The sequence below is a fragment of the Dendrobates tinctorius genome, unplaced genomic scaffold, assembly GCF_039654945.1.
Source record: "Dendrobates tinctorius isolate UK_male_01 unplaced genomic scaffold, ASM3965494v1 ptg000364l, whole genome shotgun sequence".
Classification (NCBI taxonomy): Eukaryota; Metazoa; Chordata; class Amphibia; order Anura; family Dendrobatidae; genus Dendrobates; species Dendrobates tinctorius.
Window position 1 is genome coordinate 727,870 of NW_027362030.1, and position 131,818 is coordinate 859,687.

The 131,818-nt window shown below is 48.8% G+C and overlaps 2 protein-coding genes across 2 annotated transcripts; one reads left to right on the forward strand and one right to left on the reverse strand.

The window, feature by feature from the left end:
- Positions 1 to 32,480: 32,480 nt before the first annotated feature.
- COIL (coilin) lies at positions 32,481 to 92,733 on the reverse strand. The gene is made up of 7 exons (XM_073562695.1): positions 92,480 to 92,733; positions 53,697 to 54,897; positions 48,317 to 48,403; positions 46,179 to 46,226; positions 46,025 to 46,094; positions 45,340 to 45,425; positions 32,481 to 32,833 (listed from the first exon to the last, which is right to left on the reverse strand). Exons 1-7 carry the CDS (start codon positions 92,731 to 92,733, stop codon positions 32,750 to 32,752), a joined length of 1,830 nt encoding a protein of 609 aa, XP_073418796.1. The 3' UTR covers positions 32,481 to 32,749.
- Positions 92,734 to 92,762: 29 nt separating this feature from the next.
- SCPEP1 (serine carboxypeptidase 1) lies at positions 92,763 to 120,206 on the forward strand. The gene is made up of 9 exons (XM_073562696.1): positions 92,763 to 92,922; positions 98,417 to 98,559; positions 101,012 to 101,101; positions 101,313 to 101,468; positions 101,619 to 101,693; positions 118,673 to 118,745; positions 118,855 to 118,892; positions 118,986 to 119,114; positions 119,853 to 120,206. Exons 1-9 carry the CDS (start codon positions 92,844 to 92,846, stop codon positions 120,189 to 120,191), a joined length of 1,122 nt encoding a protein of 373 aa, XP_073418797.1. The 5' UTR covers positions 92,763 to 92,843; the 3' UTR covers positions 120,192 to 120,206.
- The last annotated feature ends 11,612 nt before the right edge of the window (positions 120,207 to 131,818 follow it).

The window sequence follows — 131,818 nt, forward strand, 5'->3', positions numbered from 1 at the left end:
CTGGAGCCTCCTGACGGTGTTGTGTCGGTTCCGGTGCAGGCATCGGGCAGCAGCCGGTGGCAGCGGTGGTGACTGGAGCTGCCTGATCAGCGACTGGAGATGGTGATGGAGCAGATGGCAGCTCCGGGTCTGCAGGGGCCTCCGGTGGGACCTGCGCAGCCGCGCTAGGTCCAGGCAGGAGCACATCTTCCTCCTCTTCAGCTCCCGGGCCCTCGGATAACTCCTCCTGGCAGACAGCACTCTGCGGTGGTTGCAGCGGGGAGATGCTAACAGGCGCTGCTGATGGCATTGCAGCGGCCCCAGGTTCCACAGATGCTGCCCGAGGGAGAACCAATGCAGCGGCGGTGGGTACCGATGGTGTAGGTACCGGTGGTACAGGCCCCTCCTGGGCGCGCTGCAGGTTCAGGGTCCAGAGAGCTTCCAGTCTCAGCCGCAGGAGGTGTGTCAGCTGGGCAATCTCGTCCTCCAGCTGATGGCGGTTCATTGTGGAATCAGGGTCGGTGCCTTCAGCTACTGCACCAGGGAAGTTCAACTCAACCTCCTCGCGCTCTTCGGGCCTCCTTCCATCATTGCGTCCTGGCGTTCTCTCTCCTTCCCGGGCTCCTTTCCCGCCACGGGGCTCCGCTCCTCCTTCTGGGGGCGGCGTCTTCCTCCTACTCCTCCATACCAGGCCAGTGTCATGGTTAGGACATGGTTTTGCCGGCCTCTCTTTGGATCTGGGAGGGGTATTTATACTCACTCCAAACTAGCATTCTCTGTCAGTTATACTGCTGTTCTGGTGTCTGACCCCTGGTGTGCGTGTACTCTGCGTTGTTTGTTTGCTTCCCGTTTATGACCCTGCTTGTTCCTTCACTCTGTACTCCATCTCTCGTTTTTGGTACCATTGTCTTTTCTGGTTCTGACCTCCTGGCTTGGTTATCGTTACTCCGTTACAGTTTACCCCTATTGTACCGTCTAATGCCCGTTCTGGTTTTCTGATCTATTGCTATGTCCTGACTATCCATTCTGTCTAATCCTTTGGAACTGTATTGCTATCTCGTGCTTTGACCTCGGCTTGATCTGGTTTCTGTCTCCGTCCATGCCCCTTGGTAACATTGTCCTGTAGTTACCTTTTGTGACGAGCATCAACTTATGCTGAGTCGTTTTTCTTTGAATGAGTGGACCCTCTGGGCCGTGGCACCCACCCACCCACCTAGGGCGAGCTGACCTAGTGAGGAACCACCCCCTATACAGGGAGTGTCAGGGGCAAGACCAAGGGGGTGAGCCACCACGGCAGCTGGACCAGACGGTCGGCTCAGGAAACAAGACAAGGCGAGACAATAGTTCAAAGAAACTTCATTTAAGGAAGGCTTCAGGGATAACATCAGGTACAAACGTAACCAGAACAGGACAACATAGCAAGGTGCGTGCAAGGGCATGCTAAAGTCCAAGCATGGTATGTGCAGATGGTAGGTGGAGGCACATTGACATCAGACTCCGGACAGCAAGCGAAGATCAACCAGGACATCAGGTTCTGGAGCTCTGTAGGCAATCATCAGGATCCGGACATCCGAAAGTCAGCCAGGATTCCATGCAAGGAAACAAGACAGGGTTAACGACATGATGCGTGTCAACGGACACGCCAGGTTCGGGTTCACAGGACGGAGGCCTGCGCATGCCAAGGGGCATGCCAGGGATGGGTACAAGGACGGAGACCTGCGCGTGTGAGGGCACGCCAGGGACGGGTTCAATGGCATCGGAATCCGGGGTGCTGGTATCGACCGACAGGGTCCAGGAATCAGGCTACGGACATCAGCTACGGACATCAGGCCGCAGTCATCTAGGTCTGGACCTCTGGCAGTGGTCGTCAGGTTACGGAATCCGGCAGGCAAACTAGGGTTCAGAGCAGAGTAAGGCCTCTTTCACACATCAGGTTTTCGCCGTCAGGCGCGATCCGGCGCTTTTGACAGAAACCGGATCCGGCGAAATGCAATGCCGGATCCGGTTTCCCCCCCATTGACTTGCATTTGCGCCGGATCGCGCCAGATGGCCATGCGTTTCATCCGGTTTTCGCCGGATCCGGCAATGTGTCGCGATCCGGCGTCTGGAAAAAACGGCTACTGTAACGGTTTTTGTCTCCGGCGAAAAAGCCGGATACGCCGGATCCGGCGCGTCCGGCTTTTTCACACAATGAAAGCCTATGAGCGCCGCAATGTGCCGGATCCGGTTTTTTGGTCTGAGCATGCTCAGTAGCTCTGCCCACAGGAGATATATAAAAGCAAGACAATGGGACCCTCAGCCACACCCAACATGCCACCCAAGCCAAGAACCAGGAGCAGGAGAAGGCAGCAGACATCTGCAGCAGCAGCACCATCAGCACCACCCCAAATGGAGCAGCAAATGGAACATGCTGAGGAGGGGAGTCCAGCAGCAGATGAGAGACGGTAATAAAATCCCCCATTCCTCCAAACTAGGGCCATGGAATATCAAGATATTCATTGGCCCTTTGTTTCTCTTTATTCAACAGCCGCCAAAGAGATGCAGCAGCAGCAGCAGCAGAAATGGCATCACTGGCAGCAGCAACAGCAGCAGCAGCAATACCCACAGCCATGGAGTCTGGCCATCAACAGGACAGCACATCTTCTTCTGGGAGCCCTCCCTTGCATCGTCAGCGTTTGACGGTAAGTTTTTATTTCCAAAATCCATCTTCTCTGTAATATATGTCTATTCATTGCCTTTAATTTCAAAACAGGAATCACAAGATGAAGAGGAGCTCCCAGAAGAAGAAGGAAGGGGTGGACAGACACCTGGAGTGGGCTCACAATTGGTAAGTTTTTTGCATCAAACGCAGAAACACAACATCACACTACACACAACACATAGAAAACAATGTTCTGCAGACCACACACAGCAAGCAAATGCCAACATCCAAACACATAACTTTTTTTGTTTTCTTCTCTAGTCTTCCCAATCTGGTGCTTGGCCAAGAGGTCCTCGCAGTGCCTCCCAGGGTCGTCGGCGACAGCAACGCGGCGGTCACCAGCGTGTAAGTATAAATATTTTTGCTTTGTTTTTTTGCACTTTTTATTTCATTTCTTTTGTGGAGGCTAATTATGTTATTTTTGTCTTTTTCTTTAACAGCCTTCAGAGCGTGCTCCCGACTCTGACGGTGAGGATGGAGGACTCGATGTGGACCACCTCATCGATCTCGTCAGAGAAAGGGAGCCACTCTGGAATATGGCTGACCGCCGCCACGCTGACCTGATCGTTACCCGACGACTCTGGGAGGAAATCTGTTCGCTCCTTGTGGACCGCTGGGAGGACCTCGATGCTCGGGCCCAGATTAAAGAGCGTAAGTATATACAGTACCGGTTGCTTGATGTAAACCAGTGTTTCCCGAACTCCAGTCCTCGTGGTCCCCACGGATCATGTGTTCAGGATTTCTATTTACTATGGAAATCCTGAAAACATGACCCCTGGGGACCATGAGGACTGGAGTTTGGGAAACACTGATGTTGTATACTAACCACTCCTTTCTCGTTTCAGGGGAGAGAATTGTGAATCGGTGGCGGTCTGTGAGGGATCGTTTCAAGAAGGAGTTCAATAAAGAGATGCGGCCCCGAGTGGATCTGGAGGACGCAGGAGCAAGTACAAGTACGCACAAGCCCTGTCGTTCCTCCGGGAGACAATGCTCACCAGAAGGTAAATATTACACACCACATGTGAAAAAAAATGTTAGATGTAACTTTTTTTTTCAGCCAGGGCCATACCATGTCAGTATTTTAATTGTTTTTTTTTCTCTTTATTCCACAGCACGGTGAGCAGCACTCGGGAGCCTGCACGATTGGACCCTTCTGAGGCGATCCCTGAGGAGACCGGCACCGAGGGACACTTCGACCACCCCGGTACATCTGCACCTTCCCAGCCTTCCCACACATTCGACCCATCTGTCCCATCCACCAGCACAGGAGCATCGTGGCCGCCTACATTACATGAAGCTGCTGGTGAGGAGATCGCTTTCCCTTTACCCCACCCTTCTGCCCCTGCCACCTCTAGTACACCTGCGGGTACTGAGCGGCAGCGGCAGAGGGGTCAGGAAAAGAGTTATGCGCAAGAGTTCTTGCATCTGAATGCATCTTTCCAGAACTGTCTAAAAGTCTTGTCAGAGCAAATCTCCGCAGGCTTTCAGCAGATCAACTCCAGCATTCTGGAGGTGAAGACACTTCTGCAAACCATGCATTCAGAAGCAAGATCTTCGCCAAACCACACCTTTTTCAGGTCTGTTGTGGAGCGCATGGCAACACTATCTCCTACCCAGCAGATGCATGTAATGCATTCGTGCCACGGTGCTCTACAGCAGGTTACCTCCCAACCTCCACCTCCCACCACTGTAGTTCCTCCACCTGCACCCCCTCCAGCCACTTTCCATCCTCCCCCTCCTATTACATCTACACCCCTCCAGCCACTTTCCATCTTCCCCCTCCTATTACATCTACACCCCCTCCAGCCACTTTCCATCCTCCCCCTCCTATTACATACCATCCACCTCCCCAGCACCATCCACCTCCCCAGCACCAGCAACCTCCCCAGTACCAGCAACCTCCCCAGTACCAGCAAACTCCCCAGTACCAGCAACCTCCCCAGTACCAGCAAACTCCCCAGTACCAGCAACCTCACCAGTACCAGACATCTCCCCACTTCCAGCAACCTGCCCCGTACCAAACTCCTTCCCCGTACCAAACTCCTTCCCCATACAACTTTCCATCAACATCATCTGCTCCTACAGTCCCTGCCCAACCCTCCACTCCACAGCCCACCACCTCTTCTGCCTCCCACATGTCCACCCATTCTGTAGCTTTTTCCACACCTTCACCTCTAACTGTTCCTTCCCCACCACGATCCCAGTCCTCTCTCCACACACCCAGTGTCGAAGTGTCCCGCAGCCCCTCCAGCAGTATTTCCACCCCACAGTACACAGATTTATAATGTGTGTTTTTTAATAAAAATGCCCATTGGGTTTAAAACCTTTATTAAAAAAGTTTTTTGCACTTTAAAAACATTTTACAAAAAAAAAAAAAATTTTAAATAAAAGTTAAATTATCGTTTCACAATGGTTGTCTGTCTTTTCTTTCTGCGGCGAACTATGTTTAAAAAAAAGGTTAAATACAGGGTATTTCAAAGGTAAAATGGTATTCAAAACCAGGTATATAACTGTGGGTAAATTTTAGCTTTTTGCCACAGTTGTGTTCCTGGTTGTGTTTGAAGCAAAGTATTTCACCTAAAAAGTTGTGTTTATTGTTGGTGATTTCCTAACAATGTACACAACTTTTGTTAAAAGGTGAAATACTTTGCATAAAACACAACCAGGTACACACCTGTGGCCTAAAGCTAAAAATAGAGACCATGACAAGATAGCCAACTTTGGTTGGCAAAGGTATATACTGTTGGTCCAGAAGGTACACAAGTTTAGGGCAAAAATCTCTCACACTCTGTCATCCTGCCAGTGTACTCTGCCTTGAGGGGCCACAAGGGTCAATTTTAAAAACCGGATCCGGCGTAATCCGTCGAAAAACGGATAGAAAAACGGATGAACCGGATGAGACGGATCCGGTTTTGTCTGTCAAGAACAAGACGGATCCGGCAGAAAACCGGATCCGGCACATCAGGTTTTACAAAACATTTGCCGGATCCGGCATTCCGGCACGACGCCGGATCGCGCCTGACTCCGAAAACCTGATGTGTGAAAGTAGCCTAAAAGAGGAAAAAGGCTTTGTGCAAGAGTAGCACGAAAAGGCACAGTGCGAGAACCAGCGTGCGTGCAAGGGATCATGGAGACCACAGCTGGGAGCACCGGCAGGTGGTACCGACGATGGCATAAGCAAGCGGGCACGACTAGAGGCGGCACCGCTGCGGCCACGCAGCCGGAGACCACTCTAGCAGTGGACAGCGGGCACGGCTGAGGCACACAGGCGAGCACGGCTAGAGGCGGCGCGGCTGAGGCACACCAGGCAGCACAGGCGACCAGGCACGTGCACGGAGGCACGGAGCCACAAGGCAGGGCTAGGCAAAGATACAGGACAGAGACGCATGCAGAGAGCACGGCAAAGCCTAGTACGAAAAGTGCAAGAGTGCACGAAACATCAGAGGCAAGGCATAGAGTAGTAGACAGGACCCTGCGCATGCAAAGGACATGCCAGGGGCAAGGTACAGTACCGAGGGGCACGCCAGGGACAGAGCGCAGAAAGGAGGCCTGCATGTATAGGAGACACGCCAGGGACAGGGCACAGAATGGAGACCTGCACATGTAGACAGACACGTCAGGGACAGGGACAGAGTCTAGCAGCGGAGCGTAGGCCGAAGCCCAGAGCCGGGCCAAGGGAGAACCTTGGGACTAGACAGGGTACAGAGCAGAGGCCTGCACGTGTAGACAGACACGTCAGGGACAAGGCAGAACAAGGCTAGGTATGGAACAAGGCATAGCGAAAACAGGCAAGGCAGGGAACAAAGAAAGTACTACAAGACAAAGCAAGGCACGGACAAACATGGCACGAAGGACAAACACGAGACAAGAGATGGAATACGAGCACGAAGCGTGTGCAGAGACGCACTACAGAGCTAGGCGCAAGGGCACAGAATAGAGGGAGCAACCCCACAGACCAAGCAGCCATGCAGAGAAGCAACACAATACTCAGGCCCCGAGCATAGGAGGGGGCGGTCTGATATAGGGCATAGCACCACCACTTCCGGGTCAGGACCAGCAAAGAGCTTCCAGTTCAGATCCTCCAGGATCACAGAGCACGGTCACATTGATCAGGGCTTCAGACCTGCAGAGACGATTGCAGAACCAGACAGTGCAGGATCCTAGGAAAGGTCACATGATCAGGGTTTCAGACATGCAGAAACGATTGCAGAATCGGGCAGTGCAAGATCCTAGGAAAGGTCACATGATCAGAGGTTCTAGACATGATGAGATGATCACAGACGGCAGAGCAGAAACGCAGGCATCCTGCAGCTCAACAGACATGAGGTGAGTGTGCACACTGCTCTAGGAAACATGCAGGATAGCAGACACGAGATGCACGTGCACACCGCTCCAGGGGTTCTAGAGGCAAAACAGACATGGTAGACATGACAGACATGGCAGACATGACACCTTTCTAGGAGTTTCCCTGCAGCTCCTAGCTCCGTGGAGCTTAGGCCACGCCCCCAGCAGTCATGTGATTCAGGTCCTGGAGCATGCATTGTCACCACTGCTGCCCGCTCTGCAGGTATCTCTGTGCACAGTCTTTGCACTCAGGACACGCACTCTGGCTCAGTGAGCAAGTGCAGTGCGGTGTTCCTGACATTATAGCTGACCGATTCAGGTTTTTTTTCCTCTGAAGAGAAAAAAGAAAAAAAGTGTGTTATCCTCATGGATCCCATACAAGCCTTGGCTGATCAGGTCAAGCACCTGACCCAAATGTTCCATAAACTCAATGTGGAACAGCGCACGATGGTCCATAACCAGCAACAGTTGGTGGTTACTGTGCAGGGGGCTGTCGATGCAGGGGCTTCTAGTTCTGGGGGTAGGGATGTGTCATTAGCGTCCCCCGAATCTCCGGTCAAATTGCCCGACCCTTTCTCAGGATAAAAAGGAGTTCAGGTCTTTCAGAGAAGGATGCAAGCTTTTTTTTTCTCTAAGGCCCTGCCCCTCCGGGGAGTTCCAGAGGGTGGGGGTCATTATTTCCCTACTTCGGGGGGCTCTGCAAGCATGGGCTTTCTCTCTGTCTTCCTCTGCTCTTGAACGTATGTCAGTGAACTTGTTCTTTGAGGCTCTGGGGCACATCTATGACGAGCCTGATAGAGTGCGTCTGGCTGAGGATATGGTGATGAGTGTGACACAGGGGAGGCACTCTGCTGAATGGTTCTGCTCAGAGTTTAGATGTTGGACCGCCAAAGTATCCTGGAACGATGCCGCCCTGAAGGGGTTGTTTCGCAGGGGCCTTTCTGACCATCTGAAGGACGCTCTGGTATTACATCCGCCTCCTGATACCCTGGAGGACACCATGATGCAGGCGGTCCGTATGGACCGGAGACTCCGTGCTAGAGGAATGATGCAAAAAGAGTCTCCCTTGTACCCCAAATTGTGTGACACTGCACCTGTATCTGAGCCCATGAAGGTTGGGTCAGTCTCGGTTAAGGAGAAAGAGAGAAGGCACCGTAGAGACAACCTACTATGCTTTTACTGTGGAGCCTCTGGACATTGGAAAAGGAATTGCCCCTCCTGCCCTTCTTCAGAGAAACCATCAGAGAAACGACTGAGTCTGGGCAACAATCAAGGAGGTTGTCCAGACTCTCAGGTACATTTTTTCTCACGTACAAAAATGGTGCTCCAGGTTGAATTGGAAATTGCTGGCGGTCCTGTTATGGCCACCGCCTTTGTTGACTGTGGTTCCTCCATTAATCTGATTGATGCCCAAGTTGTGACTCTTAATAAGATAGGGACAGTCAGGTTAAAAGACCCTGTTAAAATTGTGGCTGTGGATTCATCTCCTCTTACCCAGGATGGAATTTGTTTTATGTCTGAAGTTTTTTCTATGAAAGTGGGTTCCAGTCATGGAAAATTTAAGTTGTTTCATTATGAATAATCTGCCTGCAGGACTGGTATTGGGAATGCCCTGGTTGCAACGCCACAATCCTCTTATTGATTGGGTGAAGGGGGAGATCACCCGATGGGGATGTAATGATAATGGTCTGTGTTGTAACCCGGTTCCTTTTGTCAATCCGATAAAATCCGTATCTGTGTCATCTGTCGGTCTGGAGGGTATTCCGGAGTACCTGAGAGACTTTAAAGATGTGCTTTCCGAAAGCGAGGCTGAGGCGCTCCCACCACATATGATTGTGCTATCGATTTAGTACCTGGAGCCAAATTACCCAAGGCTCGTTTGTTTAATTTGTCCGGGCCTGAGCGCCAAGCTATGAAAGAGTACATTAAAGAAAGCCTTCGCAAGGGGCATTTTCGGCCCTCGGTCTCACCCGTGGCAGCGGGGGTTTTCTTTGTAAAGAAAAAAGATGGTGGGTTGCGACCGTGCCTCGACTTTCGAGAACTGATCAAAATTACTGTTAAGAACACGTACCCTCTCCCATTGATTCCTGATCTATGCAATCAACTCACGGGGGCCAAATGGTTTCCTAAGCTCGATCTACGAGGGGCTTATAACCTTATAGAGGATCCGGGAGGGGGACGAATGGAAAACAGTGATCCTGACAACTGAGGGGCTGTTTGAAAACCTGGTTATGCCCTTTGGCCTCACTAACGCTCCTGCGGTTTTTCAGAACTTTATTAATGTTGTTTTTTCTGACTTGATTGGACATAACGTAGTAATTTACCTGGATGACATCTTGATTTACTCTGAGGACAGTCAGTCACACTTGCATCATCTGCGTACGGTGCTTGAGACTCCGGGAGAACCATTTGTATGCTAAGCTGGAGAAGTGCTCATTTTTTATGCAAGAACTATCTTTTCTGGGTGTAATTGTATCCGGGGAGGGATTCCGCATGGATCCAGGGAAGGTTCAGGCCATTACAGATTGGGTGTAGCCTCATGACCTGAAGGGGTTGCAGCAATTTCTGGGCTTCGCTAATTATTATAGGAAGTTCATTAAAGGGTTCCCACAGGTGGTAAAACCCTTGACGGACCTCACTCTTAAAGGGGCAGATGTAAAAAATTGGTCCGTGGCCGCAAAAAATTCCTTCCTGGCATTAAAGAAGTGTTTTACTACAGCCCGTGTTGGTACAACCCAATTCGTCAAGACCTTTTATTGTCAAGGTCGATGCTTCGGAGGTGGAGGTGGCGCAGTATTGTCACAGGCCCCCTCTACCCTGACTAACCTCAAACCCTGTGCCTTTTTCTCTAAGAAGTTCTCTTTGGCCGAGAGAAACTATGATGTCGGTAACAGTTAATTGTTAGCGGTTAAATTGGCTTTGAAGAATGGAGGCATTTTTTGGAGGGGGCCGCTCATCCCATTAAGGTCATCACTGATCATAAAAACCTGGCCTATATCGAGTCTGCTAAGAGATTGACCCCCAGACAGGCTCGGTGGGCACTTTTTTTTCTCTCAATTTCATTTTACCATCACGTTCCGACAAGGGTCTAAAAATGTAAAGGCAGATGCTTTATCCCGAAGTTTTGATTCTGTGTCCCCTCCAGAACCTCCTTCCTCCATTCTTCAACCGGGAGTGGTTGTAGCCAAAATCTCCTCTGAGTTACAGAGAGAGATTCTGGAAGCACAAGCTCCCAGGAATAAACCCCCAGGTAAATTATTTGTACCCGAACAATTCTGTCCCACACTCCTTCAAGAATTTCATGACTCTGTGTTAAGTGCACACCCTGGTATTGCAGCTACCCGGGGGGCAGTAGCTAGGGGTTTTTGGTGGCCCTCTATGGGTACTGATATAAAAAGGTTTGTGAATACTTGTGGGGTGTGCGCGCGCTCTAAAAGCTCTCAGGTCCAGCCGTCCGGGGAATTGGTGCCTTTGCCAATTCTGGATAAACCGTGGACACACCTGTCCATGGACTTTATCACTAATCTTCCATCTTCCAAGGGCAACTCAGTGGTATGGGTAGTGGTTGATAGATTTTCTAAGTAAGCCCACTTTGTGCCATTACCTGCATTACCATCCGCTGAAACCTTGGCCCGCTTGTTTATACAGCACATTGTTCAACTGCATGGAGTGCCTGTGAACGTGGTGTCAGACAGGGGTGTGCAATTTGTGGCCAGCTTTTGGAGAGCATTTTGTATGAAGTTGGGGGTCACGTTGTCATTCTCCTCTGCCTATCACCCGGAATCCAACGGACAAACAGAATGCACCAACCAGTCATTGGAGCAGATTCTGAGATGCCTGGCCTCCTCCAGACAGGAAGACTAGTGTGAGGTATTACCCATGGCAGAATTTGCATTCAACTGTTCCAAAAGGTAAGGGAGAAAACAAGGGGAAATGCTACCTTGGATCTAATCCTTATAAACAGGGAGGAAATGGTTGAGGAGGTAAAAGTGGCTGGGACCCTAGGAGGTAGCGACCATGCTATTTTAGAATTTTGGATAACTAGAGGCGGAAGACCTGTGAAGACTCAGACGTCAAGGTTAGATTTCAGAAAGGCAGATTTTAAGGGATTCAGAAAGAGAATTGGAGGGATCCAATGGCTGGATATCCTTAAAGACAAAAATGTCCAGGAAGGATGGGAAATCTTGAAAAATGAAATTCTCAAAGCACAGTTGTTAACAATTCCGAAAAGAGGGAAGAATAGGAAGCAGTTAAGGAAACCAGGATGGATGAACACAGAACTTAAGCACATGCTAAAAAGGAAGAAAAAAATGTTTATAAAATGGAAAGAGGGAGGCATATCTAAAGAAGAATATAATGCTGTCTGCAGAACCTGCAGGGCACAAATCAGATTAGCTAAAGCTGAAAATGAATTGAGGCTTGCAAGAGATGTCAAAAGCAATAATAAAGGATTTTGGGGATATGTCAAAAGTAAAAGAAAAGTCAAAGATGCTATAGGATTTTTACAGGATGAAAATGATGAAATGGTAAGACAGGATGTTGAGAAGGCTGAACTTTTAAATTCCTATTTTGCATCTGTTTTCTCTCAGAAAGGAAATGTAACATCAACTGTTATTCACTGTCCTATTAAGGGAATAGAAGAATCCAGGATATCTATAAACAGAAAGATAGTGAGGAAACACTTAGCTAGCCTAAATGAATTCAAGTCTCCAGGTCCAGATGAATTACACCCCAGAGTACTGAAGGAGTTAGCAGAAGAAATTTTTGAACCCCTCTCTATAATCTTTGAAAATTCTTGGAGAACAGGAGAAGTGCCAGAAGACTGGAGAAGAGCAAATGTTGTTCCTATCTTCAAAAAGGGGAAGAAGGTGGACCCAGGTAACTATAGGCCGGTGAGTCTGACTTCTATACCAGGAAAGATCCTTGAACAAATTATTAAACAACATGTATGTCAGTACCTGGATAAGAATGAAGTGATTAAACAGAGTCAGCATGGGTTTGTAACTAATAAGTCATGTCAGACTAACTTAAATTTCCTTCTATGACGGTATCACTGATTGGGTGGATCAAGGAAATGCTGTAGATATAGTATATCTTGACTTCAGCAAAGCATTTGACAAAGTCTCTCATACAATCCTTATTGAAAAAATGACTAAGTATGGAATGGACAAGGCAACTGTTAGGTGGATTCATAGCTGGCTTAGTGATCGGACCCAAAGAGTGGTCGTAAATGGCTGCACATCCAGTTGGAAGAATGTCTCAAGTGGGGTACCACAGGGCTCTGTCCTGGGCCCTGTATTGTTCAACATCTTTATCAACGATTTAGATGAAGGAATTGAGGGTAAACTGATTAAATTTGCTGATGACACAAAGCTAGGAGGGATAGCTAATACTAGAGAAGAGAGAGAGAGGATTCAAAAAGATTTAAATAAACTGGAGAAGTGGGCAGCAACTAACAGAATGGTTTTTAACAGGGAGAAATGCAAAGTACTACATCTGGGCAATAAAAATGGAAAAAGCATATATAGAATGGGAGGAATAGGGCTAAGTGACAGCACATGTGAAAAAGACTTGGGTATACTAATAGATCACAGACTGAATATGAGCCAACAGTGTGATGCAGCAGCAAAAAAGGCAAATGCAATTCTAGGATGTATTAACAGAAGCATACAGTCTAGATCACGTGAAGTCATTATTTCCCTCTACTCCTCTTTGGTCAGACCTCATCTGGAATATTGTGTCCAGTTTTGGGCACCACATTTTAAAAAAGACATCAACAAACTGGAGCAAGTTCAGAAAAGAGCGACCAGAATGGTGACCGGTCTGCAAACCCTGTCTTATGAGGAAAGGTTGCAGGATTTGGGAATGTTTAGTTTGCAAAAGAGAAGACTGAGAGGAGACTTAATAGCTGTCTACAAATATCTAAAGGGCTGTCACATTGTAGAAGGATCAACTTTATTCTCATTTGCACAAGGAAAGACTAGAAGCAATGGGATGAAACTGAATGGGAAGAGACACAGATTAGATATTAGAAAAAACTTTTTGACAGTTAGAGTGATCAATGAGTGGAACAGGCTGCCACGAGAAGTGGTGAGTTCTCCTTCAATGGAAGTCTTCAAACAGAGGCTGGACAGACATCTGACTGGGATGATTTAGCGAATCCTGCTTTGAGCAGGGGGTTGGACCAGATGGCCCAGGAGGTCCCTTCCAACTCTACGATTCTATGATTCTATGATTAATCAGTCTACCGCAGTCTCCCTTTCTGGTCAATTATGGGTTTGTTCCGCAGTTTGGGGAATTTTCCCGTATGGATTCGGATTGCCCTGGTGCCGAGGGGATGGTACAACAATTAAAAATCCTCTGGAAGGAGGTACAGGGGAACATCTCCAAAGCCCAGAAGAAGTTCAAACATTTTGCAGACAGGAGGAGGGGGTGGTTCCTGCGTTGACAGTGGGGGAAAAAGTCTGGTTGTCCACCCGTAACATCAAACTTAAAATACCCTCTATGAAGTTGGGCCACAAATTTATTGGCCCATACAAGATTGTAGAGGTGATCAACCCGGTGGCATACAGATTACAGTTGCCCACCTCCTTCAAAATCTCTAACGTCTTCCACAGGTCCCTATTAAACCCTGTGGGGACAGTTAGAGAAGATCCCTCATCTGTGGCTCCACCAGTGTTGGTTGAGGATCAACTGGAGTACGAGGTAGGGCACATCGTTGATTCGCGGTGGGTGCGCCGGAGACTTCAGTACCTTATCCATTGGAAGGGATATTCCGTTGAGGATCGGTCGTGGGTTCCGGCCAGTTCGGTGCACGCTGATCGACTTGTGCGGGCTTTTCATGCCAGGTACCCTGAGAAACCTGGGGTTCCAGTGGCCCTCCATTAAGAGGGGGTACTGTCATGGTTAGGACATGGTTAATGTCCTGTTCTCACAGGGTTAACTTTTGCCGGCCTCTCTTTGGATCTGGGAGGGGTATTTATACTCACTCCAAACTAGCATTCTCTGTCAGTTATACTGCTGTTCTGGTGTCTGACCCCTGGTGTGCGTGTACTCTGCGTTGTTTGTTTGCTTCCCGTTTATGACCCTGCTTGTTCCTTCACTCTGTACTCCATCTCTCGTTTTTGGTACCATTGTCTTTTCTGGTTCTGACCTCCTGGCTTGGCTATCGTTACTCCGTTACAGTTTACCCCTATCGTACCGTCTTAGGCCCATTCTGGTTTTCTGATCTATTGCTGAGTCCTGACTATCCATTCTGTCTAATCCTTTGGTACTGTATTGCTATCTCATGCTGTGACCTCAGCTTGATCTGGTTTCTGTCTCTGTCTATGCCCCTTGGTAACATTGTCCTGTAGTTACCTTTCTAGGAGTTTCCCTGCAGCTCCTAGCTCCGTGGAGCTTAGGCCACGCCCCCAGCAGTCACGTGATTCAGGTCCTGGAGCATGCATTGTCACCACTGCTGCCCGCTCCGCAAGTATCTTTGTGCACAGTCTTTGTACTCAGGACACGCGCTCTGGCTCAGTGAGCAAGTGCAGTGCGGTGTTCCTGACAGCCAGTATACGAACCCCTCTGGGCGTGGACCATGTTGCTGTAGCATAGAAGTTTAGGCAGGGGTGGCCCAGGACAGTTCGCGCTCTTTTCTTAGGACCACCCATGCTGTCACGCCCTTCTTCACCACGCCGGCGGCCATTTTGAGAGTCCATTTTACAGTCTATAATTTTGGTTATTTTGCACATTCTCAGCAATTAAGTCCAATAAATCTTGGGCACACAGAACCTGATGGCAACAAGCTTTGTCATCCTGTTTGTGACGCCAAAAATGGATCGCCCTCACACCCAGGGCGGCGGGGTACTTGGTACCGGGCCCGTTGAGTTCAATGGGAGATGTCTCGGCAGCTGTGACCCGGTCTGTGACCCTGGGCATCCATTGTAAAAGGGAGGATGTTTGAACGTGTGGATGATGATTAAAGTTTATGAGTGAATGATTCGTGACGCCACCTGTGGTGTTCGGCAATGAAGATGTTAAGCCGACGCTGCAGACAGATCATCTGGGACAGATGATGTGGTGCAGCAATGATGTTACGGCCCTCCACAGGTAGGGCAGTGTAGATGAAGAGATAGGGGAGAGACGTAGATTGTGCAGTGTAAGGCACGGAGATGTAGCAGTGTTGAGGGTGTTGGCGCATGAATAAGCGGAGGACACCAGGGCATGTAGTTCCAAAGCTTTACTCATACTCTGTTGTGCATACAGGTGCCCGCATCTGTTCCATGTCCTCCGGGTCAGGGACTCAGTCAACCTCCAAGCTAGATGAAGCACTCCGTTCCAACACTCCGCCAACATGTGCCTTTTCTGAACGTCTCCCTTCTTGCTACCTAGTCCCGGCTCACTCTCGATGCTGTTGTGCCCCCAAGTCTTGTGTGGGAATAAAGTGGTCACTACTTCTATTCCACCGGTGTCTGCTGCAGGACCATTAGTATCCATACAACCTCGGGGACCGGGGACCGGACCCCGGCCTTGCTCTGTGAACTTGGGAAGGGTTCTGCTCCAACCCTTCCTCCTTACATTACGTACAAATCCTTCTTTCTTATGGAGAGTCAGGCTTTCTGAATCTCTCCTTCCTGTGCCAGCAGACCCAGGTCACTGAGGTCTGCTGCAGCACTACTTTCATCCATCCCTCTCCGAGGATTTTCTCTCACAGACTTCTGTGACAGACTGACTAAATCCTAATATCTTCCCACTCTTTTGGTGCAGACTAAGTTCCACCCACCTCCCAGCACTCTTCGTGTTCCAAACAGGGAGCCACCAGAGGGTGCTTTGCTACACTACTATGTTGTGTGGGATGCAGGTGTTGGAGTGTGGTCAGGTGTCTCCACCTTACCTGGATGGTGGGGTACCACACCTCAGGAGGAGGTGCAGTACCTCTGTGGCGACTGAACCCTCAGGGGCGCCACACATCTCCTCGGGACGGGTTCAGATATCCACTGGTCACATGTCCGCTTTACGTGGAGCTCGGTGACCCGAATATATAATACCAAGTGCTGAAAGTGAGAAAACATTATCATCATTATTTATTACTAGCTGAAGAGCCTGGCGTTGCCCGGGCATAGTAACTAACTGTGGATAGCTATAACAAATTATAATGATTATCATCCGTCCCATAGTCCCGTGCCCATATACCCATCATACATATCCGTCATCCCATAGTCCCGTCCCCAAATAATCATACATATCCGCCATCCCATAGTCCCGTGCCCAAATACCCATCATACATATCCTCCATCCCATAGTCCCGTGCCCAAATACCCATCATACATATCCTCCATACCATAGGCCCGTGCCCATATACCCATCATACATATCCTCCATACCATAGGCCCGTGCCCTTACACCCATCACACATCCTCCATCCCATAGTCCCGTGCCCATATACCCATCTGTTATGAATGAGTCACCGGAGGAGGAAAAAAGAAAAATACAAGCTAAGTCCAGAAAACCGGAGAGGTTGGTAGCTAGCAGATTGCAGACCCCTGATCCTAGTCACAACAACTAACAGTAGCCGTGGGGTGTTCCTACGGTGGTCCTAGACACCTTGTTCACAGCCGGAGAACTAAATAAACCTAAAGAAAGAAAGGGGAAATCTAAACTGCCCCAGAGCAGACTCCAAAGCAATAGACAGCCCCCAATATGTATTGACGGTGAAAACAGATGAAAACACAAACACAGACAGAAAGACAGGCTGAGCAAACGATGGGGTCCTCACTAACTAGATAGGACAGGAAAGAAAAGCAACTGTCTGCAATCACGCAAAAACCCTGCCAAAAATAATGTCAAACACGTCTGATAGAAAAGGCCCTGAAGTCACAAGACTTCAAAATCACTATATCAGCACTCAGGTATATTCTGAAGACAGAGCAAAGAGATCAACTGATCAGAGACAAAAATGGAGTTCAGCCCGTCCCAACCAGGGCTGGCTGAACACAAACACTAAGTAAACAGACAAAATCTCATGGAACAATAGCAGAGCAGAAACTTAGCTTTAGTAGACAGGACTAAACTGGAGGCCAGAGCTCAGAGCAGAGAGGATCACCAGCAACCCAGCAGGGCGTCGGCGGCCTTATATTCACTCAGAGATTCCGGATGTCCAATCACACTCCACCTGTTCAGATGACAGGTTTTTCCCATCCAAATCAATTTCACTACCTCCTTTCACCAGCAGAGGGAGTTCATCGGACATCAAAGGTGAAGGAGAAAATGAGCTCATAACACCCATCATACATATCCTCCATCCCATAGTCCCGTGCCCATATACCCATCATACATATCCTCCATCCCATAGTCCAGTGCCCATATACCCATCATACACATCCTCCATCCCATAGTCCCGTGCCCATATACCCATCATACATATCCTCCATACCATAGTCCCGTGCCCATATACCCATCATACATATCCTCCATCCCATAGTCCAGTGCCCATATACCCATCATATATATCCTCCATCCCATAGTCCAGTGCCCATATACCCATCATACACATCCTCCATCCCATAGTCCAGTGCCCATATACCCATCATACACATCCTCCATCCCATAGTCCAGTGCCCATATACCCATCATACACATCCTCCTTCCCATAGTCCAGTGCCCATATACCCATCACACATCCTCCATCCCATAGTCCAGTGCCCATATACCCATCATTCATATCCTCCATCCCATAGTCCCGTGCCCATATACCCATCATACACATCCTCCATCCCATAGTCCAGTGCCCATATACCCATCATACACATCCTCCATCCCATAGTCCAGTGCCCATATACCCATCATACACATCCTCCTTCCCATAGTCCAGTGCCCATATACCCATCACACATCCTCCATCCCATAGTCCAGTGCCCATATACCCATCATTCATATCCTCCATCCCATAGTCCCGTGCCCATATACCCATCATACACATCCTCCATCCCATAGTCCCGTGCCCATATACCCATCATACATATCCTCCATCCCATAGTCCAGTGCCCATATACCCATCATACATATCCTCCATCCCATAGTCCAATGCCCATATACCCATCATACATATCCTCCATCCCATAGTCCAGTGCCCATATACCCATCATACATATCCTCCATCCCATAGTCCAGTGCCCATATACCCATCATACATATCCTACATCCCATAGTCCCATGCCCATATACCCATCATACATATCCTCCATCCCATAGTCCAGTGCCCATATACCCATCATACATATCCTCCATACCATAGTCCCGTGCCCATATACCCATCATACATATCCTCCATCCCATAGTCCAGTGCCCATATACCCATCATAGATATCCTCCATCCAATAGTCCAGTGCCCATATACCCATCACACATCCTCCATCCCATAGTCCAGTGCCCATATACCCATCACATATCCTCCATCCCATAGTCCATTGCCCATATACCCAGCACACATATCCTCCATCTCATAGTTCCATGCTCATATACCCATCACATATCCTCCTTCCCATAGTCCCGTGCCCATATACCCATCATACATATCCTCCATCCCATAGTCCAGTGCCCATATACCCAGCACATATCCTCCATCCCATAGTCCAGTGCCCATATACCCATCATACATATCCTCCATCCCATAGTCCTGTGCCCATATACCCATCATACACATCCTCCATCCCATAGTCCTGTGCCCATATACCCATCATACATATCCTCCATCCCATAGTCCTGTGCCCATATACCCATCATACACATCCTCCATCCCATAGTCCTGTGCCCATATACCCAGCACATATCCTCCATCCCATAGTCCATTGCCCATATACCCAGCACACATATCCTCCATCTCATAGTTCCATGCTCATATACCCATCACATATCCTCCTTCCCATAGTCCCGTGCCCATATACCCATCATACATATCCTCCATCCCATAGTCCAGTGCCCATATACCCAGCACATATCCTCCATCCCATAGTCCAGTGCCCATATACCCATCATACATATCCTCCATCCCATAGTCCAGTGCCCATATACCCAGCACATATCCTCCATCCCATAGTCCAGTGCCCATATACCCATCATACATATCCTCCATCCCATAGTCCTGTGCCCATATACCCATCATACACATCCTCCATCCCATAGTCCTGTGCCCATATACCCATCATACATATCCTCCATCCCATAGTCCTGTGCCCATATACCCATCATACACATCCTCCATCCCATAGTCCAGTGCCCATATACCCAGCACATATCCTCCATCCCATAGTCCAGTGCCCATATACCCATCATACACATCCTCCATCCCATAGTCCAGTGCCCATATACCCAGCACATATCCTCCATCCCATAGTCCAGTGCCCATATACCCATCATACATATCCTCCATCCCATAGTCCTGTGCCCATATACCCATCATACACATCCTCCATCCCATAGTCCTGTGCCCATATACCCATCATACATATCCTCCATCCCATAGTCCTGTGCCCATATACCCATCATACACATCCTCCATCCCATAGTCCTGTGCCCATATACCCATCATACATATCCTCCATCCCATAGTCCTGTGCCCATATACCCATCACACATATCCTCCATCCCATAGTCCTGTGCCCATATACCCATCATACATATCCTCCATCCCATAGTCCTGTGCCCATATACCCATCATACACATCCTCCATCCCATAGTCCTGTGCCCATATACCCAGCACATATCCTCCATCCCATAGTCCAGTGCCCATATACCCATCATACACATCCTCCATCCCATAGTCCAGTGCCCATATACTCATCACACACATCCTCCATCCCATAGTCCTGTGCCCATATACCCAGCACATATCCTCCATCCCATAGTCCAGTGCCCATATACCCATCATACATATCCTCCATCCCATAGTCCAGTGCCCATATACCCATCATACACATCCTCCATCCCATAGTCCAGTGCCCATATACTCATCACACACATCCTCCATCCCATAGTCCTGTGCCCATATACCCAGCACATATCCTCCATCCCATAGTCCAGTGCCCATATACCCATCATACATATCCTCCATCCCATAGTCCTGTGCCCATATACCCATCATACACATCCTCCATCCCATAGTCCTGTGCCCATATACCCAGCACATATCCTCCATCCCATAGTCCAGTGCCCATATACTCAGCACACATATCCTCCATCCCATAGTTCCCTGCCCATATACCCATTATCACATCATCTTCGCCATGGCAACCTATTATGACATCATCGTCGATACACATTTTTCTATATATAGATGACATATGGGCAACAGGCGTTAGCAATGATTAGCGATAATTATGGGATGAGGTAATGAGGTCATATGTGGCAAGGTCCCTGATTTTTTCCTATGAAATGTTGTGCACTCCAAACAATAAAGCAGAACTCATCTGAGACACGACTCACAGTCACAAGACACGGACATCTCTGGCCAAATAAATCCTATATACAACTTGGCGCCAGACAACTAAGAACACGCGCCCTTCATGTGCCCCAACAAGAGCAAGCGGTGGCTTATTGCCTTACCCAATTTCCAGATCACATGAATAGAACATTGCTTGTACGAGCCAGAGTGTGACTCTGCTGTTTGCTGTAACTCATTGTCTGCCATCTCTGAGGAATAGATACATAGGGTCCTTGAAGAATCGAGGTTTGATAATATGTCGGACCTTGCGGCTTGTTGACTTGTAAAAGAGGAAAAACTATGCAACCTGATTAAATATTCAAACAATGCAAGTTAACCTCATCACACCGTTCTCTTGACCTGTAGATGATGACTTGAAGGACAACAGTTGTGAACTATATAAAGGGGTTATGCCTCTGAAACAAAAGAGCCAAAGAAACAGACACTTTACAAAACCTTAGCCAGGAACACTGTACAGGACAGCAGCCATCATGAGGGACACAGATTAGACATTCTACAGGGTGCCAGCTTAGGAGACCAAGGCCCTGGCTGAAAGAATACAGATTTGCTCCACTGACCATCACTGAATCCATGGAAACGTTTGGGATAGTCAGGATTTGGACCCACAGGTCACCTGAGCCCTATGGATACGTTTGGGAAAGCCAGGATGGGACCCATTGGCCACCTGGCTCCATGGAGATGTTCGGAGAAGCCAGGTTGAGATCCTCTGGTCACCTGGCCTTTTACCTCAATGTACTGTCATCTTCCTACGCTTGTCATCACCTCCCCTCTGTATGCGTGCCACTGGTGGTGGTAATCGGCCCTGGAAGCTCTGAAGTCACAGCTGCTCTAATCCTGGCGAGTCAGTAGAAGGGTGAGACTCTAATTTGCTCCCTGGTGGGTACTTGCTGGCACTGTTCTACGTGTTATCTGCCCATTTTGAGGTTGAATAGAGCATTGCCACATGGTTTTACCCTCACCGTTTGTTGTCTTAGTATTATTCCCACAGTAAAAGGAGAGTCGGCATTCAGTGGGAAGAACCAGGGTCCATGCTGTCTCAGGCCAGAGGACTGGAGCACACACTGACCCCCCCATGTCTCCACAGAAGCATGTCAGAAAAAAGGATATCCTTAAAAAATAGAACTACACTTACCGGTAGTTGGGTTTCTAAGACCCTCCACGACAGCACACAGGAGGTTGCCTCCCCATCCTAATTAGGAACAGGAAGCAAGAGGTTAAATAGCCCTCCCCTTACTCTAATCCCCAGTGTTTTCCAAGGACCACAGAGTGAAATGCTTGAAATATTTATTCATATAAGTCACATGAACAAATTTTGTTAGGGGGGGAAAATTACCAGTGCTGTCGTGGAGGGTCTTAGAAACCCAACTACCGGTAAGTGTAGTTCTATGTTCTCTAATCCCCTCCACGACAGCACACAGAAGATATACCAAAGAATAATGGTTTAGGGAGGGACCACGGCTTGCAGGACTTTCCTGCCAAAGGCTAGATCTCGTACTGACATCAGATCTAATCTATAATGCCTAGTGAAGGTATGGACTGAGGACCAGGTCGCAGCCTTGCAGATCTGCTCAATGGATGCATTAGCCTTTTCTGGCCAGGAGACGGAGACAGCTCTAGCTGAGTCGGCCATCAGGGAAAACGGAGGCGGTAGATCGTGATTTTTATAAGCGGCCGTGATTGCTTTCTTGATCCAGTTAGCTAGGGAGCTTTTGGACGCTTTCTTCCCCTTGTTCGGTCTGCCATACTGAACAAAGAGATTCTGATCTTTCCTCCAGGGTTTTGTCTCTTCCAAATAGACCAGGACTGCTCGCCGGACGTCCAGAGAATGGAATCCCACTTCCCTCTCATCCATCGGGTTATCACAGAAGGAGGGCAGTCTTATTTCCTGGGACCTGTGGAAATCCGAAGACACTTTTGGTACAAAGGAAGAGTCTAGCTGGAAAATTAGTCTATTGTCCAGAATTCTTAGATAAGGCTCTCTGATGGACAGAGCCTGAATTTCACCCACTCTTCTTGCTGTTGTAAGGGCTACGGGTAGTGCTGTTTTCCAGGATAGTTTATCTATCTGGGTCTGGTCGATCGGTTCAAATGGAGGGTTCGTTAGACCCTTTAGTACTATAATCAGGTCCCATGCTGGGACCATGTTGGATTTATTTGGATGGATTCTGGAAGCTGCTGACATAAACCTCGTGATCCAGCTATGCTCTGCTAGGTTTTGGTCGAAGAAAGAACTCAGGGCTGATACTTGGACCTTCGAGGTACTTGGTTTTAGACCCTTGGATAAGCCGTCTCGTAGGAAATCTAGGATCTTTGCTTAATCTGGGTGGAAGGGATCAATGGGAGTGGATCCGTACCATGCTGAGAAAGTCTTCCATATTTTGGAATATATGGCGTTTGTGATTGGTTTCCTACTTTTTTGTAAGGCAGATATCACCGCATCTGAGAGGCCTCTGGCTTTCACGATTGTGGTTTCAGAAGCCAGGCTGCCAAGCTTAAGCTGTGGGGAGCCGGGTGAAGGATGGGACCTTGATGTAGAAGGTCGCGGTCCAAAGGTAGGATCAGGGAACCCTCTGAGTTCATTAGTTTTAGGGCTCTGAACCAGCTCCTTTTTGGCCAGAGAGGGGCGATCAGGATAGTTTTGACCCCGTCTGTCCTGATGTTTTGCAGAGTTTTCGGTATTAGGGGAATTGGTGGAAAGGCGTATGTCAGTCCGAAGTTCCACGGGTGAGCGAAGGCGTCAACCCTCGAGTGTTTGTCCATTGCGTGGACCTATGAATAAGTACTGCTTTGTTTTGGCGTTCTCACGGTTTGGAAATAGGTCTACCTCTGGGAGACCTCATTTTTTGGTTATGGTATGGAATACTCTGATATTGAGGCTCCATCCTCCTGGATCTAAGTCTGTCCTGCTTAGGAAGTCTGCCTCGATGTTGTCAGATCCTTTCAGGTGGAGACCTGAAAGGGACTGGAGATGCCGTTCTGCCCAGCCGAATATCCGTGCTGAAACATTTTGCAGGCTTCCGTATTTTGTGCTGCCCTGATGATGTAGATGGGCCACGGTGGTCATATTGTTGGAGTAAATCTGGACATGGGTTCCCTGGACTGATGTTTCTGCTGCCTTTAGGGCTTCTTCTTCAGTTCTCTGTAATTGGAATTTTGTTTTTCCATGTCTTTGGGCCAGAGTCCCTGGAAGATTCCCTGAGGCGATATTGCTCCCCAACCGCATTTGCTGGCGTCTGTTTTGATTGACGTCTTGGGATATTGTATCCAGGGTGTCCCTTTTGCTAGGTTTTCCTGGTTGAGCCACCAGTTGAGAGACAGCTTTACGTGCTGGGGTAGGGAGATTCTCGTATTGAGGGTCTCCGGGTCTTTGTTCCAGCGGGATAGGATATATCTCTGAAGTATCCTTGAGTGGGCCTGGGCCCAGGGGACCGCTTGGATGCAGGAAGTCATTGACCCTAATGCTGACATGGCAAACCTTATGGTCGCTGTTTTCTGACTTTTTAGAGTCCGAACCTTTGATCTTACGCCTACCTGCTTGGTGGACGGAAGAAAGGATATTTGGTTCTGGGAATCTAGGAGGATCCCTAGAAAGACCTTCCTGGTTGACAGATTCAGGTCTGATTTTTCCCAGTTTACTATCCAGCCCAGGGACACCAGGGTCTGCAGGACTGATTGCAGGTGTTGTTTTAGAGTGGTGTTGGAGGGAGCCATGACCAGGTCGTCATCCCGGTAAGGGACGACACATATGTCCTTTCCTCTGGAGAATGCTACTACTTCTGCCATTATTTTTGTAAATGTTCGGGGTGCCGAAGATATGCCGAAGGGCAGGACTCTGAACTGGAAGTGGTGCACTTCTTCGTCTAGAGTGACTACGAACCTTAGATATCGCCAATGAGATGGATGGGTACGTGGTAATAGGCCTCTTGGAGATCTATGGTGGTCATGGCAAAGTCTTCTCCGATCAATGGCATCGTGGTCTTTATCGATTCCATCTTGAAGCGTTGGTAATGGACATGTTGGTTCAGCTTCTTTAGGTTGATGATGACCCGGTATTTCCCACTTGGCTTTTTTACTAAGAACAGTTGGGAGTAGTGGCCTTGACCCCTGGTCCAATTCTGGAACTGGTGATATCACCGCCGATGACAGCTCTTTTGGAGTTCTGAATGCAGAACTTTTTGAAGTCTTGCTGAAGGAAGATGTGTTACTTCCAGGTTTTGAGGAGGGCTGGAGAATTCTATTTTTACTCCCTCATCTGACAAGTCCAGGATTCTTCGATCGGTGGTTATCTTCTGCCAACTCGGGAAGTAGTCTGCGATTCTGCCCCCTACCTGCTAGGTGTCATTTCTTACCTCTGTCTGAGCGGGAGTCGTGAAAAATATTCCTGCCTATTCCGTTTTTTGGGTAGCTCCATCGCCCTGTTTTTCCTTTACCCCTGTATTGAGGGGTTAGAGCTTGGTTTGGGTGATAGGGCTTTTTCTTGGCCGGTTTTGGCTCGGGAAGATTTTTCTTCTTGTTGGTCACCTTCTCTAATAGTTCGTCCAGTGTCGGACCAAATACGTATTCGCCCTTGAAGGGAATAGAGCATAATTTTGATAGGATATCTCCACTCCACATTTTCAGCCATAAGGCCCTTCGAGTGGTGTTGGAAAGCACGGATGCTCTTGCCGCAATACGGACAGATTCTGTCGAGGAGTCCGCTAAAAAGGCTGCTGCCTTCTGTAGAAGCGGTAGAGAAGTTAGAAGATCTTCCCTCGGAGTTCCTGTTTTTATATGGTCCTCCAACTGCTGGAGCCAGAGGTATAGGGTTCTAGTTACACAGGCCGATGCCACGTTTGTTTTTAAGGAAGTTGCTGAGGCTTCCCAGGACTTCCTCAGTAGACTATCCATCTTTCGGTCAAGCCGGTCCTGGACCTGCGAGGAGTCCTCGAATGGTAGCGTAGCTTTTTTTAGCTACCTGGATGTCTACTTTTGGAATCTCAGTTCAAGGTTTCGCGGCTTCTTCATCCAGGGGAAACCGATCCTTCATTTCGCCTGGTATACTTAGCTTCTTTTCCGGGAGTTACCATTCTTCCAAGATTAGACTCTGGATTATTATCATGGATAGGGAAAACCATTTTCTTCCTAGACTTCAGGCCGCCAAATAGATCATCCTGCACTGAGCGGGGTGGTCTATCTTCTTCTACTCCCAATGTGTTCCTGACTGCTGAGAGTAGTTCCTCCATATCGGCTGAGAAAAAGAACCATTTCTTATCATCCTCCGTCTGGGTTGGGGTTAATTCACCCTCTTCCCTCCAGTCCGCTGAAAACGATGACTCAGGTTCAAAATCTGAGACATCGTCAGGGCCATATTTCCTCTTCCTTGAGGTTGAGGGGCCCCCCCACCGAATGACTGTGAGAAGGTAGCCAGGGACGACTGGATATCCTGTCATACCATCCCTCTTACTTCCGCTATCAGGGATGGTTGTTCCTCCCGGACGATTTTTGCAGTGCATTGCTGGCACAAGGTTTTTCTTTTTATAATCGGAAGGGAGTTTTTTCCTACAGATGGCGCATTTGTGTCTTGTAGATTCTCTTCCGTTTTTGGTGTAGGATCCTAAACCAAAAAGGTGTATACCCTTTTCCAAGTGTACTCACTGGGCCAGGGTTTGTGCTGGGCTCTGCAGAAGCAGCTTTGAGGGAAGACGTATCCATCATGCAGACGTTAGTCCTTCCTTAAATAGGAACCGAGATCCAGCGTTTCCTTACCTCATCCAATCGGATGAGACCGCTCCCCCCTCAGTTCCTGGCGCCACCTGTTTTTTTTTCTTTTTAAATTTCCCGCCAAGATGGCGGTGCGTTCCACTGTGGAACGCAAGGCGCAAGTGACGTCGCGCCTTCGGACCCGGCGGTGAACGTCACTTCCGGTGCATGCCGTTCGGTTAGAGACGAGCATGCGGCGCGCGGGGGGAGCAGATCCCTGGGCTGGGGAGCTACGGGAGGCCCCCAGCCCGACTCACCATCCAGCATTGCCGGAGCGCCGGAGGATGGTGCGGGTCCCGCCAGCGGCAGGAGCAGCGTCCGGGGAGGAAGGTCCGGGACGATCGACCCTGGCTGCCCGGCTCACAGGTAAGAAACTCCGGGATCTCCCCGGCCCCATCCATGGAGCACACAGAACCTCTTCATCCCTATTAGGGACAGGAAAACACTGGGGATTAGAGGAAGGGGAGGGCTATTTAACCTCGTTTCCTGTCCCTAATTAGGATGGGGTGGCAACCTCCTGTGTGCTGTCGTGGAGGGGATTGGAGAAAATAACTATTTATCAATGAAATTTCAAACCAAAATAGACGACATACAAGCGTAAAAACAATAAAAATAGCCAAATGGCTAAATACACAAATGGTGACCTGCCCATAATATAGCTAAAATCACTGGGGCACCGGTGGGCACATTCGTGCTACTGTGTGCAGGGTCCTCGGGGTACATCACAGCTCAGAGGGCATCATCCACCTGTAAGGCCAGTAGCTGCTGGTGGTGGTCCTTACTCTCCAGGTGGAAGGTCCCCGTCCTCAGCATTTATAACCCAGAGAGGATTTCCACCAACGCAAAGCTTCTGTGAGCGCAATCAGGGGGCAGGAAAACTAACAATGGGGTTTAGAATCATAGAATCGTAGAGTTGGAAGGGACCTCCTGGGCCATCTGGTCCAACCCCCTGCTCAAAGCAGGATTCGCTAAATCATCCCAGTCAGATGTCTGTCCAGCCTCTGTTTGAAGACTTCCATTGAAGGAGAACTCACCACTTCTCGTGGCAGCCTGTTCCACTCATTGATCATACTGTCAAAAAGTTTTTTCTAATATCTAATCTGTGTCTCCTCCCATTCAGTTTCATCCCATTGCTTCTAGTCTTTCCTTGTGCAAATGAGAATAAAGTTGATCCTTCTACAATGTGACAGCCCTTTAGATATTTGTAGACAGCAATTAAGTCTCCTCTCAGTCTTCTCTTTTGCAAACTAAACATTCCCAAATCCTGCAACCTTTCCTCATAAGACAGGGTTTGCAGACCGGTCACCATTCTGGTCGCTCTTTTCTGAACTTGCTCCAGTTTGTTGATGTCTTTTTTAAAATGTGGTGCCCAAAACTGGACACAATATTCCAGATGAGGTCTGACCAAAGAGGAGTAGAGGGAAATAATGACTTCACGTGATCTAGACTGTATGCTTCTGTTAATACATCCTAGAACTGCATTTGCCTTTTTTGCTGCTGCATCACACTGTTGGCTCATATTCAGTCTGTGATCTATTAGTATACCCAAGTCTTTTTCACATGTGCTGTCACTTAGCCCTATTCCTCCCATTCTATATATGCTTTTTTCATTTTTATTGCCCAGATGTAGTACTTTGCATTTCTCCCTGTTAAAAACCATTCTGTTAGTTACTGCCCACTTCTCCAGTTTATTTAAATCTTTTTGAATCCTCTCTCTCTCTTCTCTAGTATTAGCTATCCCTCCTAGCTTTGTGTCATCAGCAAATTTAATCAGTTTACCCTCAATTCCTTCATCTAAATCGTTGATAAAGATGTTGAACAATACAGGGCCCAGGACAGAGCCCTGTGGTACCCCACTTGAGACATTCTTCCAACTGGATGTGCAGCCATTTACGACCACTCTTTGGGTCCGATCACTAAGCCAGTTATGAATCCACCTAACAGTTGCCTTGTCCATTCCATACTTAGTCATTTTTTCAATAAGGATTGTATGAGAGACTTTGTCAAATGCTTTGCTGAAGTCAAGATATACTATATCTACAGCATTTCCTTGATCCACCCAATCAGTGATACCGTCATAGAAGGAAATTAAGTTAGTCTGACATGACTTATTAGTTACAAACCCATGCTGACTCTGTTTGATCACTTCATTCTTATCCAGGTATTGACTTAAATGTTGTTTAATAATTTGTTCAAAGATCTTTCCTGGTATAGAAGTCAGACTCACCGGCCTATAGTTGCCTGGGTCCACCTTCTTCCCCTTTTTGAAGATAGGAACAACATTTGCTCTTCTCCAGTCTTCTGGCACTTCTCCTGTTCTCCAAGAATTTTCAAAGATTATGGAGAGTGGTTCAGAAATTTCTTCTGCTATCTCCTTCAGTACTCTGGGGTGTAATTCATCTGGACCTGGAGACTTGAATTCATTTAGGTTAGCTAAGTGTTTCCTCACTATCTTTCTGTTTATAGATATCCTGGATTCTTCTATTCCCTTAATAGGACAGTGAATAACAGTTGGTGTTACATTTCCTTTCTGAGAAAAAACAGATGCAAAATAGGAATTTAAAAGTTCAGCCTTCTCAACATCCTGTCTTACCATTTCATCATTTTCATCCTGTAAAAATCCTATAGCATCTTTGACTTTTCTTTTACTTTTGACATATCCCCAAAATCCTTTATTATTGCTTTTGACATCTCTTGCAAGCCTCAATTCATTTTCAGCTTTAGATAATCTGATTTGTGCCCTGCAGATTCTGCAGACAGCATTATATTCTTCTTTAGATATGCCTCCCTCTTTCCATTTTATAAACATTTTTTTCTTCCTTTTTAGCATGTGCTTAAGTTCTGTGTTCATCCATCCTGGTTTCCTTAAATGCTTCCTATTCTTCCCTCTTTTCGGAATTGTTAACAACTGTGCTTTGAGAATTTCATTTTTCAAGATTTCCCATCCTTCCTGGACATTTTTGTCTTTAAGGATATCCAGCCATTGGATCCCTCCAATTCTCTTTCTGAATCCCTTAAAATCTGCCTTTCTGAAATCTAACCTTGACGTCTGAGTCTTCACAGGTCTTCCGCCTCTAGTTATCCAAAATTCTAAAATAGCATGGTCGCTACCTCCTAGGGTTCCAGCCACTTTTACCTCCTCAACCATTTCCTCCCTGTTTATAAGGATTAGATCCAAGGTAGCAGTTCCCCTTGTTTTCTCCCCTACCTTTTGGAAGATAAAGTTGTCAGCAAGAGAGGATAAGAATTTCCTTGACCTGTTAGTTTTGCCTGAGAGAGATTCCCAACAAATGTCTGGATAGTTGAAATCTCCCATGACAACTATGTCATATTTTTTGGAGAACTTGGCCATTTGATGCATAAAGAGTTCATCCATATCTTCAGCTTGCACAGGCGGCCTGTAGTAAATGCCTACAATGGTGTCCTTTCCATTGTTCTGTCCTTGTATTCTTACCCAAACAGTTTCCACAGAACTCCCAGTCTCTGAAGCTTCAATCTCTGTGCAGATATACGCGTTTCTAACATACAATGCGACACCCCCTCCTCGTTTATCAAGTCTGTTTCTTGCAAATAAGTTGTATCCTTCTAGTCTTGTATTCCAATCATGTGTATCGTCCCACCAAGTTTCAGTGATTCCAATGACATCATATTTCTGTTCCTGTGTTAGTAGTTCCAATTCTCCTTGTTTGTTGCCCATGCTTTGTGCATTAGTATAGAAACATTTTAGTTTGTGATTGGTTTCTCTTTCTCCAATATTTTTATTAATTAGATTCTTTCGTCTTTGTTCTTCCTTTCCACTTCTATTAGCAGAGTTCTCAATAGCATTTGTCAGGTGTATGGCTTTTTCTGGTCTTTTGCTTCCCTTCCCATGTTGTTCTAGTTTAAAGCTCTCCTTACAAGTGTAGCAAGGCGACTTCCAAATACCTGCTTTCCAGTCTTCGTAAGGTGCACCCCATCTCTAGCAAGTAGTCCATCGTATAAGTAGTTCACTCCGTGATCCAGAAATCCAAATCGTTGCTGACGGCACCATCGACGTAGCCAGTTGTTCACCTGCAGAATCTTATTCCACCTCCTTGTTCCATGGCCATCCACTGGGAGGATGGAAGAGAAGACCACCTGCGCTCCCAGTTCTTTCACTTTCTTGCCTAAGTCTTCAAAGTCTCTGCAGATGGTTTCCAGGTCGTTTCTTGCGGTGTCATTTGTCCCCACATGTAGTAGCAGGAATGGGTAGTCATCTGTAGGTCTGAAGAGTCCTGATATCCTGTCAGACACATCTTTAATTTTTGCACCTGGAAGACAGCACATTTCTCTTGAAGTTATATCCGGTCTGCAGATAGCGGCCTCTGTTCCTCTCAACAGGGAATCCCCCATGACCACCACTCTCCGTTTCTTCTTCACATTTTTCTTTCTCCATCCAGGAGGACTCTGAAGGCGTACAAGGTTGCTGTTTGTTGGCAAAGTCTTATCCTGATGTATTTCTTCATCATTTTCCTGCGTGAGAGCCTGGTACTGGTTTCTGAGCAGTATGGGTGCTGACTGCCTCCTGATCCTCCTGCTTCTCTGGGTCACATGTCTCCATTCCTCTGTTTCTTCAGGTGCACTTCGAATTTCTTCTCTTTCTGTAACATGAAGAGATAATTCTGCTCTGTCCAAGAACTCTTCACCTTCCTTAATGATCTTCAACGTAGCCAACCTCTCTTCGAGATTTTGCAACTTTTCCTCCAACAGGGACACAAGCTTGCATTTGTGGCATGTGAAGTTTGGCTTTTCCACTGGTAAGTCTGTGAACATGTAGCAAGAAATGCAGCTCACCAAATGGCTCCTGGCCTCTTCCATCTTGAGATTTCTTAAAAACGATGAAAGATGAGCCAAAATCCTATCGGCGCGCGGTTTTTCAGATTTCCTCTTTTCAGCTGCAACGGCCAAAACCCAGTGATCGTTGAGCTCGCGGAGACTCTTCACTTATCCCAGAAGGCACTGGGAATATGCAAATGATCTCCTCAAGACTCTTCCCCTGGTTTTCCGATTTCCTCTTTTCAGCTGCAACGGCCAAAACCCAGTGATCGTTGAGCTCGCGGAGACTCTTCACTTATCCCAGAAGGCACTGGGAATATGCAAATGATCTCCTCAAGACTCTTCCCCTGGTTTTCCGATTTCCTCTTTTCAGCTGCAACGGCCAAAACCCAGTGATCGTTGAGCTCGCGGAGACTCTTCACTTATCCCAGAAGGCACTGGGAATATGCAAATGATCTCCTCAAGACTCTTCCCCTGGTTTTCCGATTTCCTCTTTTCAGCTGCAACGGCCAAAACCCAGTGATCGTTGAGCTCGCGGAGACTCTTCACTTATCCCAGAAGGCACTGGGAATATGCAAATGATCTCCTCAAGACTCTTCCCCTGGTTTCAACAAACCTGTCCCCTGATAACAGAGAGCGCAGTCCAGTGCAGAAAAGAAGGAAACCCAAATATATTTACAACTCACACATTCTCAGATCTGAAGGAGACGCTCAGAAGTGACGGCTACAAGGCAGCAAGAGCAGAAAGTCCTGGAGATTCAAAACTGCCTTGAAAACCTTCCAGATTTGCATTCAGCTCGCAGGCGGAGGACGCCCATCTGTAATGCTGCTGTAAGCCAATGAAGTGTAGAAAGCGGCACTCAACACAAGCAGATCAGTAAAGTGCACTTCACTCCAGCCAAAGGACTGCAGGGACATCAGTGACATGAGCAACAGCTGTTTTGCTGACTACTCGCTTCTTCAGGCTCACACGTGTGAATGCCCGCTTCGTCAGGTGTGAGAGTGCATGCTTCTTCAGTCTCACATGTGAGAGTGCACGCTTCGTCAGGTATGAGAGTGCACCACGAGCATGCGGTGAGAGTGCACGCTTCGTCAGGTGTGAGTGCACGCTTTGTCAGGCTCACACGTGTGAGTGCCCGCTTCTTCAGGTGGGAGCGTGCACGCTTCTTCAGTCTCGTGTGAGTGCCGCTGTCCTCATTCTCTACAATGTATTCGTTTAGTAGCATGTATCATCCTGAGCACAAGTTATGGCTATTATAATCCAGTGATCGCACTTTTCCTTCCATGTCTGTGTGGTGGTGGTGGTGCCCGCGTGTTCTCTTGGATTTGGCGAGCTCTGCTGTAAGAACCTGTCAGTGCGCTCACCACCTGCACCATAAGCTCTCAGGGTGGAGGACCCCCCATATGTAGCGCTGCTGTGAGGACATATGATGCAGATATAATAAATGCAATATTTTATTCCATTTTATAAAAGCATTGATCCCCGGACAATCGAGGAAAAAAAAATGTGAAAGTATATAAACATGATGACCGCTGAATTCATCACCCGTAGAGAGACCTGATCAAGTCCTCAATCAGGGGTCTGGAATCACAAAACCCATCAGCAGGAGTCAGAGGACTGAAGGGACGAAAACCATCAGAACCAGTCGGGGAACCGGAACCACTAAAACCATCAGCGCAAGTCAGGGGCCAGGAGCCAAGGAATCCATCAGTGGCCCAGAGCCAGCAATGAAGGATGATCAGATTCTGTCACCAATCTCGGTTCAATGAGCGAACTCCAGTGCTGTGTGATCTACAGACAAAAAAATACTCAGTAATATCTTATAACACTACCTCCCTCCCGTGATCTCCAGACCTATGTGCTCTACAGACAGTATATAATACTCCTCCCTCCCCTGAGCTCCAGCCCTATGTGCTCTACAGACAGTCCTATGTGTCCTACAGACAGTATATAACACTACCTCCCTCCCGTGATATCCAGCCCTATGTGCTCTACACACAGTATATAATACTCCTCACTCCCCTGATCTCCAGCCCTATGTGCTCTACAGACAGTCCTATGTGTCCTACAGACAGTATATAACACTACCTCCCTCCCGTGATCTCCAGCCCTATGTGCTCTACAGACAGTATATAATACTCCTCCCTCCCCTGAGCTCCAGCCCTATGTGTCCTACAGACAGTATATAACACTACCTCCCTCCTGTGATATCCAGCCCTATGTGCTCTACACACAGTATATAATACTCCTCCCTCCCCTGATCTCCAGCCCTATGTGCTCTACACACAGTATATAATACTCCTCCCTCCCCTGATCTCCAGCCCTATGTGCTCTACAGACAGTATATAATACTCCTCCCTCCCGTGATCTCCAGCCCAATGTGCTCTACAGACAGTATATAATACTCCTCCCTCCCGTGATCTCCAGCCCTATGTGCTCTACACACAGTATATAATACTCCTCCCTCCCCTGATCTCCAGCCCTATGTTCTCTACAGACAGTATATAATACTCCTCCCTCCCCTGAGCGCCAGCCCTGTGTTCTACAGACAGTATATAACACTACCTCCCTCCCGTGATCTCCTGCCCTATGTGCTCTACAGACAGTATATAATACTCCTCCCTCCCCTGATCTCCAGCCCTATGTGCTCTACAGACAGTATATAACACTCCTCCCTCCCCTGAGCTCCAGCCCTGTGTGCTCTACAGACAGTCCTATGTGTCCTACAGACAGTATATAACACTACCTCCCTCCCGTGATATCCAGCCCTATGTGCTCTACACACAGTATATAATACTCCTCCCTCCCCTGATCTCCAGCCCTATGTGCTCTACAGACAGTCCTATGTGTCCTACAGACAGTATATAACACTACCTCCCTCCCGTGATCTCCAGCCCTATGTGCTCTACAGACAGTATATAATACTCCTCCCTCCCCTGAGCTCCAGCCCTGTGTCCTACAGACAGTATATAACACTACCTCCCTCCCGTGATATCCAGCCCTATGTGCTCTACACACAGTATATAATACTCCTCCCTCCCCTGATCTCCAGCCCTATGTGCTCTACACACAGTATATAATACTCCTCCCTCCCCTGATCTCCAGCCCTATGTGCTCTACAGACAGTATATAATACTCCTCCCTTCCCTGATCTCCAGCCCAATGTGCTCTACAGACAGTATATAATACTCCTCCCTCCCGTGATCTCCAGCCCTATGTGCTCTACACACAGTATATAATACTCCTCCCTCCCCTGATCTCCAGCCCTATGTTCTCTACAGACAGTATATAATACTCCTCCCTCCCCTGAGCGCCAGCCCTGTGTTCTACAGACAGTATATAACACTACCTCCCTCCCGTGATCTCCTGCCCTATGTGCTCTACAGACAGTATATAATACTCCTCCCTCCCCTGATCTCCAGCCCTATGTGCTCTACAGACAGTATATAACACTCCTCCCTCCCCTGAGCTCCAGCCCTGTGTGTCCTACAGACAGTATATAACACTACCTCCCTCCCGTGATCTCCAGCCCTATGTGCTCTACAGACAGTATAATACTCCTCCCTCCCCTGACCTCCAACCGTGTGCTCTACAGACAGTATATAATACTCCTCCCTCCCCTAATCCCCAGCCCTGGTTGCTCTACAGACAGTATATAATACTCCTCCCTCCCCTAATCCCCAGCCCTATGTGCTCTACAGACAGTATATAATACTCCTCCCTCCCCTGATCTCCAGCCCTATGTGCTCTACAGACAGTATATAATACTCCTCCCTCCCCTGATCCCCAGCCCTATGTGCTCTACAGGCAGTATATAATACTCCTCCCTCCCCGAGCTCCAGCCCTATGTGCTCTACAGACAGTATATAATACTCCTCCCTCCCCTGATCTCCAGCCCTATGTGCTCTACAGACCGTATATAATACTCCGCCCTCCCCTGATATCCAGCCCTATGTGCTCTACAGACAGTATATAATATTCCTCCCTCCCCTGATCTCCAGCCCTATGTGCTCTACAGACAGTATATAATACTCCTCCCTCCCCTGATCTCCAGCCCTATGTGCTCTACAGACAGTATATAATACTCCTCCCTCCCCTGAGCTCCAGCCCAATGTGCTCTACAGACAGTATATAATACTCCTCCCTCCCCTGATCTCCAGCCCTATGTGCTCTACAGACAGTATATAATACTCCTCCCTCCCCTGATCTCCAGCCCTATGTGCTCTACAGACAGTATATAATACTCCTCCCTCCCCTGATATCCAGCCCTATGTGCTCTACAGACAGTATAATACTCCTCCCTCCCCTGATCTCCAGCCCTATGTGCTCTACAGACAGTATATAATACTCCTCCCTCCCCTAATCCCCAGCCCTATGTGCTCTACAGACAGTATATAATACTCCTCCCTCCCCTAAACCCCAGCCCAATGTGCTCTACAGACAGTATATAATACTCCTCCCTCCCCTGATCTCCAGCCCTATGTGCTCTACAGACAGTATATAATACTCCTCCCTCCCCTGATCTCCAGCCCTATGTGCTCTACAGACAGTATATAATACTCCTCCCTCCCCTGATCTCCAGCCCTATGTGCTCTACAGACAGTATATAATACTCCTCCCTCCCCTGAGCTCCAGCCCTATGTGCTCTACAGACAGTATATAATACTCCTCCCTCCCCTGAGCTCCAGCCCTATGTGCTCTACAGACAGTATATAATACTCCTCCCTCCCCTGAGCTCCAGCCCAATGTGCTCTACAGACAGTATACAATACTCCTCCCTCCCTTGATCTCCAGCCCTATGTGCTCTACAGACAGTATATAATACTCCTCACTCCCCTGATCTCCAGCCCTATGTGCTCTACAGAGAGTATATAATACTCCTCCCTCCCCTGATCTCCAGCCCTATGTGCTCTACAGACAGTATATAATACTCCTTCCTCCCCTGATCTCCAACCCTGGGTGCTCTACAGACAGTATATAATACAACTTCCTCCCCTGATCTCCAGTCCTATGTGCTCTACAGACAGTATATAATACTCCTCCCTCCCCCAAGCTCCAACCCTATGTGCTCTACAGACAGTATATAATACTCCTCCCTCCTCTGACCTCCAACCGTGTGCTCTGCAGACAGTATATAATACTCCTCCCTCCCCTGATCTCCAGCCCTATGTGCTCTACAGACAGTATATAATACTCCTCCCTCCCCTAATCCCCAGCCCTGGATGCTCTACAGACAGTATATAATACTCCTCCCTCCCCCAAGCTCCAACCCTATGTGCTCTACAGACAGTATATAATACTCCTCCCTCCCCTGAGCTCCAGCCCAATGTGCTCTACAGACAGTATATAATACTCCTCCCTCCCCTGATCTCCAGCCCTATGTGCTCTACAGACAGTATATAATACTCCTCCCTCCCCTGAGCTCCAGCCTTATGTGCTCTACAGACAGTATATAATACTCCTCCCTCCCCTGAGCTCCAGCCCTATGTGCTCTACAGACAGTATATAATACTCCTCCCTCCCCTGAGCTCCAGCCCTATGTGCTCTACAGACAGTATATAATACTCCTCCCTCCCTTGATCTCCAGCCCTATGTGCTCTACAGACAGTATATAATACTCCTCCCTCCCCTAATCCCCAGCCCTATGTGCTCTACAGACAGTATATAATACTCCTCCCTCCCCTAAACCCCAGCCCAATGTGCTCTACAGACAGTATATAATACTCCTCCCTCCCCTGATCTCCAGCCCTATGTGCTCTACAGACAGTATATAATACTCCTCCCTCCCCTGATCTCCAGCCCTATGTGCTCTACAGACAGTATATAATACTCCTCCCTCCCCTGATCTCCAGCCCTATGTGCTCTACAGACAGTATATAATACTCCTCCCTCCCCTGAGCTCCAGCCCTATGTGCTCTACAGACAGTATATAATACTCCTCCCTCCCCTGAGCTCCAGCCCTATGTGCTCTACAGACAGTATATAATACTCCTCCCTCCCCTGAGCTCCAGCCCAATGTGCTCTACAGACAGTATACAATACTCCTCCCTCCCTTGATCTCCAGCCCTATGTGCTCTACAGACAGTATATAATACTCCTCACTCCCCTGATCTCCAGCCCTATGTGCTCTACAGAGAGTATATAATACTCCTCCCTCCCCTGATCTCCAGCCCTATGTGCTCTACAGACAGTATATAATACTCCTTCCTCCCCTGATCTCCAACCCTGGGTGCTCTACAGACAGTATATAATACAACTTCCTCCCCTGATCTCCAGTCCTATGTGCTCTACAGACAGTATATAATACTCCTCCCTCCCCCAAGCTCCAACCCTATGTGCTCTACAGACAGTATATAATACTCCTCCCTCCTCTGACCTCCAACCGTGTGCTCTGCAGACAGTATATAATACTCCTCCCTCCCCTGATCTCCAGCCCTATGTGCTCTACAGACAGTATATAACACTCCTCCCTCCCCTAATCCCCAGCCCTGGATGCTCTACAGACAGTATATAATACTCCTCCCTCCCCCAAGCTCCAACCCTATGTGCTCTACAGACAGTATATAATACTCCTCCCTCCCCTGAGCTCCAGCCCAATGTGCTCTACAGACAGTATATAATACTCCTCCCTCCCCTGATCTCCAGCCCTATGTGCTCTACAGACAGTATATAATACTCCTCCCTCCCCTGAGCTCCAGCCTTATGTGCTCTACAGACAGTATATAATACTCCTCCCTCCCCTGAGCTCCAGCCCTATGTGCTCTACAGACAGTATATAATACTCCTCCCTCCCCTGAGCTCCAGCCCTATGTGCTCTACAGACAGTATATAATACTCCTCCCTCCCTTGATCTCCAGCCCTATGTGCTCTACAGACAGTATATAATACTCCTCCCTCCCCTAATCCCCAGCCCTGGATGCTCTACAGACAGTATATAATACTCCTCCCTCCCCCAAGCTCCAACCCTATGTGCTCTACAGACAGTATATAATACTCCTCCCTCCCCTGAGCTCCAGCCCAATGTGCTCTACAGACAGTATATAATACTCCTCCCTCCCCTGATCTCCAGCCCTATGTGCTCTACAGACAGTATATAATACTCCTCCCTCCCCTGATCTCCAGCCCTATGTGCTCTACAGACAGTATATAATACTCCTCCCTCCCCTGATCTCCAGCCCTATGTGCTCTACAGACAGTATATAATACTCCTCCCTCCCCTGAGCTCCAGCCCTATGTGCTCTACAGACAGTATATAATACTCCTCCCTCCCCTGATCTCCAGCCCTATGTGCTCTACAGACAGTATATAACACTCCTCCCTCCCCTGAGCTCCAGCCCTGTGTGTCCTACAGACAGTATATAACACTACCTCCCTCCCGTGATCTCCAGCCCTATGTGCTCTACAGACAGTATAATACTCCTCCCTCCCCTGACCTCCAACCGTGTGCTCTACAGACAGTATATAATACTCCTCCCTCCCCTAATCCCCAGCCCTGGTTGCTCTACAGACAGTATATAATACTCCTCCCTCCCCTAATCCCCAGCCCTATGTGCTCTACAGACAGTATATAATACTCCTCCCTCCCCTGATCTCCAGCCCTATGTGCTCTACAGACAGTATATAATACTCCTCCCTCCCCTGATCCCCAGCCCTATGTGCTCTACAGGCAGTATATAATACTCCTCCCTCCCCGAGCTCCAGCCCTATGTGCTCTACAGACAGTATATAATACTCCTCCCTCCCCTGATCTCCAGCCCTATGTGCTCTACAGACCGTATATAATACTCCGCCCTCCCCTGATATCCAGCCCTATGTGCTCTACAGACAGTATATAATATTCCTCCCTCCCCTGATCTCCAGCCCTATGTGCTCTACAGACAGTATATAATACTCCTCCCTCCCCTGATCTCCAGCCCTATGTGCTCTACAGACAGTATATAATACTCCTCCCTCCCCTGAGCTCCAGCCCAATGTGCTCTACAGACAGTATATAATACTCCTCCCTCCCCTGATCTCCAGCCCTATGTGCTCTACAGACAGTATATAATACTCCTCCCTCCCCTGATCTCCAGCCCTATGTGCTCTACAGACAGTATATAATACTCCTCCCTCCCCTGATATCCAGCCCTATGTGCTCTACAGACAGTATAATACTCCTCCCTCCCCTGATCTCCAGCCCTATGTGCTCTACAGACAGTATATAATACTCCTCCCTCCCCTAATCCCCAGCCCTATGTGCTCTACAGACAGTATATAATACTCCTCCCTCCCCTAAACCCCAGCCCAATGTGCTCTACAGACAGTATATAATACTCCTCCCTCCCCTGATCTCCAGCCCTATGTGCTCTACAGACAGTATATAATACTCCTCCCTCCCCTGATCTCCAGCCCTATGTGCTCTACAGACAGTATATAATACTCCTCCCTCCCCTGATCTCCAGCCCTATGTGCTCTACAGACAGTATATAATACTCCTCCCTCCCCTGAGCTCCAGCCCTATGTGCTCTACAGACAGTATATAATACTCCTCCCTCCCCTGAGCTCCAGCCCTATGTGCTCTACAGACAGTATATAATACTCCTCCCTCCCCTGAGCTCCAGCCCAATGTGCTCTACAGACAGTATACAATACTCCTCCCTCCCTTGATCTCCAGCCCTATGTGCTCTACAGACAGTATATAATACTCCTCACTCCCCTGATCTCCAGCCCTATGTGCTCTACAGAGAGTATATAATACTCCTCCCTCCCCTGATCTCCAGCCCTATGTGCTCTACAGACAGTATATAATACTCCTTCCTCCCCTGATCTCCAACCCTGGGTGCTCTACAGACAGTATATAATACAACTTCCTCCCCTGATCTCCAGTCCTATGTGCTCTACAGACAGTATATAATACTCCTCCCTCCCCCAAGCTCCAACCCTATGTGCTCTACAGACAGTATATAATACTCCTCCCTCCTCTGACCTCCAACCGTGTGCTCTGCAGACAGTATATAATACTCCTCCCTCCCCTGATCTCCAGCCCTATGTGCTCTACAGACAGTATATAATACTCCTCCCTCCCCTAATCCCCAGCCCTGGATGCTCTACAGACAGTATATAATACTCCTCCCTCCCCCAAGCTCCAACCCTATGTGCTCTACAGACAGTATATAATACTCCTCCCTCCCCTGAGCTCCAGCCCAATGTGCTCTACAGACAGTATATAATACTCCTCCCTCCCCTGATCTCCAGCCCTATGTGCTCTACAGACAGTATATAATACTCCTCCCTCCCCTGAGCTCCAGCCTTATGTGCTCTACAGACAGTATATAATACTCCTCCCTCCCCTGAGCTCCAGCCCTATGTGCTCTACAGACAGTATATAATACTCCTCCCTCCCCTGAGCTCCAGCCCTATGTGCTCTACAGACAGTATATAATACTCCTCCCTCCCTTGATCTCCAGCCCTATGTGCTCTACAGACAGTATATAATACTCCTCCCTCCCCTAATCCCCAGCCCTATGTGCTCTACAGACAGTATATAATACTCCTCCCTCCCCTAAACCCCAGCCCAATGTGCTCTACAGACAGTATATAATACTCCTCCCTCCCCTGATCTCCAGCCCTATGTGCTCTACAGACAGTATATAATACTCCTCCCTCCCCTGATCTCCAGCCCTATGTGCTCTACAGACAGTATATAATACTCCTCCCTCCCCTGATCTCCAGCCCTATGTGCTCTACAGACAGTATATAATACTCCTCCCTCCCCTGAGCTCCAGCCCTATGTGCTCTACAGACAGTATATAATACTCCTCCCTCCCCTGAGCTCCAGCCCTATGTGCTCTACAGACAGTATATAATACTCCTCCCTCCCCTGAGCTCCAGCCCAATGTGCTCTACAGACAGTATACAATACTCCTCCCTCCCTTGATCTCCAGCCCTATGTGCTCTACAGACAGTATATAATACTCCTCACTCCCCTGATCTCCAGCCCTATGTGCTCTACAGAGAGTATATAATACTCCTCCCTCCCCTGATCTCCAGCCCTATGTGCTCTACAGACAGTATATAATACTCCTTCCTCCCCTGATCTCCAACCCTGGGTGCTCTACAGACAGTATATAATACAACTTCCTCCCCTGATCTCCAGTCCTATGTGCTCTACAGACAGTATATAATACTCCTCCCTCCCCCAAGCTCCAACCCTATGTGCTCTACAGACAGTATATAATACTCCTCCCTCCTCTGACCTCCAACCGTGTGCTCTGCAGACAGTATATAATACTCCTCCCTCCCCTGATCTCCAGCCCTATGTGCTCTACAGACAGTATATAACACTCCTCCCTCCCCTAATCCCCAGCCCTGGATGCTCTACAGACAGTATATAATACTCCTCCCTCCCCCAAGCTCCAACCCTATGTGCTCTACAGACAGTATATAATACTCCTCCCTCCCCTGAGCTCCAGCCCAATGTGCTCTACAGACAGTATATAATACTCCTCCCTCCCCTGATCTCCAGCCCTATGTGCTCTACAGACAGTATATAATACTCCTCCCTCCCCTGAGCTCCAGCCTTATGTGCTCTACAGACAGTATATAATACTCCTCCCTCCCCTGAGCTCCAGCCCTATGTGCTCTACAGACAGTATATAATACTCCTCCCTCCCCTGAGCTCCAGCCCTATGTGCTCTACAGACAGTATATAATACTCCTCCCTCCCTTGATCTCCAGCCCTATGTGCTCTACAGACAGTATATAATACTCCTCCCTCCCCTAATCCCCAGCCCTGGATGCTCTACAGACAGTATATAATACTCCTCCCTCCCCCAAGCTCCAACCCTATGTGCTCTACAGACAGTATATAATACTCCTCCCTCCCCTGAGCTCCAGCCCAATGTGCTCTACAGACAGTATATAATACTCCTCCCTCCCCTGATCTCCAGCCCTATGTGCTCTACAGACAGTATATAATACTCCTCCCTCCCCTGATCTCCAGCCCTATGTGCTCTACAGACAGTATATAATACTCCTCCCTCCCCTGATCTCCAGCCCTATGTGCTCTACAGACAGTATATAATACTCCTCCCTCCCCTGAGCTCCAGCCCTATGTGCTCTACAGACAGTATATAATACTCCTCCCTCCCCTGAGCTCCAGCCCTATGTGCTCTACAGACAGTATATAATACTCCTCCCTCCCGAGCTCCAGCCCTATGTGCTCTACAGACAGTATACAATACTCCTCCCTCCCTTGATCTCCAGCCCTATGTGCTCTACAGACAGTATATAATACTCCTCACTCCCCTGATCTCCAGCCCTATGTGCTCTACAGAGAGTATATAATACTCCTCCCTCCCCTGATCTCCAGCCCTATGTGCTCTACAGACAGTATATAATACTCCTCCCTCCCCTGATCTCCAGCCCTATGTGCTCTACAGACAGTATATAATACTCCTTCCTCCCCTGATCTCCAACCCTGGGTGCTCTACAGACAGTATATAATACAACTTCCTCCCCTGATCTCCAGCCCTATGTGCTCTACAGACAGTATATAATACTCCTCCCTCCCCCAAGCTCCAACCCTATGTGCTCTACAGACAGTATATAATACTCCTCCCTCCTCTGACCTCCAACCGTGTGCTCTGCAGACAGTATATAATACTCCTCCCTCCCCTGATCTCCAGCCCTATGTGCTCTACAGACAGTATATAATACTCCTCCCTCCCCTAATCCCCAGCCCTGGATGCTCTACAGACAGTATATAATACTCCTCCCTCCCCCAAGCTCCAACCCTATGTGCTCTACAGACAGTATATAATACTCCTCCCTCCCCTGAGCTCCAGCCCAATGTGCTCTACAGACAGTATATAATACTCCTCCCTCCCCTGATCTCCAGCCCTATGTGCTCTACAGACAGTATATAACACTGGTCAACAGCATTTTTGGTGCCAAAGATATTTCATCGAATTTAGGGTATTTTTGGGGTGCTGATTCTGAATATGTCATCAGTTTTGCCAGATTGGCTCAAGTTTTTGAGATTTTTGGTATCTTATTTATAGCACTTGTTGGTAAATGCGACGCATCATCTCATTAATTTCTTTGGATTAGTACTTGAACTGAGCAGTTCTCAATATAGTTTTGTGTTAATTAGTGTTCTAAAAGTTTGTTCATAGCTTGATTTTTGCACTAACTTTATGTTGTTGTCTGTTTTCCAGTGAAAAGCATGAACTCATCAAGAAGAAGTTGTCTTAACGATCCAGACTCATTCTGTTACATTTGTGGTGAATACACACTGCCAAAACATAGAAGAAACATAACAGACTTCGTAAAAAAAGTGTATTTTGCCTATTTTGGGGTTATGCTTGGGGACCAAGACAAGTTTTGGGCACCACACATAGTGTGCAAAGCATGTATCGAATTATTACGAAAATGGAGCAAAGGACAAAGAAAAAGCTTCAAATTTGGTGTTCCAATGGTGTGGAGAGAGCCAAAAAATCATCATGATGACTGTTATTTATGGTAAACACAGGTACAGGCACATCTTCACAATGAGGGACAGGCCTTCTTGCAGATTCCATGTTACTCCCATTTTCGTTTCTTATGCTTATTGAATCCTTGCACTTGCACTGCACAGAAATAACAGTCATCATGATGATTTTTTGGCTCTCTCCACACCATTGGAACACCAAATTTGAAGCTTTTTCTTTGTCCTTTGCTCCATTTTCGTAATAATTCGATACATGCTTTGCACACTATGTGTGGTGCCCAAAACTTGTCTTGGTCCCCAAGCATAACCCCAAAATAGGCAAAATACACTTTTTTTACGAAGTCTGTTATGTTTCTTCTATGTTTTGGCAGTGTATATTCACCACAAATGTAACAGAATGAGTCTGGATCGTTAAGACAACTTCTTCATGATGAGTTCATGCTTTTCACTGGAAAACAGACAACAACATAAAGTTAGTGCAAAAATCAAGCTATGAACAAACTTTTAGAACACTAATTAACACAAAACTATATTGAGAACTGCTCAGTTCAAGTACTAATCCAAAGAAATTAATGAGATGATGCGTCGCATTTACCAACAAGTGCTATAAATAAGATACCAAAAATCTCAAAAACTTGAGCCAATCTGGCAAAACTGATGACATATTCAGAATCAGCACCCCAAAAATACCCCAAATTCATTAAAATATTTTGGACACCAGAAAAAAATTTTTTTTTCGTTGACCTGTGTAATACTCCTCCCTCCCCTGAGCTCCAGCCCTATGTGCTCTACAGACAGTATATAATACTCCTCCCTCCCCTGAGCTCCAGCCCTATGTGCTCTACAGACAGTATATAATACTCCTCCCTCCCCTGAGCTCCAGCCCTATGTGCTCTACAGACAGTATATAATACTCCTCCCTCCCCTGAGCTCCAGCCCTATGTGCTCTACAGACAGTATACAATACTCCTCCCTCCCTTGATCTCCAGCCCTATGTGCTCTACAGACAGTATATAATACTCCTCCCTCCCCTAATCCCCAGCCCTGGATGCTCTACAGACAGTATATAATACTCCTCCCTCCCCCAAGCTCCAACCCTATGTGCTCTACAGACAGTATATAATACTCCTTCCTCCCCTGACCTCCAACCGTGTGCTCTGCAGACAGTATATAATACTCCTCCCTCCCCTGATCACCAGCCCTATGTGCTCTACAGACAGTATATAATACTCCTCCCTCCCCTGATCCCCAGCCCTATGTGCTCTACAGACAGTATATAATACTCCTCCCTCCCCCGAGCTCCAACCTTATGTGCTCTACAGACAGTATATAATACTCCTCCCTCCCCTGATCTCCAGCCCTATGTGCTCTACAGACAGTATATAATACTCCTCCCTCCCCTAATCCCCAGCCCTATGTGCTCTACAGACAGTATACAATAATCCTCCCTCCCCTAATCCCCAGCCCTATGTGCTCTACAGACCGTATATAATACTCCTCCCTCCCCTGATCTCCAGCCCTATGTGCTCTACAGACAGTATATAATACTCCTCCCTCCCCTGAGCTCCAGCCCAATGTGCTCTACAGACAGTATATAATACTCCTCCCTCCCCTAATCCCCAGCCCTGGATGCTCTACAGACAGTATATAATACTCCTCCCTCCCCCAAGCTCCAACCCTATGTGCTCTACAGACAGTATATAATACTCCTCCCTCCCCTGATCTCCAGTCCTGGGTGCTCTACAGACAGTATATAATACTCCTCACTCCCCTGAGCTCCAGCCCTATGTGCTCTACAGACAGTATATAATACTTCCAGCCTCCGCACCTTACTCTCCTGGGGCATCGCATACTCCACGATATCCATCCCATCTTCTCCTTCATAGATCAGATCAAACTTCCCCGGCTCCTTCTCTGTAGAGAGAGAAACCAATCAAAACGTGGTGGCAGGCTAGAGATATGGGGCCACAGAGGAGGACAGCATCCTGAGGGTCCTAGGCCACAAAATATGTGGGAACAGAGGAGGACAGCAGCCTGAGGGTCCTAGGCCAAAAAATACGGGGCCACAGAGGACACCAGCCTGAGGGTGCTAAGCCAGAAATACGGGGCCACAGAGGACACCATTCTGAGGGTCCTAGACCTTAAATACGGGGCCACAGAGGAGGACACCAGCCTGAGGGTCCGAGACCTTAAATACGAGGCCACAGAGGCGGACACCAGCCTGAGGGTGCTAAGCCAGAAATACGGGGCCACAGAGGGGGATGTCAGCCTGAGGGTTGAAGGGAGGAAATATGTGGGCAACAGAGGATGATGACAGGTGAGAAATACAGAGGTGTCAGAGAGGGGGATGTCAGCCTGCGGGTGGCAGAGTGTAAAAGGCTTAAGTCCACTCTGAAAGAGGATTTTTGGATCTAGTGTTGGGGACACAACAGCTGTCACCAAGACAGAGAGCAACAATGGAGGAGACTCAGTGACTAGTCACACAAAGGTGGCCCTATGGCCCCGGCACTCACTCTTCTGCTGTGATAGGACCTCCACCTCCAGCTCCTGACTCACTGCATCGTAGCTCAGGACCCGACCCTCCTGTATGGAAACACCAGACATGTTATATACTAGGAGCGGGACCCCGCACCGTCCTTTACATGGCTGCACTCGGGGCTCCTGTACCTTGTAGTCGGACACCTCCGGGCTGTAGTTCTCTGTCAGCTCCAGCAGCTGTAAGAAGTGGATTATGAGGATTATTAAGTAGGAGTTCCCATATCATAGCCCTGATGACCTCACTGGACATCATACATCCCCACACCCGTCCCCAGTATCCACCAGTGTCATCCACTCTGGCTATACTGGGTGATGACCAGTAGGACTGCAGCATTCCCAGGACTAGCCAGTGCAGGATGAGCCATGTGTCTGTGACACTGGGGAAGGCAGAACGGCCTGGTCATTGACCGGACTGAATGGTTCTGGGCCGGGCCCTCTGTCAGGTGAGGTTGTGGCACTGCACTGGGCGCCCTAACCTAAGTCAGACACGTGTAGAACAATTTGTGGCCGGTGACATTCAGTGTTGGCTTATCATCCTATAGATCTAACAGTGATGAGGAAATATGGGAGTGGACACAGGACAAGATCGAGAAGATCAGACATTATGAGAAGGTGACAGAGAACAGCTCACTCCTGGGGACAAGCTATCCTCACCTCATCAGTGCCAAATACTGATCACGCTGACTGATGGTACCTTGTTCTTCCACATCACCGTCACCGTACCGCAGTAGAAGACATCCTCTGTTATATCCTGTAGTGGAGGATAGCCTCTGTTGCGGACAGTCTCCATGTTGAACAGCCATTAGTGACTATCCCCCACTACCAGCTGCGACAAGAGGCTATTTCCTTATATTGGCCGTGACAGAGGCAATACCCAGTTACCGGCGGTGAAAGAGGCTGTCCCCCGCAACAGACAATATCCCCCACTACTGACCGAGACAGAGGCTATCCCCCGCTACCAGCCGCGACAGACAATATCCCTTACTGGCCGCGACAGAGGCTATCCCCCGCTACCGGCCGCGACAGGCAATATCCCCCCGCTACTGGCCGCGACAGAGGCAACCCTTGGCCCCAGCACTCATTGCTCACATCTTACTTTGAAGGCGATGATCTTCCCGGGCTATCCCCCACTACAGGCCGCGACAGAGGTCAACCCCCACAACCGGCTGCGACAGAGGCCATCCCCCACTACCGGCTGCGACAGAGGCCATCCCCCACTACCGGCTGCGACAGAGGCCATCCCCCACTACCGGCTGCGACAGAGGCCATACCCCACTACCGGCTGCGACAGAGGCCATCCCCCACTACCGGCTGCGACAGAGGCCATCCCCCACTACCGGACGCGACAGAGGCCATCCCCCACTACCGGACGCGACAGAGGCTATCCACACTGCCGGCCATGACAGAAGCTATCCCTCACTACCGGCCGCGACAGAGGCCATCCCTCACTACCGGCCACGACGGAAGCCATACCTCACTACCAGCCGCGACAGAAGCTATCATCCCTCACTACCGGCCGCGACAGAAGCTATCATCCCTCACTACCGGCCGCGACAGAAGCTATCATCCCTCACTACCGGCCGCGACAGAAGCTATCATCCCTCACTACCGGCCGCGACAGAAGCTATCATCCCTCACTACCGGCCGCGACAGAAGCTATCATCCCTCACTACCGGCCGCGACAGAAGCTATCATCCCTCACTACCGGCTGCGACAGAAGCTATCATCCCTCACTACCGGCCACGACAGAAGCCATACCTCACTACCGGCTGCAAGAGGCCATCCCTCACTACCGGCCGCGACAGAGGCCATCCCCCACTACTGGCCGCGACACAGGCCATCCCTGACTACCAGCCACGACAGAGGACATCCCTCACTACCGGCCGCGACAGAGGCTATCCCCACTGCCGGCCGCGACAGAGGCCATCCCCCACTACCGGCCGCGACACAGGCCATCCCTCACTACCGGCCGCGACACAGGCCATCCCTCACTACCGGCCGCGACAGAGGCCATCCCTCACTACCGGCCGTGACAGAAGCTATCCCTCACTACTGGCCGCGACAGAGGCCATCCCCCACTACCGGCGTGACAGAAGCTATCCCTCACTACTGGCCGCGACAGAGGCCATCCCTCACTACCAGCCGTGACAGAAGCTATCCCTTACTGGCCGCGACAGATGCCATCCCTCACTGCCGGCCGCGAGGAAGGCTATTCCCACTACCGGCCGTGACAGAGTCTATCCGTCACTCCTGCGCTCACATCTTACTTTGAAGGCGATGATCTTTCCAGGTTGCGGAGGAGCAGCGAGGAGCGGGAGAGCGCTGTAGTCTTTATTCACAACTCCAGGGGGATTCTGGAAAATTAAAGTAATGAGGTCACTGGAAACTGACAGACCCCCAAGGGCGAAACACAGTGAGGGGTCGAGGGAATGTACCATAATACAGAGGGGCATATACATCCAGTGATCATACAGGGAGAGGGAATGTACCATTATCCAGAGGAAGGGGGGCATATACATCCAGTGATCATACAGGGGGGGAGGGAATGTACCATTGCACAGAGAAAGGGGGACATATACATCCAGTGATCATACAGGGGGGGGGGAATGTACCATTACACAGAGGAAGGGGGGGCATATACAGTGGGTACGGTAAGTATTCAGACCCATTTACATTTTTTCACTCTGTTTCAAAGCAGCCACTTGGTAAACTCAAAAAAGTTCATTTTTTTCTCATTAATGTACTCTGTGTAGCGAAATATGTATGTTTTAAAAAAAAAAATATTCCAATTAGCAGAATCCTTATTATACACAGGGGGTTCAAAGAAAGGGCCCACTGCTGCTTTATGCCTGCAGACAACGCGCTTCGACCTTCTTAGGTCTAGGTCATCTTCTAGGTCTTGAAGACTTAAGAGGTTTGAAGCGCGTTGTCTGCAGGCATAAAGCAGCAGTGGGCCCTTTCTTCTCTGATCCCCCTGTGTATAATAAGGATTCTGCTAAATGGAATATTTTTTAAAAGATGATACAATAAAATGGATTTTAATTGCCAAGTAGGAAGAATCCTCTCGAATTATTTGTTGTCTCCTGTGGCTATTATTATTATGATGCATTTATATAGCGCCATTTATTCCATTTAGTAAAACGAAAAAAGTGGTTTGGTACCGTGTTAGCCAGTAGATAAAAATATATAAAGTGCTTTCAGTGAGAGAAACAAAATAGGAATCTTGTGGGTGGGAAAACTAACTGAAAAATTCTCAGGGTGGATTGAAAACATCCTCAAGCCGCTGGTAAGGAAGACAGCCAGCTATATACAGGACACTACAGACCTGCTTAATAAGCTATCCACGATAGGTCCCCTCCCCGACAGCACCATCTTAGCCACCATGGACGTCGAATCCTTATGTTCCAACATCCCACACGAAGATGGACTAGCCGCCTGCCGAATGTTTCTTGAGGCCAATGGGATCCCCTCCAAGTCTGTAATAGCACTTACCAGATTCATCCTCACACACAACTATTTCTCTTTCGGTGAGGAGCTATACCTACAACGCACTGGCACTGCTATGGGAAGTAAAATGGCACCCCAGTACGCTAACCTCTTCATGGCAAAACTGGAAAATGACTTTTTAACATCCTGCTCTATCAAACCCTTTGCCTATTTCCGTTACATTGATGACATATTAATAATCTGGACTGAGCCTGAACAAGAACTTCTAAATTTCCATGACAAATTCAACAAATTTCATCCAACCATAAACTTGACATTACACCATTCAAAAACAAAAATCAACTTCCTAGACACCACCATAAAAATCCAAAATGGTTCATTCCAAACATCAGTATATCGGAAACCAATTGACCGTCCCACATACCTCAAATGGGACAGCTTCCATCCTAAACACATTAAGAAATCCATTGTCTACAGCCAGGCCCCCAGATATAACCGTATCTGTTCCAGTCCCAAGGACAGGGATGAACACCTAACCCAGCTTAAAATGTCATTTTTAAATCAAGGTTACCATCCCACCTCCATTGATGATCAGATCGTTAGGGCCACCAGGATCCCTAGAAGTCAAGTACTTCAATACAGAAAAAAAGAGGAAAATCATTGTGTACCACTGGTAGTGACCTACAACCCACAGCTTGAAATACTCAGAAAAATGACTAAGAAACTTCACCATATCCTACACAAGGATGACCGGTTAAAGACACTATTCAAAGACCCCCCCTTGCTATGTTACAGACAACCTCCCAATCTAAGAAACATCATTACCCGAAGTTCAGTGCCCTCAGATTCACCAAGAGGAACATATCCTTGCAATGGGAGAAGATGCAAAACCTGCATTCATATAGAGACCAAAGACAAAATCCAAATTCCCAACACACAGCAGGACTATAAGACCCCGGGACATTCTCATGTTCCTCTTCCAATGTGGTGTATTTAATTCTATGCAATATATGTCCTGTGGGCGGCCTCTATGTTGGAGAAACAGGACAGAGACTGAGAGCAAGGATGAGGTCTCATCGTCATACAATTACAGACAAAAAAACCCATTTACCTGTGGCCAAACATTTCTGTGACCCAGGACACAACATAGGCAATATGAAAGTTGTCATTTTAAAAGGCAATTCACAGACACATCGGAGAGTGTGGGAGCAGAAATTCATTACTATCTTTGATTCTATTCACACAGGACTCAATTTGTCAGAAGGTTTTATGACCCATTACCATATCTGAGCTATCTCCTCCAAGTAGCCCTTTGATGTCACAAAACCTTTCACACGACCTATCTAATCTTACCTAAATAAGGATTCTCTCTCCAAGCTCATTGTTTGTTTATTGAAATGTTGTGCTTTAAACTGTATATAAATAAGGTTTCTTCACATATTTTGTCATATCAGCCTGATGAAGGGACATAAGCAGTCCCGAAAGCTTGCTTTGTAACAACATTCACGATTATTTGTTAGCCATTAAAAGGTATCATACCCACAAGATTCCTATTTTGTTTCTCACTGATTGCACTTTATATACCATTTATTCCATGGTGCTTTACATGTGAAAAGGGGAAATATAGACAAGTATAATAAACATGAAACATGTGTAAGACAAGGGACACACAAGTACATAAGGACAGGGGATCCTGCCCGCGAGGGCTCAGAGTCTCCTATTGCATCATGGGTGTGCCTCTCCCATTTCACCTCCGTGCGACTTCCTGGCAGTAAGTGGATCTCCTAAAGACGACAGACTGGGAGAGCAGGCTATAACTTTTACTGTTTGGGTATCTATATGTATGGATGTATGACCAACAGTAAATTAACATCTGTCCTTAGACTGCAGCTCTCACCAGGTCACAATATATGTTATCCTGAGAAGGCAGTCTCCTGTCACCACAGGAGGGATTTCCTGGAAACATTTCACACCTTCCGACTCTTTTGAACAGAGATGCCAACTGGAGCCTGACACTATCTATGAGAAAGGTCACACAAATAGTGTTCAAAGAAAAATAATGTATTCATGGGTAAATAGCCAGGATCCAGTCACAAACCATGAATTAGAATATTAACCCGAGAGGTTGGTCCAGAAACCTGATCTCCAGGTTAATCTATAAATTAGGCCTTTACACATAGATACCGGGTCACAGACTGAGGGACAGCCAAGCTGGTGTGATCCATTCCATATTAATCCCCCCCTCAGGGAGGATACCAGACCGCAACGTTTAGATATTTCTGTAAGTTTCTCACTTTTATTTATCACTGTTTTGCATATTTGTATGTCACTTTTTATTCCCATATTTTTATATCCTTTTATTGTAAGCTCTGTTCCTTTTCTATTAAAGCTTAAACTTTAATAAGTCTGAACCTTGTTGATCTAAAGAATCCATAGCCTTACAGTGTGTGCTCCTGGTGATTGGCAGACAGTAGTAGTAGTACTTCCGGGACTCATCGCCCGTGTGTTCGGTCAGTGGTGGCAGCGTGTATGAGCGGGGTGTGTGGTCTGTGTCGGGGTGTGATTTATGCTCCCACTGCAGCATAGGACAGAGGGTGAATGCTGGACGGAGTGAGAGGAGGTAGATTAACCCTTGCAGGCGCAACCCCAACTCACGTGCTGAGAAGCGGATACGTGACACTCTGCACCCCATCTTGACTGAAAAAAAACAGAAATGTAGAAATTTTTGCAAATTTATTAAAAAAAGATAAACAGAAATCTGCCATGGTCATAAGTTTTCAGACCCTTTGCTCAGTATTGAGTAGAAGCACCTTTTGAGCTAGTACAGCCATGAGTCTTCTTGGGAATGAGGCAACAAGTTTCTCACCCCTGGATTTGGGGATCCTCTGCCATTCTTCCTTGCAGATCCTCTCCAGTTCCGTCAGGTTGGATGGTGAAGGTTGGTGGACAGCCATTTTCAGGTCTCTCCAGAGATGCTCCATTGGGTTTAGGTTAGGGCTCTGGCTGGGCCAGTCAGGAATGGTCACAGAGTTGTTCTGAAGCCACTCCTTTGTTATTTTAGCTGTGCGCTTAGGGTCATTGTCTTGTTGGAAGGTGAACCTTCGGCCAAGTTTGAGGTCTAGAGTACTCTGGAAGAGGGTTTCCTCCTGGATATCTCTGTACTTGGCCACATTCATGTTTCCTTCAATTGCAACCAGTCGTCCTGTCCTAGTCTGGGAGTCATTCATGTGTTTTTTAGGAAACTCTCTGCGGGCTTTCATATGTCTGACACTGAGAAGAGGCTTCCATCGGGCCACTCTGCCATAAAGGCCCGACTGGTGGAGGGATGCACTGATAGTTGACTTTGTGGAACTTTCTCCCATCTCCCTGCTGCATCTGCGGAGCTCAGCCACAGTGATCTTGGGGTTCTTCTTTACCTCTGTTACCAAGGCTCTTCTCCCGTGATTGCTCAGTTTGGCTGGATGGCCAGATCTAGGAAGACTTCTGGTGGTCCCAAACTTCTTCCATTTAAGGATTATGGAGGCCACTGTGCTCTTAGGAACCTTCAGTACTGCAAAAATTCTTTTGTAATCTTGGTCAGATCTGTGCCCTGCCACAATTCTGTCTCTGAGCTCCTTGGCCAGTTCCTTTGGCCTCATGATTCTCATTTGGTCTGACATGAGCTGTGAGGTCTTCTATAGACAGGTGTACGCCTTTACAAATAAAGTCCTATCAGTTTAATTACACACAGCTGGACTCCAATGAAGGAGTAGAACCATCTCAAGGAGGATCACAAGGAAATGGACAGCATGTGACTTACATAAGAGTGTCTGAATACTTATGACCATGGGAGATTTCAGTTTTTCGTTTTTAATACATCTGCAAAAATTTCTACATTTCAGTTTTTTTTCAGTCAAGATGAGGTGCAGAGTGTACATTAATGAGAAAATAAACTAAGTTTTTTTGAATTTACCAAATGGCTGCAATGAAACAAAGAGTGAAAAATGTAAAGGGGTCTGAATACTTTCCATACCCACTGTACATCCAGTGATCATACAGGGAGGAGGGAATGTACCATTACACAGAATAAGGGGGACATATACATCCAGTGTAGAGGGCATGCTCAGGACACAGGGAACTGAACTGTGACCACCTATCACTTCCCTAGCAGTATAGTGGGAACGCTAATGGACCTCGCAGTGGGCACGCTCAGGGACTCACCTGGATGAGCATAGACACGTTGGTTGCGTCTTCGCTCAGCTGCTGCTCTTTTGTGGTCTCGGGGCTGTAGTTGTAGAAGAAGTGATTTTGTGGTTGTGCCTCCCCCCTACCTCGGAATCCTCGGCCCCTCCAGGGCAGGTTGTCTGTGCCCCACCCCCTGCCCACACCGCGCCCGGCAGTCTGAAGCGGAGCAGTGTGTGGAGCGAAGCCCTGGGCCACATGGCCATTATATGTAGGACAGGAGATCATCGGCTTCTTGGTGCTGTGAGTGTCCGGGCTGGAGAAGCCGTTGCTCTGCAGCGCCATCACTGGGGGTCCACGTTCTGCACTCCTGCTCTGAACCCTTTCCTCTGGGTCAGATGAGGAGGACGTGCTCTCATCTGTCTGGGTAAGGCCTGAAGCCCCCCGGTGGGCAGCAATGAGGGGAACCTCTGGGGGATAAAGCTTCTTGGTCTCCAGTTCCTTGCGAACATCAGGTTTTCCAGGTTTCTTCTCTGACAACTGCCTTGTGCTCCTCACTGTCTCCTCCCCCACTGGGGCCGCCACCCCCTTGTTCTTCTTGTTGTGCTCCTCCTCTGCATTCTCTTCATCCCTCTTCGTGGTTCTCTCAGGGGCCCCTATATGGTCACCTCGAGTTTTCTTGTGGTCCCTGCAGTAATCACTCTCCTCCTGTGAAGCTGCCTTTTCGCCCCCCTTAGTCCTCGGCTGTTCTCTAACCACCTCCTCGGGGGTCCCCTTTCCTTTCTTCTTGGGCCGCTGTCTCACCTTCTCCTTGCCTTTCTTCTTTGGCCGCTCTCTGGCCTCCTCAAAGGTCTCCTTCCCCTTCTTCTTAGGGCCCGCTCTGACTTCTTCCTCGAGGGTCTCCTTCCTCTTCTTCTTGAGCCGCTTTCTAACCTCTATCTCTGGGTTCTCCTTCCCTTTCTTGGGCCGTTCCCTGACCTCTTCTTCAGGGTTCCCTTTCTTCTTGGGTCGATCTCTCACCTCCTTCTCGGGAGTCACCACACCCTTAATCTTCTTGTTTGGCCTCACTGGAAGTTCATGCTCCGCGGGTGACGCCTCCCTGCTGTTCTCAGGAGTCCGTCTGTGGACACCTCTGGTCTTCTTGAGGTCTCTGTAGTCGTCAGTTTCCTCCACCACCCTCGGCCTCTTCTTGGATGTCTGTTGTGTGCTGTCTTGTGGATGGTTCTCTTCCCATTTGACACTGCGGATAGAAGCAGATCAAGAAGGTGTTGATAATACATGACACTGCAGGGAGCGGTGCTCTGAAGGAGCGATTACATTTTATATTTAATCCAGAGAGGTAGGCAGTGTTTATAAAAATATACAAAACGTTACAAAATGGAAAGAAAATACAAAGAAAAATATGGGAAATCCAACTTCCATAATAACTTTGCCCCTGGATGTCCCAGGTGGGAGATATTACTGTCATAATTGCTATCACGATGTCATGGATAGCATCATCTGATTTATTAGTTTGGGAGATGTTGCCGCTACTGCCCAGAGACATAAGACAATGTGTTACATTCATCATGAAAATATGTGTCACGATCTGACTGGCGAGTGACTTAGGACCAGAGGCACCCTTTCTGGCCCTAACACTAGGGGGCGCCCTAACTTGCCCTGTTCCCCGGGATACTTCAAATGGCAAAGACACCGGGGCCTCCGCTCTAGTCTTATCTTCTAGTACTGCCTTTCGTCTGTCCCCTTCCCCCACCCAGGGAAGAGAGACGCGACAGTGCACCGCAGTACACCAACCCGACAGACATGGTAACAAACATCAGGGGAAACTGAAAAATCCACACACACAAAATATACACTCACATATAACAGAGGAATCAATCGGGATGTGCAAGAAGGGGAAGAAACCAAAATAGAGAAGGATGAGGAATAACAAAGCGAACAAACCAGACAACAATCACTAAAACTCCTCCAGCTCTCTTTCTCATACCAACTTCTCTCACTCCAATGTCATGCAGCAAGTGCTAACTCTGACAAGGACTTAGTAATAGAGCCCAGATTTTATAGGGAAAAATAAGTGGCTAACCGAGAACAGCTGAATGTAGGGGTTTCCAATGTGGCCGATTAACCCCTGTTCTGCTGGAAGAAAAACACGTTTAATACACTGGAGAAGTGCTTCTTCTCAGTGCCAGAGTAAGAGCCACCAGATGCTGCGGTCTTCTGGCTCCGCTCCATTGTTGTAACCCTGTGACAGTACCCCCTCTTCTACAAGGGACCTCCAGAACCTCAAGGCCAGGTTTATCAGGGTGTGCAACATAAAAAGCTCAAACCAGTCTGGCCGCATGGATGGCAGAGGCCGGAACCCACATCCTCTCCTCAGGACCGTACCCTTTTCAATGTATCAAATACTGAAGCGACCAACGAACAAGACGAGAGTCTACAGCCTTTGCTATCTGGAACTCCAGATTACCATTGATAATAACAGGAAATGGTGGTGGAGGTGATGGTACTGCAGATGCCATGTACTTCTTGAGAAGCAAACGGTGAAAAACGTTAGGGATCCTAAAGGTAGGCGGTAAAGCAAAACGTAATGCTACCGGACTGACGATGGCCAAGATCCGAAAAGGACCGATAAACCTGGGACCCAGTTTCCAAGAGGGAACCTTCAGCTTAATGTTCCTCGAGGACAACCACACCAAGTCACCAACACACAAGTGCGGACCAACCAAACGTCTCCGATCAGCCTGTGGTGCTAATAAAAATAAGGATATTTTATAGCCTACATATTGTAATATATTGTTTATATTCTTTGATATAGTGTGGTCTCTAGACCAAGGGTGGAAAGTATTGCAAATATGAAATATGGTTGTTTGAATCCAAACACTATATATTGCAATATACTATGGTGTAATCTCATTGATGCTGAACTTTGATACTTAGCCACAAAGTGTTTGCTCTGTGTTAATACAGTGATACTGAATAATTGTTCTGTGGTCTTTGAAGCTCTGTGTTTCAAAGATTCATTATCCTGATTTGCACACAGGTGACCACTGTGATATTTGCTTTGACAAACAGTGATAGATACTGAATACTTTAACTTTTCTATACCCTGCCAAATGGGTTAAAGGAACTTATGGGAATTCTACAAGGAGCTTTCCAACTAATTCTGTGTGGTATTCTAATATAAGAGTTGTGTGGTGTATTCTTACACATGTGCTGGGAAAAATTACAAAGACAATAGGAAAAATAACAACTGTACAGATAATGAATATTTAGGCTGCTTGAACAAGGAAGTCTTGTGTTCAATAATAGTGTGATGCTCGGAGACAAGGGAGACCAAAATGTTTTGATGGTTTCATGTAGCAATGGTCATGCATGACATCAATAATCAAGGACCGATTGGGATACAAATGAGACGAGTATGAGTGTGTGCCTGGGTTACGATAGGTATCCAGTTTTCAGAATAGGTGATTATGGAAGTCATGCTATGAAGGGTTAATACTAAAATCAAAGCTGAAGTTTCTTTTTGTCCACTCTCTGAAGGTTTCGTTTCTCCATTTTTGTTGCTGTAAGATAAATTTTTGTAATTGGCATGGGCTGTCATGAAACCAGACTGTTCCCATCAGGTGCAAGATAAGGGAGGCGGGGGTGTAAAACTCTGAAGAATATGCCATTATACTACTTTCTACGCTATTTAGGTACGGACATATAAGCAGTTCCGGTTTTCTTGCAATATTATTGGCTTACAAAGTGAAGCATTACCATGATGTTATTGGTAGTTAAGAACCTTGCATAATTAAGCAAAAGATTATAAAAGATGTGACTAAAATAAAGGGGCTTAGTGATCTGCCTCGATCCTCCCGTACAGAGACCCCGTCTCCGTTTGGTCATTTGAGTTGCTAGCAACACTGTGGAATTAATTTGGAAATCACTGGATAATAATAATAATAATAATAATAAATTTTATTTTTATAGCGCCGACATATTCCGCAGCACTTTACATTTCAGAGGGGATTTGTACAGACAATAGACATTACAGCATAACAATAATCACATACAGTAGATTATAGCAAATACCAAGAGGAAAGAGGGCCCTGCTCGCAAGCTTACAGTCTATGAGGAAAGAGGGAGACACGAAAGGTGGGTGGTAATAGTTGCCCTGATTGTATGGACCAGCCATAATGTTAAGTGTGTAACAGTACAGACACAGAGGGCTAATGGATGCATAAAGCATGTGGGAGAATGATGCGGGGAACCTAGTTATGGTAAAACTTTTGGCTGTGCCACACAGGGATAGGTTAGGTTAATGTGTTGAGGCGATAGGCCAGTCTGAATAAATGCGTTTTCAGGGCACGCTTAACATTGTGGGGATTGGGGACTAATCGTATTGACCTGGGAAGTGCATTCCAAAGAATTGGCGCGGCACGTGTAAAGTCTTGGAGACGGGAGTGGGAGGTTCTGACTATTGAGGATACTAACCTCAGGTCATCAGCAGAACGGAGGGCGCGGGTAGGGTGGTATACTGAAACAAGGGAGGAGATGTAGGGTGGTGCTGAGCCATGGAGGGCTTTGTGAGTGAGGGTAATAAGTTTATACTGAATTCTGGAGTGGACGGGTAGCCAGTGTAATGACTGGCACAAGGTAGAGGCATCGGTGTAACGATTGGTGAGGAATATGATCCTGGTTGCAGCATTCAAGACAGATTGGAGAGGGGAGAGTTTGGTAAGAGGGAGACCGATTAGAAGAGAGTTACAATAGTCGAGACGAGAATGAATAAGAGAAACAGTAAGAGTTTTTGCAGAGTCAAAGGTAAGGGTTAATTTAGCCTTCCCTAAATAGCTCCCTCGACAGTGGCGCCCTACGTGGGCCCCCCGAACAGGGGCGCCTCTGCCCCCGGAGGACAACAAGACAAAAGACCCTTGGAGCGGACACAGGTGCTGGAAAATTGGGACTGATCACCCCCCACGACAACCACGGTAAGTTGGCAGTTATACTGTTCAGACTGACCGTTGGTGTGGTTTTCCTGTGCTTGTTCCTGCAAAGAGGATCTGAGGTTTGTCCCCTGGTGGGGTGATTCATGGGTGGAATCATATAGAGGTGCAGTCCCGTTGGGGGCCCAGTGCTCAAACCGTACCTCATAAGGGACGGACACCCCGGATTGACCAGTGATTGTGACTCTCTTTATAGTCCAAATATCCTGAAATTCCCGATCATTATTAGTATTGGGCGTGGGGAGTGATTGAAGACTTGGTAGGATACGTAACTCAGGTATATATAGATAGATATATATAACCAGAGGTGTCCGGAGGGATAGTCTGAGACGCCCTCCTCCTTTCACTGAGTACCGCAAATTTTGGGCAATCCCAGAGGGGGATTATTGACCCGGTGGAAAAGAGACTGAAACGGACGCCAGATCTGTGCACAATTTAAGTCAGGGTATTTAGCTCTAAAGGAGAGAATTATGTTTCTGTGGAAGAAAAAGAAAAGTTTGGAATTGTGTGAAGGATCAGATACTGTTAGTCTTATCATTCAAAGACGAGGAAAGAAATCTGTCAGGAATGCAGGAAAAATATTTTCGATTCTGGAATTTCCTAAGGGCGGGAGGTTGCAGCCTACGCTATGGGACGAAGGAGTGAAAAAGAATAAAGGAAGGTTGACTGATGATGGATTACTTGAAGGCGCTGAGGAATTCCGTGGCCTGGCACATGAATTGTATAATGAAGGTTATGTGGACATTGAACAGCAAGTGAATTCTGATTGTTTCTGTTACTGCTATGTTGAAGAAGGAAAATTGTCTATTATTATGGCAAAGATGGGATGTATTGTGGTTCAAGCAAGTGACTGTGGTGTGAGGAAATGATTGATTAAGAAGGAACTAAGATTAATACCAATGTGTCAGGCAGTCGAATAGTTAAAAGTGATGATTTGAAAGAAGCGGTCTCCCTGCTAGATGACAATTGTACAAGGAGACCGAGAGTCGCAGCCCCCACCTCTGCTGACGGCACCTATTATCATCCGCCGCCAGCCTTAGTCCCCGTTATTGCTAGTGAGTGAGTATCCACCCCTTCCATTTACCAGCTCCAGAGGAAAAAAAAAAAAGTTTTCAGAAGACTTTAACCTGCTCTGTTCAGCAGAGATAGAGAGAAAAAAAAAGAGCAACCAGCAGCCTCTAGCCCCCACCGCAGCTGCAAGCACACAGTGTGCCCTTCAACCCACACAGCAAACTCTCGCCCCCCCCGCAGACTTCAGCTACTGGGAACCCTGCTCCTCAGCCCCTCCCTGCTAATTCTCGTTACTGCTCAGTTTGTAATCTCTTCCACATGTCCTGTAAATTTACTAGGGGCAGATTTATTATCACAGTTCCGCTCCGCGCTCCGAAATACAATTCCAAGATGATGGTCAGATAGCTCTTACGTTATATAATCCCTATGTAGATGAAGACAGTGAGGAAATCTGTATTTTGCATGCCCTTCCCACGGTTATGATGGCCCTGATAGGCCCAGATCCACCCCCAATAATGCCTGAGGATCAATGACTCACCCCATACCTCTCAGAGATACCATCTAAACTCTGGTCAAAAGGGCCAAATGATATAGGGAAAATGCCTGTAGAACCAGTAAAAGTGTTTCTCAAACCTGGTGCCTAATCCTCCTACTCTTTTGTCCCAAATACCCCAGGATGCTGCTTGGTTTACAGTTATTGATCTTACCAATGCCTTCTTTAGCATTCCGTTACACCCAGACTGCCAGTTTCTATTTGCATTCACTTAGCAGGGACGACAGTTAACATGGACAGTTATGCCACAAGGGGCCCAAAACAGTCCCAACCAGTTTGAAAAAATATGAGCAGGTGTCTTTTGCCATTGCTGCCATTGTTAGCCTCCTTAAGTATCTGGCAGCACTGAACTGTCGGGTTTCGGCCTCGGGACTTCAGTTCTGCCTTGGTCAAGTGATATTCTTGGGTCACCGTCTCCTTCAGGGTGCCAGACACCTCACAGAAGAATAATAGCTGTCAGCTCCCTTCCTTTCCCAAAAGATGAAACTGAACTCCAGCGTTTTCTCGGACTGTGCACTTATGGAGGATACCGGATGCATCCCGCATAATGCAACCCCTTTACAACGCCTTGAAAGACGGCATAATGCACTACAAGGAAAGATCACCGGTTTGCATGGAAAGCCTTCATCATGCCTTCTCTGAGTTGAAGCTGCTTATTGCTTCCGCCCCTGCCTTGGGCATCCCAGACTATACTCGACCGTTCCATTTGTATGTGTCTGACAATGAAGGACACGCAGCAGGGGTACTTAGAGTCACATGGCAACAGGCAACAACCAGTGGGCTATTATTCGGTCCGCCTCAACCCAGTGGCCCGAGCATCACCAAGTTGTATGAGGGCAGTTCACGCCACTCACTCGTTGCTTGACAAGACTGCAGAAATAATTCTTGGACATGAAACGCACATTTTTGCCCTGCATGATATTGCAGCAATACTGACACTGCAGCAACCAAGACATTTGACTGTGCAACGACACTTACAGCTGCAGCGTTCACTCCTTTTACCTGATTATGTCAAGTTGCATCGCTGTACAACAATCAACCCCGCTACTTTACTGCCGGTCCCCAAGAAAGATGGCAGTGATGAGGATTACCTCCAACATGATTGTTCCCAACTTCTGACTGTAGAAACAGCTACTCCACCAAATGTCAGTGAGAATCCACTCCCAAATCCTGATCTGATGTTATACACGGATGGTTCAAGATATGCTGACAAGTTTGGTAGATTCCACATGGGATATGCTGTTACCACAGAGGACACTGTAGTGCACGCAGCTGCGCTCCCGCCCTCGCAGTCAGCACAAGAAGCAGAACTCCAGGCTCTGTCTACTGCATGTACTTTGGCCAAGAACAGACGGGCTAATATATACACGGACTCACGGTATGCATTTGGTATTGCTCACGATTTTGGGGCTCTATGGGCCAATCGAGGGTTTATTACTACTGCCGGAACCCCAGTGAAAAATGCTGAAGCTGTTAAAACCCTCATGGACTCGATCAAATTACCTACTCAGGTGGCTATTATCAAAGTTAAGGCGCACGGTCCTAGGACCAGACCACAGACTGTTGGCAACACATTTGCGGATATGCAAGCAAAAGCTGCCGCTCTTTTACCCGTTGACCAACCATACCAACTATGGTGACCACACCAGTGTATCTCAGTTACAAGAAGCACTCTACCCTACAAGAACCTGATGATCTACAACAGACTGAAGTTTTCTGTCGGACCCCGCGAGACCGCTTAATGACGACGCAGAGAATGTCTCCAAAGGAAGAGGTGAAGCAATGGAAGACTGATGGGGCACGTATGGATAATGGTCTCTGGAAAAGGACCAACTTGTGTCTCCCTAAGCGGATGTACCCTGCTATTGCCACATAGGCACATGGGCCTAAACATCGAGGAAAGAATCAGTCCCTCGCACTGGTGCGAGATATTGTTTGGTGCTAGGCCCCCAGTTGCAAATTTCCAGCCTCAGCAGTTATCAGAAGAGACTGACCGTGCTGTTCAATGTGTTATTCAGCTTAGTAAAAATCTTGCTAACACCTATGTTCTAGTTTTCTTTTTTCCAGATTCAGCAGAAACCGACACCTGTTATAACCTGAAGCCTGGTGATTTGGTAGTCGTGAAGAGGCATGTCAGGAAGCACGGACTAGAACCCTTGTATGACGGTCCCTATGAAGTCCTCCTCATCACCCAACAAGCCAATAGCAAATAAAGGGAGGCATAATGTTTTGGTCTTCCGCATTTTCCATATTATTATTGGTAGAAGTTAAAGTAGAAGATATTCAAAGACTCAGAGATCAATACGATAAAGACAATGATTGTAATAAGGACAGTTGGTGGTCAGACACCTTCTCCTTTCTCAATCCAGCCAATTGGTTTAAGGGAATTGGGGGCTGGGTAGCTGGGATCTTACAAAGCTTGTTACATATTGCTGCCTGTATCCTTGTTGTATATGTGATACTAAAACTTGTTCTTTGGTGTATTTCTGTATGTATTAGGAAATTCTGCACTAAGCCAGCTAATGATGATACCAAAGGTGTCGTTGCCCCTGCTCTTCTCTGCGCCGATCTCAAAAGGCTACTTGATAAAAATGTTGAAGCCAAGCACATGGCTACCTACAAAAGATCCCCACCACCGTCATCAAAAATCGTTATTCGTGAACTGCAGTATACAGGGGGGACGGGTGCGCCGCGACAGCCATGACTGGTAACACAGCATCAGTCATGTGAAGACCAGTACCCCTCAAGCTGTTAGCTTGGGATAGCACCTCTGATGCTGCATATGTGTTAACAAAATTTATCTAGGGGGGGAATGTGAAGGGTTAATAATAAAATCAAAGCTGAAGTTTCGTTTTATCCATTCTCTGAAGGTTTCGTTTCTCCATTTTTGTTGCTGTAAGATAAATTTTTGTAATTGGCATGGGCTGTCATGAAACCAGACTGTTCCCATCAGGTGCAAGATAAGGGAGGCGGGGGTGTAAAACTCTGAAGAATATGCCATTATACTTCTTTCTACGCTATTTAGGTACGGACATATAAGCAGTTCCGGTTTTCTTGCAATATTATTGGCTTACAAAGTGAAGCATTACCATGATGTTATTGGTACTTGAGAACCCTGCATAATTAAGCAAAAGATTATAAAAGATGTGACTAAAATAAAGGGGCTTAGTGATCTGCCTCGATCCGCCCGTACAGAGACCCCAGTCTCCGTGTGGTCATTTGAGTTGCTAGCAACACTGTGGAATTAATTTGGAAATCACTGGATCAACCGTGAAGGGTTAATTTAGCCTTCCCTAAATAGCTCCCTCGACAATGCTGATCACATGCCACCATCTTAGAGCGTTATGCTATGATCATGAAGAGTTAACTTTGTGACAAGCAACATATGTTGAACTTTGAACAGTGCAACATTGATTGTTAAGAGACATGCCAGAGGCAAACAGATCTTGGGTTGGTGCAAACTTTAAGATTGTAGTAGCCTATAACAAACAGACCTTGAAGTCTTGTGCTGTTATCAAAACAACAACCAACTGTGCAATTGCAAGATACTGATGATTCAGCCTAAACATACTACACATATGAAATAGGGGAGGATGTGGGAGTTGTGTATAAAAAGGTGGACTGTTATGATTGAGTCACCGTAGGAGGCAAAAACAGAAATGCTAGCTAAGTCCAGAAAACCAGAGAGGTTGGCAGCTATCGGATTGCAGACCCCTGATCCTATCCACAACAACTAACAATAGCCGTGGGGGGTTCCTACGATGCCCTAGACCCCTCGATCACAGCCAGAGAATTAAATAGGCCTAAAGAAAGAAAGGGGAAATCTAAACTGCCCCAGAGCAGACCCCAAAGCAATAGGCAGCCCCCAACATATGACGGTGAAGCAAGATGAAAACACTAACACAGACAGAAAGATAGACTGAGCAAAGACAGGGCCCAAGCTAACTAGATAGGAAAGGACAGGAAGGCTGCTGTCTGCAATCTGTGAAAAACCCTATGAAAATAAGAGCCAACAGACTGACAGTGAAAAAGGCCCTGAAGACGCTAGGCTTCAAAAAGCTATGTCAGTGCTCAGGAATATTCTGAAGACAGAGCAACCGGCAAAAGGAGATTCAGCTCACCCCAGCAGGGAATGGCAGAATCCAGAAAAGCAAGGCAAACAAAAACAAAACACAAATGCTAACAGGCAAAGCAGAAAACTTAGCTTTAGAGGAGCAGGAATCAGACTGGTGTCCTAGAAGTCCACAGAGAAATCACCCGCAGGGCAGAAGGGCGTCGGCAGCCTTATATCCAGTCCGTGACTCCACTCAGCCAGTCATCCTCATTAGGCTCAGGTGCCTGATAATCAGGCTCATTACCTTCCTTTACCAGAATAGGGAGTTCACCAGACCTCAGTGACGAAGGGGAAAATGAACTCATAACAGTGGACCCTGTGTCAGTGAGGTGGGGCCATTTTCCAGAAGGTATCGTGGATGCATGGTTTCTGTGATGACAAGACCAGAGCATTTCCTTCTCGCTGACACTGTGGTCCCTCCAGTGGAGAAGTGATGTTACAATACTTGGTAATGTATAGTATTGATACTTATTTGTCTATGTACTATAATTCATAATAATTGTATGATTCACATGAAATGAATTAACAAAACAGGGTAATATATCTGCCATTCCATTAATTTGGTGTTTTATCATTTAAATTAATCATTGTATAATAAAATTGGACCACTTGGAGAAGTCCGTCCCCTTCCTTGTCATATCTGTGAGAGGTTTGGCTACTACCGAAAAGTTCTTTTATCTATTTAAGGTAGTAGTTGGCGAAACCTTAAAACCTTTGTAACGCTTTCAATACCTCTGGACGATCCCAATCCATTGCCGCCCGGACTTTCACCGGATCCAAGCGAAAACCAGTGGAAGACCACACATATCCAAGAAAAGGGATCTCCTCAACCAAGAACATACACTCCTCGGGTTTAACATACAGATACTCAGAGACAATAAATTGTAAGACCTGCCTGACATGTACATGGTGTGACTCAAGGTCAGGTGAATAAATTAATATGTCATCCATATAGATAACCACGAATCTGTCTATCAGGTGACGAAAGGTTTCATTAATAAAGTGCTGAAAGACGACGGGAGCGTTTGTCAACCCAAAAGGCATCAGCAGAGTCTCAGTGCCCCTCAGGCGTATGGAATGCTGTCTTCCACTCATCCCCCTCCTTAATGCAGATGAGATTATACGCCCCCCTGAGGTCCATCTAAGAGAACCATTTTGCCCCTACAAACTGGGTAAAGAGGTCTGGAATAAGAGGGGATCGGATAACGGAGAGTGATCGTATTGAGTTCACAGAAATCCAGGCGTAACCGCCCCCATCTATTATCTTTACAAAAAAGAACCCAGCGGCAATGGGGGATGAGGATGGTCTGATACGACCCTTAGCCAGGCTCTCCGCGATGTAATCCTTCATGGCCTGTCTCTCTGGACCAGAGATATTATAGAGTATGCTCTTGGGCAGCTTGGCCCCTGGATCGAGGTTAATGGCGCAATCACAAAGGACGATGGGGGGGGGGGGGTTAGTTCTTGGCACCCCTGCTCCGAGAACACATCCCCAAAATCTGACAGGTAACAAGGCTTGGACTGGGCATCCATTCCAGCCAAGCACTGTCCTTGACAATACTCACCATTTTACTTCCTCCTGAGTCTGCCAATCTACCACAGGATGGTGCAGATCAAACCAAGGAAGTCCCAGTACCACAGGTGAGGGCAGAACAAGCCAAGGAAGTCCCAGTATCACAGGTGGGGGCAGAGCGAGCCAAGGAAGTCCCAGTACCACAGGAGAGGGCAGAGCGAGCCAATCAAGTCCCAGTACCACAGGAGAGGGCAGAGCGAGCCAAGGAAGTCCCAGTACCACAGGAGAGGGCAGAGCGAGCCAAGGAAGTCCCAGTACCACAGGAGAGGGCAGAGCGAGCCAAGGAAGTCCCAGTACCACAGGAGAGGGCAGAGCGAGCCAAGGAAGTCCCAGTACCACAGGAGAGGGCAGAGCGAGCCAAGGAAGTCCCAGTACCACAGGAGAGGGCAGAGCGAGCCAAGGAAGTCCCAGTACCACAGGAGAAGGCAGAGCGAGCCAAGGAAGTCCCAGTACCACAGGAGAGGGCAGAGCGAGCCAAGGAAGTCCCAGTACCACAGGAGAGGGCAGAGCGAGCCAAGGAAGTCCTAGTACCACAGGTGGGGGCAGAGCGAGCCAAGGAAGTCCAAGTACCACAGGTGAGGGCAGAGCGAGCCAAGACATTTCCAGTAACACAGGTGAGGGCAGAGCAATCCAAGGAAGTCCCAGTACCACAGGTGAGGGCAGAGCAAGCCAAGAAACTCCCAATACCACATGTGAGGGCAGAGAGAGCCAAGGAAGTCCCAGTACCACAGGTGAGGGCAGAGCGAGCCAAGGAAGTCCCAGTACCACAAGTGAGTGCAGCGCGAGCAAAGGAAGTCCCAATACCACAGGTGAGGGTAGAGTGAGCCAAGGTAGTCCCAGTACCACAGATGAGGGCAGCGCGAGCAAAGGAAGTCCCAATACCACAGGTGAGGGTAGAGTGAGCCAAGGTAGTCCCAGTACCACAGATGAGGGCAGAGCGAACCAAAGAAGTCACAGTACCACAGGTGAGGGCAGAGCGAGCTAGGGAAGTTCCAGTACCACAGGTGAGGGTAGAGTGAGCCAAGGAAGTGCCAGTTCCACAGGAGAGGGCAGAGCAAGCCAAGGAAGTCCCAGTAACACAGGTGAGGGCAGAGCGAACCAAGGAAGTCCCAGTACCACAAGTGAGGGCAGCGCGAGCAAAGGAAGTCCCAATACCACAGGTGAGGGTAGAGTGAGCCAAGGTAGTCCCAGTACCACAGATGAGGGCAGAGCGAACCAAGGAAGTCTCAGTACCACAAGTGAGGGCAGCGCGAGCAAAGGAAGTCCCAGTACCACAGGTGAGGGCAGAGGGAGCCAAGGAAGTCCCAGTACCACAGGTGAGGGCAGAGGGAGCCAAGGAAGTCCCAGTACCACAGGTGAGGGCAGAGCAAGCCAAGAAACTCCCAGTACCACAGGTGAGGGCAGAGAGAGCCAAGGAAGTCCCAGTACCACAGGTGAGGGCAGAGCGAGCCAAGGAAGTCCTAGTACCACAGGTGGGGGCAGAGCGAGCCAAGGAAGTCCCAGTACCACAGGTGAGGGCAGAGCGAGCCAAGGAAGTCCTAGTACCACAGGTGGGGGCAAAGCGAGCCAATGAAGTCCCGGTACCACAGAAGAGGGCAGAACAAGCCAAGACATTTCCAGTACCACAGGTGAGGGCAGAGAGAGCCAAGGAAGTCCCAGTACCACAGGTGAGGGCAGAGGGAGCCAAGGAAGTCCCAGTACCACAGGTGAGGGCAGAGCGAGCCAAGGAAGTCCCAGTATCACAGGAGAGGGCAGACCCTCTAGCACATAATCTATCACCTCAGTGTGCATGGCCCCCTCCTGAAGCTGTAAGTCTGACGACTTGAGTAAAGTGCCCCTGTCTCAAGGGTGTGGAGTCGATGTCGATTATGGGTATGGACACAGTATGTGGGATGAGGCCTCGGACCTGGACAAACCTAACGTCAATGAAGATAAGCCCCGCCCCACTGTCCAGAAATGCAGACACATCCACCTTAATTTCACCCACGTGTAAAATAGCTGGTAAGAGAAAAAAAATGTGTCTTACCACTGAGGTGATAACTACACCTGGGTTGTCAACCTCCCCACAACCCAGGCCCACTATTTCTCTGGCGGTAGTTTAAATAGAGGTCAGGAAGGACACGTGCCCACGAAATGGACCTTTTACCACAACAGAACCAGAAACCCCCCTTACGCCGGACTACAGAATTTATATGGATGAGACGCCGCACCCAACTGCATGGGCTCCTCAGTAGGCTCAGTGCTGACCTCCCTCGACCCCAGACTTACCGCACCCAGAGTTGACTCCCTAGGTCTCTGGTGAAGATGGCGATCAACCCGGATCAGAAGAGACATGGCTGCCTCAAGGGAATCAGGAGTCTCATACAGAGCTAAGGCATCCTTCACCCTTACGGATAGCCCCTCACAGAACTGAGTACAGAGTGCGGGGTCATTCCATCTGGTGTCCGTGGCCCACCCCCGAAACTCTGAGCAATACTCCTCCACAAGCCAGTCTCCCTGCCGGAGGTGACGCAGTGTGGACTCAGCCAGGGAGTCAAGAGTCTCATACAGGGCTAAGGCGTCCTTCACCCTTACTGATAGCCCCTCACAGGACTACGGAGGGCCGGGTCATTCCATCTGTGTCCGTGGCCAACCTCCAGAACTCAGACCAATACTCCTCCGCCGGCCGGTCTCCTTGCTGAAGCTGACGCAGTGTGGACTCAGCTGAGGAGACGTGATCGGGGGTCATCATACAAAAGGCCCAGTGCCTGAAAAATATTTGAAGTGACAGTCAGAAAGGAGAGAAAACACCCATCTTTGGGGGTCCCACTGAAGGAGCGAGATAACTACCCCCACATGTTGCTCCTCTGTACCTGAGGATCCCTGACGTAACCTGAAGTACAGTCTACAGGTCTCCTGGAACACCACAAAATTGTCAGGCCCTACAGAGGACCTGTCTGGTAACACAACCTTGGGCTCCACAATGGTTTGCCTGGAGGGCGAAATCCCCACACACACCAGATGTATCAGGGTGCTGTAACCGTGCACAAATCCACCACCTACAGACTGAGCTGCTGCAACTGCCCTGCCAGAGCTGCAAGAGGATCCATCATGGATCAGAAAAAAATGATTGTGGTCAGAGTTAATGTCACGATCCGACTGACGAGTGACCTGGGACCAGGGGCTCCTTTCCTGGTGCTAACACTAGGGGGCGCACTAGCTCACCCTGTTCCCCGGGATACTTCACATGGTGAAGATGCCAGGGCCTCCGCCCTTGCATTATCTCCTGAGTCAGCCCTCCGCCTGTTCCCTTCCCCCACTCAGGGAAGAGGGGGCGCTACTGTGAACCTCAGTACACCAACCGGACAAACAGGGAAACAAAGACAAGGGTTAACAGAAAACGCCACACACAAAATATTCACTCACATATAGTAGAGGGATCCACCGGGGCGTGCAGGAAGGGGAAGAAAGGAAAACAGCGAAGGAGAAAGAATTACCACGCATACAAAGCAGACCACAGTCGCTTCTACGTCCTCCAGCTCTCCTCTCCCTCCATTAGCCATGCAGTAAGTGCCAACTCTGACGAGGATTAGTAATAGAGCCCAGATTATACAGGGAAAAGGAGTGGCTAACCGAGCACAGCGGAATGTGGGAGTTTCCTAAATGGCCGATTAACCCCAGTTCTGCTGGACAAAACGAGCTTAATACAGTAGAGAAGTGCTTCTTCTCAGCGTAGTAGGAGTAGTCAGAGGCAGAGTGACACCAGACCTCTTATCACTGCACAGTCAGCTGTACATCCTCACGGCACTCGGCTCCCCGCAGCGCGACGTCACGGCCCTCGGCTCCCCGCAGCGCGACGTCACGGCCCTCGGCTCCCCGCAGCGCGACGTCACGGCCCTCGGCTCCCCGCAGCGCGACGTCACGGCCCTCGGCTCCCCGCAGCGCGACGTCACAGCCCTCGGCTCCCCGCAGCGCGACGTCACGGCCCGTGGTGCTAATAAAAATGTGGATATCTTATAGCCTACATATTTGTAATATATTGATTAGTCCATACTGAAATTAACCTGTAATGTCAGCATTAGAAGGCCCCATATCCAGTACCAGAGTTCATGAGGTCAGACCTGCAATGGCTATTGAAATGCAGCCTGTGTGCTGAGTACAATGCTTGTTGAAACAGTATGTTTAATCTGGATTACTGGAAAGGATTAACCTTTGTGTACTTGAATTTTACGATCAGTGAATGGTGTGAGTATATTGACAAGGCATCATCTGATATTTGTGTCATATGGGGGTTAAAAGTGGACTAGGTATATAGACAATTGCAGCTGAAATATATATTTTGTGCTAGTGCTCTGGTCATAGAATGTTGTTGGAAACTTTGTTCTGGTGTATGATTTACTCTTATCATATGTAAATGTCAGGGCTGGAGTAAATAGTCTGAAGAGGCAAGTCTTGTTTGATGTTATTTATTCATGATGGCTGGCCACTGTCCTGTGATTGGAACATCAGACAACTAACTTGTGTATTTTCATGTTTACACAATATTATATTGTGTAGACCTTTTGTTTAAAGCATATAAAAGCTGGTGAAGCAGTCACTGAAGGCCGGAGCTTGTGGACCTGTGTAAGAGGACGCTCTTCGCAGTGCGGGTCCTAGGGCGTATTCTGTCTTCGCTGACCGCTCCTCCAGTTGAAGTATTTCCGGACAGGTGTAAATGCCCCTAGTGAAGACTCTTTTCTTTCCTTCTTCCTAATGGGAGTATATGTACCAAAACCTTTGTAGTTTGAATATATAAGTATACGCAATATCCTACTATTTTCTATTTTCCTGTAATTGCTATACATTCCATTAATTTGGTGTTTTATAATCATTGTATAATAACATTGTGTCATATCCAAGTAGTAGCCTTCTTTAAAGCCGTATCCGAACCTTACTGCTGAACAGTTGGCAATACAGAAATTGGCGCAGTCGGCAGAATACGCAGAAGGCTCAGAAGTTTGTTTTTTTTTTCCTTTGTTGGGATAAGAAATAATGCTCACCTCCTAACTTATTTTAGAGTAAGAGAATAATTTGCTGGCACAATGTCAGAAAAACAAAATGATTAAGAAAGGGAAAAAGAAAGAGGATGGCTGTGTGGAGATCGCTGGCTGGACCTGGGATCCATACAATATTATAGCGCAGGAAATGCGTTGTTGTGGATCGGCAGAACCCTGGGAGAATAAGCTCAAGGGTCAGCACCCACTGATGTTGTTGAAGTACTCAGGGGTGTCCCTGCTCAGGCAGGTGATGTAGTGTCTGTAGGACGGCGTATGTGGATTTTACTCAGTGCATACCGAGATATGCATGAGCAAAACACCCATATGCAAAGAAAGTTGTTGGAAATGGAACAAAAAGAGGTTGTAAGTGAGTCTATTGAGACTCCAGGGTGGGAGGAAACCCCATATATGTTGGCAACTATGTGGTCGCCCAGTGTTGGTTAAAGTGAACATTGGGACAAATATGGGCAAGATGCAGAGCCGGCTGAGGTAGCAGAATGCTTGCAGAAAGTAAAAGTAGAAAAAGGGAAAGAATTCTGTGCTCTTGGTAGGTGTTGCTGGATCCTGCAAAAAATGTTAACTAAAGTGCAGGAATTGGAAATACAGCTATGTGAGGCCCAGAATGCATTGGTGGCAGCACAGGGTCAGAATAAGTTAGTAATGGACACATGTGTTGGAAGTCATCATGATGCAGGACAGACTGCTGTATGTGTAACACAGTATAAGTGCAGAAAGAAGAGGGGGAAGGTGAGCAGGAATGAAGCTTTGGCCATGGCCAGAGCAGAGATGGAGAGGACCCCAGATCAGGGGATGGTGATGCACAGGCGTCAACTGACTCCAAAACTGTCACCAACCCAGAACAGGGGATGATCATATTAATGGGGAAATGGAAGAAATGGATCCTCTTTTTAACCCATTAAAAGCTCATCGCATTTGCCAGACCCAGGTTGTAGAGACAGCTACAGGGAAGATAGGCCAGAGTGAGGTAGAAGATTGCAGGGTGTCTGATAGATCTGAGCTGCAATCTACCTTAAGTAGAAGAAATACTAGGGGTGGCAAGGCCCCGGCAAGGTTCAGATTCAGGCGATCTGATGATCCCGTGTTGTTCTGTAATAATTATTTGGCATTGTACAGAAATGTTTGCAATCATCCCGATATGTCTCAGAGTGATCCTAGTTTTCTATTTTCAATGGCAAATCATTGTAATGTAGATTATGCCACAAGAGTGTCTCTAAGAAATACCAGTTCATATGAAAGATTTGTAAAACTATTAACTGAGTGGTGTCTTAAGTCAAGAGAGCCGGATGGAGTATCCGAGAATGTGTCTGCTGTTTACAGGCCTAGGCATTGCTTTATATGTGGGAAGATGGGCCACATTAGACGTTACTGTAATCCCAGACCAGAGAGCCATTCATTGCACCAGAAGATTGATAGTATGGAGAATAAGGAAGAACCTGCCATCTACGATACTGAATCTACAGACTCCTGTAGAAAAGCCGACATTGCTACAACTGCACAAAAGTCACAAGAAATGCAGATCCCAACGGTGGATAAGAGTGAGGCTGGGAAAGAGCCGGATGGAGTATCCGAGAATGTGTCTGCTGTTTACAGGCCTAGGCATTGCTTTATATGTGGGAAGATGAGTCACATTAGACGTTACTGTAATCCCAGACCAGAGAGCCATTCATTGCACCAGAAGATTGATAGAATGGAGAATAAGGAAGAACCTGCCATCTACGATACTGAATCTACAGACTCCTGTAGAAAAGCCGACATTGCTACAACTGCACAAAAGTCACAAGAAATGCAGATCCCAACGGTGGATAAGAGTGAGGCTGGGAAAGAGCCGGATGGAGTATCCGAGAATGTGTCTGCTGTTTACAGGCCTAGGCATTGCTTTATATGTGGGAAGATGGGCCACATTAGACGTTACTGTAATCCCAGACCAGAGAGCCATTCATTGCACCAGAAGATTGATAGTATGGAGAATAAGGAAGGACCTGCCATCTACGATACTGAATCTATAGACTCCTGTAGAAAAGCCGACATTGCTACAACTGCACAAAAGTCACAAGAAATGCAGATCCCAACGGTGGATAAGAGTGAGGCTGGGAAAGAGCCGGATGGAGTATCCGAGAATGTGTCTGCTGTTTACAGGCCTAGGCATTGCTTTATATGTGGGAAGATGGGCCACATTAGACGTTACTGTAATCCCAGACCAGAGAGCCATTCATTGCACCAGAAGATTGATAGTATGGAGAATAAGGAAGAACCTGCCATCTACGATACTGAATCTACAGACTCCTGTAGAAAAGCCGACATTGCTACAACTGCACAAAAGTCACAAGAAATGCAGATCCCAACGGTGGATAAGAGTGAGGCTGGGAAAGAGCCGGATGGAGTATCCGAGAATGTGTCTGCTGTTTACAGGCCTAGGCATTGCTTTATATGTGGGAAGATGGGCCACATTAGACGTTACTGTAATCCCAGACCAGAGAGCCATTCATTGCACCAGAAGATTGATAGTATGGAGAATAAGGAAGAACCTGCCATCTACGATACTGAATCTACAGACTCCTGTAGAAAAGCCGACATTGCTACAACTGCACAAAAGTCACAAGAAATGCAGATCCCAACGGTGGATAAGAGTGAGGCTGGGAAAGAGCCGGATGGAGTATCCGAGAATGTGTCTGCTGTTTACAGGCCTAGGCATTGCTTTATATGTGGGAAGATGGGCCACATTAGACGTTACTGTAATCCCAGACCAGAGAGCCATTCATTGCACCAGAAGATTGATAGTATGGAGAATAAGGAAGGACCTGCCATCTACGATACTGAATCTACAGACTCCTGTAGAAAAGCCGACATTGCTACAACTGCACAAAAGTCACAAGAAATGCAGATCCCAACGGTGGATAAGAGTGAGGCTGGGAAAGAGCCGGATGGAGTATCCGAGAATGTGTCTGCTGTTTACAGGCCTAGGCATTGCTTTATATGTGGGAAGATGGGTCACATTAGACGTTACTGTAATCCCAGACCAGAGAGCCATTCATTGCACCAGAAGATTGATAGTATGGAGAATAAGGAAGAACCTGCCATCTACGATACTGAATCTACAGACTCCTGTAGAAAAGCCGACATTGCTACAACTGCACAAAAGTCACAAGAAATGCAGATCCCAACAGTGGATAAGAGTGAGGCTGGGAAAGAGCCGGATGGAGTATCCGAGAATGTGTCTGCTGTTTACAGGCCTAGGCATTGCTTTATATGTGGGAAGATGAGTCACATTAGACGTTACTGTAATCCCAGACCAGAGAGCCATTCATTGCACCAGAAGATTGATAGTATGGAGAATAAGGAAGAACCTGCCATCTACGATACTGAATCTACAGACTCCTGTAGAAAAGCCGACATTGCTACAACTGCACAAAAGTCACAAGAAATGCAGATCCCAACGGTGGATAAGAGTGAGGCTGGGAAAGAGCCGGATGGAGTATCCGAGAATGTGTCTGCTGTTTACAGGCCTAGGCATTGCTTTATATGTGGGAAGATGGGTCACATTAGACGTTACTGTAATCCCAGACCAGAGAGCCATTCATTGCACCAGAAGATTGATAGTATGGAGAATAAGGAAGAACCTGCCATCTACGATACTGAATCTACAGACTCCTGTAGAAAAGCCGACATTGCTACAACTGCACAAAAGTCACAAGAAATGCAGATCCCAACGGTGGATAAGAGTGAGGCTGGGAAAGAGCCGGATGGAGTATCCGAGAATGTGTCTGCTGTTTACAGGCCTAGGCATTGCTTTATATGTGGGAAGATGGGCCACATTAGACGTTACTGTAATCCCAGACCAGAGAGCCATTCATTGCACCAGAAGATTGATAGTATGGAGAATAAGGAAGAACCTGCCATCTACGATACTGAATCTACAGACTCCTGTAGAAAAGCAGACATTGCTACAACTGCACAAAAGTCACAAGAAATGCAGATCCCAACGGTGGATAAGAGTGAGGCTGGGAAAGAGCAGGATGGAGTATCCGAGAATGTGTCTGCTGTGTACAGGCCTAGGCATTGCTTTATATGTGGGAAGATGGGCCACATTAGACGTTACTGTAATCCCAGACCAGAGAGCCATTCATTGCACCAGAAGATTGATAGTATGGAGAATAAGGAAGAACCTGCCATCTACGATACTGAATCTACAGACTCCTGTAGAAAAGCCGACATTGCTACAACTGCACAAAAGTCACAAGAAATGCAGATCCCAACGGTGGATAAGAGTGAGGCTGGGAAAGAGCCGGATGGAGTATCCGAGAATGTGTCTGCTGTTTACAGGCCTAGGCATTGCTTTATATGTGGGAAGATGGGCCACATTAGACGTTACTGTAATCCCAGACCAGAGAGCCATTCATTGCACCAGAAGATTGATAGTATGGAGAATAAGGAAGAACCTGCCATCTACGATACTGAATCTACAGACTCCTGTAGAAAAGCCGACATTGCTACAACTGCACAAAAGTCACAAGAAATGCAGATCCCAACGGTGGATAAGAGTGAGGCTGGGAAAGAGCCGGATGGAGTATCCGAGAATGTGTCTGCTGTTTACAGGCCTAGGCATTGCTTTATATGTGGGAAGATGGGCCACATTAGACGTTACTGTAATCCCAGACCAGAGAGCCATTCATTGCACCAGAATATTGATAGTATGGAGAATAAGGAAGAACCTGCCATCTACGATACTGAATCTACAGACTCCTGTAGAAAAGCCGACATTGCTACAACTGCACAAAAGTCACAAGAAATGCAGATCCCAACGGTGGATAAGAGTGAGGCTGGGAAAGAGCCGGATGGAGTATCCGAGAATGTGTCTGCTGTTTACAGGCCTAGGCATTGCTTTATATGTGGGAAGATGGGCCACATTAGACGTTACTGTAATCCCAGACCAGAGAGCCATTCATTGCACCAGAAGATTGATAGTATGGAGAATAAGGAAGAACCTGCCATCTACGATACTGAATCTACAGACTCCTGTAGAAAAGCCGACATTGCTACAACTGCACAAAAGTCACAAGAAATGCAGATCCCAACGGTGGATAAGAGTGAGGCTGGGAAAGAGCCGGATGGAGTATCCGAGAATGTGTCTGCTGTTTACAGGCCTAGGCATTGCTTTATATGTGGGAAGATGGGTCACATTAGACGTTACTGTAATCCCAGACCAGAGAGCCATTCATTGCACCAGAAGATTGATAGTATTGAGAATAAGGAAGAACCTGCCATCTACGATACTGAATCTACAGACTCCTGTAGAAAAGCCGACATTGCTACAACTGCACAAAAGTCACAAGAAATGCAGATCCCAACGGTGGATAAGAGTGAGGCTGGGAAAGGGCCGGATGGAGTATCCGAGAATGTGTCTGCTGTTTACAGGCCTAGGCATTGCTTTATATGTGGGAAGATGGGCCACATTAGATGTTACTGTAATCCCAGACCAGAGAGCCATTCATTGCACCAGAAGATTGATAGTATGGAGAATAAGGAAGGACCTGCCATCTACGATACTGAATCTACAGACTCCTGTAGAAAAGCCGACATTGCTACAACTGCACAAAAGTCACAAGAAATGCAGATCCCAACGGTGGATAAGAGTGAGGCTGGGAAAGAGCAGGATGGAGTATCCGAGAATGTGTCTGCTGTTTACAGGCCTAGGCATTGCTTTATATGTGGGAAGATGGGCCACATTAGATGTTACTGTAATCCCAGACCAGAGAGCCATTCATTGCACCAGAAGATTGATAGTATGGAGAATAAGGAAGAACCTGCCATCTACGATACTGAATCTACAGACTCCTGTAGAAAAGCCGACATTGCTACAACTGCACAAAAGTCACAAGAAATGCAGATCCCAACGGTGGATAAGAGTGAGGCTGGGAAAGAGCCGGATGGAGTATCCGAGAATGTGTCTGCTGTTTACAGGCCTAGGCATTGCTTTATATGTGGGAAGATGGGCCACATTAGACGTTACTGTAATCCCAGACCAGAGAGCCATTCATTGCACCAGAAGATTGATGGTATGGAGAATAAGGAAGAACCTGCCATCTACGATACTGAATCTACAGACTCCTGTAGAAAAGCCGACATTGCTACAACTGCACAAAAGTCACAAGAAATGCAGATCCCAACGGTGGATAAGAGTGAGGCTGGGAAAGAGCAGGATGGAGTATCCGAGAATGTGTCTGCTGTTTACAGGCCTAGGCATTGCTTTATATGTGGGAAGATGGGCCACATTAGACGTTACTGTAATCCCAGACCAGAGAGCCATTCATTGCACCAGAATATTGATAGTATGGAGAATAAGGAAGAACCTGCCATCTACGATACTGAATCTACAGACTCCTGTAGAAAAGCCGACATTGCTACAACTGCACAAAAGTCACAAGAAATGCAGATCCCAACGGTGGATAAGAGTGAGGCTGGGAAAGAGCCGGATGGAGTATCCGAGAATGTGTCTGCTGTTTACAGGCCTAGGCATTGCTTTATATGTGGGAAGATGGGCCACATTAGACGTTACTGTAATCCCAGACCAGAGAGCCATTCATTGCACCAGAAGATTGATAGTATGGAGAATAAGGAAGAACCTGCCATCTACGATACTGAATCTACAGACTCCTGTAGAAAAGCCGACATTGCTACAACTGCACAAAAGTCACAAGAAATGCAGATCCCAACGGTGGATAAGAGTGAGGCTGGGAAAGAGCCGGATGGAGTATCCGAGAATGTGTCTGCTGTTTACAGGCCTAGGCATTGCTTTATATGTGGGAAGATGGGTCACATTAGACGTTACTGTAATCCCAGACCAGAGAGCCATTCATTGCACCAGAAGATTGATAGTATTGAGAATAAGGAAGAACCTGCCATCTACGATACTGAATCTACAGACTCCTGTAGAAAAGCCGACATTGCTACAACTGCACAAAAGTCACAAGAAATGCAGATCCCAACGGTGGATAAGAGTGAGGCTGGGAAAGGGCCGGATGGAGTATCCGAGAATGTGTCTGCTGTTTACAGGCCTAGGCATTGCTTTATATGTGGGAAGATGGGCCACATTAGATGTTACTGTAATCCCAGACCAGAGAGCCATTCATTGCACCAGAAGATTGATAGTATGGAGAATAAGGAAGGACCTGCCATCTACGATACTGAATCTACAGACTCCTGTAGAAAAGCCGACATTGCTACAACTGCACAAAAGTCACAAGAAATGCAGATCCCAACGGTGGATAAGAGTGAGGCTGGGAAAGAGCAGGATGGAGTATCCGAGAATGTGTCTGCTGTTTACAGGCCTAGGCATTGCTTTATATGTGGGAAGATGGGCCACATTAGATGTTACTGTAATCCCAGACCAGAGAGCCATTCATTGCACCAGAAGATTGATAGTATGGAGAATAAGGAAGAACCTGCCATCTACGATACTGAATCTACAGACTCCTGTAGAAAAGCCGACATTGCTACAACTGCACAAAAGTCACAAGAAATGCAGATCCCAACGGTGGATAAGAGTGAGGCTGGGAAAGAGCCGGATGGAGTATCCGAGAATGTGTCTGCTGTTTACAGGCCTAGGCATTGCTTTATATGTGGGAAGATGGGCCACATTAGACGTTACTGTAATCCCAGACCAGAGAGCCATTCATTGCACCAGAAGATTGATAGTATGGAGAATAAGGAAGAACCTGCCATCTACGATACTGAATCTACAGACTCCTGTAGAAAAGCGGACATTGCTACAACTGCACAAAAGTCACAAGAAATGCAGATCCCAACGGTGGATAAGAGTGAGGCTGGGAAAGAGCCGGATGGAGTATCCGAGAATGTGTCTGCTGTTTACAGGCCTAGGCATTGCTTTATATGTGGGAAGATGGGCCACATTAGACGTTACTGTAATCCCAGACCAGAGAGCCATTCATTGCACCAGAAGATTGATGGTATGGAGAATAAGGAAGAACCTGCCATCTACGATACTGAATCTACAGACTCCTGTAGAAAAGCCGACATTGCTACAACTGCACAAAAGTCACAAGAAATGCAGATCCCAACGGTGGATAAGAGTGAGGCTGGGAAAGAGCCGGATGGAGTATCCGAGAATGTGTCTGCTGTTTACAGGCCTAGGCATTGCTTTATATGTGGGAAGATGGGTCACATTAGACGTTACTGTAATCCCAGACCAGAGAGCCATTCATTGCACCAGAAGATTGATAGTATGGAGAATAAGGAAGAACCTGCCATCTACGATACTGAATCTACAGACTCCTGTAGAAAAGCCGACATTGCTACAACTGCACAAAAGTCACAAGAAATGCAGATCCCAACGGTGGATAAGAGTGAGGCTGGGAAAGAGCCGGATGGAGTATCCGAGAATGTGTCTGCTGTTTACAGGCCTAGACATTGCTTTATATGTGGGAAGATGGGCCACATTAGACGTTACTGTAATCCCAGACCAGAGAGCCATTCATTGCACCAGAAGATTGATAGTATGGAGAATAAGGAAGAACCTGCCATCTACGATACTGAATCTACAGACTCCTGTAGAAAAGCCGACATTGCTACAACTGCACAAAAGTCACAAGAAATGCAGATCCCAACGGTGGATAAGAGTGAGGCTGGGAAAGAGCAGGATGGAGTATCCGAGAATGTGTCTGCTGTTTACAGGCCTAGGCATTGCTTTATATGTGGGAAGATGGGCCACATTAGACGTTACTGTAATCCCAGACCAGAGAGCCATTCATTGCACCAGAAGATTGATAGTATGGAGAATAAGGAAGAACCTGCCATCTACGATACTGAATCTACAGACTCCTGTAGAAAAGCCGACATTGCTACAACTGCACAAAAGTCACAAGAAATGCAGATCCCAACGGTGGATAAGAGTGAGGCTGGGAAAGAGCAGGATGGAGTATCCGAGAATGTGTCTGCTGTGTACAGGCCTAGGCATTGCTTTATATGTGGGAAGATGGGCCACATTAGACGTTACTGTAATCCCAGACCAGAGAGCCATTCATTGCACCAGAAGATTGATAGTATGGAGAATAAGGAAGAACCTGCCATCTACGATACTGAATCTACAGACTCCTGTAGAAAAGCCGACATTGCTACAACTGCACAAAAGTCACAAGAAATGCAGATCCCAACGGTGGATAAGAGTGAGGCTGGGAAAGAGCAGGATGGAGTATCCGAGAATGTGTCTGCTGTTTACAGGCCTAGGCATTGCTTTATATGTGGGAAGATGGGCCACATTAGACGTTACTGTAATCCCAGACCAGAGAGCCATTCATTGCACCAGAATATTGATAGTATGGAGAATAAGGAAGAACCTGCCATCTACGATACTGAATCTACAGACTCCTGTAGAAAAGCCGACATTGCTACAACTGCACAAAAGTCACAAGAAATGCAGATCCCAACGGTGGATAAGAGTGAGGCTGGGAAAGAGCCGGATGGAGTATCCGAGAATGTGTCTGCTGTTTACAGGCCTAGGCATTGCTTTATATGTGGGAAGATGGGCCACATTAGACGTTACTGTAATCCCAGACCAGAGAGCCATTCATTGCACCAGAAGATTGATAGTATGGAGAATAAGGAAGAACCTGCCATCTACGATACTGAATCTACAGACTCCTGTAGAAAAGCCGACATTGCTACAACTGCACAAAAGTCACAAGAAATGCAGATCCCAACGGTGGATAAGAGTGAGGCTGGGAAAGAGCCGGATGGAGTATCCGAGAATGTGTCTGCTGTTTACAGGCCTAGGCATTGCTTTATATGTGGGAAGATGGGCCACATTAGACGTTACTGTAATCCCAGACCAGAGAGCCATTCATTGCACCAGAAGATTGATAGTATTGAGAATAAGGAAGGACCTGCCATCTACGATACTGAATCTACAGACTCCTGTAGAAAAGCCGACATTGCTACAACTGCACAAAAGTCACAAGAAATGCAGATCCCAACGGTGGATAAGAGTGAGGCTGGGAAAGGGCCGGATGGAGTATCCGAGAATGTGTCTGCTGTTTACAGGCCTAGGCATTGCTTTATATGTGGGAAGATGGGCCACATTAGATGTTACTGTAATCCCAGACCAGAGAGCCATTCATTGCACCAGAAGATTGATAGTATGGAGAATAAGGAAGGACCTGCCATCTACGATACTGAATCTACAGACTCCTGTAGAAAAGCCGACATTGCTACAACTGCACAAAAGTCACAAGAAATGCAGATCCCAACGGTGGATAAGAGTGAGGCTGGGAAAGAGCAGGATGGAGTATCCGAGAATGTGTCTGCTGTTTACAGGCCTAGGCATTGCTTTATATGTGGGAAGATGGGCCACATTAGATGTTACTGTAATCCCAGACCAGAGAGCCATTCATTGCACCAGAAGATTGATAGTATGGAGAATAAGGAAGAACCTGCCATCTACGATACTGAATCTACAGACTCCTGTAGAAAAGCCGACATTGCTACAACTGCACAAAAGTCACAAGAAATGCAGATCCCAACGGTGGATAAGAGTGAGGCTGGGAAAGAGCCGGATGGAGTATCCGAGAATGTGTCTGCTGTTTACAGGCCTAGGCATTGCTTTATATGTGGGAAGATGGGCCACATTAGACGTTACTGTAATCCCAGACCAGAGAGCCATTCATTGCACCAGAAGATTGATAGTATGGAGAATAAGGAAGGACCTGCCATCTACGATACTGAATCTACAGACTCCTGTAGAAAAGCCGACATTGCTACAACTGCACAAAAGTCACAAGAAATGCAGATCCCAACGGTGGATAAGAGTGAGGCTGGGAAAGAGCCGGATGGAGTATCCGAGAATGTGTCTGCTGTTTACAGGCCTAGGCATTGCTTTATATGTGGGAAGATGGGTCACATTACACGTTACTGTAATCCCAGACCAGAGAGCCATTCATTGCACCAGAAGATTGATAGTATTGAGAATAAGGAAGAACCTGCCATCTACGATACTGAATCTACAGACTCCTGTAGAAAAGCCGACATTGCTACAACTGCACAAAAGTCACAAGAAATGCAGATCCCAACGGTGGATAAGAGTGAGGCTGGGAAAGAGCCGGATGGAGTATCCGAGAATGTGTCTGCTGTTTACAGGCCTAGGCATTGCTTTATATGTGGGAAGATGGGTCACATTACACGTTACTGTAATCCCAGACCAGAGAGCCATTCATTGCACCAGAAGATTGATAGTATTGAGAATAAGGAAGAACCTGCCATCTACGATACTGAATCTACAGACTCCTGTAGAAAAGCCGACATTGCTACAACTGCACAAAAGTCACAAGAAATGCAGATCCCAACGGTGGATAAGAGTGAGGCTGGGAAAGGGCCGGATGGAGTATCCGAGAATGTGTCTGCTGTTTACAGGCCTAGGCATTGCTTTATATGTGGGAAGATGGGCCACATTAGATGTTACTGTAATCCCAGACCAGAGAGCCATTCATTGCACCAGAAGATTGATAGTATGGAGAATAAGGAAGGACCTGCCATCTACGATACTGAATCTACAGACTCCTGTAGAAAAGCCGACATTGCTACAACTGCACAAAAGTCACAAGAAATGCAGATCCCAACGGTGGATAAGAGTGAGGCTGGGAAAGAGCCGGATGGAGTATCCGAGAATGTGTCTGCTGTTTACAGGCCTAGGCATTGCTTTATATGTGGGAAGATGGGCCACATTAGACGTTACTGTAATCCCAGACCAGAGAGCCATTCATTGCACCAGAAGATTGATAGTATGGAGAATAAGGAAGGACCTGCCATCTACGATACTGAATCTACAGACTCCTGTAGAAAAGCCGACATTGCTACAACTGCACAAAAGTCACAAGAAATGCAGATCCCAACGGTGGATAAGAGTGAGGCTGGGAAAGAGCCGGATGGAGTATCCGAGAATGTGTCTGCTGTTTACAGGCCTAGGCATTGCTTTATATGTGGGAAGATGGGCCACATTAGATGTTACTGTAATCCCAGACCAGAGAGCCATTCATTGCACCAGAAGATTGATAGTATGGAGAATAAGGAAGGACCTGCCATCTACGATACTGAATCTACAGACTCCTGTAGAAAAGCCGACATTGCTACAACTGCACAAAAGTCACAAGAAATGCAGATCCCAACGGTGGATAAGAGTGAGGCTGGGAAAGAGCAGGATGGAGTATCCGAGAATGTGTCTGCTGTTTACAGGCCTAGGCATTGCTTTATATGTGGGAAGATGGGCCACATTAGATGTTACTGTAATCCCAGACCAGAGAGCCATTCATTGCACCAGAAGATTGATAGTATGGAGAATAAGGAAGAACCTGCCATCTACGATACTGAATCTACAGACTCCTGTAGAAAAGCCGACATTGCTACAACTGCACAAAAGTCACAAGAAATGCAGATCCCAACGGTGGATAAGAGTGAGGCTGGGAAAGAGCCGGATGGAGTATCCGAGAATGTGTCTGCTGTTTACAGGCCTAGGCATTGCTTTATATGTGGGAAGATGGGCCACATTAGACGTTACTGTAATCCCAGACCAGAGAGCCATTCATTGCACCAGAAGATTGATAGTATTGAGAATAAGGAAGAACCTGCCATCTACGATACTGAATCTACAGACTCCTGTAGAAAAGCCGACATTGCTACAACTGCACAAAAGTCACAAGAAATGCAGATCCCAACGGTGGATAAGAGTGAGGCTGGGAAAGAGCCGGATGGAGTATCCGAGAATGTGTCTGCTGTTTACAGGCCTAGGCATTGCTTTATATGTGGGAAGATGGGTCACATTACACGTTACTGTAATCCCAGACCAGAGAGCCATTCATTGCACCAGAAGATTGATAGTATTGAGAATAAGGAAGAACCTGCCATCTACGATACTGAATCTACAGACTCCTGTAGAAAAGCCGACATTGCTACAACTGCACAAAAGTCACAAGAAATGCAGATCCCAACGGTGGATAAGAGTGAGGCTGGGAAAGAGCCGGATGGAGTATCCGAGAATGTGTCTGCTGTTTACAGGCCTAGGCATTGCTTTATATGTGGGAAGATGGGCCACATTAGACGTTACTGTAATCCCAGACCAGAGAGCCATTCATTGCACCAGAAGATTGATAGTATGGAGAATAAGGAAGAACCTGCCATCTACGATACTGAATCTACAGACTCATGTAGAAAAGCCGACATTGCTACAACTGCACAAAAGTCACAAGAAATGCAGATCCCAACGGTGGATAAGAGTGAGGCTGGGAAAGAGCAGGATGGAGTATCCGAGAATGTGTCTGCTGTTTACAGGCCTAGGCATTGCTTTATATGTGGGATGATGGGTCACATTAGACGTTACTGTAATCCCAGACCAGAGAGCCATTCATTGCACCAGAAGATTGATAGTATTGAGAATAAGGAAGAACCTGCCATCTACGATACTGAATCTACAGACTCCTGTAGAAAAGCCGACATTGCTACAACTGCACAAAAGTCACAAGAAATGCAGATCCCAACGGTGGATAAGAGTGAGGCTGGGAAAGAGCCGGATGGAGTATCCGAGAATGTGTCTGCTGTTTACAGGCCTAGGCATTGCTTTATATGTGGGAAGATGGGCCACATTACACGTTACTGTAATCCCAGACCAGAGAGCCATTCATTGCACCAGAAGATTGATAGTATGGAGAATAAGGAAGAACCTGCCATCTACGATACTGAATCTACAGACTCCTGTAGAAAAGCCGACATTGCTACAACTGCACAAAAGTCACAAGAAATGCAGATCCCAACGGTGGATAAGAGTGAGGCTGGGAAAGAGCCGGATGGAGTATCCGAGAATGTGTCTGCTGTTTACAGGCCTAGGCATTGCTTTATATGTGGGAAGATGGGCCACATTAGACGTTACTGTAATCCCAGACCAGAGAGCCATTCATTGCACCAGAAGATTGATAGTATGGAGAATAAGGAAGAACCTGCCATCTACGATACTGAACCTACAGACTCCTGTAGAAAAGCCGACATTGCTACAACTGCACAAAAGTCACAAGAAATGCAGATCCCAACGGTGGATAAGAGTGAGGCTGGGAAAGAGCCGGATGGAGTATCCGAGAATGTGTCTGCTGTTTACAGGCCTAGGCATTGCTTTATATGTGGGAAGATGGGCCACATTAGACGTTACTGTAATCCCAGACCAGAGAGCCATTCATTGCACCAGAAGATTGATAGAATGGAGAATAAGGAAGAACCTGCCATCTACGATACTGAACCTACAGACTCCTGTAGAAAAGCCGACATTGCTACAACTGCACAAAAGTCACAAGAAATGCAGATCCCAACGGTGGATAAGAGTGAGGCTGGGAAAGAGCCGGATGGAGTATCCGAGAATGTGTCTGCTGTTTACAGGCCTAGGCATTGCTTTATATGTGGGAAGATGAGTCACATTAGACGTTACTGTAATCCCAGACCAGAGAGCCATTCATTGCACCAGAAGATTGATAGTATTGAGAATAAGGAAGAACCTGCCATCTACGATACTGAATCTACAGACTCCTGTAGAAAAGCCGACATTGCTACAACTGCACAAAAGTCACAAGAAATGCAGATCCCAACGGTGGATAAGAGTGAGGCTGGGAAAGAGCCGGATGGAGTATCCGAGAATGTGTCTGCTGTTTACAGGCCTAGGCATTGCTTTATATGTGGGAAGATGGGCCACATTACACGTTACTGTAATCCCAGACCAGAGAGCCATTCATTGCACCAGAAGATTGATAGTATGGAGAATAAGGAAGAACCTGCCATCTACGATACTGAATCTACAGACTCCTGTAGAAAAGCCGACATTGCTACAACTGCACAAAAGTCACAAGAAATGCAGATCCCAACGGTGGATAAGAGTGAGGCTGGGAAAGAGCCGGATGGAGTATCCGAGAATGTGTCTGCTGTTTACAGGCCTAGGCATTGCTTTATATGTGGGAAGATGGGCCACATTAGACGTTACTGTAATCCCAGACCAGAGAGCCATTCATTGCACCAGAAGATTGATAGTATGGAGAATAAGGAAGAACCTGCCATCTACGATACTGAACCTACAGACTCCTGTAGAAAAGCCGACATTGCTACAACTGCACAAAAGTCACAAGAAATGCAGATCCCAACGGTGGATAAGAGTGAGGCTGGGAAAGAGCCGGATGGAGTATCCGAGAATGTGTCTGCTGTTTACAGGCCTAGGCATTGCTTTATATGTGGGAAGATGGGCCACATTAGACGTTACTGTAATCCCAGACCAGAGAGCCATTCATTGCACCAGAAGATTGATAGAATGGAGAATAAGGAAGAACCTGCCATCTACGATACTGAATCTACAGACTCCTGTAGAAAAGCCGACATTGCTACAACTGCACAAAAGTCACAAGAAATGCAGATCCCAACGGTGGATAAGAGTGAGGCGGGAAAGAGCAGGATGGAGTATCCGAGAATGTGTCTGCTGTTTACAGGCCTAGGCATTGCTTTATATGTGGGAAGATGGGCCACATTAGACGTTACTGTAATCCCAGACCAGAGAGCCATTCATTGCACCAGAAGATTGATAGAATGGAGAATAAGGAAGAACCTGCCATCTACGATACTGAATCTACAGACTCCTGTAGAAAAGCCGACATTGCTACAACTGCACAAAAGTCACAAGAAATGCAGATCCCAACGGTGGATAAGAGTGAGGCGGGAAAGAGCAGGATGGAGTATCCGAGAATGTGTCTGCTGTTTACAGGCCTAGGCATTGCTTTATATGTGGGATGATGGGTCACATTAGACGTTACTGTAATCCCAGACCAGAGAGCCATTCATTGCACCAGAAGATTGATGGTATGGAGAATAAGGAAGAACCTGCCATCTACGATACTGAATCTACAGACTCCTGTAGAAAAGCCGACATTGCTACAACTGCACAAAAGTCACAAGAAATGCAGATCCCAACGGTGGATAAGAGTGAGGCGGGAAAGAGCCGGATGGAGTATCCGAGAATGTGTCTGCTGTTTACAGGCCTAGACATTGCTTTATATGTGGGAAGATGGGTCACATTAGACGTTACTGTAATCCCAGACCAGAGAGCCATTCATTGCACCAGAAGATTGATGGTATGGAGAATAAGGAAGAACCTGCCATCTACGATACTGAATCTACAGACTCCTGTAGAAAAGCCGACATTGCTACAACTGCACAAAAGTCACAAGAAATGCAGATCCCAACGGTGGATAAGAGTGAGGCTGGGAAAGAGCAGGATGGAGTATCCGAGAATGTGTCTGCTGTGTACAGGCCTAGGCATTGCTTTATATGTGGGAAGATGGGCCACATTAGACGTTACTGTAATCCCAGACCAGAGAGCCATTCATTGCACCAGAAGATTGATAGTATGGAGAATAAGGAAGAACCTGCCATCTACGATACTGAATCTACAGACTCCTGTAGAAAAGCCGACATTGCTACAACTGCACAAAAGTCACAAGAAATGCAGATCCCAACGGTGGATAAGAGTGAGGCGGGAAAGAGCCGGATGGAGTATCCGAGAATGTGTCTGCTGTTTACAGGCCTAGACATTGCTTTATATGTGGGAAGATGGGTCACATTAGACGTTACTGTAATCCCAGACCAGAGAGCCATTCATTGCACCAGAAGATTGATAGTATGGAGAATAAGGAAGAACCTGCCATCTACGATACTGAATCTACAGACTCCTGTAGAAAAGCCGACATTGCTACAACTGCACAAAAGTCACAAGAAATGCAGATCCCAACGGTGGATAAGAGTGAGGCGGGAAAGAGCCGGATGGAGTATCCGAGAATGTGTCTGCTGTTTACAGGCCTAGACATTGCTTTATATGTGGGAAGATGGGCCACATTAGACGTTACTGTAATCCCAGACCAGAGAGCCATTCATTGCACCAGAAGATTGATAGTATGGAGAATAAGGAAGAACCTGCCATCTACGATACTGAATCTACAGACTCCTGTAGAAAAGCCGACATTGCTACAACTGCACAAAAGTCACAAGAAATGCAGATCCCAACGGTGGATAAGAGTGAGGCTGGGAAAGAGCTGGATGGAGTATCCGAGAATGTGTCTGCTGTTTACAGGCCTAGACATTGCTTTATATGTGGGAAGATGGGCCACATTAGACGTTACTGTAATCCCAGACCAGAGAGCCATTCATTGCACCAGAAGATTGATAGTACGGAGAATAAGGAAGAACCTGCCATCTACGATACTGAATCTACAGACTCCTGTAGAAAAGCCGACATTGCTACAACTGCACAAAAGTCACAAGAAATGCAGATCCCAACGGTGGATAAGAGTGAGGCGGGAAAGAGCCGGATGGAGTATCCGAGAATGTGTCTGCTGTTTACAGGCCTAGACATTGCTTTATATGTGGGAAGATGGGCCACATTAGACGTTACTGTAATCCCAGACCAGAGAGCCATTCATTGCACCAGAAGATTGATAGTATGGAGAATAAGGAAGAACCTGCCATCTACGATACTGAATCTACAGACTCCTGTAGAAAAGCCGACATTGCTACAACTGCACAAAAGTCACAAGAAATGCAGATCCCAACGGTGGATAAGAGTGAGGCTGGGAAAGAGCTGGATGGAGTATCCGAGAATGTGTCTGCTGTTTACAGGCCTAGGCATTGCTTTATATGTGGGAAGATGGGCCACATTAGACGTTACTGTAATCCCAGACCAGAGAGCCATTCATTGCACCAGAAGATTGATAGTATGGAGAATAAGGAAGGACCTGCCATCTACGATACTGAATCTACAGACTCCTGTAGAAAAGCCGACATTGCTACAACTGCACAAAAGTCACAAGAAATGCAGATCCCAACGGTGGATAAGAGTGAGGCTGGGAAAGAGCCGGATGGAGTATCCGAGAATGTGTCTGCTGTTTACAGGCCTAGGCATTGCTTTATATGTGGGAAGATGGGTCACATTAGACGTTACTGTAATCCCAGACCAGAGAGCCATTCATTGCACCAGAAGATTGATAGTATGGAGAATAAGGAAGAACCTGCCATCTACGATACTGAATCTACAGACTCCTGTAGAAAAGCCGACATTGCTACAACTGCACAAAAGTCACAAGAAATGCAGATCCCAACGGTGGATAAGAGTGAGGCTGGGAAAGAGCTGGATGGAGTATCCGAGAATGTGTCTGCTGTTTACAGGCCTAGGCATTGCTTTATATGTGGGAAGATGGGTCACATTAGACGTTACTGTAATCCCAGACCAGAGAGCCATTCATTGCACCAGAAGATTGATAGTATGGAGAATAAGGAAGGACCTGCCATCTACGATACTGAATCTACAGACTCCTGTAGAAAAGCCGACATTGCTACAACTGCACAAAAGTCACAAGAAATGCAGATCCCAACGGTGGATAAGAGTGAGGCTGGGAAAGAGCCGAACTTGTCATATTGTAGACCCCAAAAAGACGGTGCTCCTATTCCTGTGCTCTTTCTATGGGGCTGGATCATTTTACATGGGTCACCAGTCATCATTCCTGGGCTATTTCTTAAGACAATACAACGTATCCAGTGAGGTTATTTGTTTGTTTTTGTCCAGATAGGATAATGTAATAAGCTCATTTTCTCGTTCACCTTTGGTGTCCGATGAATTCCCTCTGCTGGTGAAAGGAGGTGGTGAAACTGATTTGGATGGGAGAGACCTGTCACCTGAACAGGTGGATTGCGATTGGACATCTGGAATCTCTGAATGGATATAAGGCAGCCGACGCCCTGTAGGGTTGCTGGTGATCCTTTCTGCTCTGGCCTCCAGTTCAGTTCCTGTCTTCTAAAGCTAAGTTTTTGCTCTGTTATTGTTCCATGAGATTTTGTCTGATTTGCTTAGTTTTGTGTTCAGCCGGCCCCGGCTGGGGCTTTGCTGAATTTCCATTTTGTCCCTGATCGGTTAAATATCTTTTGCTCTGTCTTCAGAATATATCGGGAGTGCTGATATAGGGATTTTGAAGTCTAGTAACTTCAGGGCCTTTTCTATCAGACGTGTTGGGACATTTTTGGTAGGGTTTTTGCGGATTGCAGCCAGCATCTTTTCTGTCCTTTCCTATCTAGTTAGTTGGGCCCCATCGTTTGCTCAGCCTGTCTTTCTGTCTGTGTTTGTGTTTTCATCTGTTTTTCACCGACAATACATGTTGGGGGCTGTCTATTGCTTTGGGGTCTGCTCTGGGGCAGTTTAGATTTCCCCTTTCTTTCTTTAGGCTTATTTAGCTCTCCGGCTGTGACCAGGGGTCTAGGGCATCGTAGGAACCCCCCACGGCTACTGTTAGTTGTGGTGAATAGGATCAGGGGTCTGCAATCCGATAGCTACCAACCTCTCCGGCTTTCTGGGCTTAGCTTGTATTTTTGTTTTTTCCTCCTCCGGTGACTCATTCATAACAGGATGAGGACAAAGTGCAGTATTTCAACGCAAGCAATGACTAGCCAGGTCTTTCACCGGGAAGGGACAACCACGGGAAAGACCTGGCTAGTCATTGCTTGCGTTGAGAAACACGTGATGGTGTCTCCGCGGCTTGTGTTTTTGCATGTTTTACATATTTCCCATAAGGGATGGGGGCAGTGCACTAGAATCACTGCGTTGAGAAACATGTGATGGTGTCTCCGCAGTGTCGGATGTTGATCTCCATGAGGTCAATCATCCTCCCTTTTTCAAAGTGCAGTATTTGTTTTCTTTGTTTTTTTCCAGACTTGACAAACCAGTTTTTCAGAGGAATTGGATTCAGTGTATTTAGCTATATATAAGACATGGGGGTAGACAATGAGCTCAAAAGGTAAAGGTTAAAATAACTGTTTGCAAACAATTCAATAAGTAATCATCCCATTGTGATGAACCGGACTGTGTCTAGCTATAAGTTGTGGTTTAGTTTTATGTATGTTCTTAATCTTTATTTTCAATTAGGAACATAATAGGTTTGTAAAATCCCCTTGTAAGTTGCATCCGAAGAGGCAAGTCTTGTCTGATGTTATTTATTCATGATGGCTGGCCGCTGTCCTGTGATTGGAACATCAGACAACTAACTTGTGTATTTTCATGTTTACACAATATTATATTGTGTAAACCTTAAAGCATATAAAAGCCGGGGAGGCCGGAGCTCTGTGGACCTGTGTGAGAGGACGCTCTTCGCAGTGCGGGTCCTAGGGCGCATTCTGTCTTCGCTGACCGCTCCTCCAGCTGAAGTATTTCCGGACAGGTGTACATGCCCCTAGTGAAGACTCTTTTCTTTCCTTCTTCCTAATGGGAGTATATGTACCAAAACCTTTGTAGTTTGAATATATAAGTATACGCAATATCCTACTATTTTCTATTTTCCTGTAATTGCTATACATTCCATTAATTTGGTGTTTTATAATCATTGTATAATAAAATTGTGTTATATCCAATCAGTAGCCTTCTTTAAAGCCGTATCCGAACCTTATTGCTGAACAGTTGGCAATACACGGCCCTCGGCTTCCCGCAGCGGTCACGTCTCGGCCCCCCGCACAGCTCTCGGCTCCCCGCAGCGGTCACGTCTCGGCCCTCGGCTCCCCGCAGCGGTCACGTCTCGGCCCTCGGCCCCCCGCAGCGGTCACGTCTCGGCCCTCGGCCCCCCGCAGCGGTCACGTCTCGGCCCTCGGCCCCCCCGCAGCGGTCTCGGCCCTCGGCCCCCCCGCAGCGGTCTCGGCCCTCGGCCCCCCCGCAGCGGTCTCGGCCCTCGGCCCCCCCGCAGCGGTCTCGGCCCTCGGCCCCCCCGCAGCGGTCTCGGCCCTCGGCCCCCCCGCAGCGGTCTCGGCCCTCCGCAGCGGTCTCGGCCCCCCGCAGCGGTCTCGGCCCTCGGCCCCCCGCAGCGGTCTCGGCCCTCGGCTCCCCGCAGCGGTCTCGGCCCCCCCGCAGCGGTCTCGGCCCTCGGCCCCCCCGCAGCGGTCTCGGCCCTCGGCCCCCCCGCAGCGGTCTCGGCCCTCCGCAGCGGTCTCGGCCCTCGGCTCCCCGCAGCGGTCTCGGCCCTCGGCTCCTCGCAGCGGTCTCGGCCCCCCCGCAGCGGTCTCGGCCCTCGGCTCTCCGCAGCGGTCTCGGCCCTCGGCTCCCCGCAGCGGTCTCGGCCCTCGGCCCCCCGCAGCGGTCTCGGCCCTCGGCCCCCCGCAGCGGTCTCGGCCCTCGGTCCCCCGCAGCGGTCTCGGCCCTCGGCCCCCCGCAGCGGTCTCGGCCCTCGGCCCCCCGCAGCGGTCTCGGCCCCCCGCAGCGGTCTCGGCCCCCCGCAGCGGTCTCGGCCCTCGGCTCCCCGCAGCGGTCTCGGCCCTCGGCTCCCCGCAGCGGTCTCGGCCCTCGGCTCCCCGCAGCGGTCACGTCTCGGCCCTCGGCTCCCCGCAGCGGTCTCTGCCCTCGGCCCCCCGCAGCGGTCTCGGCCCTCGGCTCCCCGCAGCGGTCTCTGCCCTCGGCTCCCCGCAGCGGTCTCGGCCCTCGGCTCCCCGCACGGTGACACCTCACCTGATGGCGTCGTTGTCCCGGATGATGCGCACGCTCTCCCCGGGGGGCAGCAGGCTTCCGTCCAGGTACAGGGACAGCGCCCCCCGGCGGCTGTAGTAGAAGCGCTCCCGGATGATGGCGCTCACGTCGGTGACGGCCCGGCACAGCTCCGGGTCCAGCATGAACCACAGGTGGCGGCTCTCCGGGACCGCGGGCGGCGGGTAATCAAACGTCAGCCTGACCCGCAGCTGAGCGAGGCCGCCCGGAGCCGCCATGTGCAGCGCACGGAGATGACGTCACGGCGCGTTGCTGGGAGACGCAGTCAGGCGGTGCCGGTAGTCACGTGACAGCGCGGAAACCCCCGCGACCACCGACGGCTCGTCACATGACCGGCAACATGGCGGCGGCGGAGAGCGGCCTCCTGCTCGGAATCATCGCTGTCCTCAGCCTGCAGCCGGCGGCGGGTGAGCGGCTGGACAGGGAGGACCCCGGTGTAGAGAGAGGACCCCCGACTACAGGGAGGACCCCCGACTACAGGGAGGACCCCGGTGTAGAGAGAGGGACCCCCGACTACAGGGAGAACCCCCGACTACAGGGAGAACCCCCGACTACAGGGAGGACCCCCAACTACAGGGAGGACCCCCGGTGTAGAGAGAGGACCCCCGACTACAGGGAGGCCCCCTGACTACAGGGAGAACCCCCGACTACAGGGAGAACCCCCGACTACAGGGAGGACCCCCGACTACAGGGAGGACCCCCGACTACAGGGAGGACCCCGGTGTAGAGAGAGGGACCCCCGACTACAGGGAGAACCCCCGACTACAGGGAGGACCCCCGACTACAGGGAGGACCCCCGACTACAGGGAGGACCCCGGTGTAGAGAGAGGGACCCCCAACTACAGGGAGAACCCCCGACTACAGGGAGGACCCCCAACTACAGGGAGGACCCCCGACTACAGGGAGGACCCCCGACTACAGAGAGGACCCCCGACTACAGGGAGGACCCCCGACTACAGGGAGGACCCCGGTGTAGAGAGAGGGACCCCCGACTACAGGGAGAACCCCCGACTACAGGGAGGACCCCCGACTACAGAGAGGACCCCCGACTACAGGGAGGACCCCCGACTACAGGGAGGACCCCGGTGTAGAGAGAGGGACCCCCAACTACAGGGAGAACCCCCGACTACAGGGAGGACCCCCGACTACAGGGAGGACCCCCAACTACAGGGAGGACCCCCGACTACAGGGAGGACCCCGGTGTAGAGAGAGGGACCCCCAACTACAGGGAGAACCCCCGACTACAGGGAGGACCCCCGACTACAGAGAGGACCCCCGACTACAGGGAGGACCCCCGACTACAGGGAGGACCCCGGTGTAGAGAGAGGGACCCCCAACTACAGGGAGAACCCCCGACTACAGAGAGGACCCCCGACTACAGGGAGGACCCCCGACTACAGGGAGGACCCCGGTGTAGAGAGAGGACCCCCGACTACAGAGAGGACCCCCGAATACAGGGAGGACCCCCAACTACAGAGAGGACCCCCCCGGTGTAGAGAGAGGACCCCCAACTACAGAGAGGACCCCCGAATACAGGGAGGACCCCCGACTACAGAGAGGACGCCCCCGGTGTAGAGAGAGGACCCCCAACTACAGGGAGGACCCCGGTATAGAGAGAGGACCCCCGACTACAGGGAGGACCCCCCCGGTGTAGAGAGAGGACCCCCAACTACAGAGAGGACCCCCCCGGTGTAGAGAGAGGGACCTCCAACTACAGAGAGGACCCCCCCGGTGTAGAGAGAGGACCCCCAACTACAGAGAGGACCCCCGAATACAGGGAGGACCCCCGACTACAGAGAGGACGCCCCCGGTGTAGAGAGAGGACCCCCAACTACAGGGAGGACCCCCGACTACAGAGAGGACCCCCGACTACAGAGAGGACGCCCCCGGTGTAGAGAGAGGACCCCCAACTACAGGGAGGACCCCGGTGTAGAGAGAGGACCCCCAACTACAGGGAGGACCCCGGTGTAGAGAGAGGACCCCCAACTACAGGGAGGACCCCGGTATAGAGAGAGGACCCCCGACTACAGGGAGGACCCCCCCGGTGTAGAGAGAGGACCCCCAACTACAGAGAGGACCCCCCCGGTGTAGAGAGAGGGACCCCCAACTACAGAGAGGACCCCCCCGGTGTAGAGAGAGGACCCCCAACTACAGAGAGGACCCCCGAATACAGGGAGGACCCCCGACTACAGAGAGGACGCCCCCGGTGTAGAGAGAGGACCCCCAACTACAGGGAGGACCCCCGACTACAGAGAGGACGCCCCCGGTGTAGAGAGAGGACCCCCAACTACAGGGAGGACCCCGGTGTAGAGAGAGGACCCCCGACTACAGAGAGGACGCCCCGATGTAGAGAGGACCCCCGACTACAGGGAGGACCCCCCCGGTGTAGAGAGAGGACCCCCAACTACAGGGAGGACCCCCGACTACAGGGAGGACCCCGGTGTAGAGAGAGGACCCCCAACTACAGGGAGGACCCCCGACTACAGGGAGGACCCCCGACTACAGAGAGGACGCCCCCGGTGTAGAGAGAGGACCCCCAACTACAGGGAGGACCCCCGACTACAGAGAGGACCCCCGACTACAGAGAGGACGCCCCCGGTGTAGAGAGAGGACCCCCAACTACAGGGAGGACCCCGGTGTAGAGAGAGGACCCCCGACTACAGGGAGGACCCCGGTGTAGAGAGAGGACCCCCAACTACAGAGAGGACCCCCCCGGTGTAGAGAGAGGACCCCCAACTACAGGGAGGACCCCCCCGGTGTAGAGAGAGGGACCCCCGACTACAGGGAGGGACCCCCGGTGTAGAGAGGAACCCCCGACTACAGGGAGGACCCCCCCCGGTGTAGAGAGAGGACCCCCGACTACAGAGAGGAACCCCCGGTGTAGAGAGAGGACCCCCGACTACAGGGAGGGACCCCGGTGTAGAGAGAGGACCCCCGACTACAGGGAGGACCCCCCGGTGTAGAGAGAGGACCCCCGGTGTAGAGAGAGGACCCCCGACTACAGGGATGACCCCCCGGTGTAGAGAGAGGACCCCCCCGACTACAGGGAGGACCCCCCGGTGTAGAGAGAGGACCCCTGACTACAGGGAGGACCCCCGACTACAGAGAGGGACCCCCGACTACAGGGAGGACCCAGGTGTAGAGAGAGGACCCCCGACTACAGGGAGGACCCCCCCGGTGTAGAGAGAGGACCTCCGACTACAGGGAGGACCCCCGACTACAGAGAGGGACCCCCGACTACAGGGAGGACCCCGGTGTAGAGAGAGGACCCCCGACTACAGGGAGGACCCCCGACTACAGAGAGGGACTCCCGGTGTAGAGAGAGGACCCCCGGTGTAGAGAGAGGGACCCCTGAGTACAGAGAGGACCCCCGACTACAGAGAGGACCCCCGGTGTAGAGAGAGGACCCCCCGACTACAGGGAGGACCCCCGACTACAGGGAGGACCCCGGTGTAGAGAGAGGACCCCCGACTACAGGGAGGGACCCCCGGTGTAGAGAGAGGACCCCGGTGTAGAGAGAGGACCCCCGACTACAGGGAGGACCCCCGACTACAGAGAGGACCCCTGACTACAGAGAGGACCCCCGACTACAGAGAGGACGCCCCGGTGTAGAGAGAGGACCCCCGACTACAGGGAGGACCCCGGTGTAGAGAGAGGACCCCCGACTACAGGGAGGACCCCCGACTACAGAGAGGACCCCCGACTACAGGGAGGACCCCCGGTGTAGAGAGAGGGACCCCCGACTACAGAGAGTACCCCCGACTACAGGGAGGACCCCCGGCGTAGAGAGAGGGACCCCCCGACTACAGAGAGGACCCCCCGACTACAGAGAGGGACCCCCGACTACAGAGAGGACCCCCCGACTACAGAGAGGGACCCCCGACTACAGGGAGGACCCCCCGGTGTAGAGAGAGGCCCCCCCTGGTGTAGAGAGAGCCCCCCCCCGGTGTAGAGAGAGCCCCCCCCCGGTGTAGAGAGAGGACCCCCCCCCCGGTGTAGAGAGAGGACCCCCCCCCGGTGTAGAGAGAGGACCCCCCCCCGGTGTAGAGAGAGGACCCCCCCCCGGTGTACAGGGAGGCCCCCCCGGTGTACAGAGAGGCTTCCCCGGTGTACAGGAAGGACTCCCCGGTGTAGAGAGAGGGTGTTAGGGCTGGCGGAACACACCAAATAAAATAATAGTAAGGTGCGTTCACAGCCCGGGGTCCACTGTGCAGGGGTGGTAAACTGCTGCTTAGTAATGGCGGAAGTATAAAGCGGTGTAGAGAAGGTCACACGCGGGTTAACGTCACCCAGTGTGAACAGAAGCGAACTCTGTTACGACTCAGAGCCGCACTACCGCTGAATATAAATGCCGGAGCCTGTTTAGCTCACCGAGCCCGGCCACGGAGCGCACAGAAAGCGGCCACAGAACCCCAAGGACACGGGGTCAGGGTCCCTCTAGACCTGAGCGCACGGCGTCACACCTGCGGACGCCACTATAGACGCTGACTATGGAGTGTCGAGCACGTGCACCGTGGCGTGGACACTGGTGCCTGTCTCAGACTCTGTCCTACCTACACCTGAGCCTGGGCGCTAACAGGCCAGGCTGCACAACACATGCGCACCAAGGGTAGGGGTTTCCAAGGAGTCACTCACCAGAGACATTCATACATGCATACCACACTCCCATAGTCTGTATCTTTCTCTGTGTTGGCGCACGGCCAGGCGGCCATGCTAAGCTTTTAGGCTGTGTGCCCACGTTGCGTTTTTGTAATCGTTTCCGCAGCGTGTGTGCCAGCTCAGAGTGCCAAGTATTTTTGTACATATTTATGGGTTGGAAACCTTACTTGAGCACCGAATAACCTTCCTTTTTCTCTGGAGTGCCATGTTCTTTTGCCTCCTCCTCTATGTTGTGATCGTTCCCAGCCTCTTTATGTAGTGATCACTCTCAGCCTCCTCCTCCTCTATGTAGTGATCGCTCCCAGTCTCCTCCTCTGTGTAGTGATCGCTCCCAGCCTCCTCCTCCTCTATGTAGTGATCGCTCAGAGCCTCCTCCTCCTCTATGTAGTGATCGCTCCCAGCCTCCTCCTCCTCTATGTAGTGATCGTTCCCAGCCTCTTTATGTAGTGATCACTCTCAGCCTCCTCCCCCTCTATGTTGTGATCGTTCCCAGCCTCTTTATGTAGTGATCACTCTCAGCCTCCTCCTCCTCTGTGTAGTGATCGCTCAGAGCCTCCTCCTCCTCTATGTAGTGATCGCTCCCAGCCTCCTCCTCCTCTATGTAGTGATCGTTCCCAGCCTCCTCTTCCTCTTTGTAATGATCGCACCCAGCCTCCTCTTCCTCTATGTAGTGATCGCTCCCAGCCTCCTCCTCCTCTATGTAGTGATCGCTCCCAGCCTCCTCCTCTGTGTAGTGATCGCTCCCAGCCTCCTCCTCCTCTTTGTTGTGATCGTTCCCAGCCTCCTCCTCTGTGTAGTGATCGCTCCCAGTCTCCTCCTCCTCTATGTAGTGATCGCTCCCAGCCTCCTCCTCTATGTAGTGATCGCTCACAGCCTCCTCTTCCTCTTTGTAGTGATCACTCCCAGCCTCCTCCTCTTTGTAGTGATCGCTCGCATCCTCCTCCTCCTCTGTGTAGTGATCGCTCCCAGCCTCCTCATCCTCTATGTAGTGATTGCACTCAGCCTCCTCCTCTATGTAGTGATCGCTCCCAGCCTCCTCATCTATGTAGTGATTGCGCTCAGCCTCCTCCTCCTCTATGTAGTGATCGCTATCAGGCTTCTGTTGCTCTCATTATTTTGTACTGTCTCCCCCTAGAGGTGAGGGAAAACTTTTACCCCTTGTCTGGTGATTTCGGGGAATTATTGCCCCCTGCCCATCGCCTTGTGGCATGACAGGACCCCACCTCCTGCTTTCTCTGTTAGGCCGGCCGGCGAGGATGACTGAGGCTATGGAAGACTGGGGCTATGTGACGGTCAGGAAAGATGCCCACATGTTCTGGTGGCTGTACTACGCCAACCACCCCACGAGGAACTACACAGAGGTGCCCCTGGTCATGTGGCTGCAGGTAGGAACACTGCCGGGATGTGACTGCTTCACCTCCGTCACCGGCCTCCAGTCTTTATATCTGACCTTTTGCTTTTTGGCGCCTCCCATCTTCCTGGGCCTCATGCTCCTACCATTGTATTTCAGGGCCATGGCTCTGCATTCTTTTCTCCTCCATCCCTATCCTCCTGGCTCCTTCCCCTCATTCTCCTCCCAGCTGGTCTCCCTTCAGGCTCCTCCTTCCTCCCTCTTTCCCGGGCTCCACCCTCCCTCTTTCCCGGGCTCCTCTATCCCGGGCTCCTCCATCTCTCCCTCTTTCCCGAGCTCCTCCCTCCCCAGGCCCCTCCCTCTCTCCCTCCCTCCCGGGCTCCTCCCTCCCTCTTTCCCGGGCTCCTCCTAAGCTGCTCTCTCTCTCTCCCCCTCTTTCCCGGATCTCTCTCTATATCTCTCATCTCTCTGTCTTTCTCTATCTATCTCTCCCTCCTCTATCTCTCCCTCCTCCATCTCTGTCTGTCTCCTCTTTATCTCTATCTCTCTCTCTGTCCCTCCCTCTCGCTATCTCTCTGTCCCTCCCTCTCTCTATCTCTCTGTCCCTCCCTCTCTCGGCTCCTCCCTCCCTCTTTCCCAGGCCTCTCTCGCTCTCACTATAACTCTATCTCTCTCTTTCGGGCTCCTCCCCCGTCCTGCCTATCTCTTATTTCTGTGCTGTATGTATGATGTGCTCACTTTGTCCCCTCCTCTTCCTCTCTCTCTGTCCCTCCCTTTCTCTCTGTCCCTCCCTTTCTCTCTGTCCCTCCCTCTCTCTCTGTCCCTCCCTCTCTCTCCCGGGGTCCTCCCCTGTCCTGCCTATCTCTTATTCCTGTGCTGTATGTATGATGTGCTCACTTTGTCCCCTCCCTTTCTCTCTCTCTCTCTCTCTTCTGGGCTCCTCCCCCGTCGTACCTATCTCTTATTTCTGTGCTGTATGTATGTTGTGCTCACTTTGTCCCCTCTTCCTCTCTGTCCCTCCCTTTCTCTCTGTCCCTCCCTCTCTCTCTCCCGTGCTCCTCCCCCGTCCTGCCTATCTCTTATTTCTGTGCTGTATGTATGTTGTGCTCACTTTGTCCTCTCCTCTTCCTCTCTCTGTCCCTCCCTTTCTCTCTGTCCCTCCCTCTCTCTCTCCCGGGCTCCTCCCCCATCCTGCCTATCTCTTATTTCTGTCCTGTATGTATGATGTGCTCACTTTGTCCCCTCCTCTTCCTCTCTCTCTGTCCCTCCCTTTCTCTCTGTCCCTCCCTCTCTCTCTCCCGGGCTCCTCCCCCGTCCTGCCTATCTCTTATTTCTGTGCTGTATGTATTATGTGCTCACTTTGTCCTCTCCTCTTCCTCTCTCTGTCCCTCCCTCGCTCTCTCCCGGGGTCCTCCCCCGTCCTGCCTATCTCTTATTTCTGTCCTGTATGTATGATGTGCTCACTTTGTCCCCTCCTCTTCCTCTCTCTCTGTCCCTCCCTTTCTCTCTGTCCCTCCCTCTCTCTCCCGGGCTCCTCCCCCATCCTGCCTATCTCTTATTTCTGTCCTGTATGTATGATGTGCTCACTTTGTCCCCTCCTCTTCCGCTCTCTCTGTCCCTCCCTTTCTCTCTGTCCCTCCCTCTCTCTCCCGGGCTCCTCCCCCATCCTGCCTATCTCTTATTTCTGTGCTGTATGTATGATGTGCTCACTTTGTCCCCTCCTCTTCCTCTCTCTCTGTCCCTCCCTTTCTCTCTGTCCCTCCCTCTCTCTCTCTCCCGGGCTCCTCCCCCATCCTGCCTATCTCTTATTCCTGTGCTGTATGTATGATGTGCTCACTTTGTCCCCTCTTCCTCTCTCTCTGTCCCTCCCTTTCTCTCTGTCCCTCCCTCTCTCTCCCGGGCTCCTCCCCGTCCTGCCTATCTCTTATTTCTGTGCTGTATGTATGATGTGCTCACTTTGTCCCCTCCTCTTCCTCTCTCTCTGTCCCTCCCTTTCTCTCTGTCCCTCCCTCTCTCTCTCTCCTGGGCTCCTCCCCCGTCCTGCCTATCTCTTATTTCTGTGCTGTATGTATGATGTGCTCACTTTGTCCCCTCCTCTTCCTCTCTCTCTGTCCCTCCCTTTCTCTCTGTCCCTCCCTCTCTCTCCTGGGCTCCTCCCCCGTCCTGCCTATCTCTTATTTCTGTGCTGTATGTATGATGTGCTCACTTTGTCCCCTCCTCTTCCTCTCTCTCTGTCCCTCCCTTTCTCTCTCTCCCTCCCTCTCTCTCTCTCCTGGGCTCCTCCCCCGTCCTGCCTATCTCTTATTTCTGTGCTGTATGTATGATGTGCTCACTTTGTCCCCTCCTCTTCCTCTCTCTCTGTCCCTCCCTTTCTCTCTGTCCCTCCCTCTCTCTCTCTCCCGGGCTCCTCCCCCATCCTGCCTATCTCTTATTCCTGTGCTGTAAGTATGATGTGCTCACCTGTCCCCTCCTCTTTTTCACATCAGGGGGGTCCGGGAGCTTCTGGCTGTGGTTTTGGGAATTTTGAAGAGATCGGTCCCCGGGACACGAATCTGTTCATCAGGAACAGCAGCTGGGTGAGTATGTCATTACTGTGTCTGCAGGAGGCATGCGATCTCACTGAAGCAGGTACCTCCGGAGCTGCACTCAGAACTGCTCCGTACATCACGTGTTATCCTCCAGTCGCCTCCAGAGCTGCAGTCACTATTCTGCTGTTTCATCCTGCCTTATTGTGAGTGTCCTCCAGAGCTGCGCTCTGCCACTGAGCTCTTCCCCCCCTGTCTGCAGGATCGGGTGGCTAGTCTTCTGTTTGTAGACAACCCTGTGGGGAGCGGGTACAGTTACACCACAGACGGCGCAGCGTTTGCCAAGGATGTAGACACTGTGGCCAGTGACATGATGGTCCTGCTGGATGTGGTCTTCAAGTCTAAGCCGGAATTTCAGGTGAGTGCAGAGCTGTGTTCAAGTGATGGCCCGTGTGTCTGCCTCCGCGCATGGCCCGTGTGTCTGCCTCCGCGCATGGCCCGTGTGTCTGCCTCCGCGCATGGCCCGGACCCCTTGTAACCGCCATCTGCTGACTTTTGCTTTTTGCAGAAAACACCATTCTACATCTTCTCAGAGTCTTATGGAGGCAAAATGGCAGCTGCAATTGGTCTGGTGCTGCAGAAGGTAGGTGATCTCTCCTCCTTTCCTTCCTGTAGTTGATGATGTCGCTGTCTCTCCTCCTTCTCCCCTAGCTGATGGTGTCGCTGTCTCTCCTCCTCTAGCTGATGAGGTCACTGTCTCTTCTCCTCTAGCTGATGAGGTCACTGTCTCTCCTCCTCCTCTAGCTGATGGTGTCGCTGTCTCTCTTCCTCCTGTAGCTGATGATGTGACTGTCTCTCCTCCTCCTCCTCTAGCTGATGATGTGACTGTCTCTCCTCTTCCTCTAGCTGATGATGTCGCTGTCTCCTCCTCCTCCTCTAGCTGATGATGTCGCTGTCTCTACTCCTCCTCCTCTAGCTGATGATGTCGCTGTCTCTCCTCCTCCTCTAGCTGATGGTGTCGCTGTCTCTCTTCCTCCTGTAGCTGATGATGTGACTGTCTCTCCTCCTCCTCCTCTAGCTGATGATGTGACTGTCTCTCCTCTTCCTCTAGCTGATGATGTCGCTGTCTCCTCCTCCTCCTCTAGCTGATGATGTCTCTGTCTCCTCCTCCTCCTCTAGCTGATGATGTCGCTGTCTCTCTTCCTCCTGTAGCTGATGATGTGACTGTCTCTCCTCCTCCTCCTCTAGCTGATGATGTGACTGTCTCTCCTCCTCCTCTAGCTGATGATGTCGCTGTCTCCTCCTCCTCCTCTAGCTGATGATGTCACTGTTTCCTCCTCCTCCTCTAGCTGATGATGTCGCTGTCTCTCCTCCTCCTCCTCTAGCTGATGATGTCGCTGTCTCTCCTCCTCCTCTAGCTGATGGTGTCTCTGTCTCTCTTCCTCCTGTAGCTGATGATGTGACTGTCTCTCCTCCTCCTCTAACTGATGATGTCGCTGTCTCCCCCTCCTCCTCTAGCTGATGATGTCGCTGTCTCCTCCTCCTCCTCTAGCTGATGATGTCGCTGTCTCCTCCTCCTCCTCTAGCTGATGATGTCGCTGTCTCCTCCTCCTCCTCTAGCTGATGGTGTCACTGTCTCTCCTCCTTCTCCAGCTGATGATTTCACTGTCTCTCTTCCTCCTGTAGCTGATGATGTGACTGTCTCTCCTCCTCTAGCTGATGATGTCGCTGTCTCCTCCTCCAGCTGATGGTGTGACTGTCTCTCCTCCTCCTTCTCTAGCTGATGGTGTCTCTGTCTCTCTTCCTCCTGTAGCTGATGATGTGACTGTCTCTCCTCCTCCTCCTCTAGCTGATGATGTGACTGTCTCTCCTCTTCCTCTAGCTGATGATGTCGCTGTCTCCTCCTCCTCCTCTAGCTGATGATGTCGCTGTCTCTACTCCTCTTCCTCTAGCTGATGATGTCGCTGTCTCTCCTCCTCCTCTAGCTGATGGTGTCGCTGTCTCTCTTCCTCCTGTAGCTGATGATGTGACTGTCTCTCCTCCTCCTCCTCTAGCTGATGATGTGACTGTCTCTCCTCTTCCTCTAGCTGATGATGTCGCTGTCTCCTCCTCCTCCTCTAGCTGATGATGTCTCTGTCTCCTCCTCCTCCTCTAGCTGATGATGTCGCTGTCTCTCTTCCTCCTGTAGCTGATGATGTGACTGTCTCTCCTCCTCCTCCTCTAGCTGATGATGTGACTGTCTCTCCTCCTCCTCTAGCTGATGATGTCGCTGTCTCCTCCTCCTCCTCTAGCTGATGATGTCACTGTTTCCTCCTCCTCCTCTAGCTGATGATGTCGCTGTCTCTCCTCCTCCTCCTCTAGCTGATGATGTCGCTGTCTCTCCTCCTCCTCTAGCTGATGGTGTCTCTGTCTCTCTTCCTCCTGTAGCTGATGATGTGACTGTCTCTCCTCCTCCTCTAACTGATGATGTCGCTGTCTCCCCCTCCTCCTCTAGCTGATGATGTCGCTGTCTCCTCCTCCTCCTCTAGCTGATGATGTCCCTGTCTCCTCCTCCTCCTCTAGCTGATGATGTCGCTGTCTCCTCCTCCTCCTCTAGCTGATGGTGTCACTGTCTCTCCTCCTTCTCCAGCTGATGATTTCACTGTCTCTCTTCCTCCTGTAGCTGATGATGTGACTGTCTCTCCTCCTCTAGCTGATGATGTCGCTGTCTCCTCCTCCAGCTGATGGTGTGACTGTCTCTCCTCCTCCTCCTCTAGCTGATGGTGTCTCTGTCTCTCTTCCTCCTGTAGCTGATGATGTGACTGTCTCTCCTCCTCCTCTAACTGATGATGTCGCTGTCTCCCCCTCCTCCTCTAGCTGATGATGTCGCTGTCTCCTCCTCCTCCTCTAGCTGATGATGTCCCTGTCTCCTCCTCCTCCTCTAGCTGATGATGTCGCTGTCTCCTCCTCCTCCTCTAGCTGATGGTGTCACTGTCTCTCCTCCTTCTCCAGCTGATGATTTCACTGTCTCTCTTCCTCCTGTAGCTGATGATGTGACTGTCTCTCCTCCTCTAGCTGATGATGTCGCTGCCTCTCTTCCTCCTGTAGCTGATGATGTGACTGTCTCTTCTCCTCCTCCTCCTCTAGCTGATGATGTCACTGTCTCTCCTCCTCCTCCTCTAGCTGATGATTTCACTGTCTCTACTCCTCCTGTATCTGATGATGTGACTGTCTCTCCTCCTCCTCTAGCTGATGGTGTCGCTGTCTCTCTTCCTCCTGTAGCTGATGATGTGACTGTCTCTCCTCCTCCTCCTCCTCCTCTAGCTGATGATGTAACTGTCTCTCCTCCTCCTCTAGCTGATGGTGTCGCTGTCTCCTCCTCCTCTAGCTGATGATGTAACTGTCTCTCCTCCTCCTCTAGCTGATGGTGTCACTGTCTCTCCTCCTCTAGCTGATGGTGTCACTGTCTCTCCTTCTCTAGCTGATGATGTCGCTGTCTCCTCCTCCTCCTCTAGCTGATGGTGTCGCTGTCTCTCTTCCTCCTGTAGCTGATGATGTGACTGTCTCTCCTCCTCCTCCTCCTCCTCTAGCTGATGATGTCACTGTCTCCTCCTCCAGCTGATGGTGTGACTGTGTCTCCTCCTTCTCTAGCTGATGGTGTCGCTGTCTCTCTTCCTCCTGTAGCTGATGATGTGACTGTCTCTTCTCCTCCTCCTCCTCTAGCTGATGATGTCACTGTCTCTCCTCCTCCTTCTCCAGCTGATGATTTCACTGTCTCTACTCCTCCTGTATCTGATGATGTGACTGTCTCTCCTCCTCCTCCTCCTCTAGCTGATGATGTCGCTGTCTCTCCTCCTCTAGCTGATGGTGTCACTGTCTCTCCTCCTCTAGCTGATGGTGTCGCTGTCTCCTCCTCCTCCTCTAGCTGATGGTGTCGCTGTCTCTCTTCCTCCTGTAGCTGATGATGTGACTGTCTCTCCTCCTCCTCCTCCTCTAGCTGATGATGTGACTGTCTCTCCTCCTCCTCTAGCTGATGATGTCGCTGTCTCCTCCTCTAGCTGATGGTGTCACTGTCTCTCCTCCTCTAGCTGATGGTGTAGCTGTCTCTCTTCCTCCTGTAGCTGATGATGTGACTGTCTCTCCTCCTCCTCCTCCTCTAGCTGATGATGTCGCTGTCTCCTCCTCCAGCTGATGGTGTGACTGTGTCTCCTCCTTCTCTAGCTGATGGTGTTGCTGCCTCTCTTCCTCCTGTAGCTGATGATGTGACTGTCTCTTCTCCTCCTCCTCCTCTACCTGATGATGTCGCTGTCTCTCCTCCTCCTTCTCCAGCTGATGATTTCACTGTCTCTACTCCTCCTGTATCTGATGATGTGACTGTCTCTCCTCCTCCTCTAGCTGATGATGTCGCTGTCTCCTCCTCCTCCTCTAGCTGATGATGTGGCTGTCTCTCCTCCTTGTCTAGCTGATGGTGTCACTGTCTCTCCTCCTCTAGCTGATGGTGTAGCTGTCTCTCTTCCTCCTGTAGCTGATGATGTGACTGTCTCTCCTCCTCCTCCTCCTCTAGCTGATGATGTCGCTGTCTCCTCCTCCAGCTGATGGTGTGACTGTGTCTCCTCCTTCTCTAGCTGATGGTGTTGCTGCCTCTCTTCCTCCTGTAGCTGATGATGTGACTGTCTCTTCTCCTCCTCCTCCTCTACCTGATGATGTCGCTGTCTCTCCTCCTCCTTCTCCAGCTGATGATTTCACTGTCTCTACTCCTCCTGTATCTGATGATGTGACTGTCTCTCCTCCTCCTCTAGCTGATGATGTCGCTGTCTCCTCCTCCTCCTCTAGCTGATGATGTGACTGTCTCTCCTCCTTGTCTAGCTGATGGTGTCACTGTCTCTCCTCCTCTAGCTGATGGTGTAGCTGTCTCTCTTCCTCCTGTAGCTGATGATGTGACTGTCTCTCCTCCTCCTCCTCCTCTAGCTGATGATGTCGCTGTCTCTCCTCCTCCTTCTCCAGCTGATGATTTCACTGTCTCTACTCCTCCTGTATCTGATGATGTGACTGTCTCTCCTCCTCCTCTAGCTTATGGTGTCGCTGTCTCCTCCTCCTCCAGCTGATGGTGTCACTGTCTCTCTTTCTCCTGTATCTGATGATGTTACTGTCTCTCCTCCTCCTCTAGCTGAAGATGTCGCTGTCTCCTCCTCTAGCTGATGGTGTCGCTGTCTCCTCCTCCTTCTCTAGCTGATGGTGTCGCTGTCTCCTCCTCCTTCTCTAGCTGATGGTGTCGCTGTCTCTCTTCCTCCTGTATCTGATGATGTCACTGTCTCTCCTCCTCCTCCTCTAGCTGATGTCCCTGTCTCTACTCCTCTAGCTGATGATGTCGCTGTTTCTCCTCCTCCTTCTCCAGCTGATGATTTCACCGTCTCTACTCCTCCTGTATCTGATGATGTGACTGTCTCTCCTCCTCCTCTAGCTTATGGTGTCGCTGTCTCCTCCTCCTCCAGCTGATGATGTAACTGTCTCTCCTCCTCCTCTAGCTGATGGTGTCACTGTCTCTCCTCCTCTAGCTGATGGTGTCACTGTCTCTCCTTCTCTAGCTGATGATGTCGCTGTCTCCTCCTCCTCCTCTAGCTGATGGTGTCGCTGTCTCTCTTCCTCCTGTAGCTGATGATGTGACTGTCTCTCCTCCTCCTCCTCCTCCTCCTCTAGCTGATGATGTCACTGTCTCCTCCTCCAGCTGATGGTGTGACTGTGTCTCCTCCTTCTCTAGCTGATGGTGTCGCTGTCTCTCTTCCTCCTGTAGCTGATGATGTGACTGTCTCTTCTCCTCCTCCTCCTCTAGCTGATGATGTCACTGTCTCTCCTCCTCCTTCTCCAGCTGATGATTTCACTGTCTCTACTCCTCCTGTATCTGATGATGTGACTGTCTCTCCTCCTCCTCTAGCTGATGATGTCGCTGTCTCTCCTCCTCTAGCTGATGGTGTCACTGTCTCTCCTCCTCTAGCTGATGGTGTCGCTGTCTCCTCCTCCTCCTCTAGCTGATGGTGTCGCTGTCTCTCTTCCTCCTGTAGCTGATGATGTGACTGTCTCTCCTCCTCCTCCTCCTCTAGCTGATGATGTGACTGTCTCTCCTCCTCCTCTAGCTGATGATGTCGCTGTCTCCTCCTCTAGCTGATGGTGTCACTGTCTCTCCTCCTCTAGCTGATGGTGTAGCTGTCTCTCTTCCTCCTGTAGCTGATGATGTGACTGTCTCTCCTCCTCCTCCTCCTCTAGCTGATGATGTCGCTGTCTCCTCCTCCAGCTGATGGTGTGACTGTGTCTCCTCCTTCTCTAGCTGATGGTGTTGCTGCCTCTCTTCCTCCTGTAGCTGATGATGTGACTGTCTCTTCTCCTCCTCCTCCTCTACCTGATGATGTCGCTGTCTCTCCTCCTCCTTCTCCAGCTGATGATTTCACTGTCTCTACTCCTCCTGTATCTGATGATGTGACTGTCTCTCCTCCTCCTCTAGCTGATGATGTCGCTGTCTCCTCCTCCTCCTCTAGCTGATGATGTGGCTGTCTCTCCTCCTTGTCTAGCTGATGGTGTCACTGTCTCTCCTCCTCTAGCTGATGGTGTAGCTGTCTCTCTTCCTCCTGTAGCTGATGATGTGACTGTCTCTCCTCCTCCTCCTCCTCTAGCTGATGATGTCGCTGTCTCCTCCTCCAGCTGATGGTGTGACTGTGTCTCCTCCTTCTCTAGCTGATGGTGTTGCTGCCTCTCTTCCTCCTGTAGCTGATGATGTGACTGTCTCTTCTCCTCCTCCTCCTCTACCTGATGATGTCGCTGTCTCTCCTCCTCCTTCTCCAGCTGATGATTTCACTGTCTCTACTCCTCCTGTATCTGATGATGTGACTGTCTCTCCTCCTCCTCTAGCTTATGGTGTCGCTGTCTCCTCCTCCTCCAGCTGATGGTGTCACTGTCTCTCTTTCTCCTGTATCTGATGATGTTACTGTCTCTCCTCCTCCTCTAGCTGAAGATGTCGCTGTCTCCTTCTCTAGCTGATGGTGTCGCTGTCTCCTCCTCCTTCTCTAGCTGATGGTGTCGCTGTCTCCTCCTCCTTCTCTAGCTGATGGTGTCGCTGTCTCTCTTCCTCCTGTATCTGATGATGTCACTGTCTCTCCTCCTCCTCCTCTAGCTGATGTCCCTGTCTCTACTCCTCTAGCTGATGATGTCGCTGTTTCTCCTCCTCCTTCTCCAGCTGATGATTTCACCGTCTCTACTCCTCCTGTATCTGATGATGTGACTGTCTCTCCTCCTCCTCTAGCTTATGGTGTCGCTGTCTCCTCCTCCTCCAGCTGATGGTGTCACTGTCTCTCTTTCTCCTGTATCTGATGATGTTACTGTCTCTCCTCCTCCTCTAGCTGAAGATGTCGCTGTCTCCTCCTCTAGCTGATGGTGTCGCTGTCTCCTCCTCCTTCTCTAGCTGATGGTGTCGCTGTCTCCTCCTCCTCCTCTAGCTGATGGTGTCGCTGTCTCTCTTCCTCCTGTAGCTGATGATGTCACTGTCTCTCTTCCTCCTGTAGCTGATGATGTGACTGTCTCTCCTCCTCCTCTAGCTGATGATGTCGCTGTCTCCTCCTCCTCCTCTAGCTGATGGTGTCACTGTCTCTCCTCCTTCTCTAGCTGATGGTGTCGCTGTCTCTCTTCCTCCTGTAGCTGATGATGTGACTGTCTCTCCTCCTCCTCCTTCTCTAGCTGATGATGTCGCTGTCTCCTTCTCCTTCTCTAGCTGATGGTGTCGCTGTCTCCTTCTCCTTCTCTAGCTGATGATGTCGCTGTCTCCTTCTTCTCTAGCTGATGGTGTCGCTGTCTCCTCCTCCTTCTCTAGCTGATGATGTCGCTGTCTCTCTTCCTCCTGTAGCTGATGGTGTCGCTGTCTCTCTTCCTCCTGTAGCTGATGATGTGACTGTCTCTCCTCCTCCTCTAGCTGATGATGTCGCTGTCTCCTCCTCCTCCTCTAGCTGATGGTGTCACTGTCTCTCCTCCTTCTCTAGCTGATGGTGTCGCTGTCTCTCTTCCTCCTGTAGCTGATGATGTGACTGTCTCTCCTCCTCCTCCTTCTCTAGCTGATGATGTCACTGTCTCTCTTCCTTCTCTAGCTGATGGTGTCGCTGTCTCTCTTCCTCCTGTAGCTGATGATGTGACTGTCTCTCCTCCTCCTCCTTCTCTAGCTGATGATGTCACTGTCTCCTTCTCCTTCTCTAGCTGATGGTGTCACTGTCTCTCCTCCTTCTCTAGCTGATGGTGTCGCTGTCTCTCTTCCTCCTGTAGCTGATGATGTGACTGTCTCTCCTCCTCCTCCTTCTCTAGCTGATGATGTCACTGTCTCCTTCTCCTTCTCTAGCTGATGGTGTCGCTGTCTCTCTTCCTTCTCTAGCTGATGGTGTCGCTGTCTCTCTTCCTCCTGTAGCTGATGATGTGACTGTCTCTCCTCCTCCTCCTTCTCTAGCTGATGATGTCACTGTCTCCTTCTCCTTCTCTAGCTGATGGTGTCACTGTCTCTCCTCCTTCTCTAGCTGATGGTGTCGCTGTCTCTCTTCCTCCTGTAGCTGATGATGTGACTGTCTCTCCTCCTCCTCCTTCTCTAGCTGATGATGTCACTGTCTCCTTCTCCTTCTCTAGCTGATGGTGTCGCTGTCTCTCTTCCTTCTCTAGCTGATGGTGTCGCTGTCTCTCTTCCTCCTGTAGCTGATGATGTGACTGTCTCTCCTCCTCCTCTAGCTGATGATGTCCCTGTCTCTCCTCCTCCTCTAGCTGATGATGTCCCTGTCTCCTCCTCCTCCTCTAGCTGATGGTGTCACTGTCTCCTCCTCCTCTAGCTGATGATGTCCCTGTCTCTCCTCCTCCTCTAGCTGATGATGTCCCTGTCTCCTCCTCCTCCTCTAGCTGATGATGTCACTGTCTCTCCTCCTTCTCTAGCTGATGGTGTCGCTGTCTCTCTTCCTCCTGTAGCTGATGATGTGACTGTCTCTCCTCCTTCTCTAGCTGATGATGTCCCTGTCTCCTCCTCCTCCTCTAGCTGATGGTGTCGCTGTCTCCTCCTTCTCTAGCTGATGATGTCGCTGTCTCTCCTCCTCCTCTAGCTGATGATGTCGCTGTCTCTCCTCCTTCTCTAGCTGATGATGTCGCTGTCTCTCCTCCTCTAGCTGATGATGTCGCTGTCTCTCCTCCTCCTCTAGCTGATGGTGTCGCTGTCTTTCCTCTTCCTCCTGTAGCTGATGATGTCGCTGTCTCTCCTCCTCCTCTAGCTGATGGTGTCGCTGTCTTTCCTCTTCCTCCTCTAGCTGATGGTGTCACTATCTCTCTTCCTCCTATAGCTGATGTCACTGTCTCTCCTCCTCTAGCTGATGATGTCGCTGTCTGTCCTTCTCCTTCTCCAGCTGATGATGTCGCTGTCTCCTCCTCCTCCTCTAGCTGATGGTGTCGCTGTCTCTCTTCCTCCTGTATCTGATGATGTGACTGTCTCTCCTCCTCCTCTAGCTGATGATGTCGCTGTCTCTACTCCTCCTGTATCTGATGATGTGACTGTCTCTCCTCCTCCTCCTCCTCTAGCTGATGATGTCGCTGTCTCCTCCTCCTCCTCTAGCTGATGGTGTTGCTGTCTCTCTTCCTCCTGTATCTGATGATGTGACTGTCTCTCCTCCTCCTCTAGCTGATGATGTCGCTGTCTCCTCCTCCTCTAGCTGATGGTGTCGCTGTCTCCTCCTCCTCTAGCTGATGGTGTCGCTGTCTCCTCCTCCTTCTCTAGCTGATGGTGTCACTGTCTCTCCTCCTTCTCTAGCTGATGGTGTCGCTGTCTCTCTTCCTCCTGTATCTGATGATGTCACTGTCTCTCCTCCTCCTCCTCTAGCTGATGTCCCTGTCTCTACTCCTCTAGCTGATGATGTCGCTGTTTCTCCTCCTCCTTCTCCAGCTGATGATTTCACTGTCTCTACTCCTCCTGTATCTGATGATGTGACTGTCTCTCCTCCTCCTCCTTCTCTAGCTGATGATGTCGCTGTCTCCTCCTCCTTCTCTAGCTGATGGTGTCGCTGTCTCCTCCTCCTTCTCTAGCTGATGGTGTCGCTGTCTCTCTTCCTCCTGTAGCTGATGATGTGACTGTCTCTCCTCCTCCTCCTCTAGCTGATGATGTCGCTGTCTCCTCCTCCTTCTCTAGCTGATGGTGTCGCTGTCTCCTCCTCCTCTAGCTGATGGTGTTGCTGTCTCTCTTCCTCCTGTAGATGATGATGTGACTGTCTCTCCTCCTCTAGCTGATGATGTCGCTGTCTCCTCCTCCTCCTCTAGCTGATGGTGTCACTGTCTCTCCTCCTCCTCTAGCTGATGATGTCGCTGTCTCTCCTCCTTCTCTAGCTGATGATGTCGCTGTCTCCTCCTCCTCCTCTAGCTGATGAGGTCACTGTCTCTCCTCCTCCTCTAGCTGATGGTGTCGCTGTCTCTCTTCCTCCTGTAGCTGATGTGACTGTCTCTCCTCCTCCTCTAGCTGATGATGTCGCTGTCTCCTCCTCCTCCTCTAGCTGATGGTGTCGCTGTCTCCTCCTCCTCCTCTAGCTGATGGTGTCGCTGTCTCCTCCTCCTCCTCTAGCTGATGGTGTCGCTGTCTCCTCCTCCTCCTCTAGCTGATGGTGTCGCTGTCTCCTCCTCTTCCTCTAGCTGATGATGTCGCTGTCTCTCCTCCTTCTCTAGCTGATGATATCGCTGTCTCCTCCTCCTCTAGCTGATGGTGTCACTGTCTTTCCTCTTCCTCCTCTAGCTGATGGAGTCACTGTCTTTCCTCTTCTTCCTCTAGCTGATGGTGTCACTATCTCTCTTCCTCCTATAGCTGATGTCACTGTCTCTCCTCCTCTAGCTGATGATGTCGCTGTCTGTCCTCCTCCTTCTCCAGCTGATGTCACTGTCTAACCTCCTCCTGTAGTTGATGGTGTCACCGTCTCTCTTCCTCCTGTATCTGATGATGTGATTGTCTCTCCTCCACTTCCTCCTACTCTAGCTGATGATGTCGCTGTCTCCTCCTCCTCTAGCTGATGATGTCCTGTCTCTCCTCCTCTAGCGGATGATGTCACTGTCTCTCCTCCTCCTTCTCCAACTGATGATGTCACTGTCTAACCTCCTCTTGTAGCTGATGTTGTCGCTGTGTCTCTTCCTCCTGTTGTGAGTTCATTCTCCCCTTCACCTTTGATGTCTGATGAACTCCCTCTGCTGGTGAAGAGAGGTAGTGAAATTGATTGGGATGGGAAGAACCTGTCATCTGAACAGGCGGAGTGTGATTGCACATCTGGAATTTCTGAGTGGATATAAGGCAGCCGACGCCCTGCAGGGCTGCTGGTGATCCTTTCTGCTCTGAGCTCTTGCATCCAGCTTAGTTCCTGTCTACTAAATGCTAAGTTTTTGCCCTGCTATTATTCCATGAGATTTTGTCTGGTTTCCTTAGTGTTTGTGTTCAGCCAGTCCTGGTCGGGACTGGCTGAATTCCATTTTTGTCTCTGATCAGTTGATCTCTTTGCTCTGTTTTCAGAATATACCTGAGTGCTGATATAGTGATTTTGAAGTCTAGCGACTTCAAGGCCTTTTTTCCTATCAGACGGTTGGGACATTTTTGTAGGCTTTTTTGTGGATTGCAGCCAGCATCTTTTCTGTCCTGTCCTATCTAGTTAGTTGGGCCCCATCGTTTGCTCTGCCTGTCTTTCTATCTGTGTTTGTGTTTTCATCTGTTTTTCACCGACAGTACATGTTGGGGGCTGTCTATTGCTTTGAGGTCTGCTCTGGGGCAGTTTAGATTTCCCCTTTCTTTCTTTAGGCTTATGTAGTTCTCCGGCTGTGACGAGGGGTCTAGGACCACCGTAGGAACCCCCCACGGCTACTGTTAGTTGTGGTGAATAGGATCAGGGGTCTGCAATCCGCTAGCTACCAACCTCTCCGGTTTCTGGACTTAGCTTGCATTTTTGTTTTTACCTCCTCGGTGACTCATTCATAACAGAATCACCAGCCATACCGCAGATTCTAGGGTACTCAATAGCAGGAAAGAATTGTAAAAAAAAAAGGAAAAGAGTTTGTCAGAATTTTTTTTTTTGTGTATATTTTTTCCTCTATTTCTCTGAGGCCGTAGGGGGAATTTTTTCTCAATGGTGATTGAGCGGTTGTCTGATCGTGTGGAGCAGCTCACTGCGGAAGTGCGGGGAATTTCCGCCTATCTTGCTCATTCACATGCTGCTGAACCAAAGATCCCTACTCCTGATGTGTTTTTTGGGGATCGGTCTAAATTTCTGAACTTTAAGAATAATTGGAAATTATTTCTGGCCTTGAAGCCTAACTCGTCGGGGAGCTCCGCGCAGCAGGTTAAAATTGTCATCTCTTTGCTGCGCGGCAATCCCCAGGATTGGGCTTTTTCTTTGAAACCAGATGATCCTATTCTGACTGATGTGAACGCATTTTTTCAGGCCTTGGGGTTGTTGTATGATGAACCTAATGCTATTGATCAGGCTGAAAAGGCCCTGTTGGCATTGAGCCAGGGTCAAGATTCTGCAGAGTTGTACTGTCAAAAATTCCAAAAGTGGGCGGTCCTTACTACCTGGAATGATAATGCCTTGGCAGCTCTCTTTCGGAAGGGTTTGTCAGAGACTGTAAAAGATGTTATGGTGGGATTTCCTGTTCCCTCTGGTCTTGACGATACTATGTCATTAGCCATTCAGGTTGATCGGCGTTTGCGTGAACGCAAAACTGCACGAGAGGTGTTGCCATCTGTTGAACAAATGTCTGAACCTATGCAATGTGATAGAGTTTTGTCTAGGGCGCACCGTCAGGAGTTCAGAAGGCGTAATAAGCTGTGTTTTTTTTTTTTGTGGAGATGCCTCTCATATTATTTCTGTCTGCCCTAAACGAGAGAAACGTTTTGCACACACGTTTTCTGTTGGTGGTGTTCAACCTAAGTTTCTTCTGGCAATTACTCTGATCTGCACCCTGTCCACATTTTCCGCTAAGGCTTTTGTGGATTCTGGAGCAGCCCTGAACCTAATGGACTTGGATTTTGCTAAACATTGTGGTTTTCCTATGGCACCTCTGCGGACCCCTATTCCTTTGAGGGGTATTGATGCTACTCCTTTGGCGAAGAATAAACCTCAGTTTTGGACCCAGGTGGTAATGCGGGTCGCCCCAGACCATCAAGAAAATTGCAGATTTTTGGTGTTGCATAATTTGCATGATACCATTGTTCTGGGGTTTCCCTGGTTGCAAATCCATAATCCAGTTTTGGATTGGAAATCTGTGTCTGTGGTGAGTTGGGGTTGTCGGTGTGCCCTTAGTGATGCTCCTATTTTCTCCACCTCTCCCCAGTCGCATGATGTTCCTGACTATTTGGCTGATTTTTATGATGTATTTAGTGAGAATAAGTCTGCGTCTTTGCCTCCTCATAGGAGTTATGACTGTGCAATTGAGTTGAGACCTGGGTGTAAATTCCCCAAGGGTCGGCTCTTCAATTTATCTGTACCCGAGCACGAGGCTATGCGATCCTATATTAAGGAGTCGTTGGAGAAGGGTCATATTAGACCATTCTCTTCTCCTTTAGGTGCTGGGTTTTTTTTCGTGGCCAAGAAAGATGGTTCATTAAGGCCTTGTATTGATTATCGTGCCCTCAACAAAATTACTGTTAAATATCAGTATCCGTTACCCCTGATTTCTGATCTATTCTCCAGAGTTAAAGGTGCTTGCTGGTTTACCAAGCTTGACCTCAGGGGGGCGTATAATCTTATTCGCATTAAGCATGGGGATGAATGGAAGACGGCATTTAATACCCGGAGGGACAATTTGAGTACCTGGTGATGCCTTTTGGGCTCACTAATGCCCCTTCTGTCTTCCAGTGCTTCATGAATGATATTTTCCGAGACTTTGTGGATACATTTTTGATCATCTATCTGGATGATATTTTGATCTTCTCCAAGGATTGGGACTCTCATGTGGAACATGTTCGGACTGTGTTCCGGATTTTGTGGGAGAATTCCCTGTATGTCAAGGGATCAAAATGCCTTTTTGGGGTACAGAGGATTTCATTTTTGGGATTTATTTTGTCTCCGTCAACTATTGAAATGGACCCGGCCAAGGTACAGGCCATTTATGATTGGGTTCAGCCCACTTCTTTGAAGGCCCTCCAGAAGTTTTTGGGTTTTGCTAATTTTTATCGTAAATTTATAGCTAATTTTTCTGGTATTGCCAAACCATTGACTGATTTGACTAAGAAGGGTGCTGATTTGCTGAATTGGTCTCCGGAGGCTGTTTCTTCTTTTCAGGAGCTGAAGCGAAGGTTCACTTCTGCTCCGGTTTTGCGGCAACCTGATGTCTCACTCCCGTTTCAGGTAGAGGTGGACACTTCTGAGATTGGTGCAGGAGCTGTTTTGTCCCAAAAAGATCCTGTAACATCTAAAATGAATCCCTGTTCTTTCTTTTCCCGAAAGTTCTCCCCATCCGAACGTAACTATGATGTGGGGAATCGGGAACTGTTAGCCATGAAATGGGCATTTGAGGAGTGGAGACATTGGTTGGAGGGAGCTAAGCATCAAGTCGTGGTCCTCACTGACCACAAGAATTTGATTTACCTGGAGTCGGCCAAACGCTTGAATCCTAGACAGGCTAGATGGGCCTTGTTTTTCACATGTTTTGATTTTGTGGTCTCTTTTCTTCCGGGCAGTAAGAATGTCAAAGCAGACACCCTCTCTAGGAGTTTCTTTGCTGATTCTCCTATTGTGACCAAGCCTGCTACCATCTTAGGTGAGGGGGTAGTTCTTTCTGCCATCTCGCCTGATTTGAGACGTATTCTGGAAGAGTTCCAGGAGGACTAACCTGAGCGTTGTCCCATTGGAAAATTGTATGTTCCTGACCAGTGGAGGAAGAGAGTGATGTCTGAGGTTCATTGCTCCGCATTGGCTGGTCATCCAGGTATTTTTGGTACTAGAGATTTGGTGAGTCGGTCTTTTTGGTGGCCCGCCTTGTCTCGTGATGTCAGGAATTTTGTGCAGTCCTGTGGGACTTGCTCCCGGTCTAAACCTTGTTTTCGCTCTAGTGGGTTGTTGATGCCTTTGCCGGTGCCCAGGAGGCCATGGACCCATATTTCAATGGATTTTATCTCTGATATGCCTGTCTCTCAGAGAATGACTGTTATTTGGGTGATTTGTGATAGATTCTCTAAGATGGTCCATCTTGTACCACTCCCTAAGTTGCCATCTTCCTCAGAGTTGGTGTCCTTGTTTTTGCAACAGGTGGTTCGCTTGCACGGGATTCATGAGAACATTGTATCTGACAGAGGAGTTCAGTTTGTTTCTAGTTTTTGGAGGACTTTCTGTTCCAAGCTGGGAATTCAGTTGTCCTTCTCCTCTGCATTTCACCCTCAAACCAATGGGCAGACAGAGAGAACAAACCAGACTTTGGAGTCGTATTTGAGATGTTTTATTTCTGCTGATCAGGATGATTGGGTTTCATTTTTGCCCTTGGCCGAATTTGCTTTAAATAATTGAGCTAGTTCTGCCACTTTGATGTCACCTTTTTTTGTAACTTTGGGTTTCATCCTTGATTCTCTTCAGGGCAGGTGGAGTCTTCTGCCTGCCCAGGTGTTGACACTGTGGTAGAGAGAATGCACCAGATCTGGGACCAAGTGGTGGATAAGTTGGCTCTCTCCCAGGAAAAGGCCCAGCGGTTTTCCAACCGGCATAGGACCATTGGTCCCCGGTTTAAGGTGGGTGATATGGTTTGGTTGTCATCAAAGAATATCTCTATGAAGGTGGCTTCTCCTAAGTTTAAGCCTAGATTTATTGGACCTTACAAGATTTTGGAGATTCTTAATCCGGTCTCTTTTCGATTGGCTCTTCCTGTTACATTCAAGATCCATAACGTGTTTCATAAGTCTCTGTTAAAGAGGCTTGTTGAGCCAGTAGTTCCTGTGGTGGCACCTCCTGACCCTGTATTGGTTGAAGGTAATGTGGAATATGAGGTTGAGAAGATACTGGATTCTCGTCTGGCTAGACGGAGACTCCAGTATTTGGTTAAATGGAAGGGTTATGGCCAGGAGGATAATTCTTGGGTCCCTGCATCCGATATTCATGCCGAAAGATTGGTTCGTGCTTTTCATCGGGCCCATCCTGATCGCCCTGGTGGCGTGGATGAGGGTTCGGTGACCCCTCCTCAAGGGGGAGGTACTGTTGTGAGTTCATTCTCCCCTTCACCTTTGATGCCTGATGAACTCCCTCTGCTGGTGAAGAGAGTTAGTGAAATTGATTGGGATGGGAAGAACCTGTCATCTGAACTGGCGGAGTGTGATTGGACATCTGGAATCTCTGAGTGGATATAAGGCAGCCAATGCCCTGCAGGGCTGCTGGTGATCCTTTCTGCTCTGAGCTCTGGCATCCAGTTTAGTTCCTGTCTACTAAAAGCTAAGTTTATTGCACTGCTATTATTCCATGAGATTTTGTCTGGTTTCCTTAGTGTTTGTATTCAGCCAGTCCTGGTTGGGACTGGCTGAATTCCATTTTTGTCTCTGATCAGTTGATCTCTTTGCTCTGTTTTCAGAATATACCTAAGTGCTGATATAGTGATTTTGAAGACTAGCGACTTCAGGGCCTTTTTCCCTATCAGACGGTTGGGACATTTTTGGTAGGGTTTTTTGCGGATTGCAGCTAGCATATTTTCTGTCCTGTCCTATCTAGTTAGTTGGGCCCCATCGTTTGCTCAGCCTGTCTTTTTGTCTGTGTGTGTGTTTTCATCTGTTTTTCACCGACAATACATGTTGGGGGCTGTCTATTGCTTTGGGGTCTGCTCTGGGGCAGTTTAGATTTCCCCTTTCCTTCTTTAGGCTTATGTAGTTCTCCGGCTGTGACGAGGGGTCTAGGGCACCGTAGGAACCCCCCACGGCTACTGTTAGTTGTGGTGTATAGGATCAGGGGTCTGCAATCCGATAGCTACCAACCTCGCCGGTTTTCTGGACTTAGCTTGTATTTTTGTTTTCTCGTCCTCCGGTGACTCATTCATAACATCCTCCTGTATCTGATGATGTCACTGTCTCTCCTCCTCCTCTAGCTGATGATGTCACTGTCTCTCCTCCTCCTCTAGCTGATGATGTCACTGTCTCTCCGCCTCCTCTAGCTGATGATGTCACTGTCTCTCCTCCTCTAGCTGATGATGTCACTGTCTCTACTCCTCCTCTAGCTGATGATGTCACTGTGTCTACTCCTCCTCCAGCTGATGATTTCACTGTCTCTACTCCTCCTGTATCTGATGATGTTACTGTCTCTCCTCCTCCTCCTCTAGCTGATGATGTCGCTGTCTCCTCCTCCTCTAGCTGATGGTGTCGCTGTCTCCTCCTCCTCTAGCTGATGGTGTCGCTGTCTCTCTTCCTCTTGTAGCTGATGATGTCGCTGTCTCTCCTCCTCCTCCTCTTGCTGATGATGTCGCTGTCTCCTCCTCCTCCTCCAGCTGATGGTGTCACTGTCTCTCTTCCTCTAGCTGATGGTGTCGCTGTCTCTCTTCCTCCTCTAGCTGATGATGTGACTGTCTCTCTTCTTCCTCCTCCTCTAGCTGATGATGTCGCTGTCTCCTCCTCCTCCTCCTCTAGCTGATGGTGTTTCTTGTCTTTTCCCCCAGGCAATCACTGCAGGGCGTATCTCTTGCACCTTTGGAGGGGTCGCTCTGGGTGACTCGTGGATCTCCCCCATCGGTGGGTGTTGTTAGTTTTGGTTCCTTGGTGATAAGTTGGGATGTCTGTAGGTGATGTATGTGCCACAGTCCGTGCTGGGGGCGCCAGTGACTCCTGTGCTCTCTTACAGATTCCGTTCTGTCCTGGGGACCCTACCTCTACAGTATTGTGAGTAGGTCAGCGGGTGGTGTGTTGCCCGCGGGTGGTGTGTTGCCTTCCAGTGCCCACTGTGGATTGCTGACCATTCACTTTCTCTTCTAGTCTCTTCTGGATGACACTGGGCTGCAGGAAGTTCAGGCAGCGGCCAGCGCTGTCCAGGACGCCCTCTCTAAGGGGCAGTTCACACTGGCCACTGACTTATGGTCCAAGACTGAGGACGTCATTGAAGAGGTGAGACAGATGCAGTACTGAGTGTGTCCACCAGAGATCAAGGGCGACGTGATACAGGATCATAATCGTCACGATTAAAGGGTCGGAGCTGACAACCTCTCACACCTGATATACAAACTGGTTGTCAATAATGGGAGCAGGGCTGACAACCGGTTGTCAGTAGTGATAGATGGCTTAGTACTTTGATATAAGGTGTGTGGACATAAGCTTGTCCCCTCCGCCGGCCCCCATCCCTGCGTCCATTCGCTGGCCCTGCGCCCTGACGTCTCTCCACCAGCCCCAGTCCCTCCGCCCATCTTTTGGAACTCCTCCGCTGGCCAATGCCCCTTCGCCCGCTGGCCCCCATCCCTGCGCCCAGCTCTGGTCCCTGTGCCCCCATCCCTGTGCCCTGCCATTGTTTCTCCGCCTGCCCCCTCCCAGCTGCTGGCCCCAGTCCCTCCGACCATCTGCTGGACCTACTCCACGGCCAATGTCCCCTTCACACGCCTGCCCCCGTTTTTACTCCCCCTGGCCCCTATCTTTCCACTGGCCCCCGTCCTGCCACCAACCCAATGGCTGCTGTCCCTTCACCCTGCTATTGTCTCTCCTCCCGCCGGCCCCCGTTCTTGATCCCACCAGCCCTCGTCCTTGCTTCCTCCGCCTTGCCACTGTCCCTCGTCACTGCCATTATCCTTCCTCTAATGCCGGCTCTCTGATCTGGGGATTCTGGTCACAGGAAATATTTTCATCATATTTCAGAATACGGACGGCGTGAACTTCTACAATATCCTGAGCAAGGAGTCGCTGATGAGGAGAAGTGCTGTCGAGTTCAGCAGACCGTGGATAGGTGAGATCACGCCACGGAAGGGACTGGCGGGAGGGGAGGAATCACCGCTCCTCATCTGGGAATGGTGGGAGGAGAGGAGACGCCCCCTGTGGAGACACTGGGGGTCCTCTGGACCGAGACCACATGGACTAGGGCTCATCCCACTGAGCGCCTGCTCTCCTTTCCTCATGGGTGTAATACTATTCGGACAATGCAGGGTGAGGGTAAAACAGTGTGGCAATATTTTATTGAACCACAAAACAGGCAGATAACACATAGAACAGTCCCAGCAAATAACCAAGATGATGGACATTTCAGAGTCTCACCTTTCCGCTGACTCGCAGGGAAAATGGCAGCTGCTACTTCAGAGCTTCCAGGGCCGATTACCCCACCTTTGGCATGCACACAGAGAGGAAGTAACGCCAAGCTTAGGGAGATGACAGTCCATTGAGATAAAAGGCCAGGTGACCTGAGGGTCACAACCTGGCTTCTCTGAACGTCTCCATGGAGCCAGGTGGCTGATGGGTCCCGGCTGTGTGTTGTTCTCTTATCTCTGTGGGTGTAATAAAGACTTGTGACTGGGGATCAGACAGGAATTGTACACGGACAGACACCGGCTGTGTGTTATTCTCTTATCTCTGTGGGTGTAATAAAGACTTGTGACTGGGGATCAGACAGGAATTGTACACGGACAGACACCGGCTGTGTGTTATTCTCTTATCTCTGTGGGTGTAATAAAGACTTGTGACTGGGATCAGACAGGAATTGTACACGGACAGACACCGGCTGTGTGTTATTCTCTTATCTCTGTGGGTGTAATAAAGACTTGTGACTGGGATCATACAGGAATTGTACACGGACAGACACCGGCTGTGTGTTATTCTCTTATCTCTGTGGGTGTAATAAAGACTTGTGACTGGGGATCAGACAGGAATTGTACACGGACAGACACCGGCTGTGTGTTATTCTCTTATCTCTGTGGGTGTAATAAAGACTTGTGACTGGGATCAGACAGGAATTGTACATGGACAGACACCGGCTGTGTGTTATTCTCTTATCTCTGTGGGTGTAATAAAGACTTGTGACTGGGATCAGACAGGAATTGTACACGGACAGACACCGGCTGTGTGTTATTCTCTTATCTCTGTGGGTGTAATAAAGACTTGTGACTGGGATCAGACATGAATTGTACACGGACAGACACCGGCTGTGTGTTATTCTCTTATCTCTGTGGGTGTAATAAAGACTTGTGACTGGGATCAGACAGGAATTGTACACGGACAGACACCGGCTGTGTGTTATTCTCTTATCTCTGTGGGTGTAATAAAGACTTGTGACTGGGATCAGACAGGAATTGTACACGGACAGACACCGGCTGTGTGTTATTCTCTTATCTCTGTGGGTGTAATAAAGACTTGTGACTGGGGATCAGACATGAATTGTACACGGACAGACACCGGCTGTGTGTTATTCTCTTATCTCTGTGGGTGTAATAAAGACTTGTGACTGGGATCAGACAGGAATTGTACACGGACAGACACCGGCTGTGTGTTATTCTCTTATCTCTGTGGGTGTAATAAAGACTTGTGACTGGGATCAGACATGAATTGTACACGGACAGACACCGGCTGTGTGTTATTCTCTTATCTCTGTGGGTGTAATAAAGACTTGTGACTGGGGATCAGACAGGAATTGTACACGGACAGACACCGGCTGTGTGTTATTCTCTTATCTCTGTGGGTGTAATAAAGACTTGTGACTGGGATCAGACAGGAATTGTACACGGACAGACACCGGCTGTGTGTTATTCTCTTATCTCTGTGGGTGTAATAAAGACTTGTGACTGGGATCAGACAGGAATTGTACACGGACAGACACCGGCTGTGTGTTATTCTCTTATCTCTGTGGGTGTAATAAAGACTTGTGACTGGGATCTGACAGGAATTGTACACGGACAGACACCGGCTGTGTGTTATTGTCTTATCTCTGTGGGTGTAATAAAGACTTGTGACTGGGGATCAGACAGGAATTGTACACGGACAGACACCGGCTGTGTGTTATTCTCTTATCTCTGTGGGTGTAATAAAGACTTGTGACTGGGATCAGACAGGAATTGTACACGGACAGACACCGGCTGTGTGTTATTCTCTTATCTCTGTGGGTGTAATAAAGACTTGTGACTGGGATCAGACAGGAATTGTACACGGACAGACACCAGCTGTGTGTTATTATCTTATCTCTGTGGGTGTAATAAAGACTTGTGACTGGGGATCAGACAGGAATTGTACACGGACAGACACCGGCTGTGTGTTATTCTCTTATCTCTGTGGATGTAATAAAGACTTGTGACTGGGATCAGACAGGAATTGTACACGGACAGACACCGGCTGTGTGTTATTTTCTTATCTCTGTGGGTGTAATAAAGACTTGTGACTGGGATCAGACAGGAATTGTACACGGACAGACACCGGCTGTGTGTTATTATCTTATCTCTGTGGGTGTAATAAAGACTTGTGACTGGGATCAGACATGAATTGTACACGGACAGACACCGGCTGTGTGTTATTATCTTATCTCTGTGGGTGTAATAAAGACTTGTGACTGGGATCAGACAGGAATTGTACACGGACAGACACCGGCTGTGTGTTATTCTCTTATCTCTGTGGGTGTAATAAAGACTTGTGACTGGGATCAGACAGGAATTGTACACGGACAGACACCGGCTGTGTGTTATTCTCTTATCTCTGTGGGTGTAATAAAGACTTGTGACTGGGATCAGACAGGAATTGTACACGGACAGACACCGGCTGTGTGTTATTCTCTTATCTCTGTGGGTGTAATAAAGACTTGTGACTGGGATCAGACAGGAATTGTACAGGGACAGACACCGGCTGTGTGTTATTCTCTTATCTCTGTGGGTGTAATAAAGACTTGTGACTGGGATCAGACAGGAATTGTGCACGGACAGACATCGGCTGTGTGTTATTCTCTTATCTCTGTGGGTGTAATAAAGACTTGTGACTGGGGATCAGACAGGAATTGTACACGGACAGACACCGGCTGTGTGTTATTATCTTATCTCTGTGGGTGTAATAAAGACTTGTGACTGGGATCAGACAGGAATTGTACACGGACAGACACCGGCTGTGTGTTATTCTCTTATCTCTGTGGGTGTAATAAAGACTTGTGACTGGGATCAGACAGGAATTGTACAGGGACAGACACCGGCTGTGTGTTATACTCTTATCTCTGTGGGTGTAATAAAGACTTGTGACTGGGATCAGACAGGAATTGTACACGGACAGACACCGGCTGTGTGTTATTCTCTTATCTCTGTGGGTGTAATAAAGACTTGTGACTGGGATCAGACAGGAATTGTACACGGACAGACACCGGCTGTGTGTTATTGTCTTATCTCTGTGGGTGTAATAAAGACTTGTGACTGGGGATCAGACAGGAATTGTACACGGACAGACACCGGCTGTGTGTTATTCTCTTATCTCTGTGGGTGTAATAAAGACTTGTGACTGGGATCAGACAGGAATTGTACACGGACAGACACCGGCTGTGTGTTATTGTCTTATCTCTGTGGGTGTAATAAAGACTTGTGACTGGGGATCAGACAGGAATTGTACACAGACAGACTCCGGCTGTGTGTTATTCTCTTATCTCTGTGGGTGTAATAAAGACTTGTGACTGGGATCATACAGGAATTGTACACGGACAGACACCGGCTGTGTGTTATTCTCTTATCTCTGTGGGTGTAATAAAGACTTGTGACTGGGGATCAGACAGGAATTGTACACGGACAGACACCGGCTGTGTGTTATTCTCTTATCTCTGTGGGTGTAATAAAGACTTGTGACTGGGATCAGACAGGAATTGTACACGGACAGACACCGGCTGTGTGTTATTCTCTTATCTCTGTGGGTGTAATAAAGACTTGTGACTGGGATCAGACAGGAATTGTACACGGACAGACACCGGCTGTGTGTTATTCTCTTATCTCTGTGGGTGTAATAAAGACTTGTGACTGGGATCAGACAGGAATTGTACACGGACAGACACCGGCTGTGTGTTATTCTCTTATCTCTGTGGGTGTAATAAAGACTTGTGACTGGGATCAGACAGGAATTGTACACGGACAGACACCGGCTGTGTGTTATTCTCTTATCTCTGTGGGTGTAATAAAGACTTGTGACTGGGATCAGACAGGAATTGTACAGGGACAGACACCGGCTGTGTGTTATTCTCTTATCTCTGTGGGTGTAATAAAGACTTGTGACTGGGATCAGACAGGAATTGTACACGGACAGACACCGGCTGTGTGTTATTCTCTTATCTCTGTGGGTGTAATAAAGACTTGTGACTGGGATCAGACAGGAATTGTACACGGACAGACACCGGCTGTGTGTTATTCTCTTATCTCTGTGGGTGTAATAAAGACTTGTGACTGGGATCAGACAGGAATTGTACACGGACAGACACCGGCTGTGTGTTATTCTCTTATCTCTGTGGGTGTAATAAAGACTTGTGACTGGGATCAGACAGGAATTGTACACGGACAGACACCGGCTGTGTGTTATTCTCTTATCTCTGTGGGTGTAATAAAGACTTGTGACTGGGATCAGACAGGAATTGTACACGGACAGACACCGGCTGTGTGTTATTCTCTTATCTCTGTGGGTGTAATAAAGACTTGTGACTGGGATCAGACAGGAATTGTACACGGACAGACACCGGCTGTGTGTTATTCTCTTATCTCTGTGGGTGTAATAAAGACTTGTGACTGGGATCAGACAGGAATTGTACACGGACAGACACCGGCTGTGTGTTATTCTCTTATCTCTGTGGGTGTAATAAAGACTTGTGACTGGGATCAGACAGGAATTGTACACGGACAGACACCGGCTGTGTGTTATTCTCTTATCTCTGTGGGTGTAATAAAGACTTGTGACTGGGGATCAGACAGGAATTGTACACGGACAGACACCGGCTGTGTGTTATTCTCTTATCTCTGTGGGTGTAATAAAGACTTGTGACTGGGATCAGACAGGAATTGTACACGGACAGACACCGGCTGTGTGTTATTCTCTTATCTCTGTGGGTGTAATAAAGACTTGTGACTGGGATCAGACAGGAATTGTACACGGACAGACACCGGCTGTGTGTTATTCTCTTATCTCTGTGGGTGTAATAAAGACTTGTGACTGGGATCAGACAGGAATTGTACACGGACAGACACCGGCTGTGTGTTATTCTCTTATCTCTGTGGGTGTAATAAAGACTTGTGACTGGGATCAGACAGGAATTGTACACGGACAGACACCGGCTGTGTGTTATTCTCTTATCTCTGTGGGTGTAATAAAGACTTGTGACTGGGATCAGACAGGAATTGTACACGGACAGACACCGGCTGTGTGTTATTCTCTTATCTCTGTGGGTGTAATAAAGACTTGTGACTGGGATCAGACAGGAATTGTACACGGACAGACACCGGCTGTGTGTTATTCTCTTATCTCTGTGGGTGTAATAAAGACTTGTGACTGGGGATCAGACAGGAATTGTACACGGACAGACACCGGCTGTGTGTTATTCTCTTATCTCTGTGGGTGTAATAAAGACTTGTGACTGGGATCAGACAGGAATTGTACACGGACAGACACCGGCTGTGTGTTATTCTCTTATCTCTGTGGGTGTAATAAAGACTTGTGACTGGGATCAGACAGGAATTGTACACGGACAGACACCGGCTGTGTGTTATTCTCTTATCTCTGTGGGTGTAATAAAGACTTGTGACTGGGATCAGACAGGAATTGTACACGGACAGACACCGGCTGTGTGTTATTCTCTTATCTCTGTGGGTGTAATAAAGACTTGTGACTGGGATCAGACAGGAATTGTACACGGACAGACACCGGCTGTGTGTTATTCTCTTATCTCTGTGGGTGTAATAAAGACTTGTGACTGGGATCAGACAGGAATTGTACACGGACAGACACCGGCTGTGTGTTATTCTCTTATCTCTGTGGGTGTAATAAAGACTTGTGACTGGGATCAGACAGGAATTGTACACGGACAGACACCGGCTGTGTGTTATTCTCTTATCTCTGTGGGTGTAATAAAGACTTGTGACTGGGATCAGACAGGAATTGTACACGGACAGACACCGGCTGTGTGTTATTCTCTTATCTCTGTGGGTGTAATAAAGACTTGTGACTGGATCAGACAGGAATTGTACACGGACAGACACCGGCTGTGTGTTATTCTCTTATCTCTGTGGGTGTAATAAAGACTTGTGACTGGGATCAGACAGGAATTGTACACGGACAGACACCGGCTGTGTGTTATTCTCTTATCTCTGTGGGTGTAATAAAGACTTGTGACTGGGATCAGACAGGAATTGTACACGGACAGACACCGGCTGTGTGTTATTGTCTTATCTCTGTGGGTGTAATAAAGACTTGTGACTGGGATCAGACAGGAATTGTACACGGACAGACACCGGCTGTGTGTTATTCTCTTATCTCTGTGGGTGTAATAAAGACTTGTGACTGGGATCAGACAGGAATTGTACACGGACAGACACCGGCTGTGTGTTATTCTCTTATCTCTGTGGGTGTAATAAAGACTTGTGACTGGGATCAGACAGGAATTGTACACGGACAGACACCGGCTGTGTGTTATTCTCTTATCTCTGTGGGTGTAATAAAGACTTGTGACTGGGATCAGACAGGAATTGTACACGGACAGACACCGGCTGTGTGTTATTCTCTTATCTCTGTGGGTGTAATAAAGACTTGTGACTGGGATCAGACAGGAATTGTACACGGACAGACACCGGCTGTGTGTTATTGTCTTATCTCTGTGGGTGTAATAAAGACTTGTGACTGGGATCAGACAGGAATTGTACACGGACAGACACCGGCTGTGTGTTATTCTCTTATCTCTGTGGGTGTAATAAAGACTTGTGACTGGGATCAGACAGGAATTGTACACGGACAGACACCGGCTGTGTGTTATTGTCTTATCTCTGTGGGTGTAATAAAGACTTGTGACTGGGATCAGACAGGAATTGTACACGGACAGACACCGGCTGTGTGTTATTGTCTTATCTCTGTGGGTGTAATAAAGACTTGTGACTGGGATCAGACAGGAATTGTACACGGACAGACACCGGCTGTGTGTTATTCTCTTATCTCTGTGGGTGTAATAAAGACTTGTGACTGGGATCAGACAGGAATTGTACACGGACAGACACCGGCTGTGTGTTATTCTCTTATCTCTGTGGGTGTAATAAAGACTTGTGACTGGGATCAGACAGGAATTGTACACGGACAGACACCGGCTGTGTGTTATTGTCTTATCTCTGTGGGTGTAATAAAGACTTGTGACTGGGATCAGACAGGAATTGTACACGGACAGACACCGGCTGTGTGTTATTCTCTTATCTCTGTGGGTGTAATAAAGACTTGTGACTGGGGATCAGACAGGAATTGTACACGGACAGACACCGGCTGTGTGTTATTCTCTTATCTCTGTGGGTGTAATAAAGACTTGTGACTGGGATCAGACAGGAATTGTACACGGACAGACACCGGCTGTGTGTTATTGTCTTATCTCTGTGGGTGTAATAAAGACTTGTGACTGGGATCAGACAGGAATTGTACACGGACAGACACCGGCTGTGTGTTATTCTCTTATCTCTGTGGGTGTAATAAAGACTTGTGACTGGGATCAGACAGGAATTGTACACGGACAGACACCGGCTGTGTGTTATTCTCTTATCTCTGTGGGTGTAATAAAGACTTGTGACTGGGATCAGACAGGAATTGTACACGGACAGACACCGGCTGTGTGTTATTCTCTTATCTCTGTGGGTGTAATAAAGACTTGTGACTGGGATCAGACAGGAATTGTACACGGACAGACACCGGCTGTGTGTTATTCTCTTATCTCTGTGGGTGTAATAAAGACTTGTGACTGGGATCAGACAGGAATTGTACACGGACAGACACCGGCTGTGTGTTATTCTCTTATCTCTGTGGGTGTAATAAAGACTTGTGACTGGGATCAGACAGGAATTGTACACGGACAGACACCGGCTGTGTGTTATTCTCTTATCTCTGTGGGTGTAATAAAGACTTGTGACTGGGATCAGACAGGAATTGTACACGGACAGACACCGGCTGTGTGTTATTCTCTTATCTCTGTGGGTGTAATAAAGACTTGTGACTGGGATCAGACAGGAATTGTACACGGACAGACACCGGCTGTGTGTTATTGTCTTATCTCTGTGGGTGTAATAAAGACTTGTGACTGGGATCAGACAGGAATTGTACACGGACAGACACCGGCTGTGTGTTATTGTCTTATCTCTGTGGGTGTAATAAAGACTTGTGACTGGGATCAGACAGGAATTGTACACGGACAGACACCGGCTGTGTGTTATTGTCTTATCTCTGTGGGTGTAATAAAGACTTGTGACTGGGATCAGACAGGAATTGTACACGGACAGACACCGGCTGTGTGTTATTCTCTTATCTCTGTGGGTGTAATAAAGACTTGTGACTGGGATCAGACAGGAATTGTACACGGACAGACACCGGCTGTGTGTTATTCTCTTATCTCTGTGGGTGTAATAAAGACTTGTGACTGGGATCAGACAGGAATTGTACACGGACAGACACCGGCTGTGTGTTATTCTCTTATCTCTGTGGGTGTAATAAAGACTTGTGACTGGGATCAGACAGGAATTGTACACGGACAGACACCGGCTGTGTGTTATTCTCTTATCTCTGTGGGTGTAATAAAGACTTGTGACTGGGATCAGACAGGAATTGTACACGGACAGACACCGGCTGTGTGTTATTCTCTTATCTCTGTGGGTGTAATAAAGACTTGTGACTGGGATCAGACAGGAATTGTACACGGACAGACACCGGCTGTGTGTTATTCTCTTATCTCTGTGGGTGTAATAAAGACTTGTGACTGGGATCAGACAGGAATTGTACACGGACAGACACCGGCTGTGTGTTATTCTCTTATCTCTGTGGGTGTAATAAAGACTTGTGACTGGGATCAGACAGGAATTGTACACGGACAGACACCGGCTGTGTGTTATTCTCTTATCTCTGTGGGTGTAATAAAGACTTGTGACTGGGATCAGACAGGAATTGTACACGGACAGACACCGGCTGTGTGTTATTCTCTTATCTCTGTGGGTGTAATAAAGACTTGTGACTGGGATCAGACAGGAATTGTACACGGACAGACACCGGCTGTGTGTTATTCTCTTATCTCTGTGGGTGTAATAAAGACTTGTGACTGGGATCAGACAGGAATTGTACACGGACAGACACCGGCTGTGTGTTATTCTCTTATCTCTGTGGGTGTAATAAAGACTTGTGACTGGGATCAGACAGGAATTGTACACGGACAGACACCGGCTGTGTGTTATTCTCTTATCTCTGTGGGTGTAATAAAGACTTGTGACTGGGATCAGACAGGAATTGTACACGGACAGACACCGGCTGTGTGTTATTCTCTTATCTCTGTGGGTGTAATAAAGACTTGTGACTGGGATCAGACAGGAATTGTACACGGACAGACACCGGCTGTGTGTTATTCTCTTATCTCTGTGGGTGTAATAAAGACTTGTGACTGGGATCAGACAGGAATTGTACACGGACAGACACCGGCTGTGTGTTATTCTCTTATCTCTGTGGGTGTAATAAAGACTTGTGACTGGGATCAGACAGGAATTGTACACGGACAGACACCGGCTGTGTGTTATTCTCTTATCTCTGTGGGTGTAATAAAGACTTGTGACTGGGATCAGACAGGAATTGTACACGGACAGACACCGGCTGTGTGTTATTCTCTTATCTCTGTGGGTGTAATAAAGACTTGTGACTGGGATCAGACAGGAATTGTACACGGACAGACACCGGCTGTGTGTTATTCTCTTATCTCTGTGGGTGTAATAAAGACTTGTGACTGGGGATCAGACAGGAATTGTACACGGACAGACACCGGCTGTGTGTTATTCTCTTATCTCTGTGGGTGTAATAAAGACTTGTGACTGGGATCAGACAGGAATTGTACACGGACAGACACCGGCTGTGTGTTATTCTCTTATCTCTGTGGGTGTAATAAAGACTTGTGACTGGGATCAGACAGGAATTGTACACGGACAGACACCGGCTGTGTGTTATTCTCTTATCTCTGTGGGTGTAATAAAGACTTGTGACTGGGATCAGACAGGAATTGTACACGGACAGACACCGGCTGTGTGTTATTCTCTTATCTCTGTGGGTGTAATAAAGACTTGTGACTGGGATCAGACAGGAATTGTACACGGACAGACACCGGCTGTGTGTTATTCTCTTATCTCTGTGGGTGTAATAAAGACTTGTGACTGGGATCAGACAGGAATTGTACACGGACAGACACCGGCTGTGTGTTATTCTCTTATCTCTGTGGGTGTAATAAAGACTTGTGACTGGGATCAGACAGGAATTGTACACGGACAGACACCGGCTGTGTGTTATTCTCTTATCTCTGTGGGTGTAATAAAGACTTGTGACTGGGATCAGACAGGAATTGTACACGGACAGACACCGGCTGTGTGTTATTCTCTTATCTCTGTGGGTGTAATAAAGACTTGTGACTGGGATCAGACAGGAATTGTACACGGACAGACACCGGCTGTGTGTTATTCTCTTATCTCTGTGGGTGTAATAAAGACTTGTGACTGGGATCAGACAGGAATTGTACACGGACAGACACCGGCTGTGTGTTATTCTCTTATCTCTGTGGGTGTAATAAAGACTTGTGACTGGGATCAGACAGGAATTGTACACGGACAGACACCGGCTGTGTGTTATTCTCTTATCTCTGTGGGTGTAATAAAGACTTGTGACTGGGATCAGACAGGAATTGTACACGGACAGACACCGGCTGTGTGTTATTCTCTTATCTCTGTGGGTGTAATAAAGACTTGTGACTGGGATCAGACAGGAATTGTACACGGACAGACACCGGCTGTGTGTTATTCTCTTATCTCTGTGGGTGTAATAAAGACTTGTGACTGGGATCAGACAGGAATTGTACACGGACAGACACCGGCTGTGTGTTATTCTCTTATCTCTGTGGGTGTAATAAAGACTTGTGACTGGGATCAGACAGGAATTGTACACGGACAGACACCGGCTGTGTGTTATTCTCTTATCTCTGTGGGTGTAATAAAGACTTGTGACTGGGATCAGACAGGAATTGTACACGGACAGACACCGGCTGTGTGTTATTCTCTTATCTCTGTGGGTGTAATAAAGACTTGTGACTGGGATCAGACAGGAATTGTACACGGACAGACACCGGCTGTGTGTTATTCTCTTATCTCTGTGGGTGTAATAAAGACTTGTGACTGGGATCAGACAGGAATTGTACACGGACAGACACCGGCTGTGTGTTATTCTCTTATCTCTGTGGGTGTAATAAAGACTTGTGACTGGGATCAGACAGGAATTGTACACGGACAGACACCGGCTGTGTGTTATTCTCTTATCTCTGTGGGTGTAATAAAGACTTGTGACTGGGATCAGACAGGAATTGTACACGGACAGACACCGGCTGTGTGTTATTCTCTTATCTCTGTGGGTGTAATAAAGACTTGTGACTGGGATCAGACAGGAATTGTACACGGACAGACACCGGCTGTGTGTTATTCTCTTATCTCTGTGGGTGTAATAAAGACTTGTGACTGGGATCAGACAGGAATTGTACACGGACAGACACCGGCTGTGTGTTATTCTCTTATCTCTGTGGGTGTAATAAAGACTTGTGACTGGGATCAGACAGGAATTGTACACGGACAGACACCGGCTGTGTGTTATTC

Coding starts and splice junctions, on each gene's coding strand:
- COIL (XM_073562695.1), bottom strand. CDS start 92,733: ATGGCGGCTCCGGGCGGCCTCGCTCAGCTGCGGGTCAGGCTGACGTTT. Junction 46,227..48,316: donor GAAAGATCATCGCCTTCAAA/GTAAGATGTGAG, acceptor CACTTCTTACAG/CTGCTGGAGCTGACAGAGAA. Junction 32,834..45,339: donor CGATGCCCCAGGAGAGTAAG/GTGCGGAGGCTG, acceptor TTTTGTCTGTAG/ATCACACAGCACTGGAGTTC.
- SCPEP1 (XM_073562696.1), top strand. CDS start 92,844: ATGACCGGCAACATGGCGGCGGCGGAGAGCGGCCTCCTGCTCGGAATC. Junction 98,560..101,011: donor CCCTGGTCATGTGGCTGCAG/GTAGGAACACTG, acceptor TTTTCACATCAG/GGGGGTCCGGGAGCTTCTGG. Junction 118,893..118,985: donor GACCCTACCTCTACAGTATT/GTGAGTAGGTCA, acceptor TTTCTCTTCTAG/TCTCTTCTGGATGACACTGG.